This window comes from Sinohyriopsis cumingii, chromosome 17 (genome assembly GCF_028554795.1).
Source record: "Sinohyriopsis cumingii isolate HCF-2022 chromosome 17, ASM2855479v2, whole genome shotgun sequence".
In the NCBI taxonomy this organism is placed as follows: Eukaryota; Metazoa; Mollusca; class Bivalvia; order Unionida; family Unionidae; genus Sinohyriopsis; species Sinohyriopsis cumingii.
Genome location: NC_142977.1, coordinates 115,759,193 through 115,875,113, shown reverse-complemented (window position 1 = coordinate 115,875,113; position 115,921 = coordinate 115,759,193). Strand labels below are relative to the sequence as shown.

At 40.3% G+C, this 115,921-nt stretch overlaps 1 protein-coding gene across 1 annotated transcript; it reads right to left on the bottom strand.

The window, feature by feature from the left end:
• Window positions 1-29,774: 29,774 nt before the first annotated feature.
• LOC149779712 (solute carrier organic anion transporter family member 2A1-like) lies at window positions 29,775-97,218 on the bottom strand. The gene is made up of 10 exons (XM_089940572.1): window positions 97,120-97,218; window positions 46,016-46,873; window positions 45,077-45,163; window positions 44,210-44,410; window positions 41,770-41,934; window positions 39,118-39,313; window positions 38,622-38,769; window positions 38,065-38,222; window positions 36,626-36,690; window positions 29,775-30,133 (listed from the first exon to the last, which is right to left on the bottom strand). The coding sequence occupies exons 2-10, from the start codon at window positions 46,755-46,757 to the stop codon at window positions 29,775-29,777; spliced, it is 2,121 nt and encodes a 706-aa protein (XP_089796698.1). The 5' UTR covers window positions 46,758-46,873; window positions 97,120-97,218.
• Between the last annotated feature and the right edge of the window lie 18,703 nt (window positions 97,219-115,921).

Here is a 115,921-nt window from a genome sequence, read left to right as displayed (position 1 = left end):
TGTTGAGTGTCTTAGATCACTTGGCTCCTATGGGACTCAAAACGCCCCCCCCCCTTACAAGATTTCTAGCCTGATACAAACCATATTTGCGGCCTTGGATCAGGTGAGTGGGCAAACTAATTATATAAACGTTATAACATCAACTTCTCTTCCGGAATATGATTTTCCAAGAGAATAATTTAGCAGAGACCTCCGCTAATCTAAAGTCAGTAGAGATTGCACCATCATACGTGACGCCGCACCTCTCCTTTTCCAAAACTATGTTTTGGGATCGTTTTCGTAGTTGGTAATCTGTAGCCCTAAGAAATATAATTCTAAGTAGGTATTTCAGTTTTAAGTGATTTGTCACTAAAACATTGGAATAATTGAAAGAAACACGTTAAATTGTAAGCGGGCAGCTTACGACTGTAAATAATGTAATTATTTAACTAAAGAAGGATTTCCGTTGTTCAAAATGCAAGTCAATCCTGATCCGTGGCTGATATGCGAATGATACTCAGGGGATTGGATATTATTTTTATTATTCGTTTCATTTCACAAGAGGAAAAAGTTCACTTTATCTGGATCAAAGAGGATCAAGTTGTATGAGCTACCCTGAAACTCGTGCTCTGTCTGTCCAGTCTCAAATTACGGTCCTGACCATAGACGAAATATATCAATTTTGAGATTTAAACAGTTTTGTTATTTCTTAATTTAATTTAAAAAACCAATAAAACAACAACAGCAACAAAATTTCTGCAACAAAAGCAAGGTTTATTGGCTAGCAATATTAGTTTTCAAGATTTCCAACGTTATTCGGCTATTCTTTGGTATAAAAAGGACAGGAAACAATGCGCATGTCCAGATTGTATGCGCCAAAACTATTTAAATAGTCCCAACTGCATGCCCCTAAACCATGATTGAAAAGTCCAGAATGCATACCCCTAAACTGTAGTTGAAGAATATACATTACATGCCCTTAAAATGTAGTTAATGAGTCCACATTGCATGGACCTAAATCGTGGTTGAAGAGTCCACATTAGTAGTGATATTTGGCTCTTGGGCCTCAATGGAATTTTCCCCATAGGACTAAGTCCGAGGGACCTGATGGTTTCAGTAGGAATTTAACATAGGTTAGTAGTAAAGTGGGACACCCTAGGGACAATGGGACTTAGCATTAAAAAGACCCCTGGGCAACTCTAGGGACAATGGAAATTTAACATGGAGAAAAATCGTGGGCAACTCTAGGGACAATGGGAATTTAACATAGAGTTTGGGTCTGTCTAGGGACAAGGGAAATTAACATGGGAATAGAGTTTGGGCTTGTCTAGGGACAAGGGGAATTGAATATGGGATTTTTTTTTTTTAAAAAGTTTTTTTAAAATTTAAATTTAAATTTAAATTTAAAAAAGGGTAGGCAATTGAAAGGCTATCTCTTTTCGAGAAATATGGCTGGCCCTGAAAAGGGCCTTTGGTTTCTCTTCTTCTTCTGCTTCTAATTTCTTCTTTTTCTCAACCAACTTCTTATTTTCTCTCCTACACTTTTTTTCTTCTTTTTTTTCTTCTCCTCCTCTTCTTTCTTCTCTTCCTCCTCCTCTTCTTTCTTCCTCTTTTCATTTTCTTCTTCTTTTTCAATTTTTTTCTTTCCATTTGCTTATTCTTATCCTTTCCTCTTCATCCTCCTTCTCCTTTATTTCCTTCATCACACCACTTATCATATCCTTTGCTTTTCTTAAATTGTTAATTTCCATTTTTACTCTATGCGGACTATAAGAATAGTGGTCTTCATTGAGTCGTACTAGCATTTGTTCTATCATTCCCAAATTGTCAAGGACGTCTTGCAATGTTTGGAATTTATCTAGGTGGTTCGAAGCCATCTTCTTTGTAGAATGGTTTGAACGACGAATACTGTGGGTTCTTATAGTGAAAGCGCGGACGTGAAGGAAAACATCCCCCTAAAACATAAAATTGATCTTACCTAGATCATGACCAAAGAAACAGCAACGCGCGGACGTGAAGGAAAACATCCCCACTTTTCTCATTTCATATAATCAAACCCAAACTATACTCTCCACATACGCTAAGAAACAATAAAGAAACCCATAATCTACTATTCACACAAACTTCCTTTAACATTTACAAACCTAAACACACAATCACATACACTCTCACTAATAATAAAGAGTTAGTGTTTATATTCACACTACTCTACTTACACACATTGGCAAATTAATAGTTATTTCTTTTCTAGAGTATTGGGGTAGCCCTGAAAAGGGCTGTTTTTTGTTTGGAACTTCATGGGCACCTGGTTAATGGTGACACCTTCCAGGCCTGGCGCCACATACACATCTTATCCCCCAGTTACTTTTTACCTTTTTGGGGGAGAGAGCAGAGGCAGGATATGTGGCTTCAGAATCCCAATTTTCGGTTTCTGGGATTCTGAAATTTCTTCTTCTTCTTCTGTCCTTTTACTCCTCCTCTTCTTCTTCTTTCTTTCTTCTCTCCTCCTCTTCTTTATATTTTCTTTCCTCCTCTTCTTTATTTCTTCTTTCCTCCTCCTCTCTTATCCTTCCGTCTTCCACAATGGCTTCCGCGGCCAGTTCATTCAACAGGCGCCTGGCATATTCCAGATGCACATGAAGTTCCAACATTTTAGCCAATCTCGTGTTCATTCTTCTGGTGGTGGTGTTGATCAATCAACAAGGGTAGCTAGACTGACGAATGAGTTTCAATTTATACTGAAAGCGCGGACGTGAAGGAAAAACATCCCCCTAAAAAACATAAAATTGATCTTACCTAGATCATGACCCAAAAAAAAAAAAACAACGCGCGGACCTAAAAGAAACACTCACTCACTTTTTTATGCTACCCATCACTATTTTAAAATTTTTTATAAATCACTTCAATAGACTATTTACATACGCAAAGCAATCCAATCTAACCCCAAATATACACCTCAAACACCAAAAAAGGCATTATTTTAATCTACTATTCACACAAACTTACGTGAACTGTTACTAACACAAACACACAAACACACAAACACATACACTCTCACTATCAATAAAGAGTTAGTGTTTATTTTCACACTACTCTACCTACACACATTGGCAAATCGATCGTTATTTCTTTTCTAGAGTATTGGGTAGCCCTGAAACGGGCTGTTTTTTTTTGTTTGCTATGGCATTCTTTTTTAGTTTCTAAGAATGCGATGTCCTCTGATTATAGACTTTCTGGCAATAGGTCTGCTTCTTCGGAAAGAGAAGAAGAACTCTTTGGTGTCGATACGGCAATCGACAAAGCCTCTGTCAGGTTCAGGTTGCTGCTGCTGCTGTTGTTGTTGTTGTTGCTGTTGCTGCTGCTGTCTCTGAAGTCTGTGCTTCTCTGTCCATTCTTCTTTTTCCCTGTTCACGTCTTTTATGAAAAGCTCTTCTATCAGGTCTTCAGTGACTTTTAGCATTCTCACATTCTCTATTTCTTCTGGCTTCGGTATCAGACTGTGTCTGACCCTATGCAAATTCACGTAGGCTTCGTTGAGTTTAGCTAGTTTGGAGCACATCTTCTTAGGAGGATGAGTCTACAATGGATGGTTAGACTGGAAACAACCCCGGTTCTTAAAGTCAAAGCGCGGACGTGAAGGAAAACATCCCCCACACGGTTTTCGAGTCGCAACGTTCAATGAGTGTCATGAGAGGGATAGTAAGAAATGAAAGAGCATCAATCCAACATTCTTATAGCTAAACAAACCACAAAAGGCATTTTTTTCAAAACACATTTTTTATTCAAAAATCACTTAACACTAAACAACAACAAATGTAATATTTTTTAACAATAATCCAACATTATAACATCAAACATTTTTTTCTTCAAAAAATCAAACATCTTTCTTCAAATACAGCCTATTTTAAACAGGGCTGACAACGTTGTGAATGAAATTGTGATTTCCACTGTTGGAAATCATCAGGCCATTGATGGACACTACGTTTCCTAGCTTGAGACAAAAGATAAGCATAATGGTCACAAAACCATCGATCTACTTTCACATCATTTCTAGTAGAAGAACGAGGATCAAAATGAGTTACTAAATGTTCTAAGGAATAGCCCAGGCTGCGATCATGCAGAAAATACACACAGTACTGTCCACACACCAAGGAATCTGTGCCTTGTAATTTCACATTATTGAATCGGGTGGTTTGAGCATTTCTTCTCATAAAGTCAATGATATCGTCTTCCAAAGGGGGCAATCCATACGAATCGAAATATTCCACACATCCTTCTTGAGGAAAGTAGACGGCTACCCAGTGGGTTCCTGGGAGATGACTGTCGTCCGTGTTGATCACGTAAGCTTGATGGTATTTAGGTTTGCGATGAGGGAGTTCATCTTTAGCACAGACGACAGGATTCCAAGAAGCCGTATACGAACTGTGGTTCAAAAGGTAATAAAGTTCCCAGGTATCCATTGATTTGTGTGTGTTTTTTTCTTCTTCACAGGTAATAATAAGTCGTCAATTCGATTCTGACTTTTTGCTTGAAAATGTCTGACGAATAAACGGTTATTTGTTCGGTTTCTTCACTCTGATTCAGGAGAGCTTCGATACGAAGGATCTCTTGAGTGGTTAATGGTGGACAAGAATGTTCACGCAAGTCTTTATACCACTGGTGCAACACGTCTTTGTCCGAGATGAGACTCCAAGCTTCGTCCAGATATTCGTCCAATTTTTCTTCTTGACTCAGCATCAGACATTTATCGTGTTGAATTTGACTGGGATGATCGTTTTGACATCCATAGCAATTTTTCTTGACCAATTCTGTTGATTTTTCAGCCAAGTGTTTGGCAAAACAGGAGACTAAATGGGCTTCTTGTTCTGGCCATCTTGACTTCATCATGATCACTTCTTCTTCTTCCACAGTCTCCTCACATTCCATGTCCAAAGTTTCTCCACTAGGTAAAGAGGGATAACAGTCTTCCATGGCTTCTAGTAATCTAGAATGACTTCTCTCAAACTATTGATTTCTATCGTATTATCGAATTCTGCATACAGGATGACGTTCACCGTTACATCAGGGTCTCGGTTTGCAAACTGGATTTCCACACGAATCTGGCCGGATTTTATAGGGTGGAAATGTCCCTCGTCGCTGCCTTGGTCAGGAGTGAAATCGAAAGCCCACAAAGCATAGCCTCCTATATAATCGTCGTACGTAATACCGTGACTGGTGTTGCTTCCTAACTGGCCGGTGGCTTCGTACAGGGACAAGTACGATCTCAAGTAATTCTTCTTCTCAAAGTTAGGTTCGAAAGGTCTGGTACACAAGGTCTTGCCATCGCGACTGACTTCGATCTTGGACACGCCAAAGTGTTGAAAGTAGAATGGATTTTTACCCAAAGCTCCGTTGAAGGCTTCATTCTCGACGATACCAACGATCAAACGTTTGGGTAACTGTCCTTGGAACAAATGATCTTCGATCATGGATCGCTGTCCCTTGGGAATGGTGAAGGTTTTCACTTCCACGCGTCGTATGGGATACTTAGCGGTCGTTCTGCTCAATGTTTGACTGATGTCGTTACCCACTTTAGGTAACACTTCCACGCGTCGTACGTAGAGCCTGGCTTCCTCGATGACAGTTTTGCAAGCACTAGTACCTATCAAATGGAAAGTGGCACTGCTACGATTCAGTCTCAGGCGAACATTCAAACCGTTTAGCAAATATTTCTCTTGTAACCACATGTCCAAATGCAAACGATCCATCAGTTCTAAACTCTGTCCATCTTTGATTCTGTTTCTTCGTTCTATAAATCCGTCATTGTTTTCTTTCTTTTCATCAGTTTCGAAATTTTCAAACTTTTCAGCTTCGTCAACTTCCCATAGTACAGAGGCATTGAGATGAGTGTTCTTGGCGTCTATTCCGTACGTCAAGAGATTTTCCAGGTACGCTCGATAAGGGTAAGTATCCATGCTGCTGCTGACCAGTTTGTTGTTCAAGTACAAGTCCACTCCGCTAAACAAGGAATGCATGAAATTGTTGACGGGAGCTATTACCTCATCGCCATCTAGGGTCGAATTGTCCTCATCGACAACTTTGACTTTCAAGTACAAGTAACTGCTATTCAGATCGATGTAATCTTCGGGCTGTCCTTTGATTTCAAACTCGATGGGAGCTGAGGCTGTCAATGAGGAGACGGGGTGAAATTCCACCCATTGGGATTCTTGCATGGTCATCATGGTGGGGGGCATGGCAAACAGATCCAGTTCCGTCTTGGAACAAGCGCAAGATTCTCGGTGCATCATTTTTTTCTGTGTTTCATTAATCGAAAACGTCTAAGTCTCGAACGGTTCTTCTTTTCTTGGCCTTTCTAGCTTGAAGTCTGGTGAAAGGGTGTTTTCTTCGTCGTCTCTTTCTGCCTTGTCCTTGCTGAATGCCTGACTCGGTAGCGTGCAGGGCATTTATAGGTGTGTCTCGTCGGCCCAAAATGTGTTTGCCCGTTTGCAGCAAGACATTTTTGCCAGCCCTCATGAAGGCTTCTTTAGGGTTTTGTTTGTCGATGATGACATTTTGGAGAAATTCTTTGCCTTGCGTCAGTGCCGCATCTTTCAAGGCGTGCAATTCGCGTGTCACCATCGGTTTCAACACCGGAGCCACCGAACGAAAGGCCGATTTCAGCATGTCTCCTAAACCGTGTCCTCGCTGTCGAGCAACCCCTCGGTACACTGGATACATGACTTACTTACGAGTCGTGAGAAAACCGTTTTCGAAAATGGAGTTTCACCGTGACTTTTCCTTTGGTGAATGGAATATTTTGTCCCAAATCTCCTTTTATAGTAATGTTGACCGTATCCAAATACGACTTGCTGACAGGCAAATAGTGAGGATGGACAAATTCGCGGTGGACGTGGTAAGTGTTTCCACCTTCCACGTCAGCGACCGTGGCAGAGTCCACTTTGAAAGGAATGCCACGCAGTAACGGTACGGAGGTGTGTCCCACCACGTTGTACTCCACCACATCGGAATACACAAATATCAAATTCAGTCCTTGATTCAGTTCTAACGGGGTACGAAAATACTTGGCAAAAGTATCGTTGTCGTAAATGATTGGTAATTCGTTTTTTTCTTTTTCTACTTTCTTCCTCAGCTCCATGTCTCCGCCCAACATGTCAAACAATTCAGGACAAAATACAATGGATACGATTTTACTCCGCTCAAATTTCATCAAGAAGCGACGAGCTACTTTGTGGTACTCCATGGTGACACTTTTGTTCTTGACAATGTCAAAAGCTTTCCCAAACACGCCATTAAACCTGGAGGCTATGGCGCTGACCAAATGATGACCACTAAAATAATAGCCTGGGAAAATGGACAAGTGGTAGGTCGACTTTTGAGTTTTCTCATTATAGGTTTTAATGTCAGATATGGTGGTTCTCTTATCCAACTCCTGTTGCAATTGCTCGTCAAGAACTTCCACATCAAATTTATTTTGATTGGGAAGGACAGCCACCTCCCAGTGGGCTTCGTGATCTAAGGGGATGGCCTGAGGTAATTTGGCCGTGTAACAGCACAACGTGTTGTTGGGAAACACCTCCATGGAACTGTCACTGGGTAAGGTTAAGTAAAATTGGTTTTGGTGACTCATAATTCCAGAGTTCTGTGGCTGTCCGAGGGGTTATTAATGGACGTCAGAGGCGTGTCTCCGCTCAAAATGGGGTTCTGGTTGTGGTTGGAGTGGTGACTGGCACTGGCACTGGACACAATGTTCCCGTTGGAAGAGAATTTTAGGGAGGGATTGGGAAGCAGGTAACCGATGCAACTGCTCAATAAAATGGTCCACAATTGTTTGTCTCCTTGTTGCAAACTCAAATTGGCAATGGCTGCCCCGATGACACAATACACCACGAAGATTTGGCAGAAAAAGACGATTTGCGTTTTAGGCACACGTTCTCCACACCACACCCACAAGGGTTGTTTTTGTAACTCTTGCACAGAAGAACTAGGTGAAGGAGGAGTGGTCGACGTAGTAGCTGCGTCTGTGTGAAAGGGCATGATGGTCACTTCTTCTTTTTATAGTCGATGACTTGCGAAGCGTCGATCCAAGAATCAAAACTGGGTGGATATCCTTTCCAACGTACTTTGACTTCTTTGACACGTCGTTTGCCCACTTTACGGGTTCTGCGTTCGAGAATGCTTTCGATGTCGTACACGTCGTCTTCTTTTTAGGGTGACACGTTGTAACTCGGGCAAATAAAACGTTCCTTTGAGTACTTCTCCGTTCATGTCTTCCAATTTATAGACGGCAGGATGACGACCATGCACTCGTCCAGTGACGCGAAACAATTCGGTCGTCCATTTAGGTAAGTAACCTTTGTCGAAAGTGCGTTTGGTTTTGCCAATGCGTACCCAATCTCCTACGGCCAACTCTCCACTTTTCTTGGGGACAGCCCTCGTCGGGGACGTACCAAACAGACGCTCAAACACCAACACTTCGTTGTCGGGAGTCACGTCTTGCGGGGCACGTCCGATGCTTCGATGGTAAGATTGGTTGTACGCTTGCACCAGGTGTGGTAAGATGTCGATGTACTTCAGAGTGTGGTGATGCGTAAAATATTTCCACATGCGTTTTTTCAAAGTGCGTTGAAAACGTTCCACGATGCTGGCTTTGGTTTCGGGATTCTCGGTGGTAAAAAAATGGATGTCACGTTTCTTTAATTCTTTTTGGAAAGCTTGGTTCAGAAATTCGGTGCCTTTGTCCGTTTGCCATCGAAGATGGTGACGACCGCTTTGTTTCAGCACTCGTTGCAGGGCTCGCACTAACTCACTGCTCGATTTGGAAGTCAAGGGCACGACCCAGGCAAATTTGGAAAAGACGTCGATGAGACGAAACAAATATTTGTAGCCACGATTGTAGCTGGCCAAATGAGAGACATCGGCTAAATCGGCTTGCCATTGATGATCGATGCCTTCCACTCGGGTGCGACTTCTGGCAAACTTGCGTCGAATGGGTTTGTGCAAAGTGTAGGTAGCTTGTTCTTGTAACCATCGTTGCACTTGAGGTAAACGAAGACTTTTCAGTTGACTTTAAGCAGCACGATACAATTTTTGAACTCCTGCGTAACCTGCAGAATGGGAGGGATCGTAGTAAATGCTGCCTAAGACTTTTTCCATTTTTTGTGTTTGTGTGTTAATAAGTCACCCACTCTTCGGTGATGCTACTTTGGGTGGGACGAAAGGGTGGTTTAGAAACGGATTTACGTGTCCGATGGGCTACGGGAGTAGAAGTCGAAGGTGGTGGTGGTGGAGGTGGCAACGGAATGGCTTTGGTTTTCTTTTCTTTTTTCGCTTCTGGTTTCCCTTCTTTCTTTTTCACTTCTGTCGAAGGAGGAGTGGACATCATCTTTTTAACCCAAGCTTTCATTTCCTCTCGTTGGGGTGTGGGGGACGGTGTCAACAAGGATGCTGCAATCTTACTCGAAATGGGAGCTGCTGACGGCGTTTGAAACACTTCTCGCATCTCTTCTTCCTCAGGTCTTCGTGGGGTAGCATCTCTGGTGACCCCTGGGGATGGTAGTAGTGGTGTTGGTGGTAATGATGATGGTGCTGGACTTTTCATCAAGGTCTTAAAATCTTTCAGAGTGGGTAAAGCTGTTTCGTCTAAAGCTTTCTGGTGAAAGAGTTGCAGTCGTTGCAAGAGTTGACCGTACTTTTGCGATTTTTCTGTTTCGGACAAATCTTGGCGATCCATCAAGGACTGCAATTCGTGTTGTAACTGGGACATCTAGCTCAAATTGGGATTGGGAGGTAAATGCGGGGTGCGTTATTCTTGCCACCGATGGTATTCCATCCATCGTTTGTAAGGCACTAAAGCTAGTTTTCGTCCTTCCATGGGATTGTCAGCGGTCGATTCTGAGATCTTGGGACTTCCGAGGGCCTTTTTATCTTGCTCCCATCAGTCCTCCCAACATGGTTCCCAAGACTCCTTTCAGCATGGGGCCTAACAAGAGAGGCAAAATACCTCCACGTTGCACTAACATCTTCTTTTTTTGACGAATGGGAATTTTCTTTCGAACCATTTGGCGAAGAACGTGACGATGTTTGCCTAAGCATTGTTTCTGGTGTTTGGACAAAGGGATCGTGCCTTTCAAAACGTTCAAACAACATTCGCACACGGTATCGATGACCTCTTTGGAGGCTGTTTGAATGAGTTTTTTTCGTAGGGGTGGAGAAGCTTTGGACAGGACAGATAACATGTCCCCATGTTTGGCTAAACGTGGTGTCAGTCCTTTCCTTTTCTTTCCTTGGGGTTTTCTGGAGGGTGACATCTTTGAGTCTTCAGGAGCACCAAAAAACACTGATACTCTACTTGGTCACAGGCCTTTTTTATACTGAAACGCGTCGCCACTGATTGTCTTTACGTCGTATCAACTTCATGACAGGCATGACACGTCGTGCAGGGGTACGCAACGGACTAAATCGAGCCAGTTCTTGCTTGGACAAATCCAGTAAACTTTGTAACATGCCCGATCTTTCATGGACTTTGATTTTGGGAGAAGGTGCTTTGTGAGCAGCAGCCACTGCCATTAAATTGGAGGGTCCTGCCACTGGGGAAGTTCTTTTTGGGGTCATCAACGGAGAAGTTCTTGGTGTGATCAACGTCTCCAAGTACTCTTCAGTTCCTGGTGTCATCAACGGAGAAGTGGATAAACGTGAGGCTGCCGGAGACAAAGTCACCGACGTGGCAGATCGTGGTTTGCGAGTGTAAGGTTGCGTCCTGGCCGAAGTGCCTCTCTTGCGACTAGTTTTCTTCTGTGGACTTTTCTTTTTCTGGGGACTTTTTCTCTGTTTCTTTTTCTGTGGGCTTCTTTTCTTTTTCCGGGGTGGTGTCTAGTAAGATGAGGGTCCCGCCAATGGAGAAGTTCTCCTTGGGGACTTGGTCTTTTTCTTCTTGGGGCTTCGTTGGACTTTTTTCTTGGGGATAACTTTGGGGCCATTAGGATCCCATCTTAAGAGTGAGAGAATGATGACGCCTCCTAGAGTACCGCTCCCTCCAGGTTTCAAAATGATTTGTTTTTGGTTTGAGCGTCGATGCGGGGATCGGCCAGTTGGACCAAAGCGACTTTGTTTCGATCGAAAAAGCGTTGGGTTTGATGAGGAATCTGAATGATTCCTTGGAGTAATTGACGTGCCGTCACCGTGAACCATCGTAAGACTTCTTTGAGACTAGCTTCTAAGACACGAGCTCGTGTTTGTGGATTTTTTTCTCGACTGATGCCATACAAGGCACGAATCAATTTGACGGGAAGATGCGACTGAAGGGACGTCATGTTCACACTGTGTGAGACAGACGAAAAAGGGTCTGAGGTTTTTATAGATTTTTTGATGGGGAGTGAAATGAAGTCGAGGACGGAGACGTGTACAGGACAGACCCTCCGTCTTGGCACCAATGGTGAAACAAGTGGGTACGAAATCGCAAATCCTCGGGGGTGATAGGTTTCAAATCGACGAGTAAATAGGCGTCTGGCGTTTGAGTGGCATCGTCGTACGCCTGAGTCAGCCAAGGCGTTCCTAACTGTTTGGCTAAGACTTGCACTTGCGATTTATCTCGAGGGCTTTTAAACAAGACCACGTAATGCGCATTGAGACTGATGGTGCGATGGGCTTTACTTTGTTGAAACAAATTTTGGGTGATGTAAACAACACTGGCATTACGGTGATGCCCTTTGCGCGTGAACCACAATTTAATTTCTTCTTCGTCTTCTCCTAACATGTCGTCGAAAATGACCAAATGGGTTTGACGGGAGTCAGAGACGATGCCGTCGTCTTCTTTAGGAATGCCTTCCACAAACACGATGGAATCGCCTTGACTTTCTCGCAAGAGGCTGTACGCCGATTGCCACTCTTTGTAACACCACACGATCCGTTGAGGTGGCCGATCGATCAAATGATGTTTATGTTCAATCAAACGTTTGACGAATTCGGTTTTGCCTGAACCGCTAGGTCCAGCAATGAGCATGTTAAAGGGATGGCGAAGATACAAAGCCTCCCAACTGGCACGATCTAAGTGTTCGTCGATGACTTTGACAGTAAAGGAAGAGGGAGCAGAGACAGCAGAGGTAGCCATTGTGTGCGAAATGTCACTTGTGACACGAAAACAAACAAGACAAGAGTTTATATACTTTTTCAGAACACGTTTATTGAATGTTTCAAACATGAATACGAAAGACAAAAATACATAAAAGCCAAAGGCTTAAGTAGAAGAATAAAAGGCACATGATAACCATGAACGTGGAATAAAAACAAGTGTCTGTACAACATGTTTTGGGTAATGTTCTAACCAGTTCTATAGTAGGGGGTAAGGTCACACAAGTGTCCTCCCGAAAGGGTCTTTCAGGTCTGTCCACGACAGTCCTGTCCTGGGTGACGGGTTCTTCTGGCACCGTCACTAACAGGGGTTGATAAGTAACTTTTTTCCTTGAACAACTCTCGTGCATACTGGGCCACTTCTTGGGTCCAAGCCTCAAAACCCCATTCTTTGCAGGCACGGACATCTGTCCAATGGGGATGTAAGTCACAAGCTATACACACATCGTCATACACGTCTTGGGTAGCTAAAAGTTGACGAATCTTTTTTTTCTGTTGAGGTCGAGAAGTATCCAGACAAAAACGCAAGGCTTTGAGCAAAAGGAGTTTTTCGTGACCATTTAAGGCCATGGAGGTATGGTAAGTACTGATCGTAAAGAGTCCACAAAGAATCGGCTGGTAAACGAAATCCCAGAAAACAAGTCACTAAGACACACACCACTTGTCGTCCCAAATTGAATGGATACAGTTCTTGTAATAATTGATGGTAATGATCCACGGTTTGAATATGGTCATTGAGTTCCTTCCACGGAATCTGTTGGATTACATACGACATAAGTCGTGGCATGGCAGCCTGATTTTATCGTCTCTTTGTTTCGGAAGCAATACACGTACTTTCTATCCAGTGATGTTCGTTCTCGAGATGGGAATGTAAATCTTGCATACTGTAACCTGAACTTCAGATTTCGATTAGAAGTTTCCTCTTCCACTAAGTAGATTCCACGGAAAATATGTTGGTAATCCTTTACCTCATCTTCCTCAATGCGTTGCTCTAGGTGAATCTCGAAGTAACCGAAATGATCAACACGTGGATCATCGGGGGCCTGGAAGTATTGAACAAGGTCTGACCACTGAAACAATTTCTGACGAATCAGTTCTCTTATACCATTCAGGTACCAGTGCTTAAAGATCTGGTGACGTAACGGATGCAATTGTTCTTTACGTTTGACTTGTATTTTGACCAGCTCTCGGTAAATGCATTCTCTCAATTCCACAGGCAAAGCACGAATGTTCTCTTGTAAAGTATCCATGAATAGGTCAGTCCGTACAATTCACAATCTTCTCATAGAGAGCAAAAGCAATCCACATAGTGAGTAATTTCTGACCACTGCCATTCAGGGTAACGTCCAAGAATGTCACTGAACTCTTTTGATGTAAACGGTCTAAAGCGATATAATAGGATGAATGCACCCTTGACCCAAATAAATCTAACACACTGGTTGACTTTTTTCACTTTCCTCTTGTGAATTTCTCGACACAAAAGTTCTACAGTGACCCATTGAGATTTCACTCTAGCAAACCCCTGCCAAACTTCTTTGTAAATCTTCTCTTGTAGTTCTTTAGGTAATGATTCAATATCGTTTTTGAAATGAAGTTTAAATACTGGTCTCGGTGATGTCCAACATTTGACTCCTAACCAATCTGGTTTCTTCTTCGTCAACGACATGGTAAGTTACTTCAATGTCTCGGTCCCACTAAGGGTAAGTAATGACAATTCGGTGACCATCGAGCATGTTCTACGTAGGCCAAATCTTGCGGTTCCCAGTGGTGAAGTGACACACCGCAACTGAAGCACTTGACTTTATCTCCTTCGCCCAAGTAGAAAAATCCGGATCTGGCTAATTCTTCGGGGGTCGGTTCTCCCAGAAACTTAGGCCATTTTCCTTTGAACGATTGAAGACGATTTTCAAAGTCGCAGTATTCCGACAAACGCACAGGAAACGAATATTCGTCTTTCACAGGTTCGTTTCAATGAGGGTTGGGTGACAGGAACAGGAGTTTGCTCAGGGCTGGATGACATCCGTAAGGAGGTAGACGTGAAGGTGAACATTCCCCTTTAAAACGAAACCCAGTAAAATGTCCAAGAGGACGAGCGGCATCCCTTTCGCATCCCTCAGGTTTGACACGCACAGCATCACTTTCCATGATAGGGGTAGGGACACTAAAGTTCCCATGATGCTTTACGGCATCGCTCAGGTCACAAGTTACAGCATCGTACCCATCGCAAGGCTCACAATCGCACTCGTCTGCAAACTCCGTTACGCAATTACAATGGTAACCACATGGACAATCGCAGTTTCCTTCCGGACATTTTCCGTCGCAATGCCTGGGTCTTATCCATCCAGTATTAGTCACACTAGAGGAAGATACAACTTTTTTACAATCCCCAAACTGGAACGATGTCTCTTTCAAAGTATTCATCTTGTTCGCTCGGTCTTGGTAGTCACAATGAACTATCGATCTTGCCTAGGGTTTCCTTTTTATATACAGACCAATACCGACGTGTCCATACGGCAACGTAAAGTGATTGGGAAGTCGCACTCGCTTCTGGTACACGATTTGATAGACTTTTTCCAAGGGCCGAATGACGATGTGGTGAGTGGGTAAACGTACAATCTTGTTCGGTTGATAGGTGGTCACTTTAAAGTTTCCATCCTCTCCCGATTGCAAGGCTTCTTTCAGTACCCCAAAGTTGACCACTCGACTGGTACGATGTTTCAGAGTCAGTCCTTTCACTTTGCACGTCGTGTGCACTTCTCCTTGTTTGTCCCGGTATTCGTAGCCGTAATTTTTGGGACCGCCACTGACGAAACTTAGAATCTTGTCGTCGGGATGCTCGTCTGTCCAGGCTCCTAAACGGTCTCCTTCGATGTCAGGGTGATGTTGAATCGGGTGATGGATGTAAATGCAACTGTCCGTGTCAAAGTACAGGACGCGTTCCCCTAACAGTTCTAAAGCTTCGTACAATTTTAAGCGAGCATGAGCTGTCACGTAAGCCGCAATGATGACATTTCCAAAAGGGTCGTCTTGTACAAAGTCCAGATCTTCTTCGTAATTGACCAAGATCAAATCCTCTCGAACGACGTCCACGTGTTTCATGTATTTAGTTTTGTCGTGAATCATCTGGAAGTAGCGGGAAGGTTCTGTCAAATATTCCGTCTTGGGTAAACACGGTCGTTGTGCCATTTTACCCCACAAGCAATTTAACATCACTTTGGCAAACGATCGCCTGCCTTCGTTTTTCTCGATGTGGTCTAAAGTGATGCCTTCTTGTTCATAGTATTTCTCTTTGAATTTTATTTGGTCTTCGGGAGTGTGACACCAGGAAGGATAGCCGCTGGCTTCTTGCTTCAGTTTCAAAAAGGCATCCACGTAGTCGGCGAAAATGCCTTTCTGAGTAGGGTCACCCTTGTGGTACTGTTGTGTCTTGGGAAAGTGGCAAATTTCGTACACTTCTAACAGTTGGTATCCCATGTCCAGAGCTTTGAACAATTCTACGCTGACCCAGGTTCCCGTCAAGGCCCGTTCTTCCTGGGTGTGATGACATGGCTGATCTTGGTTGCACGTTTCGGCACAAGTACGGCACAAGGGAAACATCAGTTTGCCTTGACAATGGTGAGGTAAGACGGGATGGTATAGGTTCGTGGGAGGCAAAACTTTGCACTTAATCAAGCCTTCGTATTGTCGAATGTTTTCCAGGTCGATGTGTTCCGTGAACAATTGCGGGTGCCCTACGGGAAAGCGACAATATTTGCACACGTAGGGATACAACTAACACACGTCCAAGTATTTGATTTCTTCTCCTTTCTCTTCGTCGGCTTGGTACAGCAAACAGGTGGCATTGGTTCTTCCTCCGTACAAACTATCCCTCGGGTTCAGCGGGTCCATGAACTGGTAACTTTCCACGAGGCGTTTAAACTCGGGATCGGTTTTCAAACGGTGATCGTATTCGTGTTCCCACATTTCCACCACTTGGTATCCTTGCTGTTCTAACTTTAGTCGCCGCTGACAAGTGTCCTGGTACAGGTCTTCCATGGTCCGTTGTAAAAACTGATTTTTAGTGTCTCGGTCAGGGTAGCAGACGGGACATCCGTGAAATAAGCAACCGTTAAACTCGTACACGATCTTGGGGTTTTCTAAGTCCCAGCCATCGACCGAATACGTTCCGATGGTCTTTTCACCCCCTCCGTTGCGGGCATGCTGAATCCACTTGTCTTCCTTGTCGCACAAGTAATGTAACCAACGTAGGGTTTTGACCGAGTATTGACGTTTGACAAAGTGGGTCGTTTGAGGGCTAATGACAGCTACGGTGTTTTCAGGCATGAATCGTTGTCGATACACTAAGGAACACGCTTTGGCAATGGTGCAAGCTTCTTTCAAAGGATCGACCCCTCCGTGTTCCATGAACAGTTCTCGAAATTTTCCACAGCAACGTCGTAAAATGTCCACGTCGGAACGACAATACTTTAACATTTCTTCCTGAAAGTCGAAGGGGTCAGAGGCATGAGCCTGGTACCAAGCGTAGAAATCTTCTCGTTGTTCGGTACGCATGTTGTCGGGGTCGTAATAGTGAGCCTCAGGCAAATGGGGTAGAACGGCATGTTGATTGGCTTCCGTATTGAAAAAGTGTGGAAAGTACCCTTTAGCCATTTCTGTCATTCCAAACGTTTTAGGCATTCGACTCAAAGGCATGGCCAAGTAACTCATCGAATCTTTAAACTGCACTTGTCCCACTTGCATGAAAATGATTTTGGCTCCGTTCAAAGTGACTTTAGGACGTTCGGTGCCATGTTCCGTATAGTACCTCAAAAGAAACTGTCCATCGTATCCGGAGAAATTGTGAGCCATCACCGTGGCATGACGATGACAATCTCCGTAACGTTCGATTTCCTCTTGGCTCCACGTCTTGTCGATGGGGTCTAAGACCCATCGAGCGAAATCGGCTAGCGTGTTCGGTCCCCGAAAGATTTTTTCACGTCCTCCAGGAATCTTGCTACAGTGAGGGCAATGACTGAAGATAGGTTCTTGAATGCACTTCTCGCACGCTCGATGAGCCACGCAGAAATTAGGAATGTGAATGCCGGTCTCTTGCATGCATTCGAAATCGAAAAAGGTGAAATTGCCTTTCTTCTTCATCTGACCGTCCTCTTTCTCTGGTGGGGGTTGGTATTTTTGCACGTAGCATTGGTGTTCCAAGACCACGATGTGGTGACAAATGTGACATTTTTTCTTTCCTCGACATACGTGTGCCTTGACAGTATTGGTAAGTATGCCTTGTTCACACGTAGGGCACAATCTCAGCAGTTGACAAGCACATTTCTGCTGTGAACCTTGTGTTTTCAAATGTTGTTGGTAACAGGTACGGCTGACAAACGTGCGCAGACAAGTTGAACAAGGCACTGGTCTTTCGCTCAGACAGGGTGGAGAGGCCAAACATCCTGAGCATTTCGATCCGCAATGTTTGTGTTGCTCTCGATTGTTAAAACCATAGTCACATTTCTCACAATAATAACTGTATCCCAGGAATCCGGTGATACTGGTAATGGTATCGAAATGTTCATCGTGATAATATACATGAATGTATTTTCCGTCCTTAAAATGTTGGCCTCGAAACAACAGAGGCCCGCGCATTTCTTGAGGGTGCACTTTCAAGGTGTATCGTGGAGCTAGGGCATCTTGCAATTTTTGCATCTCAGAAATGCCACAGGGTGAGTCTTTGGACAGTCCGGCTTGTTTAACAGGAGTTCTGCTTCGTTTTCGTTGTTTGGTTCGGTTCGATTTTCGAATGTTCTCCCAGGTTCTTTTCCATTCTACCGTGTCGTTCTTGTTGGCATAGGTTCGTCCCACCACGATGGCACGGGCTAAACACATCTGGTCTTGAGGGTTTTTAATTCGGACGAGACTTGTTTTGGTGTTGCGAAGGTCGTCCACCAATAACATCTTTTTGCGTCCTGTCCCTTGAGGAAGAGAGACGTGAGCCATTTTCAGTGTGGTTTTACCATCGGTGATGTCAAACTGGTCATTAGATTGTTGTACGTGTTGAATCTTGTCCATGATTTTGGAAGGGGTTAGTTCTGCGGGTCTGCTAAACTCGATCCAAACAGGGGATTTCAAACCGTCGTGATCTATGGATAGTGTCAAGCGATCGTCTTCTTTGGGTTGACATTGTCGCTTGAGTGCGGTGAGCAAAGAATCCCACATCTCGGTGATGAACCCTTCTGCTTTCTCCAACGGTACGTCGGACTTGAAATCTTTAAACTTAACCGTGTAGGTGTAAGCCGTGGTTCTAAATTTTCTAGAGGAGCGCTTTTCCGTCTCTAGAATGGAATAGTATTTTTCAGGGTTGACTAAGGGTGACGAACCTGGTTTAGCGGTTTCAAATTCTGGTTCACTCATGTCCTCTTCAAAATCACTGGCATGAATTTGTGCCAAGATTTCAGCTCTGGTCCGAGGCGATAGATCACGTTTCTGCCTCTTACTTTCTTCTTCTTCTTTCTTCTCGAATGAATGGGATCGTTTCATCTTGAGTGCAAAACGTCAAATGACTCAAGTGTAAACACCATAAACTAATTTATAGTCATGGCAGACCAGCGTATATAAAAGGTGCGTGTCTTGTCCTTGCACTATTCATTTCACTCTCAAGCCGAGCACAACGATGGAAGAGACTACGCAGATGGAACGTTTCGTCAGAGCTTTGCGAGGGGTCATTAGAAAATTCTCTTCAGACCAGCCGACGGACTACTCTCCTTCCTTTCGAGATAAAAGTCAAGATACTTGCTATATCTGTCAGAAGAAAGGGCATTGGTCAGAGTGTCCAGACCGTCAAAAAAGAAAAGAAACAGGGGCTAAAAAGGACAGAAGTCAAGATACCTGTTATTATTGTAAAGAAAAAGGACATTGGTCTCCAGATTGCCCCAAAAAGAAACAAGAGGAGTCAGAAAAAAAGAAGGATTCTTCAGAAGAAGAGAGGGATTCTTCAGAGGAAGAAGAGGAAGAAAGAAGACAATTCTATTTACAAGAGGCAAAGAAACAGGAGAAGAAAAGAAGAAGGGAAGAAAATGAGGAGAAAGAAGAGAAAAAGACGGTGAAGAAATTCAAAAAACAGAGAGACTAAACAAGGAGAAAGAAGAAGTCAATGAACTTTTTATTAAAGTGTTGTGTTGTGTTGTGAATTGTGAATTGGATTGTAAGAAATGGAGAAAAGAATAAATGAATGATATAAGGTAAGTGTCTTTGAGTTTTGATTTTAAAATAAGAACGTACACTCACGCACTCATACACAGACACGTACTATAAGGGTAAAAGGGGTGGGTTTTTTTTTGAGTCATTGGCAAATTGAAATTGTATTTCTTTTCGAGAAATGTGGGTGGCCCTGAAAAGGGCCTTTTTTTGGTGTAGGGGTGAGTTTAACCAATCAACTTTAACTGCCTTAAGCCTTTGCCACGGCCAAGGCCTACTTCTGAACTGCGTAACGTTGATGATGATGATTGAGTTGAAATCACTAAGGGTGGTACGGCAGGCTTAGTCACAGGGTTGACGTGTTTAGCTCGGGAAGGTCGTATTCTCTTCGGTCGTGATAAAGAAGTCTGATACATTTGTTTCAGACTTCTTAACTCCGCTAAAATGTCCAACAGTACCGTGACCGTTTGATTTTCACCCTCTTGTTTCTTTGCTGCTACTTCTTCTTGCTGTTGTTGCTGTTGCTTTTTTCTTACCTCTTCTTCTTCTTGCTGCTGCTGCTGCTGCTGTAGGAGAAAAGCTTGTTCCGCTTCCTTTTTATCGTTGCATAAATTTCTCCAATTCTTCTTTCTGTCTCTGTCTAAAATTCTCCACTTGCGGTAATGAAGAAGGTAACGAAGGTTCCGGAACAAATTCTTGCGAGGTAAGAAAATCCACAAAATCCCAATGTACCTCTTCTGAAAGTAAGTCCGGGTTCCCTTGGGCAGTCTCCCCTGCTGGTGCACCCCAATGGATCGTTTTCTGAGTTTCCGTCATGTTGAATCACTGTCGCATAGATTGACTGCACACAAGCGCTAGCGAATCTATATAGATCACGTGACGTCACAAACTGCTCTCTTCGGATTGGATGCGAGCTGACTGAATTTTGTAACGCGTGTTCGGATTGGTGAATGAACTCAATCCGTTTCAATCCTTCCTGTACCTATAAATAAGCGCAGTTCACTACATTGATTCACCTGTTCTCGTCGCTTCAAGATGTGGACCACAGTTGAGTCATCCACCCTTGTGTCTTCCATGATGTTTAGGACGGACATGCTCATGTATGTCCGGTCCAAGTGGACTGTTGTTGATAGGACAGATACTAGTCTATGGATGAGGAGAGTTTACATAGAAAGACAAGGATGTCTCAAGAGGGTACTTGTGTATGGACCGGCAGTTAGAAGGAGTTTAAGAAGAAGAAGAAGATGTGACAGATGCCATCTATGTTAATATTAATATTAACATAAACCCAAAGGCCCTTTCCAGGGCCAGCCATATTTCTCGAAAAGAGATAGCCTTTCAATTGCCTACCCTTTTTTAAATTTAAATTTAAATTTAAATTTAAAAAAACTTTAAAAAAAAAATCCCATATTCAATTCCCCTTGTCCCTAGACAAGCCCAAACTCTATTCCCATGTTAATTTCCCTTGTCCCTAAACAGACCCAAACTCTATGTTAAATTCCCATTGTCCCTAGAGTTGCCCACGATTTTTCTCCATGTTAAATTTCCATTGTCCCAAGAGTTGCCCAGGGGTCTTTTTAATGCTAAGTCCCATTGTCCCTAGGGTGCCCCACTTTACTACTTAGGTTAACGTCACGCTCGGGGCTGGAGGTCGGCAACAGTGTTTCAATTGACTGACCTCATTTGACCTCAATAGGCGCTACTCGGGGTAAGAATGGGAAACTCTATGTTAAATGTTTATAACCTCAAAAGGTTTCATCGGCTTAAAAGGGTTTTTAGCATCAAAAGGGTTTGGTTTAGGAAATCACACGGCAAGGGTAAAGGGGAAGGGTAAAAGGTAAGGGTTTTTAAGTTGGAGTTGTCATCATAGGTAAACGAAAACTTAAATAAAGACAAATTTGTTTAGTGATTGAAGTTGAAAACAGAGACAATTCATATAAAACACAAAACTTATTTTTGTGAGGCAATAGTCAAACAGTATATTGTTACAAGCCAGGGGTCTTTACTTAACCGAGCGGTGTCAGACCCTGGCGCGATTCTCGCTAGAAGTCATAAGTGTACTCCAAATTTCCAAAGACTTCCATACAGCTTCAGTTGTAAATTAGAAAGCCCGACGTGTCTGTTCTCTACAACAATTGTACACTAATCAATGCAAGACCACATATCTCACAACCTGTCCAATATATATCAACCGCAAATCTGCATGGTTTCTCTTCGTTAGGTTTCCCTACCACCAGACGGTCATGCCGTATAAACTATATGACTGTCACTTAATACATGGAACTAGTTTAGCTATGCCACCTTAGGCCAGTGAAACTATGGTGTCCAGGCACATTTTGCTAATACAACTGCATCACATTTGCCACCATGACGACACAAACGGTATCTGCCTTGTCCTTTCTTATTGATTCCATTGTGTAATTTACCGGTTTCCTACCGTAAATACCGCCACTGCAGTCACACCAACAATGTATACCCTTAGGTTCCACGAACATCCATTCGGATTTGACCCGAATTCACTACTAGTGAACCATGGCCTCATGGGAACTCACGAACACTTTATTCCGTGACGTTTGCTCCTAGTAATATTCTAATTATTTCGGGCAAAGGAATATTTATATTGCACCGAATTCCAATATTCAGACAAGAATCACAAAAATCTGAAAGAATTCCTTAAAACGGAGTCCTATATTCAAATGCGCATACTCCAAATTCAGTACAATATCCTGCCAAGCCAATGGGCAGCCCTGAAAAGGCTCTTTGTGGTTTGTTAACCAAAGACAATTAACATAATGTGCATCGCACTGGTCGTCTTCTCTTCCTTAAAATTCGTCTCACAGCGGGACCGTACATCAGGACTCTCTTCAGGCAACCTTCATTCTCCTCCAGATTGCTGCATCTGTAATTTTCTTGACAGCCTATGATGATTTCGCATACAATGGGTAGTCAGGGCTGAACAGCATTTCCGCATTTAGTGTAGGCGACGCAACGTTTGTCCACATCTTGTCATGAGAACAGGTGAATGCATGAGACGATCCACTGCTATTCATTGTCTAAGAAAGGATCGAAACGAAATGACATGTTTCACCAATCCAAAGTGGCGTTACAAATTTCAAGCGCAGCTCGGAGACTCTCTTCCAATCAGAAGAGAGATACGTTTGACGCCATATGTAGTAAATAGGTGAACCAGCTTGCGTGCGCAGTGAATTGACGTGACATAGTTTGTGCATGGCTGAACGTATGAATACATGGCACTATTGGACAACAGTTCTATGACTGGCCGTTCCCAATTGTAGCACTGATGATCAGCGAATTGCTCAAGCTTCATAGACAAAATCCACACTGATCCAACCGCATTATCATTGGGATCGTTCGGTGTGGGTGACCTAGTCCCACCATTAGATTACAAGAACCGGACGCGGGAAAAACTCGTCGTTTCTGAAGAGATCAAACAGTTTCTGTCATTGCCATCTGAGGTGTAACATCAGCCCTTTTTATTAGACTTAATGACCAATTGCTTGTTATAAAGGTATTTCACTTTGACCTAAAACCCGACTAGATAATACCAGCCATAACAAACATAATTTATTTGATCCACCGTTCTAAATTAAAAACGACATGCACATCCTAACTAGGCTTAAAAATTCAACCAGTCGCAAGGACTTTATTTAGGGATTGGATATTTGGAAACACACCGTGTGCACCAAATAAAATTATATGGATAGGAACATTTTAAACAATATATACACGACTCTAATAAGCAAAATGGCATACACTAATCTGGCAGTAAGTAATATACAATATAAGAAAACGGGACCGAATTTGATTTCATTACTATCTAGGCGATTCAGGTCACTTACCGGCCGACTATTGTGTCACCCATTCGTGTCCTTCTCCTCACTGTCCTGCTCGGACATTCAAGACCAGTGCGTTGACCTATTCCAACTTGTCAAATAAACAGGTACCCATATGAGCTTGTATACACATAACCTAGAGTAGGTGCGTCTCGTGGGGGCTTTAATCCCTGTATTAATGAGTGCGTTTATGGTTCGAAAGGAAAACCATAGTCTGGGGCTTTCTTGACTCGTCAACTAGTAACATGCTTTTGAGTTTAGCAAAGCTGAACGAAGTCCACGTTCATTTGTATTGTGTCAGACGAATCCTGATTAGAAAGGCCAGAGGAATTGGAGAACACGAATCTGACAAAATGGCCCAAGACCTAATAGAAGATATCTTGCATGCGGAAGTGAAGCAAAGAGGAAAAATGAAAGACGCAGACTTCAACAGATAATGAAGCAAGAGGAACAGACGAGACAGCAGCATCAGCAGCAGGTGAAGAACAGAGGAGTTTGGATTATCTAGTTGACACCAAGGAATTTTTCTTTCTCCTGCTGCAGAAGCAGGTCTTATCCTGTGGGAAATCCTGCAGTGAGAGGGGCAAACTAACCAGATGTTAAGAGATTTCCAAAACAAAACAGCCCTATTGAGGGTTAACCAGATCTCTAGAAAATAAAGACTGATCATTTTGCCAACAAGTTGAGTTTAGTATGTTTGTATGTTTTGATATTTGTATATCTTTCTAAAGAAACTCATTCTACATTGTGTCTATCAATGCATGCGTGTGTGTGTGTGTGTGTGTGTGTGTGTGTGTGTGTGTGTGAGAGAGAGAGAGAGAGAGATGTATGGTAGTATGTTTATAAACATTTACTTTTTTGCCTGTGAAAATGTGTGTGGGCTTTCTTGTAAGTTTGGTACATGTATACATTTTTTCTTAAAAAATAACCCACTCACTCAAAGTGTGTTTGTATGTAATAATGTTGAGAAAGAGTTTATTTTAGGTCCGCGCTACTATCTATTTTGGATAGTTTGTGTGTGATATGTGTTTGTGTAAGGAGATGTTTTCCCGCACGTCGGTGCTTTAAGCATATAAACAATAACTTCAGTCAATCGGGTTCCCATCTTGTACGCGTCAACATTAAAAAATGAGCCGTATACAGAAACTTTGGGAGCTCAAGATAACCTAAGTTATGCTCGTCGCGTCCTAGACGAACTGTCTATGTAGGTAATACAAGAAGCAGCAAATCTAGAGGAATAAAATAAAAAGGAGAAGGAGAAAAAAGGTCGATTCTACCCATCGGATGATGCTGCGGACCTGCGAGGTCATATAAGGCGTGATGGGTTTGTTATGCCGTCACCGTAGTAGGTGTCGGGTGCTTCCAATATTTTATTTAAATTATTTTAGAAGTCCAATCCAGGCTTGATTCTGTTTGGAAGCTAAATTAGTGAAAGATAGATGTAAAGCTCTGAGCCACCAGTCAGCAATACCGACGGTTAAATGACTGAATATACAAAAAATAAATAAAATAAAAATGAAATTCAGCTAATAACAATTTCATGACAATTTAATAAACAAATTATTACAATTTCCCACGTACTCTCCTTCGAATCGACCCTATGATAGCCTATTGCATCGTTAGATTAGTAATGTGTGATAGCTTGTCACTTGTCCTTTTATTCTACTCATCTGTGTGTTCTTCTCTCTTATTCCTCCAATTCATTCTCCACTTCCTCTCGACTTACTCTGAATTCCTTCTCCTCCTCGACTCCTCTATACTCCTTTCCCACTTTCTCCTCCTTGACTCCATTTCCTCCGCCTCCTCGACTCTCTCCACCAACTAGAAATGTCGACTCCGACTGCACTGCTAATCTCGCTTCCGTCTCGCATCGTAGAGACTCGGGACTAAACTGAAGCGGAAGATCTGTCTCCAAAAAAGCTTCTTTACGAAAATCTCCTCTCTATAACTTTTACCGCCAAATTACGAGTGGCTTTCTAAAAGTAATCATATTTGCTCAGCAATCTTCCCAGGATAACTAAATGTTTGCTTGCTAGTTAGAAGTTATAGCTCGGATCGAAACTGTTATCACACCCTTCGTCTCAATTCCGATTGGATGTCGCTTTAATTCGATCCAGTCAAACTTAGTCGTTTTCTCGCTGTCTGTTCACATGAGGACGGATATAACACTCCCAGTTCCCTCGCAGTTCCATTGATCTAGGACAAACCCATAGCACCTTGGTGGGAAGTTGCACTATCTAACGCTTGTGCTGATTCAAGATGCCGGATCTTCTCTCTGGTCACAGTAACCTTGTTTAAGAGATTATAACTAGCCTGCTGAAATGGCTTGTACTAATTTCTTAGTTTATACACGACTTTCGAACTGACGTTGAGCAAAAGTGACATCAAGCCCGTGTTAATGACTCAGAGCCAACTACCAGAACAAATGGTTGATGTCCCTCAAATTAAGAACTTGGACCTAGAACTGGAAGCAACAGCTCCAAGAGTATGAACATCAGCATACACATCACCAACTTCTGCAATCTCATCGCATACATCAGAGGGGTAGAATCGTGAAAGTTCACGCTGCAGTGGATTGGGACTCCGAAGCCACCCTGTATTTTCTAATTTCACCATTCTATGGAAGAAAGAGCCCACTGGATATCTAGAAAAGGGAAACTGATCAATTGACACAACCATCAAAACATCCCTTTACTTTACCCACAGTATGTTTGTATATGAAGATTTATTGGTGTGTCTATAAACACAAAACTTGTTTGTTTGATAGTGCGCGACTGATCTGTTTTTGGTGTATGTATCTGCATTTAAAAATCTGCCTTCCATGGTATACTACGTATTTGTAAAGTGTGTTTGAGATTGTCTTTACTACAAAGTCTGCTTCACAAAACTGTATGTTTGTATGAAGTAAAATGCGTTTCTTTGTAATAATTTTGTTTGAAAGATAGTTTCTTTTAGGTCAGTGCTATTATCTTTTGTATATTCCGTTTGTAATATGTATTGTGTGAGTGGGGATGTTCTCCTTCACGTTCATATAAAGGCATATAAAGCGGAGCGTTCGTCTATCGTACCATTTATCGTCAGTCGAAAAAGGGGAAAGTATGACCGTAAAGTTGCAAGACTCAACAGACATCCTGGTGGACATCGAGCAGCTCACTTGAGTAAGCAGAGGTTTCATGGTATATCTATGCAAGAGTGAGAAAAGAGTCTGCTTCCCTCAAAAGAGCGAATAACTCTTTTCCTATGTAATGAAATAGGAAAAGGGGAAGATGAAAACTTTACTGGATAAGGAAAGGATGGAAGAGGAAACTAAGAGGAGAAAAGAAGACTTTGCCAGGCTGAATGAGAACTAGATAAAGGTTCTGGAAATGTTTAGGTGCATGTGGTATCCAGACTGGATCCCCAAGGAAGAAACGAAGAAGAATAGTTTCCTGCAAAAACTGAGGAAATGGTGAAAGACCTGGAGGGCAGAGGGAAAGTAGAAGAGACACAACGCCCCTTTTCAGGGCCACTCATTTGCCTCGAAAAGATAATCTCTTTGACTCTTGCTTACAAAACTTATTTGAGCTTGTGTTGTATAAATAATAACAAATTTATCTTAAAAGCCCTTAATCCTACCCTTCCCATGTCACCCTATAAACACCTTTTGAACTTATAAGCCTTTTTTGAGGCTATAAATCCTTTTGAGGTTATGAAACCTTTTGAGACTATGAAACCTTTTGAGACTATAAACCCTTTTGAGGCTATAAACCCTTTTGAGGCTATGAAACCTTTTGACTATAAACCCTTTTGAGGCTATAAACCCTTTTGAGGCTATGAAACCTTTTGACTATAAACCCTTTTGAGACTATGAAACCTTTTGAGACTATAAACCCTTTTGAGGCTATAAACCCTTTTGAGGCTATGAAACCTTTTGAGACTATAAACCCTTTTGAGGCTATAAACCCTTTTGAGGCTATGAAACCTTTTGACTATAAACCCTTTTGAGGCTATAAACCCTTTTGAGGTTATGAAACCTTTTGAGACTATATGCGTTTGACACAGTTTCCCGTTCTTACATTGAGGCCAGTTGGGGTCAGATCCCACTGAGGCCACATATCACTCATCATATAGCATGCTCGAAAGTTTCAGGCGAATAGTCAACATTGTAGTTCAAGAACCACAAAGTATGTCGATTTTGTACGCCCTTAAACTGTAGTTGACCAGTTTGCATTATATGCCCCTAAACCGTAGTTGAAAAGTCCATATTGTAAGTCCCTAAAGTGTAGTTGAAGAGTTCCCACTGCATGACCCTAAACTGTAGATGAAGAGTCCATATTGTAAGCCCTTAAATGGGAGTTGCATAAAGTGAAGTAAAATGGTTATCACAGACTCTAAAGTTAACAAATGAGTAATACAAGCAGAATGGGGGAAACATTTTTATTTTTTGTATCGTACTTTTTCTGTTTTGCATAAAAAGAGTTTAGACTTTTCTGAGTAAATAATGATCATAAATTTAAATACATTAACATTGCTGTACTGCCTCGTCTGCAACGAACCCTACTGCGAGCTGTGCAGACCCATGCATAACATCTCATAACGTGAAAGAAGGTCAAGGTTAACGCTATTCGTTGATTATATGTTGTCATTCCAGTGTTGTATAATAATACAGATATACTTCATATATGGATGAGTTACGGTACATACTGATCGTTGTTACTGTAGTGGGGTTTAACGCCATTTTTCAGCACAAGATATGCTATACATGGCGGCCAGTATAAATGTACCCACGTTAGACGAATCTGAGACTCGAACCCACGCAGACAGAGCTAAGATGGCAGTAATTCGGAACGGCCACTCGGGGCCCCTACATAATGGTTATCATGGCGGGTTTAAATCATAAATCAATCATTTTTATGTACTTGACATGTTCATTCTATGATGTATCCACTCGGTACTTTGTTTTGTTGTAATAGGTGTAAAGATAATGGAATTAGATTATGGACACATTATTTTAAGCATGTTTTTAGGTTTGTTTGTTTGGATTTTGCTGGTTGTTTCTTGGTTTGTTTTAATAAATCATGGAAGGAAAGTCAACTCGGACACTGTTATCAACATACGTACACATGAATGGTCATTGAAGCCAAAGTGTAAATGTTGTCATCTGCATATCTCGACCTAGTCCGATCGGACTGTGGGCCTCGCATTATATCGATTCTTAATATACATATGGTAAATTCGATACAGCAATAATAATAATAATAATAATAATAATAATAATGAAATAACAAATGAAGAGATGTAATTCTCTTCAAATGTTCGGTGGCCATTTCAAAAAATTAATTATTAATGCAGGTATATATTAATAATACATTTATAACTTGTGTCAGGTGTGATATATTCAGTCCACCGAGTATACTAGAAATACGTTAGAATTTGTGTCGTGATATAAAAATGTAATGTGATAATATTATGCGCTTTTCGTCCAGGATGTCTATATAGATCGCTAATTATAGCATGCAGAATGTCAATCTGGATAACTTGTTATCATACTTACCATGCATAATGTCAATCTGGGTCACTCATTATCACACAGACCATGCATAATGTCAATCTGGGTCACTCATTATCACACAGACCATGCATAATGTCTTCCAGAATAGCTACATAGATCGCTCATTATCGCAATGATTTTGTAGAATATATATCTAGATTACTCCTTATCACATAGATCATGCCGAATGTTTACCTAGATCACTCATTATTACGCAAACCGCCCAGAACGTTTACTTAGATCACTCATTATCTCACATATCATCCAGAATATATGTCGTTGTTGTTGTTGTGGAAAGATCCACCGACCCAAGGGAAACTACTGGCAAGCTTTCTCACATACCCACATTGGCTGAATCCGAGACTCGAACCGGCGCAGACAGAAGTGAGATGGCAGTGATCCGTAACAGAGAGCGCTTTAGACCATTCGTCCATTCGCTCCCCCCCCCCCCAATAATATCAATCTGGATCACTCATTATGACATAGATCATTAGCTACAAATGAAAACACAGTTCAATGTATTCGCAAAGTCTCGGTCAATCCTTGTTTCGTAAACAGCCGAGTTAGTCCGAATACATTCGCGATAAGTTTTGAATATACCCGTAATTAGGTTAGGGTCTAGAAGTAATGAGCAAATCGTATTATTGCCAAGCATTTGAAACCAAGTCTGTCGTACGTGTGGAGCGGCTTTACGTTTGCAAATTCGACTTGCCGTTCTCGAACAGAGTTAGCAATTTCGATGAATTTGATTCTGGTTTCAGATTTAGTGAGAAAATAACTAATTTAAATCCTTACACGGTTCTGAACCACATAGCGAACCCATGACCTTAAATACAGTTTGGATAATTAATTTTACCCAGAATTCCTTCAACAAGATATTTCCGTGGCCATTTAAAGTACAATGTGCCGTGGTTGCTAAAGGTGTTGTTTTATTTTAGACCAACGCTTTAAGAGCTTTTATGAAGTTCTTGTCTAACACAGGCGGAATTCTTTTGTTAGAATATCTTATACGCACATGTTATTTAATTTGCTACACATATTATTTAATTTGTTACAAATGTTTTTTAATTTGCTACATATGTTATTTAATTTGTTACAAATGTCATTCACTGGTAACTGAATGATTTGAATTTCTTTGATTGGTCACGTCCTTTGTAGATTGGCTCCATATCCCAGTCCGTCGGAGTTTTCTTCATTTCTTTCTCGTTAAGAAACACAACCGTTTCCACGTCTTCTAAACGCATTTCTTCTATACTCCAGTTAGTCTTTTGCCTTGCCTTAATAAAAGCGATGATGAACAGGATTACCGGCAAAATTTTCAACAGTACTTGGAGTCCAACAAGTTTGTATCGAAGGTCATCGTTGTCATACAGTGCGCATGCGCCTTGTCTCAAGCAAGATTTCCGCCACAGGATACATGCTGTGTCGACAACTTTTCCGAATACCACTGGACCGGGAAACCAACCTAAAATGAGACAAATCAGAACATGCACGTGAATGCCGAAGACGTTATATTTTTCAGACTTTCTGTCTATTAACGGTATGTTCTTGTGAGCATTTGCTTTGTTTGCTAACAATATCAGTCGCGCCATAACTACTTTATATCGATGCACAAAAAAAGAGGAAATTTTGTTGAACATATTTCCAGCTCTGCCGGTATTAAACTTGTTTATAAATGACAGAACAAGTAGTTATGTGTTTGGTTGGTAGAAATCTCAAAATTTGCGTTAAACTGTTATCCCTCGAACTTAAAGAATTCATGGTTTGATTCCCAAATTAAGATGTATTTCATGTAAGATATTATTCGCTATTGCAACATTACTTAACAACAGTGAAAAAATATATATCTTGAGATCCTTGGCGACTTTAACATAGTGAATCTCCGTCAAGCAATTTAAAACTAGAAGTAGTAAATATATAGTCATTTTCTAGAGACGGGAAGGTGCAACCACATCGACTGCAAACACCGCGTTGTCCAATTACGTATAACATAGACTGCAATCACTGCGTTGAAGCATAGACTGCACTAAATACATTGTCCAGTTACTTAAAATACAGACAGCAAACACGACGTTGTCCAGTTTCATACAACATAGATTGCCATCACTGCGTTGTTCAATTACATAAAACATAGACCACAATCACTGCACTGCAGCATAGACTGCATTAAATGAATTGTCCAGTTACCTAAAATAAAGACAGCAAATACGACATTGCCCAATTTCATACACCATAGACTGCAATCACTGCGTTGTCCACTAATAAACATGCATAGACTGCAATCAAATATTGCCCAGTAACATAAATACATATTATGCAATCAATGCGTTGTCCAGTTACATACATACATATACCGCAATCATTGCGTTGTCCAGTTACACAAATACATAGACTGCAGTCACTGTGTTGTCCAGTTACATATATACATAGACTGCAATCAATCCGTTGTCCATTTACATACATACATAGACTGCAATCCATTCGTTGTCCAGTTACATACATACATAGACTGCAGTCACTGCGTTGTCCAGTTACATACATACATAGACTGCAGTTACTGTGTTGTCCTGTTACATACCTACATAGAATGCAGTCACTGCGTTGTCCAGTTACATACATACATAGACTGCAGTCACTGTGTTGTCCAGTTACATACATACATAGAATGCACTCACTGCGTTGTCCAGTTACATACGTACATAGAATGCAGTCACTGCGTTGTCCAGTTACATACATAATTAGACTGCATTCACTGCGTAGTCCAGTTACATACATTCATAGACTGCAATCATTACGTTGTCCAGTTACCTACATACATAGACTGCAGTCATTGCCTTGTCACTTATATACATACATAGACTGCAGTCACTGTGTTGTGCTGTTACATACATACATAGACTGCAGTCACTGCTTTGTCCAATTACATACATACATAGACTGCAGTCACTGCTTTGTCCAGTTACATACATGCATAGGCTACAGTCACTGCGTTGTCTAGTTACATACATACATATACTGCAGTCCCTGCGTAGTCCAGTTACATACGTACATAGCCTGCTATCATTGCCTTGCTACTTATATACATACATATACTGCAATCATTACGTTGTCCAGTTACATGCATGCACAGACTGCAGTCACTGTGTTGTCCAATTACATACATACATAGACTGCAGTCACTGCTTTGTCCAGTTACATACATGCATAGGCTCAAGTCACTGCGTTGTCTAGTTACATACATACATATACTGCAGTCCCTGCGTAGTCCAGTTACATACGTACATAGCCTGCTATCATTGCCTTGCTACTTATATACATACATATACTGCAATCATTACGTTGTCCAATTACATACATACATAGACTGCAGTCACTGCTTTGTCCAGTTACATACATGCATAGGCTACAGTCACTGCGTTGTCTAGTTACATACATACACATGCTGCAGTCCCTGCGTAGTCCAGTTACATACGTACATAGCCTGCTATCATTGCCTTGCTACTTATATACATACATATACTGCAATCATTACGTTGTCCAGTTACATGCATGCACAGACTGCAGTCACTGTGTTGTCCAGTTACATACATACATAGACTGCAGTCACTGCGTAGTACAGTTACATATATACATAGACTGCTACATACATACATACATACATACATACATACATACATAGACTGCAGTCACTTCGTTGTCCAGTTACCTACATACATAGACTGCAGTCATTGCCTTGTCACTTATATACATACATAGACTGCAGTCACTGTGTTGTGCTGTTACATACATACATAGACTGCAGTCACTGCTTTGTCCAATTACATACATACATAGACTGCAGTCACTGCTTTGTCCAGTTACATACATGCATAGGCTACAGTCACTGCGTTGTCTAGTTACATACATACATATACTGCAGTCCCTGCGTAGTCCAGTTACATACGTACATAGCCTGCTATCATTGCCTTGCTACTTATATACATACATATACTGCAATCATTACGTTGTCCAGTTACATGCATGCACAGACTGCAGTCACTGTGTTGTCCAATTACATACATACATAGACTGCAGTCACTGCTTTGTCCAGTTACATACATGCATAGGCTCAAGTCACTGCGTTGTCTAGTTACATACATACATATACTGCAGTCCCTGCGTAGTCCAGTTACATACGTACATAGCCTGCTATCATTGCCTTGCTACTTATATACATACATATACTGCAATCATTACGTTGTCCAGTTACATGCATGCACAGACTGCAGTCACTGTGTTGTCCAGTTACATACATACATAGACTGCAGTCACTGCGTAGTACAGTTACATATATACATAGACTGCTACATACATACATACATACATACATAGACTGCAGTCACTTCGTTGTCCAGTTACATACATACATAGACTGCAGTCAGTGTGTTGTCCAGTTACATACATACGTAGACTGCAGTCACTGCGTTGTCCAGTTACATAGATACATAGACTGCAGTCACTTTGTGGTCCAGTTATATACATACATAGACTGCAGTCACTGCCTTGTCACTTATATACCTACATAGAATGCAATCATTACTTTTCCAGTTACATACATACGTAGACTGCAATCATTAAGTTGTTCAGTTGCATACATACATAGACTGCAATCATTACGTTGTCCAGTTACATACATACATAGACTGCTGTCACTGCGTTGTCCAGTTACATACATACATAGACTGCAGTCACTGCGTTGTCCAGTTACATACATACACAGACTGCAGCGACTGCGTTGTCCAGTTACATACAAGCTACTTATATCTTAGTCCTCAAATATAAATATATGGTTCCATTGATTTGGGATTTATTTCTCTTATGAACCAATCAGAAGACAAAATCTGTACATTTGAGTTGGTGATACAGTCGCTACTTATACCAACCACACATTCTTGAGACTTCAATTTCACAATAGCATGGTTTCACTTGCTTCACATTGGTGTGATGTATTATTATGATTTTCTAAGCTTTAGATTGACATTCATGCCACGTACAAAAAAATGGACCGGAATGCTAATACAGAAAACTAGTCTTATTTCAAGTTACTAAATACTTTCCCCGAGAACACCATTTTAGGGAACCACTCTACGCTGCCATAATGCCTGGAGATTAATACTACTACTACTACTACTACTACTACTACCAATAATAATAATAATAATAATAATAATAATAATACTAATAATAATAATAATAATAATAATAATAAGGACTATGAATAGCGCCTAATCTTTAGAAGCTCTAAGCGCTTTACAACATTAGACAACACCTATAAGATAAGAAACATATAATAATATTATTACGAAAACAAACACCATGAAATTAGAAAAACATTTAAAAAACATGCTGAGAGTATTTAAGGTAGGAAACATTATTAGGTCTTTAAGTTAGTTCTCGCAGTCGAAATAAGTGAGTTTTGAAAGCACTCTTGAATGGGATCACTGTGTCTTTGTGTCTATGTTCAGTGGGCAATTCATTCCACGTTGCTGGGCCTTGGTATGCAAAAGAACGCTGTCCATATGACTTTGTTTTCATAGTAGGAATAATGAGATACGATTGTCAGAAGAGGAGCGTAAGTATCTTGCTGGTGTGTACACATGGGTGAAGTCGGATAGGTATGTTTTAGAGTCCGTCAATGGAACGTAGCACAGAGAACAAATTGTGTGTTTGATTCTGGATCGAATGGATAGCCAGTGTAGGGTACAGAGCAGCGGGGAGGTGTGCTCTGACGATTATTAGTATGACTAATAATGATTACTGTTCAAAGCATGCGCATAACTGTAAAATTAAGTTTTTAGGAGGGAGCGGGGTGGGGTTATTTTGAGATAAAGTCTCTCTTATGGCTATTCTTTTACCAATCATCGTAGAAAACAATAATATCACGAATGATAGATAGGAAGAAACATATTAAAAATGTTATGTTTGTCTTTCATAAATCCAAGATTATCTAGTTCGAAGCATTTGTTTCTAGCTCAAAATACACCTCAATAGGCGACGTGTCTCTTAATGCGTGATCACTTATAGGAAGATCCAGTCGACCCCTAATAACACATACTCCACTGCACCCCAAAATTATATCATACCGGCAGCAATATAACATTATCGACTCATAAAAGAATATGTATGCTCATATTTACTAAGAGTCTTTCTACAATCAAAGACATATGTATGATCATATTTGAGTATTATATAAATGAAATTACAAGCACGCACGCAGATAAAAGCCTATCTCGAATTACCCCCCCCCCCATAAATAAATAAATACAACAACTAACTTATTACTAAGCTATCCAATATCCCATCGCAGCCACCCTTATTTTGCTTTTGTAACAAGCAAAGCGGTCTAACAGCATTCACGTCCAAGTGAATGGAACAATCTCAAACACTTGCGTGAGGTCAACGTTTCCCTTATTTTTGTCGATCCTGAATCACCAGTTGTTGTGAACTGCAGATTTGTTAAACGCACTATTATCGCAACTAGTTCGCATTCAGTCAACGAACGACCAAACATTCCAGAGACTCAGATTCCACGTGTTTTTGTTTTTTTCTTCTCTTGCTTCACATTCGTATGATGTATGCGGACGCACTTCTGAGTTGTAGATTTGGCGTACACTACTTCGTAAAACTAAACATGACCAACATACCTAACAAGACCGTTTCGGTGGCCTGAGGGGGTTAGAACGCCCGCCTCGGATGCGGAAGGTCGCGGTTTTAAACACCGGCCGAATCATACGGAAGACATACAAATGGTAGGCAAATGTCTCGCTTGGTGACATCATTAGGATGTTAATGTAAGGACTGATAATGTGACTGGGTGTAACATCATGTTACATGTCTGCTGGACATCACTATTAACAACCCCACTGTAGTCATCTTAGCCATATGACTCAAATTGTTAAAGCTATATTAAAAATCTCAATCACACACACACACACACACACACACTATACATACAATGATTTATATATCAAATTACTAAAAGCTTATACGTGAAAATATCAAGAGAAGTTCTTATGTTAATATATTAGAAAAAGGTCCACTTTTACAAAACGAATCCATGCTGCCATAAAGTCACAGGAATACCGTTCATTATAACTACAATTCCGTTCAGGAAACACCGTTCTAATGATATGGAAAACATGGGAACCATCCTGGAAATGGGCGAATATAACATAGAGTATATATGGGTTTTGATGACCAGGATTGGTTAATAATGTAAGTTATGTTGTAAGGAAAAGAATATTTTGAGAGCTTATCCTAGTTGTAAGTGACAAAAATAGAAACATTGTTTTATTGATGGAATTTCAGTCATTTAACATTCTTAATTTATGACACTTATTACTAAAATTAGCACCTGACTCTTTGGTGCGGAATTGAAAGCACATGTTTCAAACACATGCAGGTCCAGAAAATGCCGCGGCGCATATCCTTTCCTCGACACAGAAACTGACATTCAGGATTCATCTATACTGACAAATATAGGTTTGATCATGAGCAATCAAAAATTTTAAGTTATAGAATTTTTAATATCATGGTGTTTGCGTAGGTTTACTATGGGAACTGAACTAGTACCGTGAGTCTTTCAGAAGGGACGCATATTGCTTTTTGGTACGTAACATATAACAAGCACGAGAGTTCGGTGCAGAAGGGATTGGTAATGCCTGTTCATATGTGACCCAGAACAGGCACAAAAACTGCGTGCAGATGGGATCAATATGGCCCATTCTTATGTGATGGAAATCAGACACGAAAAAACTGACTCTAGTAGGAAAGATTCATCAAAGCCTTTGTATGATCAAGCTCAAGATGGCAGCCGTGTCTAGTATAATCAGATGATTGCAAATAAATTTAAATGTGTACCCACTGACCATGAGTGTGTTGAAATGTTTACTTACAATCATTATCGTACCGTACTTACCCAACAGCGTGGCTAGAAATGCAGACAATCCCAATGCAAACGCTTTATCTGACTGTTGTACACATCTGCAAAAAGATAAAAGTTATTTAAGAAGAATTTCATTAGTTGCCTGAATAATCTGTAAATGATATCTCTATAAAGCGAATAAATTACCATCAAATATTTTATGAAATGACATTTGTTTTAATAAATAGGTTGCTGTTATAAAGAGCTGATACAATGAGACGTGGCAAAATATCCTTTCAAAATGTTTACAAAATCCTGTCTGAATGTTTAATGCTATATGATAGGTATCTGTGAATATATCTGAACCACTTGATGACAAGACGTCTGTTTAAAACCTTCAACCACACAATATTGTATAAATGCAATAGTCGAAAAAGATTTCAAATCTGCTTATTTGTTATTTTATGAAATTATATGGTGATTAACAGTTCTATCAAGCGTATTTGATTCAGCAGGAGATTGCGTGTTTCAGGGATTGATTCAGATATCAGCAAACCATAGAAAGAATGCAAACAATTTGTAACTTTCCTAAGTTCTTTCAACTCGCACTAACTCTTTGCTGAAGCAAATACAACCTTTGCAGATCTGATTGGATGACGAAGAAGTTGAAGAACAGTTTTCTTGATCTAGTCACACCGTCATTGATAAACTACTAACCGCTATTGCTAACAACCCCAAATGGGTTTGGGAAACCAGGAAAAAGAAATGTAATCTTGTTAGATACGCCGACTCTGAACACTGAAATCAAGTATTTTAAACCAAGAAGACTTCAGTATGTCATTCAGACGCAACTAAATTATTATCTGTTTACAGCCTCCAATGTTTTCAATTAAATAAGTAGTTCATTGTGTTCTTGCGCACTCACATATAATTAATAATGTTTTATCATCATCATCATCATCATCGTCGTCATCATCATCATCTTTTCATTATTCTTCTTCTTATGAATATTATTATTATTATCATTATTATTATTATTATTATTATTATTATTATTAGTAGTAGTAGTAGTAGTAGTAGTAGTAGTAGTGGAAGTAGTAGTAGTAGTATTGTTGTTGTAATTTCCATTATTAAGACATAATGCAATTTCCGGGATATAATCTACAATTGCATTAATTTATGGTAAAACAATTGATCGTTTTTATTGTTCCTACTAATGGTAGGCAATATCATCTATGTTCCCATTTTATCATTGAAGTTGAAACCAGTCAGACGTGGCATATAACTTTTTTAAACAAGACATTCATTTAACAGTCATTTCAACTTTCATAATTCAACGCTTTATTTTGTGTTATTGTTTGTCTTGTCACTGTTTGGTAATTGCATTTGACGTAGACACAATGATCGTGTGAAGCATTCCACAACACACACAATTTGAAACAAACAAATAGACGATACAGAAATTAATAGAATAGAATCAAATACACATATACCTGATGAAGACAGTAAACATAGGCATGATACAGAATGTAGAAAAAAAATTGGAGATGGCCCCTACTGCCAGTGCCGGGAACAGCATTCCACATTCCGACTTGCAGAGACCAGGGATAGCGGTACCATTAACACCTATACAGGAACAGCCTTCAAGGGTCTGCAGATTGTAAACGAAAGAAAATGGCGTGCACAGTTTGTATCTGATAGTAACCATATGCCTGAAATAGGGAAAATCGAAGAGTTTTGTGTCTTGAGTAAATAAATAATCTTATGTCTAGAAACCTTGGCTGTAATGTTTAATACACGTTGGTCAAAATGGAAAAAAGCAACAGCAAATGCGGAATTTCATTAAAATTAAAACTTTTAAACACAAGATATGCCCTTCACAAAGAAATAATTCGCAAAACATCACACACTCCTGCACATTTCAAGTTGTGTTCGTTTTAAATAACTGTATCAAATTTCATAATGGTTGGCGAAAAACGGGAGCAGTGAGCAATGGTCATTATATCAGGTCACGAGATTTAATTTAGCAAGAAACACAAATTTCTCTCACCAATTTATTCATTGTTGCACATCCGGCGTAGCAAGGAGAAAAGTAGTTTATACCGTCGGATCCACAAACAGGAAAGTAGTCCCTACTATCACAGTTACAGATACTTTCACAGGTTTGGGTTGCAGCTGTTGTGTTGACGGCTATCCGGCTGGAGAAAGACATTCTTGAATATTATGATATGGTTGCCAATTAAAAACGTATGTGAAAATAAATATATGCCAGTATTAATTATTCCATTTTCCAATCATTAATATCCTTCAATCTGTAGTATCAAAGGATCTAAAACGATATTAAAACGTATTAATGTGTATATAAAAAGACACAGTTAAATATATAATGACTAGTATCGCTCCGCGGTCATAGTGGGAGAAGAGATGACAGAAGTAGTAGTAGTAGTAGCAGTAGTAGTAGTAGTAGTAGTAACAACAGGAATGTTATTTTTAGTTTAGTATTGGTAATATTTTTTGTAGTGATAACTTTGAGTATGAAACCGTACCCATCATAATCCTTGTTCAATCCCACGAGTGACGGTGTTGGACATCCCAAGACGAAACCTACACAACTGAGAGCAAATACGACAGAATGCGAAAAGATTAGCAACTTAAAGCACGTGACTGGGTGGAGCCTGAACTTTGTTGCGACGCAACCGCCAATCACTGTGCCCATAGATGCTGATACCACAGTAACTGCACCTGGAAGAAGTAAAACAATATACACGTGATAGCAACAGGTAGAGCTATGAATATTCATTTCAACAATATTTCATACATTTTGTAAATCCATATATTTTAAATTTAGGAACATTATTTGCCGAGTGATATATATATATATATATATATATATATATATATATATATATATATATATATATATATATATATATATATCACATACAAAATACATATATTTGCCCTTTGAACGGAGTTATGATATGCTCCAGTCAACTGCATATTTACCGAGTGAATGAACTCCTCACATCATTGCGAGTGTGTCCGCTACAAAATGTAGTTCTATGCATTTTCTTGTTGTTCACAATCACATATGCAAATTGATAAGTTTATAGTTTTTTTAATAGTTTCTTTTGTTATTCACATTTATTAAATCAATATAAGACCCACTTATCATTTAAAGATGAAAACTGGTTTTAATAAAGAAAGTAATGCACTACAAACACAGTTAGCTTTTTGTACACTGAACATGAACTCTCAGGCATTCACGTTCTGGCGTATTGAAGTTAGCGTGGAATAGAAACTAAGCGAAATGACGAACCAACAAGAGGTAATTAAAATATTTTAATATATTTACAGATGATCTAATTCATTATTCTGCTTAATTAAGACTTATACGGATTATAAATGCTCTCTCTCTCTCTCTCTCTCTCTCTCTCTCTCTCTCCTTTTGGACGGTTTAACTTAACTTTACCATCATTAATAGGTCCAGAGACATCGTCGCATCACGTAAGCGAAATCGCCAACGCTCATGTTTTCTTGTATTATCGCCCGTATCTAGCTACGATAATCCAGAGAGAGAGAGAGAGAGAGAGAGAGAGAGAGAGAGGTTTAAGAACAACATCAGCGCATTAAATACGTTACAGTATGTGTACCTCGCAACCGACAAATTAAACTTATCGTATCGACAGGATATTAGAATTATGCATCATTGATATTATGAACACAGGAGACAGATCCCAAGGAAAGTGTAAACATACCGTTACGACGAACCATATTCTTGTTGGTTTTAATATTTTAATGTTTTCGTCAAGTGCAATTTGTTTTAATCTCTCACTCCAGGTTTTTGCATATTTTTTCCTTATGCACGAGAGAGAGAGTGCCGTGATGTGATGTGACGTGATTTGGACTTTTAACGTAGCTTTAATAATTTGTCAGCCAAATAGGCTACGATGTCTGCAATGTGGCAGCTTACAGTGATGTCTAGCACTGGGATATCATGCCGCAGACATATAGCATAATGTCCCAACCAGTAACATTATCCTGACACCAGGCCTACCAGTCCTTACACTGACCTCTTAATGCTGAGCACCAAGCGAGGCAGCTGTTAGTACTATTTTTGTATGTCTTTGGTATGACTCGGTCGGGGATCGAACCCACGACGTATCGCATCCGATGCGGACGCTCGAACCACTAGGCCACCGGAGGGGTGCGAGAGGGAGAGAGAAACAGAAAAAGAAGAAAGGATTCAGATGAAATTGTGTACCATTTTAATTTCATTATAAAACAGGGATTATTATTACTTGTTATAATTATTTTCATATTTCATTTATGATTAATAATTGATTGATATGCCTGTCATACAGAGAATCATAAATTCGTGTTCATATGGGATCTATAAAACTCAATGGCGGATGCAGAGGGATATGGGTGAGACTGAGTTAGCGCACCTTACATCCCTCCTCCCTCGCTGCAGTCGTTAAATTGTTTCCTAGAATAAGTTTTCCTTAAACTATTTTGTTTGAAGGTTGAAATTATAATAGTTTAGAAGCTTTTGTAGGTTTCCCTCCTTCAACTGCCACCAGGGGGTGTTATCCCACATACCACGTTTAGGCTTCACTGAAGGATATTTCTGGATCCGCCCCAAAACGTGCTATATAATATAGTTACAGTTTACTTGTCCTTGCAAGCATGTTATTAAACTTCTTTTAGACATTTTGTATAGAACTGAAATTCATATTTTGTAGGATTCATGAAATGATGAAGCTTGGAAAACTGAATACACAACAATGAACGCTGTAGCGACGCTTGACAATGGAATGCACGACAATAGCGAGCCTTCTTTTCTTTCTGAATCCTATAATCTTTAAAGATTAGTTCATATAATATAATTGTTGGCACTAGTGTTATTACAAATAGTTAGCACACTGGTTATTACAATAGTTATGAAGTAATGAAGTTTAAATTTTTTAGTAACATACCTGTAGTGTAGCCATTGTAAACAAATACTAACAAACGCATAGCAACGGAGCATGACTATATGAATATATCCTTTAAGATGCCATGATCGCAAAACCTCCAGACTTTGGCATGGCATGATGCGATTTGAACCGATCTAAATTATTGTTACAAAAGTTTGCTAAAATATGTAGTTATTGTCGAGTAAGCATTTCTATATGATCCCATAGTTAAGATCTTACCCATTAGAATGTTTGCCTTCCACGTAGGGACATAGAACTCCACTTCCATGTACTTGCTAGAGAATGCCACCATCCCGGCCACATTAAACATCAGCAGGCAGTTTCCCAGAACCAACAGCACGAAAATGGAGTTTAATGAAAGTCGGTGGAATATTTTCACAACATCTTGTAAAAAATAGAAACAAATTCAAACAAATATTTTTTAATTATACCTTAAAACTTCATGATAAAGACATACGTAAAAAGTACTTACAAATAATCACCCCAAAATACGTGCCATTGTTACATGATATATTTATAGAGTTTTTAAATGCATGTATGGTACATTTGTTATATGATATATTTTTAGAGCTTTTAACGGCATTTACGGTATATTTGTTACATGATATATTTATAGACTTTTTAAAGGCATTTACATATATTTGTTACACGCTATATTTATAGAGTTTTTAAAGACATTTATGGTATATTTGTTACATGATACATTTACAGAGTTTTTAACGGCATTTACGGTATATTTGCTACATTATATATTTACAGAGTTTTTAACGGCATTTACGGTATATTTGTTACACGATATATCTATAGTTTTTAACGGCATTTACGGTATGATATATTTATAGATTTTTTAAATGCATTTATGGTATATTTGTTACATAATATATTCGTAAGTTCCATCACATATAACTTATTGCAGAAACAACATTGAAATAACCATAGCAGATACGATAACACATTATAGCTGTTTGTATTTTTAGAGTACCACGATCAGAGCACACATCCCCGCTGCTCAGTACCCTACACTGGCTATCCATTCGATCCAGAATCAAACACAAAATTTGCTCTCTGTGCTACGTTTCACTGTCGGTCTCTAGTCCAACATACCTATCTAACGTCACCCATGTGTACACACCAGCAAGATACTTACGCTCCTCTTCTGACAATCGTATACTCATTATTTCAAGTATGAAAACAATGTCATATGGACAGCGTTCTTTTGCATACCAGGGCCCAGCAACGTGGAATGAATTGCCCACTGAACTTAGACACAAAGACACAGTGATCACATTCACGAGGGTTCTCAAAACTCACTTATTTCGACAGCAAGAACAAACTTAAAGACCTAATAATGTTTCCTAATTGGAATATTCTCACCATGTTTTTTTATTTAATTTTTAATGTTTTTTCTAATTTCATGTTGTTTGTTTTTGTATTAATATGAGTATGTTTCTTATCTTATAGGTGTTGTTTAAAGGTGTAAAGCGCTTAGAGCTTCTAAAGATTAGGCGCTATAAAAGTCCTCACTTTTATTGTTATTATTATTATTATTATTATTATTATTATTATTATTTAAACCAGAGAGCATTAAACTGACTCACGTGCTATAATCACGTGATTGATGTTAAACATTCCAAATTATTTTTGAGGTCTCAGCTGAAGAACTCTAGGTGGATTTCTTAAAACACAAAGAGTTCACGTCTCATAAAACAACATATTACAAAAAGAAGTCAAGTCGAGAATGCAGAACACGTGACTTGAGACTGTTATCAGTGACTTACTCATGCTGAATGATTGGATGACCTTTGTAAAATAAATTTAGAAATTTATAATAAAATTATATAAAATAGCGATTCACTTGTTTGCGTTTTAATTGAATAACATCTAATGGTAAACGTGAACGCATATTTCACTATACCATGAAATATAGGGTGAAAACAATGTCTGTGTAACGTTTTAATCGAAAAATATATAATGTCGAACATGAACGCCCTTCGCATTCTTTCATGAACTGAGGTGTGGATAATGTCTGAGAAACATTTTAGTCGAAACATATCTAATTTCGAACATGAACGCTCTATACATTCTGCCATGAACTGTCGTGTGAGGATTATTTATATGTAATGTTTAATCGAAACATATTTAATGTCGAACATGAACGCACATTGCATTCCGTCATGAACTGACGTGATGATAATGTCCGTGTGACGTTTCAGTCGAAATATATCTAATATCGAACATGAACGCACATTGCATTCCGTCATGAACTGACGTGAGGATAATGTCTGTGTGACGTTTCAGTCGAAATATATATATTATCGAACATGAACGTTCTTTCCATTATATCATGAGCTGACACGAGGATAATGTATGTGTAACGTTTTAATCGAAGCATGTCTAATGTCGAACATGAACTAACTTTGCATTCTGTAATGAACTTACGTGAGAGGATAATGTCTGTGCAACGTTTTAATCTAAATATATCTAACGTCGAACATGAACGCTCTTAGCATTTTAGCACGAACTGACGTGAGGATAATGTCTCATCATAATGCATTCTATCACGTACTGACGCCAAGATAATGTCTCATCATAATGCATTCTATCACGAACTGACGTTAGGATAATGTCTCATCATAATGCGTTTGCTGACGCTGTTTACCTTTCACTGTATCTTTAAAACGAAATGGTTTTGCCTTTTCTCTCTGTGGTTTTTGCCATTCTTTGAGTGGGGAAGTCCTTTTCATCCTCCTTGGGAAGAAGAGTAGAGGTATGGCTGATATTAAGGATAGCACGCCAAAAACCACGAAACCCAGCCACCAGGCCCCTATCCATTCAGGGTGGGTAGGTGTCATTCCAGTATCTATTGTAAATCAATTTGAAGTTAATACGTGCATAGTGAAACTTTCATTGCAATGTTACGGAATACGCACGTTAATGGTCAGGAATTGCAATGTCAGGGAATACGTAGGCAAATCTATCATCACATTAATTGCATTTGTATTCCCTTGTAGAATTCCAATTATGCTGATAAATAATTCCATTATAGTATATGATATTGACAAAGAAACAAGAGAGTCATTGACATAACGTCAATGAGAGAGAGAGAGAGAGAGAGAGAGAGAGAGAGACAGAGACAGAGAGAGAGAGACACAGAGAGAGATAGAGAGACAGAGAGAGACAGAGACAGAGACACAGAGATACAGAGAGAGATAGAGAGAGAGACAAATAGAGAGAGACAGAGAGATACATAGAGAGAGAGATAGACAGAGAGACAGACAGAGACAGAGAGAGAGATATATAGAGAGACAGAGGGACAGACAGAGACAGAGAGACAGAGACAGAGACACAGAGAGAGACAGAGAGATAGAGAGAGACAAAGACACAGATAAAGACACAAAGAGACAGAGAGAGAGAGAGAGACAGAGACAGACAGAGACAGAGACAGAGACAAATAGTCAGATACAGAGAGAGAGGCAGATCCAGAGAGAGAGAGATATATATATATATATTTTGTGTACGTATATACCCTCCAATGTGACATAGATGTTGCTGAAAAGGCCACCACAAGCAAAAGCTATTGCGGGACCAAATATACCAATTCCTGTTGTGATTCCTGTTAAATATAAAATTATAGGCACAAATCAATCAATCAATCAATCAATCAGTCAATCAATCAATCAATCAATTGACACAGATCGTATTATGGTAATACCGGAATGTTCTGATCTCAAAGCGTTGACTTTTTGACTGAATGCGGATTAAATTACATGTACTAATTATCAAGCAGATGAAATCAATATTGTATATTCTAAATACATTATTTAATCTTGGACAAGTCTATATTGTATATTCTAAATACATTATTTATTCTTGGACCAGTCTATCTTGTATATTCTAAATACATTATTTATTCTTGGACCAGTCTATCTTGTATATTCTAAATACATTGTTTATTCTTGGACCAGTCTATCTTGTATATTGTAAATACATTAGTTATTCTTGGACCAGTCTATATTGTATATTCTAAATACATTATTTATTCTTGGACAAGTGTATATTGTATATTCTAAATACATTATTTATTCTTGGACAAGTGTATATTGTATATTCTAAATACGTTATTTATTCTTGGACTAGTCAGAAAATTAAACAAACCAATCACTTTCCGGATTTTAACATCAAGCTTGTTTTGTAACCACCAGAATGGTATCAAAATGAAATGAAACGGAATACCACTTTATGTGAGAATTATAAGGGGAAGTCAGCTTTGTGGACACGTACTTATTCTACCACGTTTCATATCCAAGTCAAAATACTTTTCTCGTTATGCAAAATAACAATTTATTTTAAATCGCTTTCTTTTACGTCAGACAGATTGATATAAAACTGTCATGCTCATTACGTTTACTTCCACATTCCCATCACAGTTCAGTATCAAGAACAATACCCTGGGAACGAAACTCACCGACAAACATTGGCGTCTTGGTTTGCTTGACATTGTCGTCTATGTATGAGGCTATCATTGGATATCTGGGGGCCTTTCCTACCCCTTGTAGTATCATTCCGACACCTATAAGGACCATGACTGTCAGGGTGTACTCATTTGGGAGTCCGATGGAGAATTTCCCAATGTTGTCGGTACAGTTTAGTCCTGAATTCATTGGGTCGCTGGAACACATCGGTACAGGAAATGGGAGAAAATTCATACCTTTCTCTGGTGTCTTATTGTCATATTGGAAAGTGTTTGTAGATGCAGAACTGTTATTTAAAGAGATGTTGAAAAATTCTGAACTCGGAGATGACCTAGTATTTCTCCTCAGAGAGCCTTTTGAAACGAAATATGCGGTAGATGCCACAATTCCAGCGACACCGTAGAACACAGTACTTGCAAAAAGTATCCTGGGAATATGGACTCTTCTGGCTAGATAACTGGCAAAAAGTGTTGTAGAAAGGTAGCCGATATCGTTACAGCTTAGAAGGAAACCAGTCTGAGCACTGCTTAATCCAAACTGCTTCTCCAGCGTAGTGATCTGCGAGGCGATATAAATATTGAGTGTAGAGGTCAGGAGACTTGAAATGCTGTACACCCCAACAAAGGCGGCCATCTTGGCAAAAATCTGGAGGCATTTCGGTCTGCATCCTCCGATCCCGCATCTAGTATCTTCTTCATTCTCTTCATGAACCATCTCGATTTTTGGACGATCCATCAACAAGCCAGTCTTCCCTTGTAGTTTTTTTGAGAATTTGCTCCACAAATAAAGATGTTTCTACTTTTTGATTATGTGTCCAACGTTGATAGTTGTTTCGGTAGAATATTACATCTCTGAAATGAAGTAGTTTAGATTAGAGAAGATAACTCTTTGTAACATGTCAAATATGGAAACTGTTCTCTTTAGTGAATGCATTTACCTCAGTTGCTGAACACAATAACAAATTTGTCAAAAATTCTTGCGCATAGCCACAAAGGGGAGGGGGCTGATGAGGACTGTCGTCCACTACATCCTTTAGTTGACTGAACAAAAGGGTAAATTGTATGAAAAGAAATATATATTAAACATTTACCTTCACTATTTCGAAATCATCCTTTCCAATGAGAGTTGTTTTGAGTTTGTTCAGGTTATTTGTAAACAGATATAAATTGTGGATATTTTAATTGTTTCTAGCAGAGGGAATACGGGTTCATTACAGATTTTGCGCAAAAACGTGGCATTATCTTATTCCACAGTTAGGAAAGAAATATCACATTTAAAGGAAATCAACAAAAGTAATGATACCTGAAGCACACATATCGTGTTATCTTTTATTTCTATGGTATATCTGTGATCCTGCTCGCATTATCTTAAATAATAGAGATATCTTAAAAATAAAATCATCACACGCGCAGGATGTTGAAAGACAGTGTCAGTTTAACTTTTTTTGTTGTTATAATCATGAAAGTTTTCTGCACATTTTCTTTTACCCATTCGATACTCTTAACTATGATAAAGAATTCGTCCGCTTAATAGGGTGGATCGGTAAAAAGGGTCACCCTAAAAAATTTATTTCTACAAATCACCATCACTTCCCACTCCATGAAAAGCTTTAGCATAAGGCCATGGGTGGGAAAAGCACTTCCTGTCATAAAATTTGTCCGCATATTTAATTCAGTCAACTACCCACAATCTTTAAAATTTCTTTGTAGTTTTATTGACCACCCCCACCCCCCCAATTAGCTACATGCTGCTTATAACCAATTCTTTGGCAAATGGTAAAGGGTAAAACATAACGAGACACAATGACATTATTAAGACTAAATTCTGTATGTTTTCCTCTATTCATGTTGTAGGATACTGAATACACATGAACTGATAATTTCGACATATGCGCTACAACATTCTTGACGCCCGGTTCCGGTAGGGGAAAACATTTGGTTTACTCAGGTCTTATCCTTTATCTTGCCTTACGAATGCCTAATTTCGTCATCATATAGTTTCTTAAAGTGTATCTTGGAAAATCTTGAGAATAAATTTCACCATGCTATTGGAAGGAATTTCTTCACTTTCAAAGACAAAGGACTAAAAAGGATAAAAACTGAGTCACTCACGTACTTGAACGGGTCATCTAGCCGTCTTTGATTGATTGAATGCTAGGGATGACGTGATGTCAAAATTTCCAATATTTCTTTAGTTACATATTGAAATCATATACCATCCATTCTAACGTACAATAATGTCTCCGTTTAGTTTTCTACAATATTGTCGTGCTTGGGCTTTAGTTTAATAGCTTAGACTTTTCGACCCAAGGCTACTTTACAAAATCGGATTCTTGACGTTGCTAAGACATATGACATACATGAAAATAAACCTCGTTGAACGTGTATGAGGGATAAAGAGAGGTACATTTTTTACTTATTATATGCTCATTTTTTTCTGTTAACTTTACATTATCAGAATCGTTCAGTATTTTACGATATTGCACACCTCCATACTGCATCCACGTGCATAAAGAAGCTACTTTCTCTTGTACACAAGAAAAAGGACGCAGACGCCAGTACTTTTGATTTGTAAACAAATCATGTACACTCGCGTAGTAGGTGCTCTACGTTTTGGTAGGTGAATTTTGTTTCTGAATGAACTAAAGCAGATGTTTGGTGGACTGCCACATACCAGCTGCTTTGGCAGATTCCGCATTAAATTTTTGATACAATGTTTCGGATTTGAGCTAGGTATACAGTAGACGCAAGAAAGGGTCCTTACAAATAACATACAAGTGACAAGGCATGAAGTGTCGTTTTTAGCTGGTAATAAGCATGACAAAAAATATACTTACAGTTTTACATCCTGAAATTCCTCAAAATGTACTTTCTTAATTGTGCAAATCCGAATTACATGAGCCATGTCTGGAGTTCTCAAGTTTAATTACACATTTGGAAATTGTAATGTAATTTAGACCATATTCCATGTGCAATTATATCATCCTTACTGCACTCAAAATGAAATAAACATTAAATTCAATAGCGTCTTTTCGATAATTGCAACTGAAAGACTTCATATTTTCCCCACATTATTATTTCAAACAGACAATGACAGAACAAACGCACTTGCAGATGTCAACACGCTTCTCAATATGACTCCAAATTTCAATTTTAAGTAGACAAAAATGCCATTTTCTTTCGAAACGTATGTCCAGCGCGCGAAAAGTTCAAATTTATCTGGGCGGAGTTATGCGCGCATCGTTGTTGTGTAATGATGAATGTGCGCTTGTGTATTTAGTTTTGAATACGGCATGCATTCATTTACTTTGTTTTTTGTAGTGCATTTTGTTTATATAATTGAACCTTAGGCAAAATAACAAAAATTAGCATATAATAAAAAGGATACTGCATTTGTATGGGAAAATATGAACTCGTTTTGTCCGATGGATATACTGCACTCCCAATGTGTGAGAGAGAGAGAGAGAGAGAGAGAGAGAGAGAGATCTGCGTGGTTTGCATACTCTGAGCCTATCATCCCGTTATTTGTACTGTTTCAACGTTGGGCAGTTTCAATCCTTCTGCACAAGTGTATATGTGCAACAAAAATAATTGTTAAACACGAGTGCTAGTTACGCTGTCGACTACATTAGCCTCTTACGATTATACAATCAACAGACTCCACGAAAGCTATCCGCAGATAGAACAAATCATACCGATGAACGGCTTAAATGAAATCTAATCTTTCGGGGCAATGACATTATACATAGAACCATATTTTACCATTTAGGCACCAGGGGACCTAGGGTAGTGTTATTATGATAAGAGACTTCTTATGCATGTTAGCAAATCACGTGTCTGTCAGGTCACAATTTATGTGTGTTCCCTTAGTGAGATTGGTAATACCCGAATGTGGGTACCGCTGTTGTGCCTGTAATTATATACTCTGGGTAGGGTGGGTGGGGTCATTGTCGTGATATTAGTAGTTGGCATTGCATTGCATCTTGATAGATATACGTCGATATATTCTTGTGTCGCTTTTTAGCCTCATTTCTACTTAAGGCAGGTGGCTTTTGCAAGGCCGCCATAATTAGCAATAATCGGTGAAACCTTTCACGCATTTTGTATGAATTTAAAATGATGTGATCACCTGTGATATTATTATACCTGAAACAAAATCATGAGTATACACTACTCGCAATCACTTGATTATATTTTTGAATCGTCAAAGTTTAACCACGTAATGTTTTATTTTCTTCAAATTTTATGGTCATTTCAATAAATTTTTTAATAGAAAAAAGCAGTTTTTCGTTGTTCGTTGCAAATTCGGAGCATGTATGACACATACATCTGTTATTTCCATTTCAAAGACCAATCCGTGTGTACACTTGTACAGTATTGGTGTTCGTGTTGTATCGCGATAGGACCAGGCATGCATTTGTAAACTTGTACAGTATTGGTGCTCGCGTTGTATCGCGATATGGTCAGGCATGCATTTGTACACTTGTACAGTATTGGTGTTCGTGTTGTATCGCGATAGCTGAGGCACGCATTTAAGCAGAGCCTGTATCTAGGGAGGCAATGCGATCAGTGAAGTTTAATAATTATAGCATACATTTTGTTCAGCGCTGATGTTGATGAACTGGGTGAGAATCAGTTTTACGATGAAAATCTACTTTTAAAAATATTTATTTATAAACTGTATATTAGTTTTTTAAGGTAGGCAGAACAGAAATTTGACTAAAATCAGCAACAAGTTTCTCCGACGCCTATCCAAAGTTGTTCTGTCCTGATCTGTACGTATATGCTATACTTATTAGACCCAGACCTTTCGAACCTTGTTGTGTTGTCATGATCTGTACGTATATGGTATAACGGTACCAATTGCGCAAGTCCAGGTGGGCGGAGCTTAAGGTGTATGGAACATTGTATTCAGAATTAAAGAACAAAACTAGCTGTGATTGGTGCATTATGTAAGACTTGTACTTTCTGTTTGGCTTAAAAAAAAGTTGAGCCTCTTGGCAACATGTGAGTTTGTGTTAATTTCTATCTAGATCATATTTTGTATTTTTTATGATTTTTTTAAAATATGGTACACATGCCTGAAAATGTGCTTGTTGTGACTAGATAACTCTTACCTCTGTCTAGTTCCAGTAGAGTTATCTCTCTTAAATGCAATGGAGTACCTGGTTATGTCATTGTCAAATTGACAATCTAGCATTGTTCTATATGACAGCGTGTGACATGCATGCCCAAGTAGGACAGAAAGTATATTTATTTCACAAAACATTAGCATTGAGGTATATGGAAAAACAATTGGTACCGTGATACCTAAAGGAAAGAATAGCCTCACAGTGTTTCCATAGAAACGCATACATGTGGGCGGCATTTATGAACTATACTAGTTTGATGTAGGAAAACAAATGTATGCTGAACACTTTTGGTCAAATATTGAAAGTTCTTTAAGAATAAAATGTATGAAATCTTTAGAAAATAGCACAAGATGGCTTTGGATGGGGACTTTTGATAACTATAGCTATGATAGACTTGTGAGTAGTTAATGGGGATCTTATAGGGTCTATGGGATTTATCATTACAAATACCCTTGGGAACATATAGGGTCTATGTAAATTTAACATGGAGAAAAATCGTGGGAACATATAGGGTCTATGGGAATTAACATGGCCAAAAACCCTGGGACAATATAGGGTCTATGTAAATTTAACATGGACATAAACCCTTGGGACTGTATAGGGTCTATGTAAAATTGAAACAGGGAGGGTCTCTATTTTTTTTTTTTAAAAAAAATAAAAAATAAAATAAAAAAAAGGGGTAGGCAATTCAAAGACTATCTCTTTTCGAGAAATATGGCTGGCCCTGAAAAGGGCCTTTGGTTTATGTTAATATGCCCTTAACATAAAGGGCATTTGCGACATCTTCTTGTCCTCAAACTTCGTCTTACAGCAGGGCCGTACATCAGAGTCCTCTTGAGGCAACCTTGTCTCTCTATATAGACTCTTCTTATCCACAGGCTGCTGCTGGTCCTGTGGACAACGGTCCACTTGGATCGGACATACATGAGCATGTCCGTCCTGAACATCATTGTTGACACAAGGGTTGAAGATTCAACGTCGGTCCACATGTTGAGGCTCCTACAATAGGTGAATCAATGCAGTGAACTGCGCTTATTTATAGGGACAGAAAGGATTGAAACGGATTGAGTTCATTCACCAATCCGAACACGCGTTACATAATTCAGTCAGCCCGCATCCAATCCGAAGAGAGCAGTCTGTGACGTCACGTAGTCTATATAGATTCGCTAGCGCTTGTGTGCAGTCAATCTATGCGACAGTGATTCAACATGACGGAAACTCAGAAAACGATCCAATGGGGTGCACCAGCAGGGGAGACCGCCCAAGGGAACCCGGACTTACTTTCAGAAGAGGTGAATTGGGATTTTGTCGATTTTCTCTCCTCGCAAGAATTTGTTCCGGAACCTTCGTTACCTTCTTCATTACCGCAAGTGGAGAATTTTAGACAGAGACAGAAAGAAGAATTGGAGAAATTTATACAACGACAAAAGGAAGCGGAACAGGCTTTTCTCTTACAGCAACAGCAACAAGAAGAAGAGGTAAGAAAAAAACAACAGCAAGAAGAAGTAGCAGCAAAGAAACAAGAGGGTGAAAATCAAACGGTCACGGTACTGTTGGACATTTTAGCGGAGTTAAGAAGTCTGAAACAAATGTGTCAGACTTCTTTATCACGACCGAAGAGAATACGACCTTCCCGAGCTAAACACGTCAACCCTGTGACTAAGCCTACCGTACCACCCTTAGTGATTTCAACCCAATCATTATCATCATTACGCAGTCCAGAAGTAGGTCTTGGCCGTGGCAAAGGCTTAAGGCAGTTAAAATTGATTGCTTAAACTCACCCCTGCACCATAAAGAAAAAAGGCCCTTTTCAGGGCCACCCACATTTCTCGAAAAGAAATACAATTTCAATTTACCAATAACTCAAAAATAAACCCCACCCATTTTTACCCTTATAGTACGTGTCTGTGTATGAGTGCGTGAGTGTAGCTTCTTATTTTAAAATCAAAACTCAAAGACTCTTACCTTATATCATTCATTTATTCTTTTCTCCATTTTTTACAATCCAATTCACAATTCACAACACAACACTTTAATAAAAAGTTCATTGATTTCTTCTTTTCTCCTTGTTTAGTCTCTCTGTTTTTTGAATTTCTTCACCGTCACACTCTTTTCCTCTTCTTCCTCCTCGCTTTCTTCCCTTCTTCTTTTTTTCTCCTGTTTCTTTTTCTTCACCTGTCTTCTTTCTTCCTCAGAAGAATCCCTCTCTTCCTCTGAAGAATCCCTCTCTTCTTCTGAAGAATCCTTCTTTTCTTCTGACTCCTCTTGTTTCTTTTTTGGGCAATCTGGAGACCAATGTCCTTTTTCTTTACAATAATAACAGGTATCTTTACTTTTGTCTTTTTTAGCTCCTGTTTTTTGACGGTCTGGACACTCTGAAGACCAATGCCCTTTCTTCTGACAGATATAGCAAGTATCTTGACTTTTATCTCGAAAGGAAGGAGAGTAGTCCGTAGGCTGGTCTGAAGAGAATTTTCTAATGACCCCTCGCAAAGCTCTGACGAAACGTTCCATCTGGTTAGTCTCTTCCATCGTTGTGCTCGGCTTGAGAGTGAAATGAATAGTGAAAGGACAAGACACACACCCTTTTATATACGCTGGTCTGCTATGGCTATAAAGTAGTTCATGGTGTTTGAACTTGAGTCATTTGACTTTTTGCTTTCAAGATGAAACGATCCCATTCATTCGAGAAGAAAGAAGAAGAAGAAAGTAAGAGGCAGAAACGTGATCTATCGCCTCGTACCAGGGCTGAAATATTGGCACAAATTCATGCCAGTGATTTTGAAGAGGACATGAGTGAACCAGAATTTGAAACCTCTAAACCAAGTTCACCACCCTTAGTCAATCCTGAAAAATACTATTCTATTCGAGAGACGGAAAAGCGCTCCTCTAGAAAATTTAGAACCACGGCTTACAAATACACGGTGAAGTTTAAAGATTTCAAGTCCGAAGTACCGTTAGAGAAAGCAGAAGGGTTCATCACCGGAGTGTGGGATTCTCTGCTCACTGCACTTAAGCGACAATGTCAACCCAAAGAAGACGATCGCTTCAGACTTTCCATACAACACGACGGTTTGAAATCCCTTGTTTGGATCGAGTTTAGCACCCCTGCAGAATTGACCGCTTCCAAAGTCATGGACAAGATTCAACACGTGCAACAATCTAATGACCAGTTTGACATCACCGATGGAAAAGCCACATTGGACATGACCCACGTCTCTCCTCCTCAAGGGACCGGACGCAAAAAGATGTTATTGGTGAACGACCTTCGCAGCATTAAGCGTAGCCTTGTCCAAATTCACAATCCTCATGACCAGATGTGTTTAGCCCGTGCCATCGTGGTGGGACGAACCTATGCCAACAAGAACGACACGGTAGAATGGAAAAGAGACTGGGAGAACATTCGACAATCGGACCGAGCCAAACAACGAAGTGAAGCAGAACTCCTGTTACGAAAAGCTGGCATGTCCAAAGACACACCCTGTGGCATTCCTGAGATGCAAAAATTGCAAGATGCCCTAGCTCCACGATACACCTTGAAAGTGCACCCTCAAGAAGTGCGCGGACCTCTGTTGTTTCGAGGGCAAGATTTTAAGGACGGAAAATACATTCACGTTTATCATCACGATGACCATTTCGATACCATTACCAGTATCACCGGATTCCTGGGATACGGTTATTACTGTGAGAAATGTGACCATGGTTATAATAATCGAGAGCAACACAAGCATTGTGGATCGAAATGCTCAGGATGTTTGGCCTCTTCACCCTGTCTGAGCGAAGAACCAGTGCCTTGTTCAACTTGTCTGCGCACGTTTGTCAGCCCTACCTGTTACCAACAACATCTGAAAACGCAAGGTTCACAGAAGAAATGTGCTTGTCAACTCCTGAGATTGTGCCCTACGTGTGGACAAGGCATACGTACCAATAGTACCAAGGCACACGTATGTTCAGGAAAAAAGAAATGTCACATTTGTCACCACATCGTGGACTTGGAACACCAATATTACATGCAAAAATACCAACCCCCACCAGAGAAAGAGGACGGTCACAAGAAGAAAGGCAATTTCATCTTTTTCGATTTCGAATGCATGCAAGAGACTGGCATTCACATTCCTAATTTCTGCGTGGCTCATCGAGCGTGCGAGAAGTGCATTCAAGAACCTATCTTCAGTCATTGCCCTCACTGCAGCAAGATTCCTGGAGGGCGTGAAAAAATCTTTCGGGGGCCAAACACGTTAGCCGATTTTGCCCAATGGGTCTTAGACCCCATCGACAAGACGTGGAGCCAAGAGGACATCGGACTTTACGGAGATTGTCATCGTCATGCCACGGTGATGGCTCACAATTTCTCCGGATACGATGGACAGTTTCTTCTCAGATACTATACGGAACATGGCACCGAACGTCCTAAAGTGACTTTGAACGGAGCCAAAATCATTTTCATGCAAGTGGGACAAGTACAGTTTAAAGATTCGATGAGCTATTTGGCCATGCCTTTGAGTCGAATGCCTAAAACGTTTGGAATGACAGAAATGGCTAAAGGGTACTTTCCACACTTTTTCAATACGGAAGCCAATCAACACGCCGTTCTACCCCATTTACCTGAGGCTCACTATTACGACCCCGACAACATGCGTACCGAACAACGAGAAGCTTTCTACGCTTGGTACCAGGCTCACGCCTCGGACCCTTTCGACTTTCAGGAAGAAATGCTAAAGTATTGTCGTTCCGACGTGGACATTTTACGGCGTTGCTGTGGAAAATTTCGAGAACTGTTCATGGAACACGGAGGGGTCGATCCTTTGAAAGAAGCTTGCACCATTGCCAAAGCGTGTTCCTTAGTGTATCGACAACGATTCATGCCTGAAAACACCGTGGCTGTCATCAGTCCTCAAACGACCCACTATGTCAAGCGTCAATACTCGGTCAAAGCCCTACGTTGGTTACATTACTTGTGCGACAAGGAAGACAAGTGGATTCAGCATGCCCGCAACGGAGGGGGCGAAAAGACCATCGGAACGTATTCGGTCGATGGCTGGGACTTAGAAAACCCCAAGATCGTGTACGAGTTTAACGGTTGCTTATTTCACGGATGTCCCGTTTGTTATCCTGACAATGGCACTAAAAATCAGTTTTTACAACGAACCATGGAAGACTTGTACCAGGACACTTGTCAGCGACGCCTAAAGTTAGAACAGCAAGGATACCAAGTGGTGGAAATGTGGGAACACGAATACGATCACCGTTTGAAAATCGATCCCGAGTTTAAACGTGTCGTGGAAAGTTACAAGCTGATGGACCCCCTGAACCCGAGGGATAGTTTGTACGGAGGAAGGACCAATGCCACCTGTTTGCTGTACCAAGCCGACGAAGAGAACGGAGAAGAAATCAAGTACTTGGACGTGTGTTCGCTGTATCCCTACGTGTGCAAATATTGTCGCTTTCCTGTAGGGCACCCGCAATTGTTCACGGAACACATCGACCTGGTCAACATTCGACAATACGAAGGCTTGATCAAGTGTAAAGTTTTGCCTCCCACGAACCTATACCATCCCGTCTTACCTCACCATTGTCAAGGCAAACTGATGTTTCCTTTGTGCCGTACTTGTGCCGGAACGTGCAACCAAGACCAGCCTTGTCATCACAGCCAGGAAGAACGGGCCTTGACGGGAACCTGGGTCAGCGTAGAATTGTTCAAAGCTATGGACATGGGATACCAACTGTTAGAAGTGTACGAAATTTGCCACTTTCCCAAGACACAACAATACCACAAGGGTGACCCTACTCAGAAAAGCATTTTCGCAGACTACGTGGATGCCTTTTTGAAACTGAAGCAAGAAGCCAGCGGCTATCCGTCCTGGTGTCACACTCCCGAAGACCAAATACAATTCAAAGAGAAATACTACGAACAAGAAGGCATCACTTTAGACCACATCGAGAAAAACGAAGGCAGGCGATCGTTTGCCAAAGTGATGTTAAATTGCTTGTGGGGTAAAATGGCACAACGCCCGTGTTTACCCAAGACGGAATATTTGACAGAACCTTCCCGCTACTTTCAGATGATTCACGACAAAACCAAATACATGAAACACGTTAACGTCGTTCGCGAGGATTTGATCTTAGTCAATTACGAAGAAGATCTGGACTTTGTACAAGACGACCCTTTTGGAAATGTCATCATTGCGGCTTACGTGACAGCCCATGCTCGCTTAAAATTGTACGAAGCTTTAGAACTGTTAGAAGAACGCGTCCTGTACTTTGACACGGACAGTTGCATTTACATCCATCACCCGATTCAACATCACCCTGACATCGAAGGAGACCGTTTAGGAGCCTGGACAGACGAGCATCCCGACGACAAGATTCTAAGTTTCGTCAGTGGCGGTCCCAAAAATTACGGCTACGAATACCGGGACAAACAAGGAGAAGTGCACACGACGTGCAAAGTGAAAGGACTGACTCTGAATCATCGTACCAGTCGTGTGGTCAACTTTGGGGTATTGAAAGAAGCCTTGCAATCGGAAGAGGATGGAAACTTTAAAGTGACCACTTACCAACCGAACAAGATTGTACGTTTACCCACTCACCACATCGTCAGTCGACCTTTGGAAAAACTTTATCAAATCGTGTACCAGAAGCGAGTTCGACTTCCCAATCATTTCACCTTACCGTACGGTCACGTCGGTATTGGTCTGTATATAAAAAGGAACCCTAGGCAAGATCGATAGTTCATTGTGACTACCAAGACCGAGCAAACAAGATGAATACTTTGAAAGAGACATCGTTCCAGTTTGGGGATTGTAAAAAAGTTGTATCTTCCTCTAGTGTGACTAATATTGGATGGATAAGACCCATGCATTGCGACGGAAAATGTCCGGAAGGAAACTGCGATTGTCCATGTGGTTACCATTGTAATTGCGTAACGGAGTTTGCAGACGAGTGCGATTGTGAGCCTTGCGATGGATACGATGCTGTACGTTGTGACCTGAGCGATGCCGGAAAGCATCATGGGAACTTTAGTACCCCTACCCCTATCATGGAAAGTGATGCTGTGCGTGTCAAACCTGTCGGATGCGAAAGTGATGCCGCTCGTCCTCTTGGACATTTTACTGGGTTTCGTTTTAAAGGGGAATGTTCACCTTCACGTCTACCCCCCTACGGATGTCATCCAGCCTTGAGCAAACTCCTACCCATGTCACTCAACCCTCATCGAAACGAACCTGTGAAAAACGAATATTCGTTTCCTGTGCGTTTGTCGGAATACTGCGACTTTGAAAATCGTCTTCAATCGTTCAAAGGAAAATGGCCAAAGTATCTGGGAGGACCGACCCCCGAAGAATTAGCCAGAGCCGGATTTTTCTACTTGGGCGAAGGAGATAAAGTCAGGTGCTTCAGTTGCGATGTGACACTTCACCACTGGGAACCGCAAGATTCGGCCTACGTAGAACATGCTCGATGGTCACCGAATTGTCATTACTTACCCTTAGTGGGACCGAGACATTGAAGTAACTTCTTACCATAATAATCTGTTCATGGATACATTTACAAGAGAACATTCGTGCTTTGCCTGTGGAGTTGAGAGAACGCATTTACCGAGAGCTGGTCAAAATACAAGTGAAACGTAAAGAACAATTGCATCCGTTACGTCACCGGTGTTTGAACCACTGGTACCTGAAGGCTATACAAGGATTGATTCAATTGAAAGTGTTCCATCGGACAGACATTGATCAACGATCCTCTAGTTTTAAAAAGGATTGGTTTGGTATGGACGATTCTACCTACATCATTGTAAACGTACTGCATCGAATTCCAGAGGAAGAGTTAACGAATTACCAACATCTTGAACACAATGTCAACTTAGTGAAAGAGGAAACTTCTGAACGAATTGTAATGTGTAGATTAGTGACTCAACGATTTAAATTTGACACTGAAGTGAAACCATGTTTGTGCAAAGAGTACATTTCTTGTGTCAGACCAAAGAGGATTTAGTATGACCTATTCATGGATACTTTGCTAGAGAACATTCGTGCTTTGCCTGTGGAGTTGAGAGAACGCATTTACCGAGAGCTGGTGAAAATACAAGTCAAACGTAAAGAACAATTGCATCCGTTACGTCACCAGTTCTTTAACCACTGGTACCTGAATGGTATAAGAGAACTGATTCGTCAGAAATTGTTTCAGTGGTCAGACCTTGTTCAACACTTTGAGTTAGTGAATGATCGAAATGTTCATTATTTTGGTTACTTCGAGATTCACCTGCAGCAATACATTGAGGAAGACAAGTTAAAGGATTATCAACATATTTTACGTGGAATCTACTTAGAGGAAGAGGAAACTTCTAAACGAACTCTGAAGTTTCGGTTACAGTATGCAAGATTTAGATTCCCTACTGGAGAACGAAGATCTCTGGCTAGAAAGTACGTGTATTGTTTCCGAAACAAAGAGACTATAAAAACAGGCTGCCATGCCACGACTTATGTCACATGTCATCCAACAGATTCCGTGGAAGGAACTCAATGACCATATTCAAACTGTGGATCATTACCATCGATTATTACAAGAACTGTATCCATTCAATTTGGGACGACAAGTGGTGTGTGTCTTAGTGACTTGTTTTCTGGGATTTCGTTTACCAGCCGATTCTTTGTGGACTCTTTACGATCAGTACTTACCACCTCCATGGCCTTAAATGGTCACGAAAAACTCCTTTTGCTCAAAGCCTTGCGGTTTCATCTGGATACTTCTCGACCTCTACGGGAAAAAAAGATTCGTCAACTTTTAGCTACCCAAGACGTGTATGACGATGTGTGTAGCTTGTGACTTACATCCCCATTGGACAGATGTCCGTGCCTGGAAAGAATGGGATTTTGAGGCTTGGACCCAAGAAGTGGCCCAGTATGCACGAGAGTTGTTCAAGGAAAAAAGTTACTTTTCAACCCGTGTTAGTGACGGTGCCAGAAGAACCCGTCACCCAGGACAGGACTGTCGTGGACAGACCTGAAAGACCCTTTCGGGAGGACACTCGTGTGACCTTACCCTCTGTTGAACTGGTTAGAACATTACCCAAAAGATGTGATTGTTGTACAGACACTTGTGTTTATTCCACGTTCATCGTTATCATGTGCCTTTTATCCTTGTACTTAAGCCTTTGGCTTTTATGTATTTTTGTCTTTCGTATTCATGTTTGATAAAAAAACATTCAATAAACGTGTTCTGAAAAAGTATATAAACTCTTGTCTTGTTCGTTTTCGTGTCACAAGTGACATTTCTCACACCATGGCTACCTCTGCTGTCTCTGCTCCCTCTTCCTCTACTGTCAAAGTCATCGACGAACACTTAGATCGTGCCAGTTGGGAGGCTTTGTATCTTCGCCATCCCTTTAACATGCTCATTGCTGGACCTAGCGGTTCAGGCAAAACCGAATTCGTCAAACGTTTGATCGAACATAAACATCATTTGATCGATCGGCCACCTCAACGGATCGTGTGGTGTTACAAAGAGTGGCAATCGGCGTACAGCCTCTTGCGAGAAAGTCAAGGCGATTCCATCGTGTTTGTGGAAGGCATTCCTAAAGAAGACGACGGCATCGTCTCTGACTCCCGTCAAACCCATTTGGTCATTTTCGACGACATGTTAGGAGAAGACGAAGAAGAAATTAAATTGTGGTTCACGCGCAAAGGGCATCACCGTAATGCCAGTGTCATTTACATCACCCAAAATTTGTTTCAACAAAGTAAAGCCCATCGCACCATCAGTCTCAATGCGCATTACGTGGTCTTGTTTAAAAGCCCTCGAGATAAATCGCAAGTGCAAGTCTTAGCCAAACAGTTAGGAACGTCTTGGCTGACTGAGGCGTACGACGATGCCACTCAAACGCCACACGCCTATTTACTCGTCGATTTGAAACCTACGACCCCGAGGATTTGCGATTTCGTACCCACTTGTTTCACCACTGGTGCCAAGACGGAGGGCCTGTCCTGTACACGTCTCCGTCCTCGACTTCATTTCACTCCCCATCAAAAAATCTATAAAAACCTCAGACCCTTTTTCGTCTGTCTCACACAGTGTGAACATGACGTCCCTTCAGTCGCATCTTCCCGTCAAATTGATTCGTGCCTTGTATGGCATCAGTCGAGAAAAAGATCCACAAACACGAGCCCGTGTCTTAGAAGCTAGTCTCAAAGAAGTCTTACGATGGTTCACGGTGACGGCACGTCAATTACTCCAAGGAATCATTCAGATTCCTCATCAAACCAAACGCTTTTTCGATCGAAACAAAGTCGCTTTGGTCCAACTGGCCGATCCCCGCATCGACACTCAAACCAAAAAACAAATCATTTTGAAACCTGGAGGGAGCGGTACTCTAGGAGGGGTCATCATTCGCTCACTCTTAAGATGGGATCCTAATGCCCCCAAAGTTATCCCCAAGACAAAAGTCCAACGAAGCCCCAAGAAGAAAAAGAAAAAGACCAGGTCCCCAAGAAGAATAACTTCTCCAGTGGCAGGACCCTCCTCTTACCAGACACCACCACCCCGGAAAAAGAAAAGAAGCCCCCAGAAAAAGAAACAGAGAAAAAGTCTCCAGAAAAAGAAAAGTCCACAGAAGAAAACTAGTCGCAAGAGAGGCACTTCGGCCAGGACGCAACCTTACACTCGCAAACCACGACCTGCCACGGCAGTGACTGCGTCTCCGACATCCTCACGTTCATCCACTTCGCCGTTGATGACACCCAGAACTGAAGAGTACTTGGAGACGTTGATCACACCAAGAACATCTCCGTTGATGACCCCCAAAAGAACTTCCCCAGTGGCAGGACCCTCCAATTTAGTGGCAGTGGCTGCTGCTCACAAAGTACCTTCTCCCAAAATCAAAGTCCAAGAAAGATCGGGCATGTTACAAAGTTTACTGGATTTGTCCAAGCAAGAACTGGCTCGATTTAGTCCGTTGCGTACCCCTGCACGACGTGTCATGCCTGTCCTCAAACTGATAAAACGTAAAGACAATCAGTGGCGACGCGTTCCAGTATAAAAAGAGCCTGTGACCAAGTCGGGGTATCAGTGAACTTGTAAAAAAGATGTCACCTCCAAGAAGCCACAAAAGAAAGAGACAAAGGCAGACGCGTCATCTGACAAAGCGCTTAGCCAAGCATCGACATTACCCTAAGAAAAGACACAGTCGTTCCAAGAAAAAGAGGCGTCAACAAAGGGGAGGATTCCTTGGTGATTTTGGGAAAAACATTGTCACCTTTATGACAAAGCGATAGTCCCAAAAAAAAGATAAAAGTGCGTGCGTTAAGTCATCGACGTTAGTGTCTGTTCGGTGAATGTCCCGGAACCCACAAGCAAAATATGTCACCCTCCAGAAAACCCCAAGGAAAGAAAAGGAAAGGACTGCCACCACGTTTAGCTAAACATGGGGACCTGTTATCTGTCCTGTCCAAAGCTTCTTCACCCCTACGAAAAAAACTCATTCAAACGGTCTCCAAAGAGGTCATCGATACCGTGTGCGAATGTTGTTTGAACGTTTTGAAAGGCACGATCCCTTTGTCCAAACACCAGAAACAATGCTTAGGCAAACATCGTCACGTTCTTCGCCAAATGGTTCAAAAGAAAATTCCCATTCGTCAAAAGAAGAAGATGTTGGTCCAACGTGGAGGCATTTTACCTCTCTTGTTAGGCCCTATACTGAAAGGAGTCTTGGGAACCATGTTGGGAGGACTGGTGGGAGCAAGATAAAAAGGCCTCGGAAGTTCCAAGATCTCAGAATCGACCCCTGACAACCCCATGGAAGGACGAAAACTAGCTTTAGTGCCTTACAAACGATGGATGGAATACCATCGGTGGCAAGAACAATGCACCCCGCATTTACCTCCCAATCCCCATTTGAGCGAGATGTCCCAGTTACAACACGAATTGCAATCCTTGATGGATCGCCAAGATTTGTCCGAAACAGAAAAATCGCAAAAGTACGGTCAACTCTTGCAACGACTGCAACTCTTTCACCAGAAAGCTTTAGACGAAACAGCTCTACCCACTTTGAAAGATTTTAAGACCTTGATGAAAAGTCCAGCACCATCACCAGTACCAGTACCAGTACCGGTACCAGTGGTCAAGACAGAAAAAGGAAAAGAAGAAGAAGAAGAAGGGTTTCAAACTCCACCAGAAAAAGTACGCAAGTTAACAACACCACCTACCTCCAGAATTGGATGGATTAAAAAGATGATGGCCACCCCTTCTTCCTCACAAGAGAAAAAGAAAGTGAAGACAGAAGTGAAACAAGAACCGATATCCCCTGCTCAGACATCCTCCTCTTCGACACCTATTGCCGGTCGCACACGCAAAGCCTTGCAATCCAAGAAAATACCCCAAGAGAAAAAGAGTAGCCTCTTCCAAGAGTGGGTGCCTTATTAAGACACCAATCAACACAAAAAAAATGGAAAAAGTCTTAGCTAGCATTTACAACGATCCCTCGCATCCTGCAGGTTACGCAGGAGTTCAAAAATTGTATCGTGCTGCCAAAACGCGAATGAAAAGTCTCCGTTTACCTCAAGTGCAACGATGGTTACAAGAACAAGCTACCTACACTTTGCACAAACCCATTCGACGCAAGTTTGCCAGAAGTCGCACCCGAGTGGAAGGCATCGATCATCAATGGCAAGCCGATTTAGCCGATGTCTCTCATTTGGCCAGCTACAATCGTGGTTACAAATATCTGTTTTGTGTCATCGACGTCTTTTCCAAATTTGCCTGGGTCGTGCCCTTGACTTCCAAATCCAGCAGCGAGTTAGTGCGAGCCCTGCAACGAGTGTTGAAACAAAGCGGTCGTCACCCTCTTCGATGGCAAACGGACAAAGGCACCGAATTTCTGAACCAAGCTTTCCAAAAAGAATTAAAGAAACGTGACATTCATTTTTTTACCACCGAGAATCCCGAAACCAAAGCCAGCATCGTGGAGCGTTTTCAACGCACTTTGAAAGAACGCATGTGGAAATATTTTACGCATCACCACACTCTGAAGTACATCGACATCTTACCGCACCTGGTGCAAGCGTACAACCAATCTTACCATCGAAGCATCGGACGTGCCCCGCAAGACGTGACTCCCGACAATGAAGTGTTGGTGTTTGAGCGTCTGTTCGGTACGTCCCCGACGAGGGCTGTCCCCAAGAAAAGTGGAGAGTTGACCGTAGGAGATTGGGTGCGCATTGGCAAAACCAAACGCACTTTCGACAAAGGTTACTTACCTAACTGGACAACCGAATTGTTTCGCGTCACTGGACGAGTACATGGCCGTCATCCTGCCGTCTATAAATTGGAAGACATGAACGGAGAAGTACTCAAAGGAACGTTTTATTTGCCCGAGTTACAACGTGTCACCAAAAAAGAAGACGACGTGTACGACATCGAAAGCATTCTCGAACGCAGAACCCGTAAAGTGGGCAAACGACGTGTCAAAGAAGTCAAAGTACGTTGGAAAGGATATCCACCCAGTTTCGATTCTTGGATCGACGCTTCGCAAGTCATCGACTATAAAAAGAAGAAGTGACCATCATGCCCTTTCACACAGCAGCAGACGCAGCTACGTCGACCACTCCTCCTTCCCCTAGTTCTTCTGTGCAAGATTTACAAAAACAACCCTTGTGGGTGTGGTGTGGAGAACGTGTGCCTAAAACGCAAATCGTCTTTTTCTGCCAAATCTTCGTGGTGTATTGTGTCATCGGGGCAGCCATCGCCAATTTGAGTTTGCAACAAGGAGACAAACAATTGTGGACCATTTTATTGAGCAGTTGCATCGGTTACCTGCTTCCCAATCCCTCCCTGAAATTCTCCTCGAACGGGAACGTTGTGTCCAGTGCCAGTGCCAGTCACCACTCCAACAACAACCACAACCAGAACCCCATTTTGGGCGGAGACACACCTCTGACGTCCAGTAATATCCCCTCGGACAGCCACAGAACTCTAGAATTATGAGTCACCAAAATCAATTTTACTTAACCTTACCCAGTGACAGTTCCATGGAGGTGTTTCCCCACAACACGTTGTGCTGTTACACGGCCAAATTACCTCAAGCCATCCCCTTAGATCACGAAGCCCATTGGGAAGTGGCTTTAGTAGAAATGATTCACCCGACCCAAGTCCTCAATGTCATTGCCCAGCAAAATTGGTTTAAGGTGGAAGTTCATGACGAGCAATTGCAACAGGAGTTGGATAAGAGAACCATATCTGACATTAAAGACTATGATGACAAAACTAAAACGACCACCTACCACTTGTCCATTCTCACAGGCTATTATTTCAGTGGTCATCATTTGGTCAGCGCCATAGCCTCCAGGTTTAATGGCGTGTTTGGGAAAGCTTTTGAGATTGTCAAGAACAAAAGTGTCACCATAGAGTACCACAAAGTAGCTCGTCGCTTCTTGATGAAATTTGAGCGGCCTAAAATCGTGTCCATTGTATTTTGTCCTGAATTGTTTGACATGTTGGGCGGGGACATGGAGATGAGGAAGAAAGTAGAAAAAGAGAAAGGCGAATTACCCATTATTTCTGACAACGTGACGTTTGGCCAGTATTTTCGTACCCCGGTAGAACTGAACCAAGGACTGAATTTGATCTTTGTGAATTCCGATGTGGTGGAGTACAACGTGGTGGGCCACACCTCCGTGCCGTTACTGCGTGTCATTCCTTGCAAAGTGGATTCTGCCACGAACGCTGACGAGGAAGGTGGAAACACTTACCACGTCCACCGCGAATTTGTCCATCCTCACTATTTGCCGGTCAGCAAGTCGTATTTGGACACGGTCAACATTACTATAAAAGGAGATCTGGGACAAAATATTCCATTCACCAAAGGAAAAGTCACGGTGAAACTCCATTTTCGAAAACGGTTCTCTCACGACTCGTAAGTAAGTCATGTATCCAGTGTACCAAGGGGTGGCTCGACAGCGAGGACACGGTTTAGGAGACATGTTAAAATCGGCCTTTCGTTCGGTGGCCCCAGTGTTGAAACCGATGGTGACACGCGGATTGCACGCCTTGAAAGATGCGGCACTGACGCAAGGCAAAGAATTTCTCCAAAATGTCATCATCGACAAACAAAACCCTAAAGAAGCCTTCATGAGGGCAGGCAAAAATGTCTTGCTGCAAACGGGCAAAGACATTTTAGGCCGACGAGACACACCTATAAATGCCCTGCACGCTACCGAGTCAGGCATTCAGCAAGGACAAGGTAGAAAGAGACGACGAAGAAGAAAACACCCTTTCACCAGACTTCAAGCGAGAAAAGCCAAGAAAAGAAGAACCGTTCGAGACTTAGACGTTTTCGATTATTGAGAAAGAACAGAACAAAATGATGCACCGAGAGTCTTGCGCTTGTTCCAAGTCGGAACTGGATCTGTTTGCCATGCCCCCCACCATGATGACCATGCAAGAATCCCAGTGGGTGGAATTTCACCCCGTCTCCTCACTGACCGATTCCGCTCCCATCGAGTTTGAAATCAAGGGACAGCCCGAAGATTACATCGATCTGAATAGCAGTTACTTGTACTTGAAAGTCAAAGTTCTAGATAAGGATAATGGTGAAGTAACAGACACTGAGAATATAGCTCCCGTCAACAATTTCATGCATTCCTTGTTCAGCTCAGTGGACTTGTACTTGAACAACAAACTGGTCAGCAGCAGCATGGATACTTACCCTTACCGTGCCTACCTGGAAAATCTCTTGACGTACGGAACAGATGCCAAGACAAGTCATCTCAATGCCTGTGTGCTGTGGGTAGATGACGAAGCGGGCAAGTTTGACGCAACTGACAATGACGGCTTTGAGGCAAGACGAAGCAAAATCCTAAAAGAAAAGAGTTTAGAACTGATGGATCGTTTGCATTTGGACATGTGGTTGCAAGAGAAATATTTGCTAAACGGGGTCAATCTTCGCTTGAGACTGAATCGTAGCAGTACCGCTTTCCATTTGTTGGCTGATGCTGATGCTACTAAGACTGGCAATCCTAAAAGCACAATTTTAGAGGCCAAACTCTACGTACGACGCGTGGAAGTGTTACCCAAAGTGGGTAACGACATCAGTCAAACGTTGAGCAGAACGACCGCCAAGTATCCCATACGACGCGTAGAAGTGAAAACCTTCACCATTCCTGCTGGACAGCATTCCATGACCGAAGATCATCTGTTCCAAGGACAGTTACCCAAACGTTTAATCCTTGGTATGGTCTCGAATTCAGCCTTCAACGGAGCCTTCGCTCAAAATCCTTTCAACTTTCATCACTTCAACGTAAAGAAAATCGAAGTCAGTCGTGATGGCAAGACCTTGTGTACCCGACCTTTCGAACCTGACTTTGCCAACAACAATTACTTGAGATCGTACTTGTCCCTGTACGAAGCTACCGGTCAGTTAGGAACCAACACCAGTCACGGCATTGAGTACAACGAATATGCAGGAGGCTATGCTTTGTGGGCTTTCGATTTCACTCCAGACCAAGGCAGCGACGAGGGACATTTCCACCCTATAAAATCTGGCCAGATTCGTGTGGAACTTCAGTTTGCAGATAAACTACCAGCAACAGTGAACGTCATCCTGTATGCAGAATTCGATAATACCATAGAAATCAACAGTTTGAGAGAAGTCATTCTAGATTATTAGAAGTCATGGAAGACTGTTATCCCTCTTTACCTAGTGAAGAAACTTGGGACATGAAATGTGAGGAGACTGTGGAAGAAGAAGTGATCATGATGAAATCGAGATGGCCAGAACAAGAAGCCCATTTAGTCTCCTGTTTTGCCAAACACTTGGTCGACAAAATGACGGAATTGATCAAGAAAAATTGCTATGGATGTCAAAACGATCATCCCAGTCAAATTCAACACGATAAATGCCTGATGTTGAGTCAAGAAGAAAAATTGGACGAGTGTCTGGACGAAGCTTGGAGTCTCATCTCGAACAAAGACGTGTTGCACCAGTGGTATAAAGACTTGCGTGAACATTCTTGTCCACCATTAACCACTCAAGAGATCCATCGTATCGAAGCTCTCCTGAATCAGAGTGAGGAAACAGAACGAATAACCGTTTATTCGTCAGACATTTTCAAGCAAAAAGTCAGGATCGAATTGACGACTTATTATTACCTGTGAAGAAGAAAACAAACACAAATCAATGGATACCTGGGAACTTTATTACCTTTTGAACCACAGTTCGTATACGGCTTCTTGGAATCCTGTCGTCTGTGCTAAAGATGAACTCCCTCATCGCAAACCTAAAGACCATCAAGCTTACGTGATCAACACGGACGACAGTCATCTCCCAGGAACCCACTGGGTAGCCGTCTACTTTCCTCAAGAAGGATGTGTGGAATATTTCGATTCGTACGGATTGCCCCCTTTGGAAGACGATATCATCGACTTTATGAGAAGAAATGCTCAAACCACCCGATTCAATAACGTGAAATTACAAGGCACAGATTCCTTGGTGTGTGGACAATATTGTGTGTATTTTCTGCATCATCGCAGCCTGGGCTATTCCTTAGAACATTTAGTGACTCATTTTGATCCTCGTTCTTCTTCTAGAAATGATGTGAAAGTAGATCGATGGTTTTGTGACCATTATGCTTATCTTTTGTCTCAAGCTAGGAAACGTAGTGTCCATCAATGGCCTAATGATTTCCAACAGTGGAAATCACAATTTCATTCACAACGTTGTCAGCCTTGTTTAAAGTAGATTGTCCATTGAGAAAAAATGTTAGTGATTTGAAAAAAATGGTTTGATGTTATAGTGTTGGATTATTGTTAAAAAATGTTAGAGTTGTTGTTTAGTGTTAAGTGATTTTTGAATAAAAAATGTTGTGTTTTGAAAAAATGCTTTTGTCTTTTGTTTAGCTATAAGAATGTTGAATTGATGCTCTTTCATTTCTTACTATCCCTCTCATGACAATCACTGAACGTTGCGAATCGAAAACCGTGTGGGGGATGTTTTCCTTCACGTCCGCGCTTTCACTTTAAGAACCGGGGTTGTTTCCAGTCTAACCATCCATTGTCGACTCATCCTCCTACGAAAATGTGCTCCAAACTAGCTAAGCTCAACGAAGCCTACGTGAATTTGCATAGGGTCAGACACAGTCTGATACCGAAGCCAGAAGAAATAGAGAATGTGAGAATGTTAAAAATCACTGAAGACCTGATAGAAGAGCTCTTCAGAGAAGAAGTGAACAGGGAGAAAGAAGAATGGACAGAGAAGTACAGACTTCAAAAACAGCAACAACAGCAGCAACAACAACAACAGCAGCAGCAACCTGAACCTGACAGAGGCTTTGTCGATTGCCGTATCGACACCAAAGAGTTCTTCTTCTCTTTCCGAAGAAGCAGACCTATCGCCAGAAAGTCTATCCTCAGAGGACATCGCATTCTTAGAAACTAAAAAAGAATGCCATAGCAAACAAAAAAAACCAGCCCTTTTCAGGGCTACCCCAATACTCTAGAAAAGAAGTAACGATCGATTTGCCAGTGTGTGTGTAGGTAGAGTAGTGTGAAAATAAACACTAACTCTTTATTGATAGTGAAAGTGTATGTGTTGGTGTGTTTGTGTTTGTAAGAGCTCAAGTAAGTTGGTGTGGATAGTATATTAAAATGATATCTTTTCTTAGTGTTTGAGGTGTATATTTGGAGTTAGATTGAATTGCTTTGCGTATGTGGATAGTCTATTGAAGTGATTTATAAAAAATTTTTAAAATAGTGATGGGTAGCATAAAAAGTGAGTGAGTGTTTCTTTTAGGTCCGCGCGTTGTTGTTTTTTTGGTCATGATCTAGGTAAGATGAATTTTATGTTATTAGGGGGGATGTTTTCCATCACGTCCGCGCTTTCAGTATAAATTGAAACTCGTTCGGCAGTCCAGTTACCCTTGTTGATTGATCAACACCAAAAAATGAACACGAGACTGGAGAAACTGTTGGAGCTTCATGTGCATCTGGAATATGCCAGACGCATATTAAATGAACTGGCCGCGGAAGCCATTGTCGAGGAGGGAAGGATAAGAGAGGAGGAAAGAAGAAACAAAGAAGAGGAGGAGAGAAGATATAAAGAAGAAGAAGAAGAAGAAAGAAGATATAAAGAGGAAAGAAGAAACAAAGAAGAGGAGGAGGAAAAGGAGAGAAGAAAAAATTTCAAAATCCCAGAGAGCGAAAATTGGGATTCTGAATCGACATATCCTGCCTCTGCTCTCTCCCCCCAAAAGGTAAAAAGTAACTGGGGGATAAGATGCGTATGTGGCGCCAGGCCTGGAAGGTGCCACCATTAACCAGGTGTCCATGAAGTTCCAAACAAAACAGCCCTTTTCAGGGCTACCCCAATACTCTAGAAAAGAAATAACGATCGATTTGCCAGTGTGTGTGTAGGTAGAGTAGTGTGAAAATAAACACTAACTCTTTATTAATAGTGGGAGTGTATGTGATTGTGTGTTTGTGTTTGTAAATGATGAAGTAAGTTTGTGTGAATAGTAGATTATGGGTTTATTTATTGATTCTTAGCGTATGTGGAGAGTATAGTTGAGGTTTATATTATATGAAATGAGAAAAGTGGGGATGTTTTCCTTCACGTCCGCGCGTTGTTGGGTCATGATCTAGGTAAGATCAATTTTATGTTTTTTAGGGGGATGTTTTCCTTCACGTCCGCGCTTTCACTATAAGAACTCACAGTGTTCTTTGTTCAAACCATTCTGCAAAGAATAAAAAGAAGATGGCGTCAAACCAAATCGACAAAATTCAAACCTTGCAAGACGTTTTAGACAACTTAGGAATAATGGAACAGATGCTATTAAGACTGGTTGAAGACCATTATTCCTATAGTCCCCATCGTGTGAAGATGGAAATTAATAACTTAAGGAAAGCAAAGGACAAGATTAGTGGTGTCATGAAAGAGATCAAGGAGGAGAAGGAGGATGAAGAGGAAAGAATAAGAATAAGCAAATGGAACGAAAAGATTGAAAAAGAAGAAGAAAATGAGAAGAGGAAGAAAGAAGAGGAGGAAGAGAAGAAGAAAGAAGAGGAGGAGAAGAAAAAAAAGAAAGAGAAGAAGAGTGTAGGAGATAAAATAAGAACTTGGTGGAGGAAAAGAAGAAATTAGAAGAAGAAGAAGAAGAAAACCCAAAGGCCCTTTTCAGGGCCAGCCATATTTCTCGAAAAGAGATAGTCTTTGAATTGCCTACCCCTCTTTTTATTTTATTTTTTATTTTTTTTTAAAAAAAAAAAAATAGAGACCCTCCCTGTTTCAATTTTACATAGACCCTATACAGTCCCAAGGGTTTATGTCCATGTTAAATTTACATAGACCCTATATTGTCCCAGGGTTTTTGGCCATGTTAATTCCCATAGACCCTATATGTTCCCACGATTTTTCTCCATGTTAAATTTACATAGACCTTATATGTTCCCAAGGGTATTTGTAATGATAAATCCCATAGACCCTATAAGATCCCCATTAACTACTCGTGTGTTACCTGATGCCTTTATGTATGTGCTGTTACCTCCTAGATTGGAATGCATGCAACAAAATAAGTTATGTAAACATAATATAGTTGATTTTGGCCAAATATTGGCTATTGTACCTGCAAAAGATGAAAAATCATGTGTACAAAAACAACTATCTTGTTCTTGTAAGGCATGCCATAAACCAGGATAGAGAACATTCTAAGTACACTTGTAGATAGATCACTTGTACCATGTGGGATGTTCTGGCATGAGTAATTTTTAGGTAATTTATTAAGGATTTGGTATTCCTTCCCATTTTGATTTGAATTGTCCTGCTCTAATTGTCCCTTTTTTTTTACACTCTCCTGCTTTGAAATTGTTCATGTAGTTAGTTCAGTTCTCTTGCATTCCCTTTTGTTGAAGTAGCAGTGAATACCAACAAACAAGAACAGTTTCCTTAAGTCAGCATTTCCCATTGGCACTTGTATAAGCCCAATTATAATCTACTATTGACTTTCAATTAATCCTATTTCTTTCTGTCAAGCTGCTCCTGTGGAATTTCCATGTTTGGTCCAACATTACAGAATGATAACCATTTTAGTCACACAGTGCGTATTCATTCCATTCAAATCCACACTGTTCTTGAAACTTTGCATCCCATCGCAAGAATCCAAATTGGCATGAGATGATATCTGCATGGTTATGGAAGGCTGCACTCTACATGCCGGCATTGTAGAAAATATGAACTATGTGATATGAAAGAGCTGCGTCATCTTAGACATTAAAATTACATGACTCTTGAGGTCTCCACTAAACATAGGAGTCTAAATGTTAGGTTCTCACTTTGTCAGTAATGTATTTTGAGATAATTTAATTGCAATGAAGTTAATACAGGTTGTTGATGAACTCATTTATATTACATGGATAATGTATTCAAGGTTACCACACCTTATGTGTATCATTCAGTTATCTCCCTTACACCAGTCATAACATTTCAAGGAAATAAAATCTCACATTTTCAGTGACTGATTATGAAAATAAAGAGAAGATTTGTGAAGTATTATATTAGCCCTCAATCTTGATGCAAATGTAAGTAGAAGCAATTTGATAATTTCTCACAGTAAAGTTTACAAGTTTAAAAACTGATAAGGTATGTTCTGCTTGGCTCTGAGATAAGTTTCTCTCTATCTTATGCCAATTATTATTAAATTCTTATGTAGAAGAAATATACTTTATATATATCTATATTATCTAAATTATTCACCCTTTTATATTAGATGGAAATGAACACAACTTCACTTGAAATTTGGGTCCTGTAAGGGATGTTATAGCACAGTTGCCTTTGGGCTGTCCTTGGACCTGTTGGGCCCTGCCCCATATATTTGTCCAAGGTAAGGTCATCAAACTTTCACTTCTCATTTTTCGCATTGCTGATTTTGCCACCTTTAATTCCTTTATCATAAGCTACCTCTCCCTTTTAGATAAACACTTTCCTCCTGTTTTTAACTCCATTTGATGTGCTATACTTAGTGTTTATATTTGGCATTTTTCTGTATTTTATTCCCCTAATTTCACCTCCCAATCCAAACATAACCACTTAGAAGCTGCGATTTACTATATTTGGTGACTGACTGGCTTATTGAAACAATTTTATTCACATTACAAAGGAGGAAAGCTTACTATTTGTGTTACAAAGAGGATGGGTAGGTGGACCTTTGTGTGAGGACTGGTGGTTAGTGACCTCTTGTATCTGTAGATAGTGTAAAGTGGTCAAAGCTTATACTTTATAATAAGATTGGGTCATGTCCACCTGTCTCTGATGTTAAGTTCTGCACCTACCAAACAAATATAAATTCCTTTCTTTTAGGTGAATTGTACATTTTGAAGTAGGACAGGTGCATACTATTTGGTACATTGACCTTTGACCTAGTTATTACATAATATGATATAATGTGATTTATCCCATATCACCTATGTGAAGTTCAATAATTGCTGATATGAATAAGATACAACTCATAGTTGAAAGAATTCATTTTATTTCAAAAGATGATTTTGATGGTGAAGCAAAAGTATGAAAACAATAGTTCAAACAGCTCAATGACATTTCTATACACATTCATATAAGACATAGGTTAGTACCTCATCAAATTGTTTTTCACAAATGAGACTAAGTATATTTGTTACTTATACAGTCCCGAACTATTTCACAGATTATTGGAAAAATTAAGGTTTGCTATAGGTATAACGGTACCAATTGCGCAAGTCCAGGTGGGCGGAGCTTAAGGTTGTATTCAGAATTAAAGAACAAAACTAGCTGTGATTGGTGCATTATGTAAGACTTGTACTTTCTGTTTGGCTTAAAAAAAAGTTGAGCCTCTTGGCAACATGTTAGTTTGTGTTAATTTCTATCTAGATCATATTTTGTATTTTTTATGATTTTTTTAAAATATGGTACACATGCCTGAAAATGTGCTTGTTGTGACTAGATAACTCTTACCCCTGTCTAGTTCCAGTAGAGTTATCTCTCTTAAATGCAATGGAGTACCTGGTTATGTCATTGTCAAATTGACAATCTAGCATTGTTCTATATGACAGCGTGTGACATGCATGCCCAAGTAGGACAGAAAGTATATTTATTTCACAAAACATTAGCATTGAGGTATATGGAAAAACAATTGGTACCGTGATACCATATGCTATACTTAGTAGACCCAGACCTTTCGAACCTTGTTGTGTTGTCATGATCTGTACGTATATGCTATACTTAGTAGACCCAGACCTTTCGAACCTTGTTGTGTTGTCATGATCTGTACGTATATGCTATACTTAGTAGACCCAGACCTTTCGAACCTTGTTGTGTTGTCATGATCTGTACGTATATGCTATACTTAGTAGACCCAGACCTTTCGAACCTTGTTGTGTTGTCATGATCTGTACAGTTATTGTACACTTTGTAGACTTGTTGTTCATATCAGATTATGAGAACCTAGATATGAGATAACTGGTTATAGTTTGAAAGGTCAAGACTCTTATACAGGTTCGACCTAATCCATGCACATGATTATCATCGCACCATTTTGTCGTAGTATAAAACAATGTGTACAGTCTAATGTTAAGTGATCTTTCGTGTGACTTAGGTGCAAATTTGCCTCTCACTCAAAATCGTAATGGACACACTGTGTGTGTGTGTGTGTGTGTGTGTGTGAGAGAGAGAGAGAGAGAGAGAGAGAGAGTTTTAATAATTTTTCAGTCATATCGCTACAATTCGTCCAAATGGGTTATCATATCATGCGTGTGTGAGCGTGTGTGTGTGTGATTTGGATTTTTAATGTAGCTTTAACAATTTTTCAGTCATATCGCTATGATATCTCCAGTATGGCAGTTTATAGTGATGTCTAGCACAGGGGTATCGTGCCGCAGACATGTAGCATCATGTTCCACCCAGTCACATTATCCTGATACCAATCCAACCATTTCTAACACAAATATATAACGTCGAGTGCCAAGGGAGGCAGCAACTAGTACAGTTTGTATTAGCCTTTAGTATGACTAGTCCGATGATCGAACTCCGGACCACCGGTATCCGATGCGGACGCTCTAACCACTTAAACCACTGGAGCAGTTGAGAAAACTATAATTAAGAGTTTCTCAAAACATAAAATACAGCGTCTTTCGAAACTGAAAATATAAAAAACATCCCCAAACTTTGCTTTAAATAAAGATATAATGAGAAGGAAAACCAATACAAACATCAAGGACGGGGCAATTTCAAGAACATATACTCCACTTCTAGAAATGATTTATGAAGCTCAGTGCCCCTAAAGACAAACTTCAATACGTTTTTATCTACGGATGTTCTCTATTCGTGTTGTTCGAACAATACCTGTGATATCAAATTATTTTTTATGATGCCGAATGTAATATCCTATTTCGCAAAGTAGAGTGGGGGGGGGGTATTATATGTGAACTGAGTCTACCGTAGGAATTTTCCAGTTCAGAGTGATAACGTAAATTCGTATTACCTGTCGTGTCCTTTACATTTATCATCATTTGAAACTAACCTTCTTGGAATTAATCCTTTTGCTTGGTTCAAGTAACAAAGAATAATATGCTGACAATGGTAAAGAATATCTCTGTCTGTCTCTCTCTATGTCTCTCTGTGTATGTCTGTCTCTTTCTGTCTGTCTCTGTCTCTCTATATCTGTCTGTCTCTCTGTGTATGTCTTTCTGTCTGTCTCTGCCTGTCTGTCTCTCTCTGTGTCTCTCTATGTCTGTCTTCTGTCTGTCTCTCTCCATATATATATATATATATATATATATATATATATATATATATATATATATATATATATAGAGAGAGAGAGAGAGAGAGAGAGAGAGAGAGAGAGAGAGACTTGTCTTACTGGACCAAAAGACTTTCGAGATCCGTAGTTCTATTTTATCACAGACAGGCAGCACGAAAATAAATGGCGTATAAAATGAACGATGACACCAATGCAATTTAAATATTGTTGTTTCATAGCAAAGAAATACTCATATAATGAGTTTAATTAGCTGCTCTTTGATACAATTAACTGCGGATCCGGACAGTGTTTTAGTGGAGTACGACAATTTCCATTGCATACGTAAGTAGTAAGGTGGGGCACTAGAGCCTCAATGGGAATTAGCATTACAGAGACCCCTGGGCAAATATAGCCTCAATGGAAATTTAACATTGAGAAAAATCGTGGGCAAATATAGCCTCAAGGGGAATTTAACATGGGAAAAAAGTCTTGGGCCACTATAGCCTCAAGGGGAATTTAACATGGGAAATAGTCTTGGGCCACTCTAGCCTCAAGGGAATTGAACATGGGATTTTTTTTTTTTTAAATTTTTTTAAATTTAAATTTAAATTTAAAAAAGGGTTAGGCAATTGAAAGGCTATCTCTTTTCGAGAAATATGGCTGGCCCTGAAAAGGGCCTTTGGGTTTTCTTCTTCTTCTTCTGCTTCTGATTTCTTCTTTTTCTCCACCAAGTTCTTATTTTATCTCCTACACTCTTTCTCTTCTTCTCTTTCTTTTTTTCTCCTGCTCTTCTTTCTTCTTCTCTTCCTCCTCTTCTTTCTTCCTCTTCTCATTTTCTTCTTCTTTTTCAATTTTTTCGTTCCATTTGCTTATTCTCATTCTTTCCTCTTCATCCTCCTTCTCCTTTATCTCTTTCATGACACCACTAATCTTGTCCTTTACCTTTTTTAAGTTATTAATTTCCATCTTTACACAATGGGGACTATAGGAATAATGGTCTTCAACGAGTCTTATTAACATCTGTTCCATCATTCCTAAGTTGTCTAAAACGTCTTGCAATGTTTGTATTTTGTCCATTTGGTTAGAAGCCATCTTCTTTGTAGAATGGTTTGAACGACGAATACTGTGGGTTCTTATAGTGAAAGCGCGGACGTGAAAGAAAACATCCCCCTAAAACATAAAATTGATCTTACCTAGATCATGACCAAAGAAACAGCAACGCGCGGACGTGAAGGAAAACATCCCCCTACTTTTCTCATTTCATATAATAAAACCCAAACTATACTCTCCACCTACTCTAAGAAACCCATAATCTGCTATTCACACAAACTTACCTGAACAGTTACTAACAAAAACACACAAACACATACACTCCCACCATTAATAAAGAGTTAGTGTTTATATCCACACTACTCTACCTACACACATTGGCAAATCGATCGTTATTTCTTTTCTAGAGTATTGGGTAGCCCTGAAAAGGGCTGTTTTTTTTGAACTTCATGGACACCTGGTTAATGGTGACACCTTCCAGGCCTGGCGCCACATACACATCTTGTCCCCCAGTTACTTTTTACCTTTTTGGGGGAGAGAGCAGAGGCAGGATATGTGGCTTCAGAATCCCAATTTTCGGTTTCTGGGATTCTGAAATTTTTTCTTCTTCTCTCCTTTTCCTCCTCCTCTTCTTTGTATCTTCTCTCCTCCTCTTTGTATCTTCTTTCCTCTTCTTCTTTATATCTTCTCTCCTCTTCTTTATTTCTTCTTTCTTCCTCCTCTCTCATCCTTCCGTCTTCCACAATGGCTTCCGCGGCCAGTTCATTCAACAGGCGCCTGGCATATTCCAGATGCACATGAAGTTCCAACAGTTTAGACAGTCTCGTGTTCATTTTTGGTGTTGATCAATCAACAAGGGTAGCTAGACTGCCCAGCGAGTTTCAATTTATAGTGAAAGCGCGGACGTGAAGGAAAACATCCCCCAAGAAACATACAATTGATCTTACCTAGATCATGACCAAAAGAAACAACGCGCGGACCTAAAAGAAACACTCACTCACCTTTTTATGCTACCCATCACTATTTTAAATTTTTTTATAAATCACTTCAATAGACTATTTACATACGCAAAGCAATCCAATCTAACCCCAAATATACACCTCAAACACCAAAAAAAGACATCATTTTAATCTACTATCCATACCAACTTACTTAAGCACTTACAAACACAAACACACAAACACATACCCTCACATTTTTTTAAAAAAGAGTTAGTGTTTATTTTCACACTACTCTACCTACACACATTGGCAAATCGATCGTTATTTCTTTTCTAGAGTATTGGGATAGCCCTGAAAAGAGCTGTTTTTTTGTTTGCTATGGCATTCTTTTTTTAGTTTCTAAGAATGCGATGTCCTCTGAGGATAGACTTTCTGGCGATAGGTCTGCTTCTTCGGAAAGAGAAGAAGAACTCTTTGGTGTCGATACGACAATCGACAAAGCCTCTGTCAGCTTCAGGTTGCTGCTGCTGTTGTTGTTGTTGTTGCTGCTGTTGCTGCTGTCTCTGAAGTCTGTACTTCTCTGTCCATTCTTCTTTGTCCCTGTTCATTTCTTCTCTGAAGAGCTCTTCTATCAGGTCTTCAGTGATTTTTAACATTCTCACATTCTCTATTTCTTCTGGCTTCGGTATCAGACTGTGTCTGACCCTATGCAAATTCACGTAGGCTTCGTTGAGCTTAGCTAGTTTGGAGCACATCTTCGTAGGAGGATGAGTCGACAATGGATGGTTAGACTGGAAACAACCCCGGTTCTTAAAGTCAAGGCGCGGATGTGAAGGAAAACATCCCCCACACGGTTTTCGAGCCGCAACGTTCAGTGAGTGTCATGAGAGGGATAGTAAGAAATCAAAGAGCATCAGTCCAACATTCTTATAGCTAAACAAAAGACAAAGGCATTTTTTTTCAAAACACAACATTTTTTATTCAAAAATCACTTAACACTAAACAACAACTCTAACATTTTTAACAATAATCCAACATGATAACAGCAAACAATTTTTTTCAAAACACAACATTTTTTCCAGTCTCCTCACATTCCATCTTTAAAGTTTCTCCACTAGGTAAAGAGGGATAACAGTCTTCCATGGTTTCTAGTAATCTAGGATGACTTCTCTCAAACTGTTGATTTCTATGGTATTATCGAATTCTGCATACAGGATGACATTCACCGTTTCATCAGGGTCTCGGTCTTTAAACTGAATTTCCACACGAATCTGGCCGGATTTTATAGGGTGGAAATGTCCCTCGTCGCTGCCTTGGTCTGGAGTGAAATCAAAAGCCCACAAAGCGTAGCCTCCTGCATAATCCTCGTACGTAATACTGTGACTGGTATTGGTTCCTAACTGTCCGGTGGCTTCGTACAGGGACAAGTACGATCTCAAGTAATTCTTCTTGGTAAAGTCAGGTTCGAAAGGTCGGGTACACAAGGTCTTGCCATCGCGACTGACTTCGATTTTGGACACGCCAAAGTGTTGAAAGTAGAAAGGATTTTTTTCGGCAGCTCCGTTGAAGGCTGTATTCTCGACGATACCAACGATCAAACGTTTGGGTAACTGTCCTTGGAACAGATGATCTTCGATCATGGATCGCTGTCCCTTGGGAATGGTGAAGGTTTTCACTTCCACGCGTCGTATGGGATACTTGGCGGTCGTTCTACTCAACGTCTGACTGATGTCGTTTCCCACTTTAGGTAACACTTCCACACGGCGTACGTAGAGTCTGGCTTCTTGGATTTTGGTTTTGTAACCGTCACTATCAGCCAATAAATGGAAAGCGGTACTGCTACGATTCAGTCTCAGGCGGACATCCACCCCGTTCAGCAAATACTTTTCTTGCAACCACATGTCCAAATGCAAACGATCCATCAGTTCAAAACTTGTGTCGGCTCCCGTGATTCTCTTTCTTCGTTCTAGAAATCCATCATTGTTGTCTTTCTTTTCATCAGTTTCCAATATTTCAAACTTGGTAGGTTCGTCAGCTTCCCATACCACACAGGCATTGAGATGAGTGTTCTTGGCATCTATTCCGTACGTCAAGAGATTTTCCAGGTAGGCACGATAAGGGTAAGTATCCATGCTGCTACTGACCAGTTTGTTATTCAAGTACAAGTCCACTCCACTGAACAAGGAATGCATGAAATTGTTGACGGGAGCTACTGCTTCATCGTCTATAGCACCCCCAGTCTTATCTAGAATTTTGACTTTCAGGTACAAGTAACTGCTATTCAGATCGATGTAATCTTCGGGCTGTCCTTTGATTTCAAACTCGATGGGAGCGGAATCGGTCAGTGAGGAGACGGGGTGAAATTCCACCCACTGAGATTCTTGCATGGTCATCATGGTAGGGGGCATGGCAAACAGATCCAGTTCCGACTTGGAACAAGCGCAAGACTCTCGGTGCATCATTTTTTGTTCTTTCTCCATAATCGAAAACGTCTAAGTCTCGAACGGTTCTTCTTTTCTTGGCCTTTCTCGCTTGAAGTCTGGTGAAAGAGTGTTTTCTTCGTCGTCTCTTTCTGCCTTGTCCTTGCTGAATGCCTGACTCGGTAGCGTGCAGGGCATTTATAGGTGTGTCTTGTCGGCCCAAAATGTCTTTGCCCGTTTGCAGCAAGACATTTTTGCCTGCCCTCATGAAGGCTTCTTTAGGGTTTTGTTTGTCGATGATGACATTTTGGAGAAATTCTTTGCCTTGCGTCAGTGCCGCATCTTTCAAGGCGTGCAATCCGCGTGTCACCATCGGTTTCAACACTGGGGCCACCGAACGAAAGGCCGATTTTAACATGTCTCCTAAACCGTGTCCTCGATGTCGAGCAACCCCTCGGTACACTGGATACCTGACTTACTTACGAGTCGTGAGAGAACCGTTTTCGAAAATGGAGTTTCACCGTGACTTTTCCTTTGGTGAATGGAATATTTTGTCCCAAATCTCCTTTTATAGTAATGTTGACCGTGTCCAAATACGACTTGCTGACCGGCAAATAGTGAGGATGGACAAATTCGCGGTGGACGTGGTAAGTGTTTCCACCTTCCTCGTCAGCGTTCGTGACAGAATCTACTTTGAAAGGAATGACACGCAGTAACGGTACGGAGGTGTGTCCCACCACGTTGTACTCCACCACATCGGAATACACAAACATCAAATTCAGTCCTTGGTTCAGTTCTACCGGGGCACGAAATAACTTGCTAAAAGACTCGTTGTCGTAAACGATGGATAATTCGTTTTTCTTGATCATGGTCTTTCTCATGTCCATGTCTCCGCCCAACATGTCATACAATTCAGGACAAAATAAAATGGACATGATTTTACTCCGTTCAAATTTCATCAAGAAGCGACGAGCTGCTTTGTGGTACTCCATGGTGACATTTTTGTTGACATGCTCCAAAGCTTTCAGAAACACGACATTAAACCTGGAGGTTATGGTGCTGACCAAATGTTGACCACTAAAATAATAGCCTGGGGGAATGAACAAGTGATAGGTGGTGTACTTTTGATTTTGTGTACGGGTTTTCTTGTCATATTTGACATTGCTATCCATCCACTGTTGCATTTGCTCGTCATGAACTTCCACATCAAAAAAATTTTGATTGGGAAGGACATTGAGGACTTGGGTCGGGTGAATGATTTCTGCTAAAGCCACTTCCCAATGGGCTTCGTGATCTAACTGGATGGCTTGAGGTAATTTGGCCGTGTAACAGCACAACGTGTTCTTGGGAAACACCTCCATGGAACTGTCACTGGGTAAGGTTAAGTAAAATTGGTTTTGGTGACTCATAATTCCAGAGTTCTGTGGCTGTCCGAGGGGTTAGTGGACGTCAGAGGCGTGTCTCCGCCCAAAATGGGGTTCTGGTTGTGGTTGGAGTGGTGACTGGCACTGGCACTGGACACAAGGTTCCCATGGTTCCCGTTCGAGGTGAATTTCAGGGAGGGATTAGGAAGCAGGTAACCGATGCAACTGCTCAATAAAATGGTCCACAATTGTTTGTCTCCTTGTTGCAAACTCAAATTGGCGATGGCTGCCCCGATGACACAATACACCACGAAGATTTGGCAGAAAAAGACGATTTGCGTTTTAGGCACACGTTCCCCACACCACACCCACAAGGGTTGTTTTTGTAAATCTTGCACAGAAGAACTGGGTGAAGGAGGAGTGGTCGACGTAGCTGCGTCTGATGTGTGAAAGGGCATGATGGTCACTTCTTTTTATAGTCGATGACTTGCGAAGCGTCGATCCAAGAATCAAAACTGGGTGGATATCCTTTCCAACGTACTTTGACTTCTTTGACACGTCGTTTGCCCACTTTACGGGTTCTGCGTTCGAGAATGCTTTCGATGTCGTACACGTCGTCTTCTTTTTTGGTGACACGTTGTAACTCGGGCAAATAAAACGTTCCTTTGAGTACTTCTCCGTTCATGTCTTCCAATTTATAGACGGCAGGATGACGGTCATGCACTCGTCCAGTGACGCGAAACAGTTCGGTCGTCCAGTTAGGTAAGTAACCTTTGTCAAAAGTGCGTTTGGTTTTGCCAATGCGCACCCAATCTCCTACGGCCAACTCTCCACTTTTCTTGGGGACAGCCCTCGTCGGGGACGTACCAAACAGACGCTCGAACACCAGCACTTCGTTGTCGGGAGTCACGTCTTGCGGGGCACGTCCGATGCTTCGATGGTATGATTGGTTGTACGCTTGCACCAGTTGCGGTAAGATGTCGATGTACTTCAGAGTGTGGTGATGCGTAAAATATTTCCACATGCGTTCTTTCAAAGTGCGTTGAAAACGTTCCACGATGCTGGCTTTGGTTTCGGGATTCTCGGTGGTAAAAAAATGAATGTCACGTTTCTTTAATTCATTTTGGAAAGCTTGGTTCAGAAATTCGGTGCCTTTGTCCGTTTGCCATCGAAGAGGGTGACGACCGCTTTGTTTCAACACTCGTTGCAGGGCTCGCACTAACTCGCTGCTGGATTTGGAAGTCAAGGGCACGACCCAGGCAAATTTGGAAAAGACGTCGATGACACAAAACAAATATTTGAGGCCGCGATTGTAGCTGGCCAAATGAGAGACATCGGTTAAATCAGCTTGCCATTGATGATCGATGCCTTCCACTCGGGTGCGACTTCTGGCAAACTTGCGTCGAATGGGTTTGTGTAAAGTGTAGGTAGCTTGTTCTTGTAACCATCGTTGCACTTGAGGTAAACGGAGACTTTTCAGTCGCGTTTTGGCAGCACGATACAATTTTTGAACTCCTGCGTAACCTGCAGGATGCGAGGGATCGTAGTAAATGCTGGCTAAGAATTTTTCCATTTTTTTGTGTTGATTGGTGTGTTAATAAGGCACCCACTCTTGGAAGAGGCTACTCTTTTTCTCTTGGGGTATTTTTTTGGATTGCAATGCTTTGCGTGTGCGACCGGCAATAGGTGTTGAAGAGGAGGAGGATGTCTGAGCGGGGGATATCGGTTCTTGTTTCACTTCTGTCTTCACTTCTGTCTTCACTTTCTTTTTCTCTTGTGAGGAAGAAGTGGTGGCCATCATCTTTTTAATCCATCCAATTCTGGAGGTAGGTGGTGTTGTTAACTTGCGTACTTTTTCGGGTGGAGTTTGAAACCCTTCTTCTTCTTCTTCTTTTTCTGTCTTGGTCACGGGTACTGGTGGTACTGGTACTGGTGATGGTGCTGGACTTTTCATCAAGCTCTTAAAATCTTTCAGAGTGGGTAGAGCTGTTTCGTCTAAAGCTTTCTGGTGAAAGAGTTGGAGTCGTTGCAAGAGTTGACCGTACTTTTGCGATTTTTCTGTTTCGGACAAATCTTGGCGATCCATTAAGGACTGCAATTCGTGTTGTAACTGGGACATCTCGCTCAAATGGGGATTGGGAGGTAAATGCGGGGTGCGTTGTTCTTGCCACCGATGGTATTCCATCCATCGTTTGTAAGGCACTAACGCTAGTTTTCGTCCTTCCATGGGGTTGTCAGGGGTCGATTCTGAGATCTTAGCACTTCCGAAGGCCTTTTTATCTTGCTCCCACCAGTCCTCCCAACATGGTTCCCAAGACTCCTTTCAGTATGGGGCCTAACAAGAGAGGCAAAATGCCTCCACGTTGGACCAACATCTTCTTCTTTTGACGAATGGGAATTTTCTTTTGAACCATTTGGCGAAGAACGTGACGATGTTTGCCTAAGCATTGTTTCTGGTGTTTGGACAAAGGGATCGTGCCTTTCAAAACGTTCAAACAACATTCGCACACGGTATCGATGACCTCTTTGGAGTCTGTTTGAATGAGTTTTTTTCGTAGGGGTGGAGAAGCTTTGGACAGGACAGATAACATGTCCCCATGTTTGACTAAACGAGGAGGCAGTCCTTTCCTTTTCTTTCCTTGGGGTTTTCTGGAGGGTGACATCTCTGAGTCTTCAGGAGCACCAAAACACTGATACCCCGACTTGGTCACAGGCCTTTTTTATACTGGAACGCGTCGCCACTGATTGTCTTTACGTCGTATCAACTTCATGACAGGCATGACACGTCGTGCAGGGGTACGCAACGGACTAAATCGAGCCAGTTCTTGCTTGGACAAATCCAGTAAACTTTGTAACATGCCCGATCTTTCTTGGACTTTGATTTTGGGAGAAGGTACTTTGTGAGCAGCAGCCACTGCCACTAAATTGGAGGGTCTTGCCACTGGGGAAGTTCTTTTGGGGGTCATCAACGGAGATGTTCTTGGTGTAATCAACGTCTCCAAGTACTCTTCAGTTCTGGGTGTCATTAACGGAGAAGTGAATGAACGTGAGGATGCCGGAGACGCAGTCACTGCCGTGGCAGATCGTGGTTTGCGAGTGTAAGGTTGCGTCCTGGCCGAAGTGCCTCTCTTGCGACTAGTTTTCTTCTGTGGACTTTTCTTTTTCTGGGAACTTTTTCTCTGTTTCTTTTTCTGGGGGCTTCTTTTCTTTTTCCGGGGTGGTGGTGTCTGGTCAGAGAAGGGTCCTGCCACTGGAGAAGTTCTTCTCTTTGGGGACCTGGTCGTTTTCTTCTTCTTGGGACTTCGTTGGACTTTTGTCTTGGGGATAACTTTGGGGGCATTAGGATCCCATCTTAAAAGTGAGCGAATGATGACCCCTCCTAGAGTACCGCTCCCTCCAGGTTTCAAAATGATTTGTTTTTTGGTTTGAGTGTCGATGCGGGGATCGGCCAGTTGGACCAAAGCGACTTTGTCTCGATCGAAAAAGCGTTTGGTTTGATGAGGAATCTGAATGATTCCTTGGAGTAATTGACGTGCCGTCACCGTGAACCATCGTAAGACTTCTTTGAGACTAGCTTCTAAGACACGAGCTCGTGTTTGTGGATTTTTTTCTCGACTGATGCCATACAAGGCACGAATCAATTTGACGGGAAGATGCGACTGAAGGGACGTCATGTTCACACTGTGTGAGACAGACGAAAAAGGGTCTGAGGTTTTTATAGATTTTTTGATGGGGAGTGAAATGAAGTCGAGGACGGAGACGTGTACAGGACAGGCCCTCCGTCTTGGCACCAGTGGTGAAACAAGTGGGAACGAAATCGCAAATCCTCGGGAGTGGTAGGTTTCAAATCGACGAGTAAATAGGCGTGTGGCGTTTGAGTGGCATCGTCGTACGCCTGAGTCAGCCAAGGCGTTCCTAACTGTTTGGCTAAGACTTGCACTTGCGATTTATCTCGAGGGCTTTTAAACAAGACCACGTAATGCGCATTGAGACTGATGGTGCGATGGGCTTTACTTTGTTGAAACAAATTTTGGGTGATGTAAACGACACTGGCATTACGGTGATGCCCTTTGCGCGTGAACCACAGTTTAATTTCTTCTTCGTCTTCTCCAAACATGTCGTCGAAAATGACCAAATGGGTTAGACGGGAGTCAGAGACGATGCCGTCGTGTTCTTTAGGAATACCTTCCACAAACACGATGGAATCGCCTTGACTTTCTCGCAAGAGGTTGTACGCCGATTGCCACTCTTTGTAATACCACACGATCCGTTGAGGTGGCCGATCGATCAAATGATGTTTATGTTCGATCAAACGTTTGACGAATTCGGTTTTGACTGAACCGCTAGGTCCAGCAATGAGCATGTTAAAGGGATGGCGAAGATACAAAGCCTCCCAACTTGCACGATCTAAGTGTTCGTCGATGACTTTGACAGTAGAGGAAGAGGGAGCAGAGACAGCAGAGGTAGCCATTGTGTGGGAAATGTCACTTGTGACACGAAAAAACAAACAAGACAAGAGTTTATATACTTTTTCAGAACACGTTTATTGAATGTTTTTTTTTTTCAAACATGAATACGAAAGACAAAAATGCATAAAAGCCAAAGGCTTAAGTACAAGAATAAAAGGCACATGATAACCATGAACGTGGAATAAACACAGGTGTCTGTACAACATGTTTTGGGTAAAGTTCTAACCAGTTCTATAGTAGGGGGTAAGGTCACACAAGTGTCCTCCCGAAAGGGTCTTTCAGGCCTGTCCACGACAGTCCCGTCCTGGGTGACGGGTTCTTCTGGCACCGTCACTAACACGGGTTGAAAAGTAACTTTTTTCCTTGAATAACTCTCGTGCATACTGGGCCACCTCTTGGGTCCAAGCCAAACCAATCTGGTTTCTTCTTCGTCAACGACATGGTAAGTTACTTCAATGAACAATGAACTATCGATCTTGCCTAGGGTTCCTTTTTATATACAGACCAATACCGACGTGACCGTACGGCAACGTAAAGTGATTGGGAAGTCGCACTCGCTTCTGGTATACAATTTGATAGACTTTCTCCAAGGGTCGACTGACGATGTGGTGAGTGGGTAAACGTACGATCTTGTTCGGTTGATAGGTGGTCACTTTAAAGTTTCAATCCTCTCCCGATTGCAAGGCTTCTTTCAATACCCCAAAGTTGACCACTCGACTGGTACGATGATTCAGAGTCAGTCCTTTCACTTTGCACGTCGTGTGCACTTCTCCTTGTTTGTCCCGGTATTCGTAGCCGTAATTTTTGGGACCGTCACTGACGAAACTTAGAATCTTGTCGTCGGGATGCTCGTCTGTCCAGGCTACCTAAACGTTCTCCTTCGATGTCAGGGTGATGTTGAATCGGGTGATGGATGTAAATGCAACTGTCCGTGTCAAAGTACAGGACGCGTTCCCCTAACAGTTCTAAAGCTTCGTACAATTTTAAGCGAGCATGGGCTGTCACGTAAGCCGCAATGATGACATTTCCAAAAGGGTCGTCTTGTACAAAGTCCAGATCTTCTTCGTAATGGACCAAGATCAAATCCTCTCGAACGACGTCCACGTGTTTCATGTATTTGGTTTTGTCGTGAATCATCTGGAAGTAGCGGGAAGGTTCTGTCAAATATTCCGTCTTGGGTAAACACGGTCGTTGTGCCATTTTACCCCACAAGCAATTTAACATCACTTTGGCAAACGATCGCCTGCCTTCGTTTTTTTCGATGTGGTCTAAAGAGATGCCTTCTTGTTCGTAGTATTTCTCTTTGAATTGTATTTGGTCTTCGGGAGTGTGACACCCGGAAGGATAGCCGCTGGCTTCTTGTTTCAGTTTCAAAAAGGCATCCACGTAGTCGGCGAAAATGCCTTTCTGAGTAGGGTCACCCTTGTGGTGCTGTTGTGTCTTGGGAAAGTGGCAAATTTCGTACACTTCTAACAGTTCGTATCCCATGTCCAGAGCTTTGAACAATTCCACGCTGACCCAGGTTCCCGTCAAGGCACGTTCTTCCTGGCTGTGATGGCAAGGTTGGTCCTGGTTGCACGTTTCGGCACAAGTACGGCACAAGGGAAACATCAGTTTGCCTTGACAATGGTGAGGTAAGACGGGATGGTATAGGTTCGTGGGAGGCAAACCTTTACACTTGATCAAGCCTTCGTATTGTCGAATGTTTTTCAGGTCGATGTGTTCCGTCAGCAATTGCGGGTGCCCTACGGGAAAGCGACAATATTTGCACACGTAGGGATACAGCGAACACACGTCCAAGTATTTGATTTCTTCTCCTTTCTCTTCGTCGGCTTGGTACAGCAAACAGGTGGCATTGGTCCTTCCTCCGTACAAACTATCCCTCGGGTTCAACGGGTCCATGAACTGGTAACTTTCCACGAGGCGTTTAAACTCGGGATCGGTTTTCATACGGTGATCGTACTCGTGTTCCCACATTTCCACCACTTGGTATCCTTGCTGTTCTAACTTTAGGCGTCGCTGACAAGTGTCCTGGTACAAGTCTTCCATGGTTCGTTGTAAAAACTGATTTTTAGTGCTACGGTCAGGGTAACAGACGGGACATCCGTGAAATAAGCAACCGTTAAACTCGTACACGATCTTGGGGTTTTCTAAGTCCCAGCCATCGACCGAATACGTTCCGATGGTCTTTTCACCCCCTCCGTTGCGGGCATGCTGAATCCATTTGTCTTCCTTGTCGCACAAGTAATGTAACCAGCGTAGGGCTTTGACCGAGTATTGACGCTTGACAAAGTGGGTCGTTGGAGGGCTGATGACAGCCACGGTGTTTTCAGGCATGAATCGTTGTCGGTACACTAAGGAACACGCTTTGGCAATGGTGCAAGCTTCTTTCAAAGGATCGACCCCTCCGTGTTCCATGAACAGTTCTCGAAATTTTCCACAGCAACGTCGTAAAATGTCCACGTCGGAACGACAATTCTTTAGCATTTCTTCCTGAAAGTCGAAAGGGTCCGAGGCGTGAGCCTGGTACCAAGCGTAGAAAGCTTCTCGTTGTTCGGTACGCATGTTGTCGGGGTCGCAATAGTGAGCCTCAGGCAAATGGGGTAGAACGGCGTGTTGATTGGCTTCCGTATTGAAAAAGTGTGGAAAGTACCCTTTAGCCATTTCTGTAATTCCAAACGTTTTAGGCATTCCACTCAAAGGCATGGCCAAATAGCTCATCGAATCTTTAAACTGCACTTGTCCCACTTGCATGAAAATGATTTTGGCTCCGTTCAAAGTCACTTTAGGACGTTCGGTGCCTTGTTCCGTATAGTATCTGAGAAGAAGCTGTCCATCGTATCCGGAGAAATTATGAGCCATCACCGTGGCATGACGATGACAATCTCCGTAACGTTCGATGTCCTCTAGGCTCCACGTCTTGTCGATGGGGTCTAAGACCCATTGGGCAAAATCGGCTAACGTCTTCGGTCCCCGAAAGATTTTATCACGTCCTCCAGGAATCTTGCTGCAGTGAGGGCAATGACTGAAGATAGGTTCTTGAATGCACTTCTCGCACGCTCGATGAGCCACGTAGAAATTAGGAATGTGAATGCCAGTCTCTTGCATGCATTCGAAATCGAAAAAGATGAAATTACCTTTCTTCTTGTGACCGTCCTCTTTCTCTGGTGGGGGTTGGTATTTTTGCACGTAGCATTGGTGTTCCAAGTCCACGATGTGGTGACAGATGTGACATTTTTTCTTTCCTCGACATACGTGTGCCTTGGCATTATTGGTAAGTATGCCTTGTCCACAGGTAGGGCACAATCTCAGCAGTTGACAAGCACATTTCTTCTGTGAACCTTGTGTTATCAAATCATGACCATAGTCACATTTCTCACAGTAATAACTGTATCCCAGGAATCCGGTGATACTGGTAATGGTATCGAAATGGTCATCGTGATAATAGACATGAATGTATTTTCCGTCCTTAAAGTCTTGGCCTCGAAACAACAGAGGTCCGCGCACTTCTTGAGGGTGCACTTTGAAGGTGTATCGTGGAGCTAGGGCATCTTGCAATTTTTGCATCTCAGGAATGCCACAGGGTGTGTCTTTGGACAGTCCGGCTTGTTGCAACAGGAGTTCTGCTTCGTTTCGTTGTTTGGCTCGGTCCGATTGTCGAATAGTTTTCCAGGCTCTTTTCCATTCTGCCGTGTCATTCTTGTTGACATAGGTTCGTCCCACCACGATGGCTCGAGCTAAACACATCTGGTCTTGAGGATTGTGAATTTGGACAAGGCTACGCTTAATGCTGCGAAGCTCGTTCACCAATAACATCTTTTTGCGTCCAGTCCCTTGAGCAAGAGAGACGTGAGCCATTTTCAGTGTGTCTTTACCATCGGTGATGTCAAACTGGTCATTAGATTGTTGTACCTGTTGAATCTTGTCCATGATTTTGGAAGGGGTTAGTTCTGCGGGTCTGCTAAACTCGATGCAAACAGGGGATTTCAGACCGTCGTGATCTATGGACAGTGTCAAGCGATCGTCTTCTTTGGGTTGACATTGTCGCTTGAGTGCGGTGAGCAAAGAATCCCACATCTCGGTGATAAACCCTTCTGCTTTCTCCAACGGTACGTCGGCCTTGAAATCTTTAAACTTCACTGTGTAGGTGTAAGCCGTGGTTCTAAATTTTCTAGAGGAGCGCTTTTCCGTCTCTCGAATGGAATAGTATTTTTCAGGGTTGACTAAGGGTGACGAACTTGGTTTAGAGGTTTCAAACTCTGGTTCACTCATGTACTCTTCAAAATCACTGGCATGAATTTGTGCCAAGATTTCAGCTCTGGTATGAGGCGATAGATCACGTTTCTGCCTCTTACTTTCTTCTTCTTCTTTCTTCTCGAATGAATGGGATCGTTTCATCTTGAGTGCAAAACGTCAAATGACTCAAGTGTAAACACCATAGACTAATTTATAGTCATGGCAGACCAGCGTATATAAAAGGGTGTGTGTCTTGTTCTTTCACTATTCATTTCACTCTCAAGCCGAGCACAACGATGGAAGAGACTACCCAGATGGAACGTTTCGACAGAGCTTTGCGAGGGGTCATTAGAAAATTCTCTTCAGACCAGCCGACGGACTACTCTCCTTCCTTTAGAGATAAAAGTCAAGATACTTGCTATATCTGTCAGGAGAAAGGGCATTGGTCTTCAGAGTGTCCAGACCGTCAAAAAAGAAAAAAAAAACAGGGGCTAAAAAAGACAAAAGTCAAGATACCTGTTATTATTGTAAAGAAAAAGGACATTGGTCTCCAGATTGCCCAAAAAAGAAACAGGAGGAGTCAGAAAAAAAGAAGGATTCTTCAGAAGAAGAGAGGGATTCTTCGGAAGAAGAGAGGGATTCTTCGAAAGAAGAGAGGGATTCTTCAGAGGAAGAAGAGGAAGAAAGAAGACAATTCTATTTAAAAGAAGCAAAGAAACAGGAGAAGAAAAGAAGGGAAGAAAATGAGGAAAAAACGGTGAAGAAATTCAAAAAACAGAGAGACTAAACAAGGAGAAAGAAGAAGTCAATGAACTTTTAATTAAAGTGTTCTGTTGTGAATTGTGAATTGGATTGTAAAATATGGATAAAAGAATACATGAATGATATAAGGTAAGTGTCTTTGAGTTTTGATTTTAAAATAAGAAGCTACACTCACGCACTCATACACAGACATATACTATAAGGGTAAAATGGTTTTTTTTTTTTGTTGATTTTTGAGTTATTGGCAAATTTAAATTGTATTTCTTTTCGAGAGAAGTGGGTGGCCCTGAAAAGGGCCTTTTATTTTGGTGTAGGGGTGAGTTTAACCAATCAACTTTAACTGCCTTAAGCCTTTGCCACGGCCGAGGCCTACTTCTGATGATTGGGTTGAAATCACTAAGGGTGGTACGATAGGCTTAGTCACAGGGTTGGCGTGTTTAGCTCGGGAAGGTCGTATTCTCTTCGGTCGTGATAAAGAAGTCTGATACATTTGTTTCAGACTTCTTAACTCCGCTAAAATGTCCAACAGTACCGTAGCCGTTTGATTTTCACCCTCTTGTTTCTTTGCTGCTACTTCTTCTTGCTGTTGTTGCTGTTGTTTTTTTCTTACCTCTTCTTGTTGCTGTTGCTGTTGCTGTAGGAGAAAAGCTTGTTCCGCTTCCTTTTGTCGTTGCATAAATTTCTCCAATTCTTCTTTCTGTCTCTGTCTAAAATTCTCCACTTGCGGTAATGAAGAAGGTAACGAAGGTTCCGGAACAAATTCTTGCGAGGTAAGAAAATCCACAAAATCCCAATGTACCTCTTCTGAAAGTAAGTCCGGGTTCCTTTGGGCAGTCTCCCCTGCTGGTGCACCCCAATGGATCGTTTTCTGAGTTTCCGTCATGTTGAATCACTGTCGCATAGATTGACTGCACACAAGCGCTAACGAATCTATATAGACCACGTGACGTCACAGACTGCTCTCTTCGGATTGGATGCGAGCTGACTGAATTTTGTAACGCGTGTTCGGATTGGTGAATGAATTCAATCCGTTTCAATCCTTCCTGTACCTATAAATAAGCGCAGTTCACTGCATTGATTCACCTATTCTCGTCGCTTCAAGATGTGGACCACAGTTGAATCATCCAGCCTTGTGTCTTCCATGATGTTTAGGACGGACATGCTCATGTATGTCAGGTCCAAGTGGACTGTTGTTGATAGGACAGATACTAGTCAATGGATGAGGAGAGTTTACATAGAAAGACAAGGATGTCTCAAGAGGGTACTTGTGTATGGACCGGCAGTTAGAAGGAGTTTAAGAAGAAGAAGAAGAAGATGTGACAGATGCCATCTATGTTAATATTAATATTAACATAAACCCAAAGGCCCTTTTCAGGGCCAGCCATATTTCTCGAAAAGAGATAGCCTTTCAATTGCCTACCCCTTTTTTAAATTTAAATTTAAATTTAAAAAAATTTAAAAAAAAAAAATCCCATGTTAAATTCCCTTGAGGCTATAGTGGCCCAAGACTTTTTCCCATATTCAATTCCCTTGAGGCTATAGTGGCCCAAGACTATTTCCCATGTTAAATTCCCCTTGAGGCTATATTTGCCCACGATTTTTCTCCATGTTAAATTTCCATTGAGGCTATATTTGCCCAGGGGTCTCTGTAATGCTAATTCCCATTGAGGCTCTAGTGCCCCACCTTACTACTTACGTAATTTTTTCGAAGTTGTGAACCAATTGATTTTAAATGTATTAACTTGTGTATCATACCAATCAAAGATTGCGTTTTTTTAAATGTACTTGCATTTACCCAAAAAGGACGGCATGGAACATGAATAATTATTATACTCGCTTTCCTGTTTATCTGTAATCTACCATACTAATTTGACTTATAACGGTAGTAAGAGGAAAACGACAAATTTTCCGTCATGTATGTTAAGCATAGATCTAATTCACATTATCTTTTTAACTTCACTTAAATCGCAATATGCAGCACAGACAATAGCCCCATTCACAACACGGAGTGTCATCACTACTCCCCGCCGCGGAATACATGCTGGCGTTGGAACGTAACTCGACCTACGGAATAGATTTAACAGGTAAAGTTGAACTTCTACACATGTATTCACAGTCAGTCCTGATCATGCTTTGTCGAATCAACCCAACGTCCCAAGAAACTGTGCAAATTGATTTGTCGATTTCACAGCTGATGGTCTTTGTGTCTTTGTTTTTTAGGACCACACAAGCAGCGCTAAGAATCCACGGCTGGATCTCTGATGGCATATATAGGTCGACCGATGACAAAATAAGTGATGACTTTCTCATTATGTGCATGGAAAGAACAGCCGTACAGAGTTCATGCAATTTACCCAAGTAAAACAAAAATCTCTGTGTTGCTTCTTTACCAGTGTGTGCATGATCATCAGTCATTTTCAAGGAGTCATCAGCATCAAAGGAACTAACTAGCGTCATCCCCAACAACACAGATAAATACAGCTGCAGTTCGCGGACACTCTCTAGTTCCTCAACTTCAGCCTTGACAAGCTAGTCAGTAATCTTGCAGAGATATACAACGAATGATTGACACTTACCAACTGATATGGTAGAATTGCCACCCATAACAGCGTCCTACTCATCTCTGACTCGGGAAGGTATCAGCAGTCAGGAAAATAAACACCCAAACAAGGTCTGGGCTGAGTCAGCGTGTACAAGTCTACACCGGCGAATACATGTGCTTCTACTGTCAGACGAATCTGAAGCATTCCGAGAGACACAGCCCTGCATATGTACAATCTGGAATCTTTGCATTTGCACGTGAAAACCCACTGTAGAAAATAACAAAAACATAGCCAGGCATAAAAAACCCCACAGGAATTGTTTCTACAACGATGAAGTGGAGTCTACGGACAAATCCACCTCGGTTGCCTTCGCCGTTGATTATGTTGCACAAACATTAACACAGCCAAGGAAAGTAAAATATCGACTCTTATTCAACAAGAACGCACATGTCCATGGGCGAAGATGACGACGATCTTTGAAGTATTATTCAATGGCGCAATAAATCTGGTTCTACATGAACGCATTGCTAGGCTCCGAGAATGCACAATCGCCAGAGATTTAATATTCACCGACGGATATTTACTATGATTTTGTGACAGTTGTAACAATAAAAAATAATAATTGGTTAGCAGTGCAAGCACGTGCTGCACCTGAGGAAGTCCAGCCCGTCAAACAGTTATACTTTCCGATCACATTTTTAATAGAACGACTTTGATGGAGATTCAGTGTTACCCACTTTAGAAAATAATGCAAGTGTAACAACAGCTGCGAGATGAATCAGCAAAAGCGCATCGGTACTCGGGAAATACAAACGTATGTGCGTGCGTGTGCGCACGTGTGTGTGTGTGTGTGTGTGTGTGTGTGTGTGTGTGTATGGTTGTGGATACTCTTTTCGTAATCGCCTCGGCAACCGTCGTTGACCTTGGAGTGGCGGGAATCGCATCCACAACAACTATTATAGGCACACCAGTCGGAATTATTGTTGGAGCAGTGTCAATAGTAACCAGTGTGACTGGCAGCGCTGATGGAATAATCTTGTGAAGGCTACGTTCGCGAATACATGTTTATTTAGAAGTTCTCTCAGCAGTACAAAGCAGTCTTAACACAATTACCAAGCGACACTCAATGTCTATTGATGATAAAATGGTTAGCATGGCGGAGTTCGAGATCATGTTGGCTAAAATGGAAAATCCCAAGCGACTTCAGCACAGATACGGAACCCGGGCGAGCCAGAAAGGATAGTTGATGTACAGCCAGTAAAAGTCGAGTAATTTCCTTTTGAAACAGAAAAAGTATATAGAAGCCAAGAAAACAAGCAGAACCTTTACTGCATATGATTGCGGAAATATAATAATTGCAGTTCCATCCTTGCAAAGGAAGTCCCAGAAATATATGGAATAGCTCAACTAGATTATGTTAAATACGGAATGCTCGCAAATATTGCCTGATCTAAAAATAATCTGGTATCAACCTGAAAGATATACAGCCTCTGTTTGATAATGTACAGTATCTAAAACATCTAATGATACAAAAAGACCTGCAACAATTTCAGCTGTATCCGGATACTTTATTGTAAATCACATAGAGTATTTGATAACACAGTGCATGACAAAGAAAGCCAGTAGATGGCAGACGATATTGTAAATGAAATAGGGAAATAAATTGAGTTTGAATAGCTAGATTACTAATCGGTCAATCGACTAGTTAGTTTGTGCCCGGTTGGTCCACCGATTTTCTTGTGCCCAGTACAATTTATGAAATAATGATCGCTTTGCCTACCATTTGAGTATTGATGCAAATCATGACAGTGATCAGTGGATAGTTGATGTATATATACTCGCGTCGTAACAGCGCTGTCTTTGTATTTTTCTTTGCATTTGTATTTGTGACATGGGTGGACAACATCTGAGACGTATTTAGTAGTATGAAGGTCAAAGGTAAAATTATTCTATCCCACACGACTATCCTCTGATATGCGTACCTCATGGAAATGTTTGCAGATTACAATCGCGGATTAGCGTTGGTTTGGATGCATGCTCGTGTAATCTGATGACAAAACTATGGGGGAGGGTAAAAGGTTTGATCATGATCAGTAACAAAAAATGCAAAATCCCCATTATCATACTACTGATGTATTCGGTAGTAATCCTCGATACCTTAACTTTAATAACAAACAAAGCTCTTAATTTGAGTAGATGTTTGTTGATGAAGAAATTTTGTGTCACTTAATCATGTCACTTATTTACATTTTATTGTCATAGCGGTATGCAAACTAATTGAGGCATTAGTGACAGTGACATTTGTCGTTCATAACATGTCTATGTAAACCAAATGATTTTTGTTGTTCATTTTTTTATAATGCGAAAGTAGGGTTTTGGAGAAACAACCTACTTGACTTCGTATCTGATTATTCAAAACAGTATTCGTTGCGTGACCACAGTACCGTTGATATCCTAGCTTTTCCCCAACATGCATATGTCTGTCAATTCGGTAAGAAATTATTTTATTCTGCAGTTTACTGTATGGTATATAACTGTGGTGTGCATGAGCGAGGTAATAATTCACTTATACAATATTAAATTGACAGTATGTCCCTATTTAATTTAGACTTACACAATACTGAATTGACGGTATGTCCCTATTTCATTTACACTTAAACAATATTGAATTGACGGTATGTCTCTATTTCATTTACACTTACACAATATTGAATTGACAGTATGTCCCTATTTCATTTACACTTACACAATATTGAATTGACAGTATGTTCCTATTTCATTTACACTTAAACAATGTTGAATTGACAGTATGTTCCTATTTAATTTACAATCACACAATATTGAATTGACGGTATGTCCCTATTTAATTTTCACTTACACAATATAGAATTGACAGTATGTCCCTATATAATTTACACTTACACAATATTGAATTGACAGTATGTCCCTATCTAATTTACACTCACACAATATTGAATTGATAGTATGTTCCTTTTTTAATTTACTGTGAAACAGACTCGGAGGCGTTTTAAATGCAGTCAAAGCACGCAAGTCAAACAGCGGTGAATGACACTGGGTATGTTAAACAGGGTATTTGTAACATACAGAGATCTAGACTCCACAGAAAGTCTGATGTTAGCGTTATATATCCATCTATACGTATATATGCTTGATTGTATACTCAGCCTCTTAGCGATATATATATATATATATATATATATATATATATATATATATATATATATATATATATATATATTGTATATGAAAAATATTTAAGACTTCCATTACTAACAGAAGATTTATAAACATTTTGAAGTCTCTTATCATTCGTCAGACACTGAAATGTTATTTACGGGCAATTTTGAACTCCTTTCATTGTAAAACCTAGGTAGAATATAGGATCCCTAAAAGTCTAGAAAATGTACTTACGTCCAACTTAAATGCCACGTATTTGCAACTGCATGTTCTTATCTTATAGCTGGAAGGCTTCGTTCGCTAGTCATAAACAAAATAACGTGTCTGGATTTGGTTCTACGTCTTCGGTCAATACTGTTTTTGTTTGATGTACATGTCTTAAAAAGTACGGGTAACTGAATAGAACAAGAATCACTGGACCGTTTACTTACAAAACCTACCGTCCTGGTTATAACCTGGTCACATGTATTGTTGGTCCTGGTTTGGTATATTTATAGCGATTTTTTTAAATGTTAGTCATCAGTTTCAACAGCACGATACGAGGGAAAAGGTCAATATATTTGGTTAGATTATTACAACTAGAGAAATCGTCTGAACATACTGTAAAGAAGCTGTTACGTTAGTCAATAAGCAATTATAGTCATTGATGGGTGGCAGTACAATGTAAACAATAGGACCTTTTCCTCGTTACAACGCATAATAAAAATAAATAAATAAATACATACATTTAAAAAAATGTTTATACCAGGACGGTATCAACATATTCTACAATTATACCATATATTCCCACTGCCTTGAAATCTTACTTCTACAAATAAATGTTATCGAACAATCAGCAAACGAAATGGGGAAAGAAATACTTGATGAAAGCGTTTTAGATATTACTCATTTAACATACGACTTGAATGGAGATAACCAAATGCTTCCTTTGATATTCTAAGAATCTGATGATCACAAACTGAAATGTTTATATGGCAAAACCATTACATATTGTTATGTTTATTTAGTTTATATTCGGTACTTAACCTTTGTCCATAATTTTTAATTTTAAATAGGATGTTCACATAGTTACCATTTGCATATGTGTATACGCTATATAGAGAATGTTTACATATTATGTGGGCTCAATCCCAGTCTTGTTTATAATTAAAATAGGTTTTTTATTTGTTGGATTGCTGCACATTCTTTCACGACATAAGCCAAGTCAAAAGTTTGTTACGATTCTATGGTCTTAAAATAATAAAAAGGAGAAGCAAATCAGAAGTGTGATAAGATCAACAAATAAACTTGTTTCTCTCAGTTAAACAATTAAAATTTTAGATTAACTTACAGTATTGTGAATTAAATCCCAAAGAATGCTAATTGTTCTGTCACAAGTCCCAAGGTATATACTATTCCGAATGAATTCCAATAGTACTGAGTGTCTTGATGTACTATGACTCATGAATGTACCAAAATGATACAATCCAGAATATCTTTGAATGAGTCCTCAATAATCCCAAAATAGTATTTTAGTCCAAAACGTTAACGAGCACTTTGTAATTCCAATGTATAATTTACATAAATAATTCCGCTCGTATTATATCTGAACACAACAGTAAATAATACCACAGGCTAAAATTAAGATAGGAATGAATAATTTGTTTACTTAGTCAACAGATTCGCACCTGACTTAGGATACACTAATATGACCATTTCTAGTGAAAAATAAATTCCCAGGGAAAACTCTAGATTATCTGTAGGCAAAATCAGACCTTCACCTCAATTTTTAGTAAACATCCCCTTTTTCCACACTTAACAAGATAAACGTCAGGTATGTAAAAATCTACCCTCAGTTACTGACAAATGTTGAGCACACAATATGACTTAAATATACATAACCTTTTTAATAAATAGGGATTAAATACACAAATAGTTTCTTATCGTTTTAGATCAGTGATGTAATCAATTTGTGACCAGAGTTTATAGCTTTGTTGTTGAAATCAGATATGATTCGAGAGGAATAATTTATTTTAAATATTCATTGGAATTACTAACGTGCTTATTGACTTTTGGATTAATACATTACTTTGGATTTTTGTGAACTTATTCAACGAAATTCTATATGTCTTCGTTTTGTTGTATCAAAACATTCAAGATTATTGTAATTCGTTCGTAATGTTATACATTTTTGAATTTGTGATAAGACATTTAGGACTATGAGGAATTTAATTTGCAATATTGTAAGTGTCACTTGAGTTTTCACATTGTATCGTAGGGAAATAAATTGATTGTTTAATTTGCTTAAAATATCTCTTTTAGTGTCTTTTTGCTACATATTTTTTTGTCATAGAGTTGTGACAATTTTTATAGTCACCATCATAGTAAAATTCTTGTCCACACAAAATTCGGGCAAAGAAATGTAGAATACATAAGAAGCAGTATTGGAAGAAACAAAGGTGGAAATAAGGACAAACACTAATCCAGTATTATCCAGTCACTGTAAGCAACAACAGACAACAAATGTGCCATAGTGTACGACCAACAACAGACAGCAAATGTGCCATAGTGTACGACCAACGACAGACAGCCAATGTACCATAGTGTACGACCAACAACAGACAGCAAATGTACCATAGTGTACGACCAACAACAGACAGCAAATGTGCCATAGTTTACGACCAACGACAGACAGCCAATGTACCATAGTGTACGACCAACAACAGACAGCAAATGTACCATAGTGTACGACCAACAACAGACAGCAAGTGTACCATAGTGTACGACCTGATTAATTTAAGTGAATTACTACGAGCGAAGAGAAACAGCAACTGTGAAGTCAAGATGGAACACGCTTTGTCACTCAGCAAGACGATAATCGAGTGAACACTAAGTTAAACATGTTTACAAAAAGTAATTAACGGTACCAAGCAATTCTAATCAACAATTCCTTGAGTGATGGTGAAAACATTTCACGAATTTAACATGAAATAACCATATTGGTGTCTTGAGATAAGGATCATATCTTTTAACATTTGGACGTAGGTAATGTGAGATCAAATATGGCTGTGTCGAACGTTTTTGACCGTACAAATCCTAAATGTTTTTATTTTAAGGATCAAACGAGATATAATTCAAAATGTTCAGGAAAGATGTACCAACAGAATACATAGTTTTTGACAGAGAGATGAGTAATAAAAATAAGGTAGTTATAACAGCACATTAGATGGATGAATGAATAGCATACTTGATGTAGGTTAATGTTGTACTTAGTATGCGGCTAAATTTTACAGCGTATCCTGAAGATATCTTAAACTTTACAGTGTCAATTACAATGACTGTGCAGAAAGGTGATACTAACGGAAAACGTTATTAGATTTTAAACAACACGATGATAACCCAGTAGTAGTATATGGGGGCAAATGGGGTATAAGGGACCTCTATGTTAAAAGAGGTGATTTGCACTATAGGGTCAGAGGGAATTTAACATGGGAATGTTACCTGGGGGTATATGGAAATTAAACATTTGTGAGGTCATCGATTTATGGAATCAAAACTATGCATAGGGTGAAATGTATTTATAGGAGCAAAGGTTGATAGGGACAAACATAGACATACAGAAACAAACACATACACATGCAAACAAAGAAAATGGAAACAAATAGGAAAGGGGACAGTGATGTTCTAAAGAAAGACAGACAGAACAGAGGATCCAAAGAGAAAAGTCTATTTATTAGTACCAAACAAGTATTCAAATATATACATGGGTTCTATGTCTTGTTCTTTGGTAAAACCACTATCCATTTAATACATAAAAATTTGGACATGGAAAAACCTATTTACAAATTATTTATTTCTTGGTTGTAGAAAACTACTTTAAAAAATTAAAGTTCATGCCTTCAAAAAAACAACATACATCATATATACATCTCATAAACGAATGACAGTTTTCATACTACAATTGATGTCCATTTTTAAGAAAAAGCTACAACAAGAAACAAAAGATCAAATAGGACAAAGTTTGTGCTGCTCTTTATATCCGTTACGTACGTTGTTTAAATCTGGTCAGCTACCACTTGTGTCGCAGCGTAGATGTTTCCCCATCACGTACTCCCTTTCATTTCTAGATCTTTTGGTATATCCATTGTGCTAGGTCAACTTTTCTAAAAGCAAATCAATGGTGGTCATTATCTTCTTCCCGTGGAGGTAAAACGTATGCTATATGAATGGTCACTTTTCCATTGGTGATTTCAAATTTTTCTCTCATCGTCTGCACGTTTTAAACAGCCCTCAAAAGTCTGGATACTGTCATGATACATATATAGTCTCAAACAACCTCGATATTTGACTTGGCACTGACGTTTGAGTTCCTCTAACATACATTCAAATAAGTTCGCAATGAAACCTGCTGCTTCCTCGGGTGGAACGTCTGACGCGAAGTCTTTAAATTTCACCGTGTATATGTAAGTTCTAGTCCTACATTTTCTCGAAGTCACTGTCTGAGTCATATGGATGCTAATATACTCCTTTAAATCTACTGAATCCTTTTCTTTCTCGGACGCACTTTGCTGTGACGGTATGGTGGTGAAACGGGTCAATGATGTTTGTTCCTTCTCCTTTTCATCTGCGTAGAGTGATTCATCTATTTCGGCGTTTGAAGTGTCGATTTTTGGAAGTCGTCCTTTTTAAACTGGATTAGATCAGCGTGTCCTTGAGATAAACTCTTGTAGTCTGGAAGTCGCACTAGTAGCACATATATTTCCATGGAGTTAGTAAATAAACAACATATATTTGGTACTGCACTGGTGATGTGATCGTGAGGCACAGCATCACATACGAGTTTTCTCTCGCTGGATACTTGCTGTGTAAAAGGATTCATCGTTCTCGATTGACGTTTGTAGTCACAATGACGTATCGGTCTTAGAGGTTATCCCCATTAAATGCTGACCAGTATCGGCGTGTCCGGACGGAAAAGTGAGGTATTCGCGAAGCAGTACTCTCTTCTGGTATACGATTTGATACAGTTTTTCCAAGGGCCGACTGACGATTTGGTGTGTGGGTAAACGTAAATTCTTGTGCGGTTTTTGTAGGTGGTCACTCTGACGTTTTGATCCTTTCCAGACTGCAATGCTTCTTTCAGCACGTCAGAGTTCACCACTTGACTCGTGCGATGATTTAGAGTCAATCTGTTCACTTTACACTCGGTGTGCATTTCTCCTTCTTTGTTTTAATATTCGTAGCCGTAATTTGTAGGACCACCACAAGCAAAATGTAGAATCTTTTCGTCGGGGTGCTAGTCCGTTCAGGCTCAAAAACAAGATCATCAGGACGTTCAATGTAGATGCAAATATCCGTGTCAAAGTATAGGACGTGATCGCCTAGTTGGTGTAAGGCGTCGTACAGTTTTAATTGAAAATGGTCTGTCACGTAGGCCGCAATGATGACATTTACAAATTCGTCAGCCTCTACAAACTCAAGTTCCTCTTCGTAATTGACCAGGATCAAGCATTCACGAACGACGTTCACGTGTTTCATGTATTTGGTTGTGTCGTTAATCATCTGGAATTAGCGGGAAAGTTCTGTCAAATATTCCCTCATTGGTAAACACGGATGTTGTGCCATTTTGACCCACAAGCAATATTCAACATCACTTTAGCAAACGATCGCCTTCGTTAGTTTTTCTCGACGTGGTCTAAAGTGATTCCTCACTGGTCAAAGTATTTCTCTTTGAATTTCTCTTGGGCTTCGGGAGTTTGGCACCAGGAAGGATAGCCACTAACTTTTTGTATCAGTTTCAAAAAGGCATTCACGTAATCCGTGAAAATGCCTATCTGAGTCTCATCACCCTTGTGGTACTGTTCTGTTTGGGGAATGTGGTAAAGTTCGTACACGTCTAACAATTGGTCTCCCAGGTCCAGAGTTTTAAACAATTCCGCGCTGACCTACGTTCCCGTCAATGCCCGTTCTTCCAGAGTGTAATGACAATGTTGGTCTTGGTTACACGTTTCGGTACAGGTATGGCACAAAGGAAACATTAGGTTTCCTTGGCAATGGTGATGTAAAACGGGATTGTACAAGTCGATGAGAGGCAAGGCTTTAAATATAACCAATCGTTCGTGTTGTCGAATGTTATCCACGTCGATGTGTTTCGTCAGGAATTGTGGGTGACCTAATGGAAAATAACAATATTTGCGCACGTCCGGATACAGCAAACACACGTCCATGTATTAGATTATTCTGCTTTCTCCTCGTCGGCGTAGTAGAGCAAATAGGTGGCATTTGTTCACCTTCTATACAAACTGTCCCGCGGTTCCAGAGGTAACTTTACACGATCTGTTTAGGGGCCCCGAGTGGCCGAGTCGTTTAAAGCGCTCTCCGTTACGGATCACTGCCATCTCACCTCTGTCTGCGTGGGTTCGAGTCTCGGATTCGGCCAATGTGGGTATGTGAGAAAGCTTGCCAGTAACTGCTCATGGGTCGGTGGTTCTTTCCTGGGTTTCCCTGGGTTCTTCCTCAACAATTAATACTGGCCGCCATATATAGCCTATCGTGTGCTGAAAAATGGCGTTAAACCCCACAACAACAACACGATGCGTTTAAACTCTGGATCGGTTTTCAAACGGTGACTGTACTCGTTTTCCCACATTTTAACGACTTTGTAACCTTGCTGTTCTAACTTTGAGTGCCGTTCACTAGTGGCCTGGTATAAATCTTCCATGGTCCGTTGTAAAAACTGATGTTTAGTGTCACGTTGAGGGTAGCAGATCGGTTATCCGTGAAATAAGTAAGCACTTTCCAACTGTGAACCTTGCGTCTTGTTGTTAGTATCATGTAGGGTTGACAAAAGTTCGCTGACACTCAGAGCAATGCACTCGCTCTTGTCCTTCGTCAAGACAGGGTTTAGAGGCCAAACATCCCTCACATTTCGATCCGCAACGTTTGTGTTTCTCTTGAGTTTTATAGCCATAGTCACATTTCTCTTACTAATGACTGTATCCGAGCAATCCGGTGATACTAGTAATTGCATCGAAATGTTCATCCGTTTTTGAAATCGTTGCCTCAAAACAACAGTTCTCTACGTACTTCTTGAAGGTGCACTTTCAAAGTGTAGCGTAGAGCCTAGACGTGTTGCAATTTTTTCATTTCAGGAATGCCACAGGGTGTATCTTTGTGTAGTACCACTTGCTGTAACAGGAGTTCTGCTTCACTTCGTTGTTTGGCTCGGTCCGATTGTCGAATGTTCTCCAAGAATCTTTTCCATTCTGCCGTGTCGTTCTTATCGGCATGCGTTCGTCTCACGACGATTGCACGGGCTAAACACATCTTGCCTTGCGTGTTATTGATGCTGCAATGTTCGTTCACCAATAACATTTTCTGCGTTGTCCGGTCCCTTTGTACAGTGTCGCTTTTCCATCTGTGAGGTTAAATCGTTAGATTGCTGAACGTATTGATCTTATCGATGACTTTGGAAGGTGCCAATTTTGCTGGGCCGCTAAACTCAATCCAAACAGGTTACTTCAAACCGTCGTGATAAATGGAGAGTCTCAAGACTTTGGTTTGGAGAAGGCTCTCTCGTTCTGGTCAACATATGTGGAAGGTGTTCGTTCAGGTTAGCTCATGTCATCGACTTGAATGAACACTTCGTTTAGTGTGTGGATCGATACGTCACCTCGCTGCCTCTTACATTCTTCTTCTCTCTCACTGAAATCGTAGGATCGTTTTATCTCGATTGCTCATTCAGAAATGATTTAACCAAGTTCGTTCTCTCTGTATATATACTCCTCTTTACCTCTTGTTGTGAAAATGACTTGGCTGACTTATGCGAACGACAATGGTGCTTCTTAAACGCCTCATTCATCTTGACGACGCTTCGATTCAACCTATACAACGAAAGAAAAAAGTTGCAAGCCTCCCCCCCCACTCCGACAGTTGGTGTCATGTGTCATCAAGAGAGCTAGAGACGGTACTGTCCCGTACTCAAGAAATACGTTTGTCACTATACTACAATTTCATTGCTACAACAAATGGGCTAATTCGACATAGGATCGTAGGATTTCCCGTGTTTCCACCAAGAGCCACACCCATATAAACATGTGGGCTAATGCTAATTCTCTTTTGTCCCCATAATCACTTTTGCTCCTTAAACACTCTTATCCCAATAAACACCTTTGTATTTATAACCACTTTTGTCCATATAATACCATTCCCATGTTAAATCCATGAATACATTTAAATATGTAATACTAACAGTATTATCCATTTTGGTCTACATTAATGTAATCTAATGCTCGGAGATATGTTTAGTCTCCTTTAAATCCTGGGACAATTTCGTCATTTTAGCGTTACTTTTAGTCACATCCATTTTGGCTTGGTCTTTTCCTTGATTATAGCTATTTACATCATCATAACAATGATGCAAATGTATGAACACCACCAACATAATTTCGGTCTAGGTAATGCTTTATATATAAATCTCGGGCTTGTATTAGTATATGTCTGTCTCAGTATGTGTTGTATTTGGCCTTCTGCCATCCTTGTTCCTAGATAGGCCCATCCATGTTCAAGGTCCCCTTGTCCCTAGATAGTCCTATGTTCAATTCCTCTTGGTCATCGAAATTCTAATCCATTATCGCTATACATTCCGTATGTTCGATTCCCTTTGTCCCTATACAGTCCCAACCTATATTAAACTTTCCGTTGTCCCGCTATATTCCCACCCATGTTAAAATTCCTAATGTTAAATTCCCAGTGTCCCTATTTGTTCGACGGTATCAATCCATGTCTATGTCTTGTATGTGTTATATATGTATATGTCTATATCTCTCCTGTATTTGTCTCTCCCTAGAGTAGCGTGTAGTCAGGTCCCTTGCTACATTGTTGCAAATATCCAGTACCGTGACGTTACCCACCTGTTCCATTTATATCGTCCCTATTCAAAACCAAACCTTTTCCCATTGAGGTTATATCGTCTCAGGGTGTGCTAAAATGGTTGAGGCTATATCGTCTCGGGTGGTGGGTGGTTTGTAATGTCTTTTCCACTGAGGCTATATCGTCCCCATTAACTACTATTGTATCTAAGGAAATATCCCTTGTACCTGCTATTGTATCTAAGGAAATATCCCTTGTACCTGCTATTGTATCTAAGGAAATATCCCTTGTACCTGCTATTGTATCTAAGGAAATATCCCTTGTACCTGCTATTGTATCTAAGGAAATATCCCTTGTACCTGCTATTGTATCTAAGGAAATATCCCTTGTGCCTGCCCATCTTAACCTTAATTATAGTCAGTACGACCATCATTCGCGTCTAAACATCCTCCAATACACAACACATTTGATATAGGTCATGTCTGGATTTCTTTTTAACCTTAATTATAGTCAGTACGACCATCATTCGCGTCTAAACATCCTCCAATACACAACACATTTGATATAGGTCATGTCTGGATTTCTTTTTAACCTTAATTATAGTCAGTACGACCATCATTCGCGTCTAAACATCCTCCAATACACAACACATTTGATATAGGTCATGTCTGGATTTCTTTTTAACCTTAATTATAGTCAGTACGACCATCATTCGCGTCTAAACATCCTCCAATACACAACACATTTGATATAGGTCATGTCTGGATTTCTTTTTAACCTTAATTATAGTCAGTACGACCATCATTCGCGTCTAAACATCCTCCAATACACAACACATTTGATATAGGTCATGTCTGGATTTCTTTTTAACGTGTTGCTCCAGTTGAGTACGGGGTATTATACATCTTTGAATGAGATCATTAAATATAAAGCATTTTCGTCAACTAGCAACCACAACACATGTATACAGCACATTGTATAAAGCTGGTCGTGACATTAGTCGATATTAATGAAAAATTGTAAAAAGAAAACGAGAAAGACAGTTCTTCCAATTTGAAAAACTGAATCGCGGAAGATTTTCCAAAGAAATTTAGAAGAAAAAACAAAACTAAACAGAAAGATCTTATAGTATACAGTGTACGCATACAGTTATTTAAATTATCGGCATACAATCATCGTAACCAGATTTGACTAGTCCGTGTCGTGTGCATTGCCAGTAGACTGGTCAAGACTTTAAATTTCACTATGAAAGTACAATCGAGACTAGTCTGGCGATCATACTCTTGTTTTCCCAAAATTGAAAAATAAAATAGAAAACAAGAAATTAAGACATATAAAAACAGTGGGATGTTGACTCCATTTTGAAAGCTATTTCACTTAGTACTGTTTAAGCTGCCTTCAAACTAAACATGCCTGACCAATCGCGTTTTTTATTTTTTTATTTAGCCACTTTTTCAGACTTAACAAACCTAAAGTACCGGAAAGATGTACCTCTGTAAATCTGATCTTAAGCAAACATGCATCATGTTTAAAAACAGACGTTCACAAAAACAAGCTAGTCTGTATATTGATTTTAACGAGCCCAATGCTGATGACATCCTACCGTAGCCCCTTGCAGACAATGAAAATTTAGCCGATGTAACTGGAGCCTTTTTAAAGTTTGAAATTTCCCTTTGTAACATTTAAATCGACGTCAGTTCCACCAATTTTGAAAGTAACATAATATCTCTGAAACTGTCATATCAATATGTCATATCAATATTACAGTTAAATTGGCGAAGTTGAGCCACAATAGATTTCTACGCAGACAGTCCACTGTCAAGTAACTCTAAATAAATTACTATAATCAATGTATCATCACAGGTTATTACTTTCAAATTAAAGTTAACAATAAGATAGACAGTTCATTACCATGTAATATGCGTAAATCATCTCTTTCAAATGATACAAATCAAGAATGAAAAGAAACATATTCCATCTGAAGAAGAAAAAGAGAAGACATTTGCATATTAATGCATATTTAGTCGACCTTCGCGAACATTTTGTAGACTATTACATATATTAAAAACTCATTCGTTGACATGATGAGATGAACTGAATACAATCGAAACTTCAAGTTCATACAAGCAATGTTCAGTCCGTTCTGTGTGGCACTCAATATTTGTTGTTTCTATCCAAATTAATTCTCATTGTGCATCACGTGATGTCCAAAATGGCAGTTAACCTCACTCGAGTACGAAGCGAAACTTACGTTTCTAATATTTCATCTTTTCTTGAAAACAAGATAGGAAACTTTCACTCAGAGTGAACGAATTTGTCCGATTTCCGACCTAACCTACAATACAAATGAAATAAACTAAATCACTTTTATGCCGTCACGAGAAATGATTTCATCTTAAAACATCGTATCATATAGTCATTGTTTACATGCTTCACTTAATTCGAATTAACAAACGTGGGAGAGGTCCAGTCTTTATCGTGGGAGTAAGTGGCCATAAGTAAGTTCCCAATCTTGAAAATGCCCTAGCGTCAGCAATATTTCTCTAGGTTTATCAGAATAGAGAGACACACACGTATCACTGTACCACTATAAAGTTTGTACAACATACAAGTTACGATGTAAGCATCATTACGCTCTTTCAGAAAAACAGATATGTACGCTCACTAAAACAAAATGGAAACGAGATTGGTATAATTGTATCGTTAATTGTAAAAATGGCATTTAGATAGTTGGATTTGTAGTTCATTCGAAGTGTTCGTTGGTATACCGTGTGCTCTTATAATTAGGCCTTTGAGACTTGAACGATGAATACAATTGGTCTATGATGCATGTTTCGTTTAAAGGCCAATTATTTGTATAAAACATCACGTAAAAGATTAATCATCCTACATACGATTAAGTCTGAGAAACTGTATGAATATAGCATTGAAGGATCAATGCCAAGACATGTGTATTAAACTGGATCTTCTAATATATACTTAAAATCCGAAGCTTACGAAATTTTTGATTTACTGAATATATGGCTATTATATTATATTTCTATATAAACTATGGTTGTTAAACTATATTTTTGTAGAAACTATAGCTATTTTATTATATCCTATAAAAATGAAGCTTTTATAATATGTTTCTATGGAAACTGTTATGTATATTTATAATGTGTGGTTAATTTGATCCTTGAACGTAGATTGCAACTGGTAATCAAAATATTACATATGGGTTGTTTATAACCTTGATAATGAACTCGTGTGCAGTATATGGTAGGTTTCCATTGGTATGATTGATTATTGCAACATATGTCACGTGAGGATATATTGTGAAATATATCAAGAGGGGATGAATTGCCACAGAATCGTAATAATAAAGTCATCGAGATGTATGTAAAGTGGTAGAAGTGAACCATTATTCCTCTTCCTATATCATTATTCTACAAACGCTCTGGCTATTTGACTGAGATTATTTAGACAAACGATGAAATTAAACAATTTTAATGCTTAATATCAAAGTACCTTCCTCAAGATGTTGAAACTATTACCCAAAATTGCAGATCGGGATTCCTTCTTTATATCCACTGCCATGTTATTGAAATTAGTTCTTAATGCAATTTTTAGAACAAGTTCGTCGAGGATATTCAGGTTAAGAAACTGTCAAAACCTCTTGTACCGGATTCTAAAGAGAAACAGACTCTGGACATTATAAAGGGCCAGTAGCATGGGAAGAACGAAACATCCTACGAATACTAGTAACACAGCAAGGCGGATGCCTGGCATGGCAAGAACAAAACATCCTACACATAATAGTAACACAGCAAGGCGGATGCCTGCAATTGCTTACGTAATGGATGCAGATGACGCTTAAACTTCACAATCTGACAATACGACAATACGATATTAAATATGCATAATTTTATGTCGCTTTTGGATTATCTTTATTTACTACGCTAACATACGATATCTTGAAGTAGTTATTTTGTATGGTGTTTGCATGTTTGCAAATAGGTTAGAAAAGTTGTAGTGAGTGGTTCAGTAATTAGTAAAAAAGTTGAGAAGCTTGTAAGTCTGCTGTTCGTCCATTAAGAATTGTTGCGTTCCGTTATCTGAATATTGTCATATATATCCGAATGTATTGTTAATTGTGTTTTCGAGTTGTATCCTCAACTTGCATTCATTTCTAGTATTATAGGATACTTATTGTATAAATCATTTTATATTGTTAGTTTGGTTTATCGAGTTGCATCCCTCGATTAGTTATTCAGTTCTACATCTTGTGATCCGTTATGGAATCATAGCCATGTACATTCAGAGTCATTTCCATAGTGGTATACCTTTAAATATATTTCCTTAGAAATATGAAACTTCCATTATCCTTTATCAGGAACTCTAGTCCATGTTCATTCTGCGTCGTTTCCTGTTTCGATATTTATATCGGGTTGTATTCATATATAAATTGTAATATACTGTTTAAATATTATGATTCATTCTACGTGCCGTTAATCAATCGCGAGAATATTCGCAAGACTCCACCCCACAAGAATGAGTAATAATATGTCCTGTATCCGTTGTCTTGAATCCTAGTCCGTGTCCATTCCAAGTCGTATTCATTTTAGTATAGTGTTAATTATATAGTCATCGTCTTATCCTAGTCATTGTTCGTTCAGAGTTGTTTCCTTTATAAATATTTCATGTAACCGTTGTGTTGAATCCTAGTCCATGTCCGTTCAGAGTCGTTTCCTTTGCAGTTCACTGTTTCATATGAAAAATGTGCAAGTCTTTAAGTGGACCGCTCACTGACAAGACGTTCCGTAATGTGAAGATTTACTCTTACGGTGAGGCATTTACACACAGACGAAGTCGTCATACAGTGTCTGTGCGCTGGAAGCATTCCGGTTTTCCCATTGAAAGCACTTCGCACGTGCAGGGTAGGATGAACCGAGCTCACTATTTCTAAATATTGTACTATATACATAAAACACCCTCGGGGATCGTTGTACACAAAAAGCGAAACCCGAGTACATGTATTTAATAAATAAAATGATTTATGCAATTCCGTTACAACTATCTTACACATTTAACGTATACATTGCAATTCATCTAATTTGATCTGTGACGTGATCCTGCACGAGCATGGGAAGCCCTTTTGTAAAACTAAGCCGGATTACATGATTTTTTTCGCCTGCTAGATGGAGTTATCCCTCGTTTGAACGGGTTTGATGAATATATTTTATCTTATGTATTGGTGTGAAGTAGCGAAATCCTAAGCAAGCACAGAAGCTAGTTTTTCCACCGCCCTCATCAGTATAGAAAGATAATTGTCTACATGGTACATCAGACGTAAAGTCCATTATCCTAAAGTACGTGATTACAATTGCACCTCACTTAACTTAAAAAAACACATATTCCTCACTGTCGGTTACCTCCCTTTGAAAAGTACAGAGGATATCTACATTCTTGAAGTGTGAAACATTGTGTTGTCGCAAGTGGCTAAGCCACAAATAACGATACATTATGTAACCAACTTCAGAAGTCTCTGGAGACGCAAGAAATGAAATTACAAAATGTTTCCACATTCATGAGTGAAATATGTCCTTATGTCGACTCAAAACAGCATAGTAAAGTAACAATATGTTTTAGAATTTTCTTTTTATATATGTTAACGTCTTCTATCTCCGATGATCACACTTGTGTGCATACAAACTTATCGACTGTGAAAGTCACCAATATACGTCCATACATGAGGATAGTTGCCCTATATCAGAAACCAACAAAACCGTTTTAATAAAATTTATATCTTTACACGTCTTTGATATTGTGGCATGATAAATACAACTCATAAGTACAGCAACGGTGCTTGTATTGTTTGTACTTATATTAGCTTTTTTTTTTAAAGGAAATTACTCGACTTTAATGTCTACAAATTCACTACCCATCGGACCCGTATCTGTTCTCGGACTCGTCTGTGGTCTTCCATTTCCCCCAGCGCCATCTCGAACTCGGTCGATTTCCGCCTCACCCAGATAAACAGTTGTTACTAAATTCACTGGTTACAAGACACACGCTTTGATATTTCACCAGTAGTGCGGTTCTCGTCGTGATTTCATCTTACACTTGATGACCCGCTTCTTATATTTTCACATCGGTACAATTGACGGTCTATCGTAGTTTTTCTATTAATAATGCAATCGGTTGGTACAATTGTTCCAACATCTGGCGTGTATCGGGTACAACAAGCACTGGAACGTCCAGCTAATAACTTTATTTATCTCGTAAACTATCATACCATCATGGAAATCTGAGGAATTTGTTGTCTCTGACAATTGTACGTTCTGGGGCTTAGCACCACGTTCATATAAAAACAAACCAATTACACCTCTGAAAAATGTTTGAAATGAGTGTGCTTGTCTTATATGGTATTTGGTTTTCGTTATCTACGAGATGATCGATAACGGTGTTATTGCCCTGATCGAGCAAACAATAAATAAAATGTGAAATTACCGGATGGAATAACAGATCTGATAAGAGATATATATTAGAACAACATGAACCACAGTATGTAAAAAAAACATATTTAATTAATTTCGTAAATTGAAATTGAGCATGACATTTGAATTATTCACTTTCTCTAAGAAATATATATTTTTCAAATAAATGAGGAATTCAATTAGCCGGTCTGGTATACCAATAAACGAATTTCTTCCTATAATCGAGTGACTTCGAAACACAATTTGTCGTCATATTAGGATGACATGGTTACTTCGTGTCTTTGTTAGTGGCGAGGCTTTCTGCGAGTTATATCGGGTAGTCGAAGATCTCGGCCTGTAGTAACTCTGCAACGTCTTTCCTGCAATCGAGGACCTTTGGCTTTTACATTTTTCATTGAGCGGCTAAGAGTCCTCCAACTGTCCTTTCAAAGTTATTTCCACAACCTATAACGTGGCGGCTTTTGCAACCGCTGTTACCGCATCTCCTAACAACGTTGGACCTGCTCGGAGGAATAGAAATATTCCACTGTCTTTTGCGTTAGTATTTTTTGTGTGGACTCGAATGATTTTAATGTCACTGAGCAGATTAAGTTGTGCTTGGGTCAACAACAAGGAGTACTTCCAATTAACTCTTTCGGAGAAAGCCTTGAAACCGCATTAGTTGTTTATTGCTCTTTTTATTTGTCGCAATCTAGTTCAAGTAACAGGTCTAATCGATTCTCACATGCCCGTCATGGACACCCGTTCGACCACCTGTGCTACAGGAAAAATTGCAGTAATACATCTGTAACCACCTTAAACGAGGTAAATAACGACGAGAATGTCGGCAGTAATGGGCCGATCTACAAGGGCATGAAAGTACGTGTCTACCACTGATTTCTTAAACACCTTTTGTTGTTCCAAAGTAATTAATTGGGTACAAGGCATGAAAGCCGTGCTGAGAAATTTGCGGAACTGTGTTACCGTGTTGATGCCCGCTAAGTATGATCCATAACTAGTAATATGCACTCTGATTAGAGTTAAATAAAATGTATTCGGAGGGTTCCTGATGATCATTTTATAGCAAAGGAATCCCGTATAATTCTAGCTTGTCACATATCATATCACTTTTATGATATTTTTTATTTTCTTTCTGTAACAGTATTTGTAAAGACTGCAATCACGTTGTCTGGAGCGTGCGACGATGCCATGTTTGGTACCTTTTGCTAAGTAAACTGTCTCTTAATATTACTTCTTGGGTGCGCATCTGTGGTGTGCACTAAACATAATACAGCTGACGCGATTCCAAAATACAAAAAGCCTGAAACCGTATCTAATGAAGGGATTGATGCTGACTACGCAATGTTTATGTTTTCAACTCAACTTTGCCAGCAGCTGCACCTAGATCACACCATAGTCAGACTTTGGCGGTGTCCTTTGGCTGTAAGATGACTGTATGGTTCACCTTAAAACTAATCATGCGAACATCTTTGCAAAATGCAAATATATGACTGAGACGAATAGCACACGAAATCTCAAGGTTCTTTCATGAAGTTATTTTCAACAAGTAAAATTCCAACGTTAAAATTCAGGTTGCCAATAAGGATTACGGCTCTGTGACCATAAAGAAGCAGCCCAGAAACATCATGATGAACAAGAGCTGTTGCATACGGGGAGATGATCCGCATGATTGGAAGGACCTTAGTTAAACACCATAGTCAGGTCAGCAAACTTCGCATAATTGTCGCTGAATCTGACTAGATCAGTAATCGTTTTGACAATGTCAACGTTGTCAAGAATTACCTCGATTTCCTTTCCGTCGATGGAATATTTGACTCTGTTATACAACGGCTTAGTGCCACTGTTGACAAATCCAACTCGAGTGTTAGCAGGTTAATTTTTATTATCGAAATGTATAGTTCCCCCTCATTGTTCTACAACACCTCATATGGAAAAAAGAACCTGGCTTTCTCCTGCACTTGTACTTCTAGTTTATGTTGATCGGGGAAACTAGCCTGACAAAAATGATGCTGAAAATCATTGGTGCTCCGATCTATCAATACAGGAACGCCCACGGCAAATGCGATAGGATGTATTTCTGAATGGAACCATGGTAAAAAATCACGCCGCGTCGATGTTAAGGATCTTTTTCACGTGGTCAAGAAAACTTACCCCTTTGTGGTTAAAGATTTAAATTAGCAAGAGTTTTGTCTCTTTCACATATTTTGTTCCATCTATTTACCTATCCAGACGATAAATTATGGGAATGAAGCTAGTAGTATTTACTTTTCAATCTTAAGATAATGTCAGAATTTGGCGACATTTTTTAATGTCACGTGCAGTTTGATTCAGAACTTTCATATTTTGCAGTGTTTGGAACTTTGTACTTTGAACGCTCACATAAGCACTTTGTTGAACGTATTTGACTATGTAAACAGTATTCCCTCTTCCTATAAACATTTTTTAACAGGCATTACCAATTTGCCAATTCTGTGTTAAATTATAACAGTTATGAGACTTATTAATATGGAGATTGCATCGTAACTGTGAGTTTCAGCACCACGACATATATTTATAGCTATTCAAGATATCCTACGACAGAATTCTCAAATACGAAATCATATGGTATTTGACCCATTAGGGGTTAGAGAAGTTTCTTTAATGATAAATGGACATCAACAACCGTCTGAGGAAGTGATGCTTAATTTTGAAAATAATCATGTTGCACGTGGTTATTAAAGTTTGATGACGTTCATGTTATGTGATCAGAATGTAGATTCTGGTTTGCAAATGTATCAGCGGGATTTCTCGACGTTGTATCCGATCGACTACTTCTCGCTGGAACATCCAGATTTGTTTGGAGAGTCAGTCGTTGACATACATGTTCGAGCTCTAGTAAGTGCATACCAGCCGGTGTTACTGAGTATAGTAATCGCTGTTATACTCTCAGACAAATCAATGTTGCTTGAATGTGTTGGTGGACGGATGAGAGTCGTTGACGCCCTAGTAGAAAACATGTAATTAAATCACTCATGATAATATAATGTCATATCATCATGTTAGTTTTATTCTGACTCATGGTCAGAGTAAAAAGTTACAATAAGTATAAGAAAAGAATTCTAGAATACAAATATTGCTGAAATCAGATCGCAGGTGGTCCAAATAGACTATCACTATCAGAACGTCAACTCAAGCACTTCAATGACGCAAAACGATTAAAGACCGGCGTTAGATTTGACCTTTCTGCGGGTGCCATTAAAGACGCAATCAAAAAGGGTGGTATATATTTCCGATTCTTGCAGCTATACCAGCGTTGATAGTCGCTGTAGCCCCAGCGGTTGAAAAAGCAGCTGCACGTGGTGCTGTTGGAACTGCTGTTGGGATGGCACTAAAGAAAGCAACAGGTCACGGAATCAAGACTTCCAAGAAAAAAGGGAATGGTCTAATACTGTCAGGAACTTCCCATTCATGGTACGGTCAAGGTATAAGACTCCCCGGGACACTTCGTTGATGCTTCCAATGTCCAATTTCAATTTACTTTATGCTGCTAAAAATTAAAATAAAGTTTCAGAGGTGTTTTTATGTGTGATCAGTCACCAAAACAATCAAACCGTGTTGAAGTCGGTATTATTAATCTCGATGGAAGTTCTGGTGCAGGTACTCATTGGGTTGCATACGCGATTGATTCACGTGGAGTTGTTTGTTTTGAATCGTATGGATTGGTGCCACCA

Excerpts from the sequence above, each read along its gene's own strand:
- LOC149779712 (XM_089940572.1), bottom strand. The coding sequence starts at position 46,757 with ATGGATCGTCCAAAAATCGAGATGGTTCATGAAGAGAATGAAGAAGAT. Across the intron at positions 39,314-41,769 it reads GAAGGCAAACATTCTAATGG|GTGCAGTTACTGTGGTATCA; the intron begins GTAAGATCTTAA and ends TACTTCTTCCAG. Across the intron at positions 38,770-39,117 it reads TTGAACAAGGATTATGATGG|CCGGATAGCCGTCAACACAA; the intron begins GTACGGTTTCAT and ends GTCTTTCTCCAG.